Here is a 144,179-nt window from a genome sequence, read left to right on the forward strand (position 1 = left end):
TTTTGACTGTTCTGGTTTTCAGTTTGGAGTCTCTTTATTACCCCCAACTTGATGTTTCTGCCTTTATCTAGTTTTTAATCAAAGACCACATAAGTTACTTCTTATAAATAAAAAAGTCTAAAATGTGAAACCAAGAAACATGATTAAGCAGTAAAACACTCTCGGAATGTAGAACATGATCTCAGATTCTTCTGCTTTTCCCCCCAAGAGTGGAAAATAAAGTTCTACATAGGTAAACTATAATATGTGCATGTTTTTAAATTAAAGGCCTAACAGTATCCGAATGCAATCCAAAAAGTAAATCAAGATACACAATACAGTTTAATCAATTAAATCTAGGATTGTCTAATGAATTGTAATTTATTAAATATACTGTTTCCTCATAAATAAAACTGCTCAACAGTTAATCAGCCGTGAATCATCTTGCAGCTATGTAGCTTAAAAAAAAAAACAAACAATTTTAATGCTGTCAGCTACAATACCTTTTTTTTAATAGTTACTTTCTTTTTGTTCTTTTCATGTAATTATTTTACTGTGCTTTGCATCTCCAGGCAGTTTCCCCACACTTGGGTAAAATGGTAAGCAGGTTGTAAACTTAAAAACTTATGAAAAGGGGGCTTCCCTGGTGGTGCAGTGGTTGAGAGTCCGCCTGCCGATGCAGGGGACACGGGTTCGTGCCCCGGTCCGGGAGGATCCCAAATGCCGCGGAACGGCTGGGTCCGTGAGCCATGGCCTCTGAGCCTGCGCGTCCGGAGCCTGTACTTCGCAACGGGAGAAAACTTATGAAAAGGGTAAAATAAAATTTTCTTAAGTGAAACTTGGATAATTTGAGGAAACATTTGTATACTTTTAAAAGTCGGACTTTAATTGGAATGCCAGGTTCATAGCAATTTACATCTTTATTTTTCCAGATAATCTGGAGATTAGCATTCAATAAATGATTTTTAAATAAAATATGAAGATTTGTTCATTTGTAATTTATTACTGCATTATTATTGTAATTGAAAATGTATAGAGAATTTTAAATTTAGTCCTATGTGGAAAGAAATGTATTAAGAAAAATTATGTGAATAAATATTACACACACACAAACACACACGCAAAAGAAAACCTCTGAGAGGAAAGAATAAATGACTGCACATTGTAAACAATAAGACAATAAACATAAATTGTAGAGCCCTCTGACCACCTTAGGGAACCGTGTGTTTTTTCCACAACAGGCAGGGCTGAGCCTGGATATCCTGGGGTCACGGCTATTGAGAACAAAGGGGCTGACTGTGGGAAAACAAGCAGTGATTAGTGCAGAGCTGATCACCAGCCACTAACTGAGATTATGAGAAACGGTCAAATACAATGGAAATATGGAGGAGAGGGCGTAAAAGGATGCAAAGCTGCTCACTAAGACAAGGATGCTTTGGGTGACTATAGGCTCAGGGGAAGATCTGGGAGAGAGGTGATTGTTTATGAGTATCCTGGACCGACTGCTTGTGCCTCCACAGGATGAAAACCGTGGAGCCACTGGCCTGGATCATGAGTCTCAAACACACAACATCATAGGATGGCAACGATGCCACATATAATGATGACATGATTATGGTAGTAACTACCCCAGAACAATATCCCAAGTCCTTTACCTTTGTGACACTTTTGCTGTTCCACATGTCAGTCACATACAAAGAAAAATAGTAGTTACCAGGCTGTTCAGGATCCAGCACAGAACGGTGGAAAGCCTGAGATATCTGGGAGCTTATAGGTTCAGCTCTGACCACTTGGAGCTCCTGGGGCTGACATCATTATGCCTGGAAGATACTGAACAGGCAGATGGTACTAATACACCCACTCTGCCCACTCTGTGAAAGTCAAAAACAAGCCTGCATCCAGTATCACTCAGGAAATGTTTCCATCCCAAAGTGGCCATTGTCTGCGGGATCCCTTTAGAGAGGATGACCAAGGAGTTGGCTACAGTCAGACACTGGAGTATCTAATCTGACCTTGATGTGCATTTGGCAGAATAAAGGAAGCTATAATGATAAAGAAGAAAGAAATTCACCCGAAGTGCAACTATGGCCTGAGATACGAAGATTATTCCTATCACCAAATTTGTGGAGGTCCTGTATCATTTACCACTGACTGATATTCCCATTCATAGGCCCGTTTTATTGTGGTAACTGAAACCCACTAGTGTCTACTGACCATTGTTTCTGACACACACACATTCCTTTTAAAACTCATTTTTTATTCTCTAGATTTTTTGCTATGAAAAGAAATAACCTGTATATCCCTAGTGTGAGAGTTTTTATTATTAGTTTTTTACATATAACTTTTAGAATTCTGTGAAGCATTTTGTTATTCCCACTTTAGAGGTGAGGAGATCTGAGGCCCGGGAAGCCTAAATGACATCTCTTTGTAAGGGGCAGGGTCAGGAGTTGACAATGTACTTAATTCACCACGATGCCTTCTCAACTTTGGACACAGTTATGTTTGTCTAGTAAACTGCATATATTCCTAGGATTTATGTGTATCTTGTCATTTTTTTATAGACGGTTGTACATTTTTGAAAAATTGTGATTATAGGAATTTTTAATTTAGATCTAATTATTTATTCTACAGGCAAATATCACCTATAATTATTCAGAGATCCAGGTAGAATATGGACACCCTGATATTAGTACAATCCTAAAAGAATAACCATATAAGACTAAATGAAATTTATTGAATTCACGAGTGTTACCAAGCTGGAATTAAAAGAGGAGACTCTTTCATCTTAACCAAAATGGACATAAGACCAAACACCTTCCTTCTGGCATGGCACTGGGCTCAATGTGATGGTTATGACAGCCCATGAGGGTCCTCATGTCCCCACAAAACTGCCATTATCTGTTCCCCTGTAGTGTCAATGACAGTAGAGATTTGGGAAGTTGAGAACATCTTTCCAAAACTTTGTCTCAGCTACCAGTTAGCACAAACGGCCACAATTTTCTAGTGAGCATCTCCAGAGACACTGATTAGAGTATTTGGAAAAGACTTTTCTTTTCCATGGTCCCTGGAAGCAAAAAAGGGCTCAAAGGGACACAGCAGAGAATGCTGAGGTCTAAGACATGAGGACTGACAGCAAAGCACGGGCGCCTTACTGGAGTCCGTGCTTCCCTGACATGATGTTCTGCTGAAATCTAATTTCCTGTTAATCGACAGATTCCTGAACCGAGCTATCATTTAATTATGAATAGAGAAATGGAATCACACAAAAAACTTGGTTAGAGCACAGGAAGAACTGGAAGTCAAATACTGATATTAGAATATAGAGAGAAATGTATACAACTCAATGCAAATTAACGTACAAATGCACATGATATATATCCTAGGAATGTATATTTTATCACTATTTATCCTCATGAAGATAGGGATTCTAAACAATATCTATAAATGAAACAGACATTTGTGAAGCGTTCCCTCACACACATAAAGGCACCAAGTTTTTATAGTCGAGGGAAATTCTACCAGTGAAGAGCTAATCGATAAACCAATGTTACCCAAACTATTCAAGAGTTATAAAGTAGTCAATCTTCTGAATAATTTTTAGGATGGTAAATATGTGTGATACCGGAATTTTGCCTAGATTGAGTCATAGAAAATACTGCAGACAAATAAGATATGTGAATATGAAAGTAAAAATATTAAATATTAGAAATAATTACATCAATACGTTAAAACATTATACTGGGATCAAGCACCTTGTGCAGTGAGTGGGAAAGTGTGTTTCAGTATCAATAAAATTAATTACATGGGTATTAACTAACAGGAGAGATCCATTAATACAATTAATCACATTAATAGAAATAATGAAAATGCCATGTGATTATGTTCAGAGATGTAAAAAAGAGATTGACAGAATTCTAGAGAAAATTATACTTTAAAAATCCAATCAAATGGAGTTGGGGTGAGATATTTCTGAAAACTATCAAAAAAGATCTGTACAAATCAAAAATAACATTGCTAGTTTAGGTAGGAAGATTTAACAATATCAAGAAACCAACAAGCCTTTAATCAATTTATAAATTGAGTTTGACTTCTATATTGATACCATTTGATTGTGTCGTGTAGGTAGAAATTTTATTGACAAGAAGAATAAACAAATAATATTTGCGAAAAATCTGAAAAAAGAGAGTGATGTACCCTAACATGTGTTATAAGAACTGGATGGGGCTTCCCTGGTGGCGCAGTGGTTAAGAATCCGCCTGCCAATGCAGGGGACACGGTTTTGAGCCCTGGTCCGGGAGGATCCCACATGCCGCGGAGCAACTAAGCCCGTGCGCCACAACTACTGAGCCTGTATGCCACAACTCTTGAAGACCGCGCGCCTAGAGCCCGTGCTCCACAATAAGAGAAGCTACCACAACGAGAAGCCCGTGCACCACAACGAAGAGTAGCCCCCGCTCGCTGCAACTAAAAGAAAGCCCGCGTGCCCAATGCAGCCAAAAATAAATAGATAGATAAATTTATTTTTTTATTTTTTTTTTTTGCGGTACGCAGGCCTCTCACCGTTGTGACCTCTCCCGCTGTGGAGCACAGGCTCCGGACGCCCAGGCTCAGCGGCCATGGCCCACGGGACCAGCCGCTCCGCGGCACGTAGGATCCTCCCGAACCGGGGCACAAACCCGTGTCCCCTACATCGGAAGGCGGACTCCCAACCACTGCGCCACCAGGGAAGCCCGATAAATTTATTTTTAAAAAAAGAACTGGAAATTAAAATAGTTTTGTGTTGATTCATGGATAGAGTGAGAGACTAATGGAATACAAAATTCAAAAGAAAAGTAAATGTATATGGAAATTTAATATAAATTAAAATACATAACTTTATGGATAATGTCAGGAGGCACACACAAAACAGCAAAAGCAGAAGACACCAACTCTTTAAAAGAAAAAAAAGCATGTAGAAATAAGAAGCATCCTTGATTATGAGAAACAGACCACCTTCTTCAGAGCATATGCTAGCACAAAAACTGCTGTTGAGGAAAATAATCAATAGACAATCAATAATAAGAATAGAAAAGAGTTTTATTTGAGCTAAACTGAGGACTAGCCCAGAAGCCAGCTTCCAGTTGCTCTGAGAAGTTGCTCCAGAGAAGCATGGTTTCCAGCACAGTTTTATACCTTGTCAGAACAAAGAACATTAACAAGTCAGGGATACAATTCTTCAAAGTAAAAAAAAACAGACCAGTATGTCCACAGTGAATCAATATGGCCTTGGCACCTGGGAAGGGAGTCTTATCATTAAAGAAGTACCAGCATTGGCTTCCCAGAAAGAGAGGCATTTAATCTTTATTTTTAACATGGACATTCTTTATTTCTGGTCAGTGTGCCCTTTTCTTTAATAATTAAAGCGTATTTACAATGTATGTTTGATAGGCCACAAAGAGGCTATTTTAGTTAGCATAAAATTCAAGTGAACTCATGTATAAGCCAGAATGACTTCCCTATATCTTTTTCTCTCTCTCTCTTTTTTTTTTTTTTTTTTTTTTTGCGGTATGCGGGCCTCTCACTGCTGTGGCCTCTCCCATTGCGGAGCACAGGCTCCGGAGGCGCAGGCTCAGCGGCCATGGCTCACGGGCCCAGCCGCTCCGCGGCATGTAGGATCTTCCCGGACCGGGGCACGAACCCGTGTCCCCTAGCATCGGCAGGCGGACTCTCAACCACTGCGCCATCAGGGAAGCCCAACTTCCCTATATCTTAATATGAAAAAAATTCTTTTATTACTGCCTACGCAGAAACTTTTCTTTGTGAGAAATTTTTCTCCGAGAAAGTAGAAGACCTTTCTGGCTAATGTCAAGAGGCACACACCCAAAGACAAAACCAGAACAGGGCTGAAGAAGGACAGAGCACCAGGGTCCTTGGCACCAGCATATGGCTGGGCTGACAGAAGTCCTGCAGGGGATGGAAGGGGGTGCCTGCTACACATGAGGATCCTTGAATTTCACACTTTTCTTGGGGTGTCTGTATCTTTCTGTGACCCTCTTGTCTATGATCAGACATTTCTGTTCCTCAGAGGTAGGTTGTTGGCTTCAGGTTGGGACACTCATCACTGCCTTTGCTCCAGTAGCAAGGAGTCCTGTAGTCCCAGAAATGCTCACCTCTGGGCTCTCTGGGTCTGGAGCTCCCCGTTGATGTGACTCCCCTCCCAAGTGTACAGTCCATGCCTCAGGCCACTTTTTCTCTAAGATTAGGCCAAGGGCTGTCAGGCTCTCCAAAGTTCCCCCGTCTCTACTGTGGGTGAAGGTAGTTCCATTTTAGGTGGGTTTGGACTCTGTCAGAGGATGACACTGACATGGGTTTTTACAAGAGATCCAGCTACCCTTACAAACCTCTCTGTGAGACCCCAAATCCTTTTTCTTTCTGATGTTTTTGTTGCTTCACTTTCCAGTCACATACATAGGAAAATAATGTTAAGAAACCTTTTGCCTTAAGCTCTGTCCACTTGGAGATCCTGGAGCTGATTGAGAGAGCCTGAAAAGACTTAAGAGTCAGGAGGTACAAATAGATATGACCTCTGCCTACTCTGTGGTCACAGAAATCAAGTTTGCATCCAGAAATGAGTGAAAAAACGTTTCAACCCCACATTTGTGCTTTACCAGAGGATTCCTTTAGGGAGGAGGAACAAGGAGTTGTCTAAAGTCAGATGCCTGAGAATCAAATCTGTGGGCCCTAGTGTGCATCCAGTATAATAAAAGAATATACAATAGTAAAGAACAGTGAGATTCTCCAGGGTTCCAACTGTGGTCTGGGATAAGACGCTCCTCTTTTACGTTTCTGAAGGGCACTTTGTCATTCCCAGAGATTGGTATCCAAGTTCCGAGGCAGATGATCCTTCATGGAGACATGCTTGAGCTACATTTATCATGTGAACCGACAGAAAATTCTCCAATTACCTTTGTGTGACATGTTGAGATATTTAAAGTTTTTTTCTAAGAATCTTTGAAGAGTTTTGATACCGACCAGGGGTCTTGGCTTTCCCCAGTCAATAGAAACTGACTAGAGGCCAGACAAGAAATTCAGGCAAGGCTTCACTGGGGCCCCTGAAGTGGCTGCAGGAGGGAGCGAGAACAAGTGACAGGTTCCCTTGCTCACTCGCTATGGGTGGGGGGGTCACACGAGCTGGTTCCTTATAGGGGGTGAGGGTAGGGGTGTGTCAGGGGTTGGGCGGGAGGTGGCTTAGGTAGGTTGCCCACCCCTTTGGGGTGTTGAGTGAGGATGCTGGGGGGCATGCGCAGTATGGGGCTATTGCTCCCAACACCAAGTTTTTGCTCCAGGCTCTGCAGAAATGGCAGTTGGGTTTTTTTTTTTTTTTTTTTGCCTTTTGTATCTTTTGGGTCCAGAATTTGCCCCCACTGGGCATGCACACAGTTATTTTTAGTCCCATGTAGTTTCTCTGTATTTTGTAGCTCCAGGAGAGGTGTGTCCAGGTGCAAGCTTTGCAGCAGGACAGCAAAGGGTCCCAGGTTCCGGGCCTGTCTCAATTTGAGTGCATAATCTGTAAAGAGCAATTACAATGCATTAATCAGTGCTATGCAGGCAATCACGTGTGTTAATTTCCTTGTCCTTCACAAATCTGTGACTCAGGCACTGCTATTTATTGCATAGTAAACACAAAGAAAATGTAGGCTTGTCTAGATTTCACCCTCTGGTTAGGAGAGGGGACTTGAACCCAACTGTTCTGGTGGGCTGGGCTGGTAATAAAGGCAGTGCAGTTAACTACTATGCTATACTAACACATGTAGTTACCTGTGTGCTTCAAATAATCCACATCTATAATTAGATTTATTTTTATACCTAGTCATTTTATTTTATATTGAGGTATTATAAGTTTTGAGTTGTGGCAATTCTCCATTTCTGTGTAAAGAGTTATTTTGTAGGCCAATAACGATTATGAGTAAAGCTTTAGAGGTCCTAATAAAATGTAGAGGCATAGATTGTAGTATGACACTACAGGAAACTACCTCATGAAAAGTTGCATTTAATAAACACAGGAATGACTCAAGATTAGGATGGCAATAGAGAAACTCAGTTGCTTTTATGCTTGGTAATCCAGGATATTTATGGGAAGAGACAGATTATATCAAGGATTTTATAAAGACTTTGTTCTTTATCCTGAGTATCTAATATTCCAAGCATCCCACATCCAGTCTACTAGGTACCCCACGTAAAGAAATAAAATCACCATTTACACAATTTTAATGTTTCCTAATTTACATATGTATTACTTTAGAACTCTAACCAAATTACACAAACTGAAACATTTTCAAAGCTTTACTATAGATACTATTCAGATTCTATTCCAAGTAAGGAAAAACAGGAAATCACTATTGAGGCATTCTTCAGCCAACACCATCCTACTGTTCTGTGAAAAGGATTGTAGTTGTGAAATATCCAATGGTATTTTAATAGCAGATTATAATGTAACTATCACTATAATGACTCAATGACTTTAGAACATAAGACACCTCAATTAAACTTTTCCAAAAAAGCAAATGGACTTCAAAAGCTTCTCTATATTGATACTAGATATGTTGAACTGATTATATATGTTTAAAATTATTATATCTAATGTCATGTTTTGCTGTAAACCACTTGAAATAATTCTATCTTTATTTCATGTTATATATTCAACAAATAAGGTGATTGGTTCAGTCTTTCAGTGTTCTCATTTTATTTAATTATGCACATATAAAATATTTGTGAATCTCAGCAGTCAAGATTATATTAAAATATACACTCAGAGAGTTTCTACAGTTCTGCATTATCTCTTCCCTGTGGCCGATAGGTAGACACTTGTATTCTTTTTTTTTTTAGATGTTGGGGGTAGGAGTTTATTAATTAATTTATTTTGGCTGTGTTGGGTCTTCGTTTCTGTATGAGGGCTTTCTCTAGTTGTGGCAAGCAGGGGCCACTCTTCATCGCAGTGCGCGGGCCTCTCACTATTGCAGCCTCTCTTGTTGCGGAGCACAGGCTCCAGATGCGCAGGCTCAGTAGTTGTGGCTCATGGGTCTCGTTGCTCCGCGGCATGTGGGATTCTCCCAGACCAGGTCTCGAACCCGTGTCCCCTGCATTAGCAGGCAGACTCTCAACCACTGCGCCACCAGGGAAGCCCTTATATTCTTTTTGATTTTATTTCCCATTTCTACACCAAAAAGCAGGCTATATCATATTTTCCACATACAGTGGAGATCACTCCATATTAGAATAACAGTCTTTCTCTGATGTTTTTTAGCTGTACCTTATATAATCATGTGTTCTCCCCTCATCTCCCAGGCCCCTTTCATCAAGGCAAGTCCATATGACAAATTCTGCCTAATAGGGTAAGAGTAGAATTGATGCCTCACTTCTGGGCCAATCATGTTAGAGCCAATGTGTGACCTGCTTTCTCTCTCTTCCTTTGCAATCATGATCAGAGAGTCCCAGTTGTGGGATGGGAGTAACTGCATTCCTGAGTAACCCGTGGTAGTCAACACACCTAGAGGGTCAACCACCCAGAGCAACTGAAAGATAATAATAAGCCTTTTATGTATTAAGCCTCCTGAATTTTTGTTTTTTGGTCTCAGACACCGTAACACATGTGGAACTTCATTACATCTGTCACGGAAGCTTCTTAAAGCAAAGACTTATTATTCCACTTTAACACACCTATGAAACATCTTTCAAATATCTGTAGTTGGCCATGGAAAAATCTCAGGTAGTTGTAAAATTTATTTATCGAAGAGACCACAGTTTCCTATCACAATAGAATCAAAATAAAAGTAGTCAGATAGTAAAAGTAATACTAAAGTATAAAAAAGTTTAATCACTTAGAATGTGATTAAAGCAAAAGCTATATATAAATATGTAACAACTAGGGTAAACTGAAAACAAAATGGCATTAATAATTATTGTCACTATCATCAAGAAAAATGGTAAGTGATAAAATTATATGAGACCAAAGTAGTAGGTTTTAAAAAATTAGTAGAAAACAAAATTGTGTAAAAATAAATGAATTAAATGTTCAACTTTCTAAGCTAAAAGGAGTGAAACATAAACCAAAGTGAATTAGAAGGTTCAAATCACTTCAAATAAGGTAGATATTAATAAAAGTTTAAAGAAATAATGAGGAATTAACAAAATGAAGAAAGATTATTTTATCAATATTAATCGAAAAAAGCAAAGTTTTACAGGAAAATAAAGAAATAAAAAAGAACACATGCAGACTTTTGATTTCTGGTTCAGCATGTGAAAAGTATAGAAGCTGTCACCCCATATAACAAGTAAAAAACTGAGCAAACTGAAAATAACTCTTCTTAGATCCATAAGAGAATTGAGGTCACAGGGCAAACTGCTGCCTTCAAAATGGGAGAGACAGATAGGTGGATACAAAGAATTTCATTTACAGAGCAGAAACTCACAAGGAGAAACCTCCACAGGAACCAGGGTAGGAAAATTTAAACTGCAATCTGCAAGTTGCTAGAGGCTCATTGTGGGCAAGTCTGAGAGTTAAAAACTTGGATTGAGTACTCACTCATAGGAGGAGTCCCCCACTTTTGTGCGTCTAACCTACAGAGTTCATCCCTACCAAGTTTTCACACTGAAAATTAGAGAAAATGTGCTCCACTTTCAGCAGAAGCCGGGTGGTAGGGGTGGAGTACCAATTTTGAAATAGGCCAGAACATTCTGTTCTTTTTCGAAAGGCAAATATTCCTAGACATTAAACCTAAGTATTTCTGGAGAGGAGCTGAAAGGAAGGGGGGAAATCCAGAAAATAGAGACAAGGAGGGAGTGTCTGCAAAGGCGGGTTCTGCTCCCATCCTGGAGGAGAAGCTCACAGGTGAGAGGCTCTGAGCAGATTTCGGTTTTGAAATGAATGGTGCTGTCCCAGGATGTCCCAAAGTACGGCCACGTGGGGAGACAGACCTTCCAGAGTCACTTTCAAAGGCAGTGGTGCTCACACGTCTTTGTGTGTAGGGGTATGAAAATCTCCAGGGTGAAATGGCACATATTTAGAAATCACATTCAAATTATAATAACTCACTTTTAGAAGAGGGAAAAAAACCCTACCTCATTGCAACACAGCCTACAAAAGAAAGGCCTGACACAAAGCTTTCGTGAAACTGACATGAGCTTCCAAGGAGGAGGAATATGCTTCCGAGGCGGGGACGTGGTTCACGGGTTTCAATGAGGCTGGCGAGTCGAGGCTTCAGCGCGCCCTCTAGAGGCCAAGGATCCAAAGTACAGCGCGAGCTCGCCCCGCCCCTCCCCCTGCCCCGCCCCTAGCGGAGCCGCCAGCCTCGCAAAGGGCCGGTTCAGCAGGGAGGCTACAAGAAAAAGCACTGGGCGGGCGAGGCAGGGGTCCCTCCAAATGTGCGTGTGCCTCTTCTTGTTCTGCCTCCGGTCCGCTGAGGGTAGGAACTGAGTAATAGGGGAAGGGGAGAAGGAAGGGGTGGGAGCGGAGGAAGCATATGCTTGCTTTATGGGGACTCTTTTTTTTTTTTTTGCGGTACGCGGGCCTCTCACCGTTGCGGCCTCTCCCGCCGCGGAGCGCAGGCTCCGGACGCGCAGGCTCAGCGGCCATGGCTCACGGGCCCAGCCGCTCCGCAGGATGTGGGATCCTCCCGGACCGGGGCACGAACCCGCCTTCCCTGCATCGGCAGGCGGACTCCCAACCACTGCGCCTCCAGGGAAGCCCTGGGGTAGTTTACTCTTATGGGACTTGGTCCCCTCCCTCCATATTCAGCTAGAGGAGGGAGGGGTAAGAGAAGACCCTCCGGGATCACCTCCTGTCCTTCTCTCCCTCTCCTGGAGTGAAAACACCCCTTAGGTCAAATTCTGCATCCTCTTTATATTGTAGTTAACCAACAGTCTGTTCTCAGCCCCCCAGGCTTTGCTTTTGATAAGTAGTGGGAAGCTTTTGGAAATCAGAAAAACTTTTTGTCTCTGTGAAGTCAAGTTTTCAAGATTGCTGTCTTCCTAGCATTAAAAAAAGAATCATTTTGAAAGGTGAGCAATGACACGTTCAAAAGACATTTCTTCTCCGGGTCTATAACTTCAAAAATGACAGCAGAAGATTACTATTATTTTGCCTAATTCTAAGTACCCAGGTTTTGTATTCTAATATAATTCTACATTAAAGGGAGTCAGGACTCCGCTAGAAGGTAACTGATTCCATGTCCAGGGAGTAGCAAAAGGTGAGGAGGGGCCTGGTGTATCTTGCTGTTGGCCTCAAACAGCAGGATAGTTGTAGTTGTTAAGAGCAATTTTAGTGTAAAAAGACATGAGACTATAATGCTACCTAGAAAGGGAAAACTTTATGTAATGTGTACAAAAAGATAGTATTTTAAATAAACTTCAATAATACGGACGGTGTTGATAATGTATGGATCTCTTATTTCTTGAGGCTCTGTTTATAAAACTGCATCCGTCCAACATATTCTCTGTGTTTGCAAGTGGAAACAAGTGAGCACAGGCAATGTGAGCAAGGGAGAGATGAGCAGGGAGAGTAGCAAGGACCTAGCAGCACTGATGGCCACACAAAGTCACAAAGTAGAAAGAGCCCGGGAGTGTGCTGCAAGATGATGGATTAGGCAAGACTCTAAAAGAAGAGAACTGCCTAGACTGCATTTCCTGAGTTCTGGGAGATAAAACCTCTAGTTGTCCTAGTTAATTAAAAATGAGTCCCCAGGGCTTCCCTGGTGGCGCAGTGGTTGAAGTCCGCCTGCCGATGCAGGGGACGCTGGTTCGTGCCCCGGTCCGGGAGGATCCCACCTGCCGCAGAGCGGCTGGGCCCGTGAGCCATGGCCGCTGAGCCTGCGCGTCCGGAGCCTGTGCTCCGCAACGGGAGGGGCCACAACAGTGAGAGGCCCACGTACCACAAAAAAAAAAAAAAAAAAAAGAGTCCCCATAAAGCAAGCATATGCTTCCTCCTCTCCCTCCCCTTCCTTCCCTTCTCCTTCCTTTTCAGGTCTTTTTACTGTATTCCTAGAAGTTATCAGAATAAACCCCACCATAATCCCACAAAGGTAAAAAACAGCTAAAAGGGTGATGATTATAAGATGTATCCCATGGTGTATTTGTGGATATTTTCTTTCAGTCTACATCTTTTTCTTAAAGGGCCAGATACTTAATATTTTAGGCTTTGCAGGCCATGTGGACTCTTCTGCAGCTACTCAGCTCTGCTGTTGTAGTGCAAAAGCAGCCATAGACAACCTCTGAATGAAGGGCACGGCTGGGGGCTGATAAAACTTTATTTACAAAAGCAGACGGTGAACCATAATTTGCTGACTCTTGAACGAGAGTATGTGAAGCTTCAAATAATCAGTCGTGATAAGACTCTAATTTTAGTTTAACTTGTTGAGGAAATTTATTGAATTAAGTCTGTAATCAGTGTTCAAATATTTATGAAAAACTGTTCTCTAAATGTGGTTTATTAAAATTGTGTTGTGTTTAATAAAGGCTGCATTCATTTCCATACAAGTGGTAGGAATTATTCCTCTCTAATCATAAAAGCCCTTCTGATATTAAAATAGTCTACCCACGTAAAGGGCAGAGCTGAATCTAAACTCCCTCATTTTTCAATTGGTAAAATAATGAATTCCCATTCATTCATGTGTGACAGAGACTGGCGGGCTACCAAGCAAATCCATTTCCTCTTCTCTCGGGCACACACAACCAGACCACATTTCCTGGTTCCCTTACAGTCTGGGTGCTGCCATGTGACTGAATCCTAGCCAGTGTGCTATCAGCACAAGTGATACATGTCAGTTCCAGACCTGGCCCGTAAAAACCTCCACTTTCTTTCCCAGTCTGCAGGCTGAATACAGAGAACTCCAAGGCTGTAGGGGAAGGCAGAGCCAGGGCCCTGGAAAGAGCCATCCACTGAGTGGGAAATCGGTTTTGGGCTTCCCATGAGTGAACAATTAAATTCTATTGTAAGAGTGTCTGAGATTTTTGGTGTAGCTCTTATAGCAAAAAAACATTATTGTAATTATGGTAATGGTGGATTGCAATGAAGATTTATTAATATAATTTATTGTGAAATATCTTTGAAGGGGGTAAGGTGGAGTACGGCAAGAAGTAGATGGAATTTTGACATCCAGCCACCCAACCATTTAACAAATATTTATTGAGGATTTATGTGGCTAAGCTCTGAGGATACAGAGATGGAGAAGACACATTCCCTGTCTTCAAGGACCTCACCAGGAGGGAGCAGGTAGTTGTGTTAACAAATAATTGTAATACAGCACCCAGAGTCCCAGGATAGAATTGTATCCATGGGCGTGGGTGGGATAGAGGAAGGAGTTACCAGTTGGGGGAAAGGAGGGAACAGCTTCTTTCAAGAACGCACAACAGTGCCACAGCCTGAGGTCAACTGGATCTGTAGTTGTTGGGGGAGGGGAGAAGTACCAGGAGGTAAGCCAGAGAAGCAGACACCCCTCAGGTCCCACCAGGCAGGTGGCAAGAGGCAGGCAGTGGGGTCCAGGATTGAGCTCTGCATAAAAAGCTCAGGATTCAGCAGAAGTCTGCTCTCACAGTGCTCTTTCCAGCCCCCACAAGAAGAGGCTGTACAGTGAGCTAGGCAACAGGACCTGTGTAAGCTTGCTGGGACCCCTACAGTGACGGCACCATCAGAGTTCTTCCCTTGGCTTCCTACAAAGGTCTGTGCTTCCTACTAAGGTTCAGTCTCTCAGTAGGCCCTGAATGTCTACTGTGTATCCAGTACAGCTCCAATTCCATTGTCTGGTAGGTGGTGGGGACCACAGACACATAAGCAGATCATTTAAATTCCGTGAATGTGATCAGTCTGCCAAGAGACATACTTGCAGGATATCATAGGAACTCAGTGAAGGGGTTTGGCTATACGTATATAATAGGCAGGGACTTCTTGACCTCATCTTCTGGAATTTGTACACTAAGTCTTTGTTCCCTCCTCACAATAAAAACTGCTGTACTTACTGAGTAGATGCTGGGTGCCAGGCGCTTTATGCATCTGAATACATTTGATTTCATCCAGTCCTCGTAACAACCCCCCTTCCAGATGAGTAAATGGCGTCTCAGAGAGGTTAGTAATAAGTGGCAGAGCCAGGATTTGAATCCAGGCCTGCTGGCACTGAAGTGAGTCCCATACTTTAAGCACTCTGCCCTAGGGCTGACTCCCTGGGGGCTTCACACTCTGCTCATCAGGCCCTCAGGCCTTCCTTCTTCCAGACCTGGGCCCACTCCATCCAGGGAGCAATTATGCCATCTCTGCATATCCCTCTGAGAACCATAGCTGGCTCTCTCTGGACTGTCTCCAGCCCTGTTCTGTCTTCCTACACAATTGTGGGTAGGTCCCCATCCTCCTTCCAGGGCCCTGGGCTGTCAGGCCTACATGTGACAGCCCAGTCTTCTCCTACACAGATATTTCATGGCCACTGTCACCTGCACAGCTTTAGACTTGGGGTTTCTCCACCTGCAATGCCTTCTGCCTCTCACACAAATTCTACTGCCTGTGATGTCTGCCTCAAATTCTGCCTTCTCCAGGATAACTTCCTGGCACTCCAGGACCTCTGCCTTTGAATTACCTATTATTTTCATTGCTAGACATGAACTTAATTGTTTTCCCGAGACATCTCTCTTCTATAGTACTTGTTTCTAGTATAGTTTTCACATATGTGACAGACTTTCTTTCTCTGGCAAGACTGGAAGTGTATCCAAATTTTATTAGACTTAAAATGTAAGGTGTAATTAAAATACAACTTAATTTGTGTCTCTAATGGTGCTTTTTTTGTTACTTTAAAAAACATTAATTTTATTGAGGTATAATTGAATACAATAAAATGCACTCATTTTAAGTATACATTTTGATGAGTTTTGATAAATTTATATATTCATGTAGACCGCCACAATCAAGATAGAAGACATTTATATCACTCAAAAGAATTCCCTTGTATTCCTTCTCAAACAATTCTGCACTTCCATTCTGGCCCCAGGCAATCACTGATCTGGTTTTTGACACTGTAGATTAGATTTGTCTTTTCTAGAGTTTCATGTAAGTGAAATATAAAACAATGTACTCTTGTGTCTGACTTCTTTCACTCAGGCTAATGTTTTGGATATCCATTCGTGTCTCAGTAGTTCCATGTTACTGCTGAGTAGTAATTCCGTTGTATGAGTACACAACAATTTTCTTTTCCATTCTCCTGTATGGATATTGGAATTGTTTCTTGGCCATTGAGAATAAAGTTGCTATGAACATTTGGGTATTAGGTTTTGAGTGGACATGTGTTTTCATTTGTCTTTCGTCAACACTAAAGAGAGGAATTGCTCGGTCATAGGGTAAAGGTCTGTTTAACTTCATAAGAAACTACCAAACTGGGAAGTGGTACCATTTTACACCATTTTACATTCCCATTAGCAATATATAGTTGCTCCACATCTTCTTCAACACTTAGTAGTGTCAGTCTTTTTAATCTGAGACATTTTAGTGTATATGTAATGGTATCTCACTGTGGTTTTAACTTGCATCTCCCTGATGACTAATGATGCTAAGTATCTTCCCTTGGGCTTATTACCCTTTGTATACCTCCTTTTTTGACGTGACTTAGAATCTCTTACCAATTTTTAGAAATTGGATTCTTTATCTTCTTTTTATTATTGAGTTGTAAGAACTCTTTATGTATTCTAGACACAATTTCTTTGTCAGGTAAATGTATTGCTAATATCTTTCCCCCAGTTTGGCCTTGCCCTTTCATTTTCATTTTCTTAATTACATCTTTGAAGAGTAAATGTTTTATGATGAAATGCAATTTATCAATTTTTTTCTTTATGGTTTGTGCTTTGTGTTTTTCTGTGTCCTATCTAAGAAATCTTTGCTTACCCCAAGGTTTCAAATATTTTCTTATGTTTTCCTCTAGTAGTTTTATAGTTTTACCTTGTATATTTAGGTCTATGATCCATTTTGAGTTAATTTTTTATATACGGTATGAAAAAAGGGACAGCTTTAATTTTTTTTCCGTATGGATTACAGTTGTTTTAGCTCCATCTGTCAAAAAGTCTATCCCGTTCCCCACTGAATCATTTTGGAACCATTGTCAAGTATCAGTGGACTAATAAAGCTACAGTCATCAAGACAGTGTAGTATTAGGTACTAGAATAGACAAGGAGAATAGTGGAACAGAAAACAGTCAATTGATCTTTGACAAAGGAGCAAAGGGTAGTCTTTTCAACAAATGGTGTTGGAATTACTGCATATCCACTTGTAATAAAAAATTATTCTAGACATTAACCTTACATGTTTCACAAAAATTAACTCAAAATGGGTCATAGACTTAAATGTAAAATACAAAATTATAAAACTCCTAGAAGATAACATAAGACAAAATCTAGGAGATCTTAGATTTGGTGATGACTTTTCAGATAAAATACCAAAAGCATGATCCATGAAAGAAAATTTAAAACTTCTGCTTTCTGAGAGACACTGTGAAGAGAATGAAAAGACAAGCCACAAACTGGCGGAAAATATTTTCAAAACACATATCTGATAAATTGAAAGTTAGTAGAAGAGTAGCTCTTGCATCCTGTGATATTGCTAAACTCTGTTATTAGTTGCAGCTTTTTTGTAGACTCCTTGAGTTTTTCTTTCGATGTAATCATATTATCTCTGAATAAAGATAGGTTTACTTCTTTCTTTCCAACCTAGATATTTCTTTTTCTTACCACAGTGCCTTGTTAGACCCTCCAGTACACAGTTGAATAGAAGTGAGAGTGGTCATTTGTACTTGTCCCTAATCTTAGAGGGAAAGCATTCAGTCTTTCACCATTAGGTATGATGTTAGCTGTAGTTGTATTGTTTATACGCTTCATCAAGTTGAAAAAGGTTCCTTGTGATCTTAGTTTGTTGAGCGTTTCTGTCATGAACGGGGAGATGATGTTTGTCAAGTGCTTTTCCTCCATCTTTTGAAGTAATCATATTTTGTTTCTTTAGTCTTTTGGTATGAATTAAAGCCATTAGTTTCTGAATGTTAGGCCAAACTTGTATTGCTGAAATAAATCTCACTTTATCCTTTTTATATATCACTGGATTTGATTTGCTAATATTTGGTTAAGCAGTTTGATATCTATGCTATCTTTTGTCTTTTTTTCACTCACTGTAATATTATGAGATTTGTCCATATTGTTGCATGAGGCTGTAGTTTGTCCAGTTATTATGCCACTGTGTGAACATTATTTATCTATACTCCTGTTGATGGGCATTTGGGTTGTTTCCAGGTTTTGGCTATTGTGAATATTGTTATGAACGTTTTTGTACATGTCTTTTTGTGAACGTGTGTATGCATCTCACTTGTGTGTATACCCAGGAATTGAATTACTGGGCCATAGGGTTATGCATGTTTAGCTTTAGTAGGTATTGCCACACAGTTGTAAAAAAAAATATTTGAGCTGAAATATTTGTGCTGATGAGAGTTCTGGTTGCTCTACATCCTTGCCAACTCTTGATTTTTTTTTTCTTTCTCCTTTTTGCCATTCTGTTGGCTGTGTACTTGTCTCACATCATGGTTTTACATTTCCCTGATGACTAGTGAGACTGAGCAACTTTTCATGTGTTTTTTGGCTACTTGGATAGCCTCCTTGAGAAGTTCAAGTCTTTTATTCATTTTTCCATTGGGTTATCTGTCTTTTTGTTATTGATCTGTAGGAATTCTTTATATATTCTGGATATAGGTATTTTGTAGGATAGACATATAGCAAGCATATTTTCCCACTCTGTGGCTTGTCTTTGTACTCTCTTAATGGTGTTTCCCACTGTGGTTTTAAATGAAATTCTATTTAACAAAAAGTTTTTCCCTCGTCTCAAATAAAAACTGGGTTTCTGGCTGGCCCTATAGTTTGATAGTTTTCTCGTACGTAATAAAGTATCCTTAGATGGAGTGAAAGAAGCCTCCCACAAAGGATACAAATGTATGATTTCACCCATATGAAGTTGCAGAACAGGCAAAACTAATTTATGGTAGAAAAAAATGAGAGCAATGTTTGCCTCTGAGAGCATGATGACAGATAGTGGCTGGGAAGGGACATGAAGGAACTTCCTGGATCGACGGTTGTGTTCTATATTTTCATAGGGATCTGGGTTGTACAGGTACATGCACTTGTTAAAACTTATCAGTTGGTACATTTAAGATTTTTGCATTTTTTGTGAATAAATTTTACCCCAAAGAAATAAAAAAACTGTAAGCAAATGTTGAACTCTACTTCATAATATATATGCTTAAGTATTCAGGGAGAAGCATACTAACGTCTGCAACTTACTTTGAACTGCATCCAATAAATCATTCAGGTCGCTGGATACAGTAGTGGATGGATTGCTATATGATAAAACAACTAGAGTAAAATGCTGTGGTAAAAATGGAGTTAGGGGATACTCGGGTGATCACTGTAAAAAAAAAAAGAGTCTTCACTTTTCTGTAGGTTTGTAACGTTTCATAACTAAATGGACAGAAATAAGTTGAAAGTCCTTAAAAAGTCCTTCAAAGTTCGGTGTGGCTAAAAGGCCAGTTTTTCCTGCTCTGCATCACCTGCTTCTGCAGACCCTCCCTCAATCTGTGTGTCCCTCTGTTCTGGCCTGGGGCCACCCCTGCAGGAAAGCGGCTTCCTCCCTCCCAGCCAGGAACACCATTCCTTCCGCCCATCCAAGAGCTCAGGATCCTGTGCAAGCACGTGCGTCTTGACTGTTTGCGTGGTGCAGGAGGATTGCGTCCTCACATTCAGCCCGCAGAGACTCCAGGAAAGGCTAGGCGTTTGACGTCCCCCTGCCTGTGGCATCCGGCCAGCGCAGCCTAGGGGATGTGCCTCCGCCCCACGCGGTTTTCCTGGGTGCAGTCCAACTGGGAACTCCTGCCGCCTCCAGGGGCTTCCTGGTTAACCATTTAACACACGTGACCTCGGTTAATGGAAAACATCTGGCCTTATGCTCCCAGGCAGATTGAGACTTCGGAGAGAAGAGCTGGAACTGAGAAAGAAACGTCTGCTCCAAACAAACGAGCTGAAACTGTGCGAAAGATGACAGAGAGATTGAGACAGAGGGAGGGAGAGTCTGGAGGAGCAGAGGCCACTAGAGGTAGGAACCTGGAGAAGACATCAAACCCTCTCACTTTCAAGGGAGTCTCAAACTGCAAAACACCATTTTTTACCTGCCAAATTGTAAAAACAAAATGACTTTTAAGTGATAATACTCAGTGCTGGCAAGGATGTGATAGTGAACGAGCACTTTTGTACATTACCAGTAAGAACTTTTTATGGAAATAATTTAAAAATATGTATAAAAGATCATACATTTTGAATCAATAAATTACATTCTAAGGGTGAAGAATCAACATGTTTTCAAAGACCTGGATATAAAATTGTTTAACAAAGTATTATAATAATAGCAAAATTGGATATTGTCCATCAGGGTACTAATTAAATTATAGTCCAACAATGTAATGCAAATATTATGCAAACATTTTTCACGATATGCTTTTAGAGGAGAAAAATCAGGTTACAGAATTTTATATACAGTGTGATTCCCATTATATGCTATACGATTATGAGAAGTAACTTGTTCTCTTTTTCATATTTCCGGTATTTCCCAAGTTTTCTGCAATGCATGCACATTGTTTTTCAAATCAGAGAAAATTTTTTTTTAAAAGCAGCATAGTCTGGGACTGGGGTATGAAAGTGATGTCTGTCTAGGGATTTGGGATATAATGTAAAGAAACTGTATCTTAAAAGGCTTGTTTATAAACTCGTAAAAAAATCAATTTGCAAAATCTTTTGCTTATAATATGAAGTCAGTGAAGGTTCCAGCTTGGGATCATATTGATGGAAATGTTAAATCGGTGGGTAGAAGGAACAAAGATTACAGCTTAAGAGCAGAGTTCTGTCTGTATTGGGCTGGAGCAAATGTACTACAAAATTCCTGACTGTAGTTGTAAGCACGTGATATGAACTGTTCATGGTGGTAAAGGTTACCGCTACTGCTGTCTTGCAACATAGATGGCATTAGTTGCAAATTCTCACTAGCCACAGGGGAAATGAGGAGTCACTGGAAGGGAAGGATCAGGGGGGAAGGGAACTTCCACTTACGGAGCTCCTATAGTTTGCATTGTGCTGTGAGTTTTGCAAGCATTATCAATCATCTAATCCTTAGAGTAGCCCTGTGAGATGTGCGTTATATTGTAGCCAGGAAGTGACAGAAGCCCATGTCAAACTAGCTTAAGCAAAAAGAGGATGTAGTGGTTCAGTTATCTGGAAAGGACCGTTTGGTGGAGGCCACATGCAATATGCCCATAAATCTCTTGGCAGGTTATGTCTAACCCAGAATAGCTGCCACAGTGTCTCCCATCCCACAGGCCTTTCCTACATTGTGATTATGATACTCTTCACATCAAGAATGGGGTCTGTGTTCTTCCTCCTTGAATTTGGGTGGGCTACGACTATGGCAGAGGTGATACCATGTGACTTTTGAGGCTAGGTTATAAAAGGCAGTACAGATTCTACCTGGGTCCCTTGGCACACTCACTCTGGGAGCTCAGCCACCATGCTGTGAGGAAGCCCAAGCCATATGGAGAACTGTGTGTAGGTGCTCTGGCTGACAGCCAGCATTAACCACTAGACATGTGAGTGAGGAAGCTCTGAGGTGACCTCATCCCCACCACCATCTAGCTGCAACCACATGAGCCATCCTGAACAAGAGCCACTCAACTGAGCCTAGTCAAGCCCAGAACCAAGAAAATGATAATGAAATTATAGTTGTTATTTTAAGCCACTAATTTGGGGGGTGGCTTGTTATACAGCAACAGATAAAGTGTCCAAATAAAATCTCAGGTGAGAGGTTTTATTGACATCATTCTTTGCTATGGCAAACAGCTTCTTCCATGCTTCTGGGAAAGATGGCAGCAAGCAGCTCCCGCTTATCATGTCCCTACAATTAGAGATTTTGGAGGATGGGCAAACTTTCCACTGAGGCCTGGCCACTTAAGGTGTTCTATGCCGCTGGCCATGAGATCATTCAAAGAGGGTCAAAAGACCCAGACAATCATTCTTCTCTAGGATTTTCATGCTGGGACCTTCAGGAAAAATGATCCCTCCTATACTTTAGGACCTTGATGGGCTAATTCCCCAGGAATAGGGGAGGGGGAATTATACCTCAAAAGCAGGGGTGCTGGTCCAAGCACACATGAGCACAAAGGATATACAGTTTAATATTGGGGAAGAGTCTTGGCTACCTCAACCAGAACCTCTCAGACCTTAAAACCATAAAAAGATTAATTCATGGGCTTCCCTGGTGGCGCAGTGGTTGAGAGTCCGCCTGCCGATGCAGGGGACGCGGGTTCATGCCCCTGTCCTGGAAGATCCCACATGCCGCGGAGCGGCTGGGCCCGGCCACTGAACCTGCGTGTCCGGAGCCTGTGCTCCGCAATGGGAGAGGCCACAACAGTGAGAGGCCCGCGTACCGCAAAAAAAAAAAAAAAAAAAAAAAAAAAAAGATGAATTCATTCTTTATTCATTCAAAACTCTTTTGTTGATTAATAATAGCTATCATGTATTCATTTGTGTATTAGGCATTTATTAAATCTTCACTCAATTCTGCACCATATAGATTATCCCTATTTTATAGACAAAAAAAAAAAAAAATCTGAGGCTCAGAGAAAATAAGAAACTTACTCAAGGTCAGAAAGAATAAGCGTGGCCACTTTGTGATTCAAATTATATGGCCTGGTGAACTGGCAACGCTCCTCAGGGCCACACTTAGGCAAAACTGTGTGAAGGGCTGAGATAATGAGTCCCTCCAATCCCCTCCCACTTTGCAGTCTCCCCTTTCTTTTGGCAAATCTCCTACCAGATGCTCATGCCCTGGTGCCGGTGGGTGATTTCTAAGTATGGTCACCTTGGCAGCAACCTGAGCCCTAGCTTTTCGTGACTTCCACCAGAACTGTGCTCACTCCCATGCCTTTAAGGCCTCTGATTTCTAACAGAGGTGAGCCCAATCAAGTATTCACAAGAGAGCCCTCCACATAATGGTGTCTCATTTGTACTTGACCAAGACATTCAGGGTCTTCTAAAGAAGGGCTACTGGTGTAAGAGACCAGCCCATGAGTGGCCACACGGGGATCAGTGGGCATATCACTTTCCTAAGGCTCCTGTGACAAATCACATAAACTGGGTAACTAAAAAAGACCAGAAATTTATTCTCCCACAATTCTGGATGCCAGAAGTCCAGATGCAAGGTATGGGCAGGGTTGGTTCCTTCTGGGGAGTCAGAGAAAACCCATTCCACGCTTCTCTCTTGTCTCCTGGTGTTGCCGGCAGCCCTTGGCATTCCTTGGCTCCTAGATATGTAACTCCAACCTGTGTCCCCGTATTCACGTTGTCCTCCTCTTTGTGCATGTCTTGGTCTCAAATTTCCCTTTCCTTCCTCTTATAAGAACAACAGTCATTGCACTAGGACCCAGCCTTAATCCAGGATGATCTTGTCTTGAGATCCTTGTTTCAATTACAATTGCAAAGACCCTCTTTCCAAATAAGGTCACATCCACAGGTATTGGGGTGTGTGTGTGTGTGTGTGTGTGTGTGTGGGGGGGGGGGGGTTAGGACTTGGATGTATCTCCTGGGGGAACACAATCTAACCCACTCTAACAGGGCATTTTGGGGCCCTACAAGTCACACACTTAGGCTACCCTGCACCAAGTGCAGAGTTCTGTGCTGTTTTTGATATCTCGCTGATTTCCCTGGAAAGCCTTTGTGGGGCTATCTTTACAGCTACATAAAAAGGAAAATATTTTCAGTCTAGACTTACACTAGTTCATTGATTACTTAGCAAGAATACTTATCAAAAAAATCACGGAATGGGACTTCCCTGATGGCGCAGTGGTTAAGAATCCGCCTGCCAATGCAGGGGACACGGGTTAGAGCCCTGGTCCGGGAAGATCCCACATGCCGCAGAGCAACTAAGCCCGTGCGCCACAACTACTGGGCCTGCGCTCTAGAGCTCGTGAGCCACAACTACTGAGCCCACGTGTTACAACTACTGAAGCCCGTGTGCCTAGAGCCTGTGCTCTGCAACAAGAGAAGCCGCCGCAATGAGAAGTCCGCACACTGCAACGAAGAGTAGACCCTGCTCGACGCAACTAGAGAAAGCCCGCGCGCAGCAACGAAGACCCAACGCAGCCAAAAATAAATAAATTAAATAAATTAAAAAAAATCACAAAATAAGAAAAAAGCTGTAGGTCGACTAATTCCTGGTCCTCCAAGGGTTGAGTTGTATTCAAGGCAGGTGGGTGTTGCGAAGCAAGGGGGATTCTCTGTTTGGAGGTGTACAGAGAGGGCAACCAAGGGCACTTCTGTTGCAGTTTCTGGTTTACAGCTCTTTCAGAACAAGGAGGGCATCTGAGTTATCCTTAGACCTAGGATCCTGATGGGGCTTTGCTCATTTTGGGGGTCTGTTCTTAGCTACCTCAAGCCCTTTCAAAAGAGAGGTTGTGTGCAATCACACAAATAAATAAATAAATAAGGGAAGAAACATTTTGACCGTCTCTTCCCTGGGAGCTGCTGAGGGCAGAGGTGCTGTCCTGCCCTGAGCCAGCGCAAAGCCACAGCCCCTTAAAGCCTGCCTCCGCTGGTTATTTCTCTGGGCTCATCCTCAACTCCGAATACCTGTAATTTATTTATTTATTTAATTTAACATCTTTATTCGAGTATAATTGCTTTACGATGGTGTGTTAGTTTCTGCTTTATAACAAAGTGAATCAGCTATACATACACACATGTTCCCATATTTCCTCCCTCTTGCATCTCCCTCCCTCCCACCCTCCCTATCCCACCCCTCTAGGTGGTCACAAAGCACCGAGCTGATCTCCCTGTGCTATGTGGCTGCTTCCCACCAGCTATCCACTTCACACTCTTAGTAGTGTATATCTGTCCATGCCACTCTCTCACTTCGTCCCAGCTTCCCCTTCCCCCTCCCCGTGTCCTCAAGTCCATTCTCCACGTCTGCGTCTTTATTCCCGTCTTGCCCCTAGGTTCTTCAGACCACCCTTTTTCCTTTTTGTAGATTCCATATATATGTGTTGGCATACGGTATTTGTTTTTCTCTTTCTTATTTCACTCTGTATGACAGGCTCTAGGTCCATCCACCTCACTACAAATAACTCAATTTCGTTTCCTTTTATGGCTGAGTAATATTCCATTGTATACATGTGCCACATCTTCTTTATCCATTCATCTGTTGATGGACACTTAGGTTGCTTCCATGTCCTGGCTATTGTAAATAGAGCTGCAATGAACACTGTGGTACATGACTCTTTTTGAATTACGGTTTTCTCAGGGTATATGCCCAGTAGTGGGATTGCTGGGTCATATGGTAGTTCTATTTTTAGTTTTTTAAGGAACCTCCATCCTGTTCTCCATAGTGGCTGTATCAATTTACATTCCCACCAAGAGTGCAAGAGGGTTCCCTTTTCTCCACACCCTCTCCAGCATTTATTGTTTGTAGACTGTTTCATGATGGCCATTCTGACCCGTGTGAGGTGATACCTCATTGTAGTTTTGATTTGCATTTCTCTAATGATTAGTGATGCTGAGCATCCTTTCACGTCCAATACCTGTAATGTAATTTTACACACCTTTATTCATCTGGCTGTTTAAACCGCCCCCTCACAACTTCCCAGCCTGATTCCTGTCAAGCCGGCCATCCCTGGGGCCTTCTTGTTCCCCACCTCTGGCTCTCCTTCCTGTCTACGTTGGACACATGACCTTCTGCTCAGCCCCATTTTATTGAAGAAACAGGCTTACAGAGGTGACGTAACTTGCCCTATGTCCATGTGACTAGGGCAATGGCTGAGCCAAGGTCCCCAGATGGCAATCCAGTGGCCTTTCCATGTCCCCCTAATGCCCGGTCCCTGATCCATAGCAGCAGTTCCCAGGCTTTTGGATCTTGGAACTACTTTGGAATAGGGAGGACATCCTAGGCCATGGCTGACCCCCAATTACTGAAGCGCTGCTAAGAGGGGAGCAGCAGTTTGTGTCCTCGGGCCAAGGCTTGTCCACACAGTTGGGGAGGGAAGTACTGAGGGTGAGGATAAGGGAAACCCTCCAGGCTGCTAGCAAGTTGCTGTTTGCCGGACATCATGCGAGACACTTTACCCATTTTATCGGCTCATTTTCCAGATGAAGGAAGTGTGGCTCTAAGAAGATAGCTGATTCAGCACCTGAGAGCCTGACGTGGGATTCACATGTACGTCTGTCACCAAAGTCAGACTGGAGGTAAGATGTCCCACCCAAGTGCGGGGTGTACCTGAGGAGGCGGTGAAGACTGGTGTCCTGCCTGCTCCCCACTGCCTATCACATTTTTTCCCCAGACCTGTGAGCCCTCCCTGGGCTGTACATAGACTCCTGCAGAGGCTACGAGAGCAGGCACAGCCCCCAAGGCTACTGGTGACATATTCTCAGAATGCCAGACCAACATTGCTTTCGGAGAAACCGGTACCACTACTTGATAGTGAGTGGGGAGGGCCTCTCCTAAACCTGGCAGAGCCTCGGAATCACCCGAGGTGCTTAAAAAGTACAGCTCGCCTGGACCCCACTGCAGCCTTGGAGAGGTGACCTGCTTTTCGAAGCCACTCTTCAGGAAGGAGCTGCCAGCGGGTGTGGGATTCCGCAGCGTCTTACGCTGGCCCAGCGATAGGGGTCACCACCGTCATCGGACAGACGAAGGAGGTGCAAAGGGAGGGGTAGCCAGCGGTCACGAGGCAACGTGATGGAAGGGGATGAGAAAGGCCTTCCCCGGCCAGGGGTCTCTGGGTTTGGATCTACTCATCACCTGAGTCTTCATTTCCTCCTTTGAATAATGGACACGGTAACCCCCATTACACAGCTAGGAGGTGTAGTCCCCACCTCAGGGCACCATGGATGACATTCAGAACTGAAGCAAAGAGACTGAGAGGGAGCCTGGCACTGCAGGTCCTCCGCAAAGGACGGCCACCCAACAGAGGCCAAGCCAGTGGTGGGCAGAGGGGCCTTGGGTTTGCCTTTTCACTCCAGTGTTTCTCTGCAATCGGCATCCGCTGGAGAAGGGATACGAGTCATCACAGTACAATCTTAGCGGAGTGTAACTAACTGCAGGGGGCCGGACTGTGCTATCTTTATCAGGGCTTCCTTAAGCTCAGGCCCACTCTTCTGGGATCCTGGCTGGCAGCGAGGCAGTGACATGGAGCCTGAGCACAGGCTGCCTTTCACAAGCTGGAAATAGGGCAGGATACTAGGCAGGTGCTTTTCTTATCCACACCCTCTCCAGTGTTACCAAAGGAGTGATAATTTGCTCTTGCGCTAGGTCCCTGACTCTGATAGATATTGCAAGGGATGTTGCCAGGGACAAAAATTGGTTTGAAGGAGGGTGAGAGAGAAACTCCTGATAAAGTGCTACACACCGGGGCACCTACTGTATGCCAGGAGCTTCTCACAACCCCGGGGTGGGTGCGCTAGGCCCGACCCTGGATCAGGTCTGTTTGGACAAGCACCATACCTTGGCCTCTATGTAAGACTGTTCGTCCTTTGGTTTACTCCTGAAACAGCCAATAACCGAGCAAAGATGATCCAAATATGGGTACAGGTGAGTGGCTATGACTCCTTATTGCCTCCCTTGGGGCTCACAGATGCCCATGAGTTGGGTGGTCTTGGCAGCCTGGGTGGAGTGAAGCCAGGTGGGAGAGGACGGTGGGCTCCCTGCCTCACATGTCCTCAGTCACATCCGTGCCCAGGAACTGGCGCTGCACAAGTGACACTGCTATTCAGGATGTCACCTCCCCCGGGCCGCGTGTCTGTGTTTTCGACCTTGACCTTACTCCTTTTTTGGGGTGACCTTACCATCTACATCTGAGCTGTGGGGCTTAGCTTTCCTTGGGCAGCCTGGGCTGGAACAGGACGATTAGCTACTCTCAATAATTACTGATACAGTCAGACTGACCGTCTGAATGCCTTTGACCATGTCGACTCCCCAGCAGCTCCCCATCACCTACGGCCAAATTCTGTACTTTTGGGGCTTCCCTGGTGGCGCAGTGGTTGAGAGTCTGCCTGCCGATGCAGGGGACACGGGTTCGTGCCCCGATCTGGGAGGATCCCACATGCTGCGGAGCGGCTGGGCCTGTGAGCCTGCCGTCCGCCAGCCCCACCAGATGCCTGTCCTCCCTGCTGCTCCTGTGTCTCCCATCACAATGCTGCTCAAGCCTGTGAGGCCACCTTGGATGGTGCAGGTATCCGGACCAGGGAGATCTGCACCTGAACGCTGGTTCTGAGTTTCTTTACCAGCTGAGTGGCCCTGGCCAAGTCACTGTAATGCTCAGGTCTCACTGTCAAGCAAGGCTGAACTATGTCTAAAACCAGGGTACAGGCTCAGGAGGGGAGAACTAAGCTTCCTGGCCTCAGAGAGCCTCTCCTGAATTCCTTTTGGCCTTAGCATCCTCACCTGCAAAATGGAAATACGAGTGCTTCCCCTGTAGGACTGTGGAAGTGACTGACGGGGAACATGGGGCAGGGAGGGTCTGACAGCTGTCTCCTTTTCTTCCTTTTTACTATGCAACCGCCTGCATCCTCCAAAGTCAAGCTCCAGCCTTTCTTCTCTGCAACCTTAACCCCTTGCCCTTCCTAGGTCCTGATGGCCCTTCTCCCTGCTAAGCCCTCGCTTTCCCCACTTGTTTTTTGCCTGCCCAGCTGCCTGTGGCCAAGCTTCCACACGGACTCTGGGAATGCTCCCTGCAGATGCACATTTCACCCTGACTGGGGCTTCCACCCTTGCTGGTTTGCTCTGCAACCATGGACTGGTTGGACCTCAGACACTCATCAACCCTGCCTTCGTCAGAGCTTGCGGCCAGCAATGTTCCTGACAGAGGGTTGGCAGTAGCTGCAAACTGACATCTCAGCCTGCCTGACCAGTGTGGCTGGAGTTGAGGGAAGGAGGTGGGAAAGGCCACTTCTATAATCCTTTTCCTCCACACGAGAGGGGAGCACATGCCAGGTCTCAACAGGTGGGAGTGCCTGCCCACCCTCCAAGAGGAGGGTGAGAAGGGTAAGCTCAAACACTTCCAGATGAAATTGTTAGAAAAAGTGAGGAAGAGAGATCGCAACAGAGTACATTATTTCAAGAACCCAGGTTATCAAAGACTTAAAGTAACAAACATACTTTTAATCGATCTATTGATAAAAACTACTCAGCAAGGATCAGTAACCATTTCAGCCCCTACTCTGTTAGTGTCATATCCTGGGCTATTTTGAGCAACTGGGTTAACTAGTCATTTACTAACTTCATCCACAGTATTAGAAAAACAAGGTATTAGATCAGTTTAGGTGAAATGTGTGGCTGGCAGCCAAACCCAGTCCCTTATATTCCATATTTTTTCTTTAGTTCTTCTACTTTGTCGACATAAGCTTTCATGGCATCTTCCCTGGAAGTCCCTGTAAGGCATCAACAAGAGTGTTTGTCACAGAGGCAGCATGGTAGAAAGTTAGCAGACTTTAGAGCCCTGGTTTAATGCTCTGAGGCTCAATTTCTCACCTGTGAAGTGGGTGGTGGTTCTACTACCTACACCTCACAGACCTGGCCAGGATTTGACTTGAAGTCCTCAAGGAGCCTGGTCCACAGGCAATGCTCCATAAAACACTGAGCCCATAATGTGTGTGCAGCTGTCCAGGGCCTGTCACTGGCCTGCTGGCCATGTGAGTCCCCCTACTGTCATGTCAAGCCTAACATGGGGAGCTGCAGTGACTACTGGTCCTGCTGACTTTCACAGTTGGCTTTGACCTATCACCTATTTCTCTGTCGGGCTCTTATCTCCCAGAGCTGTTAAGCTGCCAGGGAAAAAACAAAGCCAGGCACCCTCTACTCCCCAGAGAGAAGCTATGAGAAAAGTTCTGAGAACTCTGAGCACAGCAGCTGGCTCTCGGAGGGGAATATAGGGGACACTGGAGATACCCCTCAGAGACAGTGATGCCCAGAGTCCTGGATTCTACGGTGAAGGAGAGATACTCACTGAGAATCAGAGCGTGTTCTGGAGCAAGGGCAAGTACATGGGGCCTGGGAATGGTATGGAAATGCCCAATAAGGATGGACAGTCAGACGGGCATTCCTCTTCCAGTTACTTGCAAATCCTAGGAGTATATTTTTTGTATTCTGGCCCCTTTTGAATTCAAGTGTTTCTCATTTGCAGGAAGACAGAGGGCTTATTCAGAAACAAGCTAGCTAGGGCACAAAAGCTGGCAGGCACTTTAGTGCCAACTTTTGGGTCTTACGGCTGCAGGTGGCACGTGATTAAGTCAGAGCTGCCTGGTGTCGCTTAGCGCATAATAGCTCCATTCACCAAGGCTACGATGTGCCAGCAGCTTGCCACGCATTAGTTCATTCCTTTTTTTAAGGTGCCTTTCTGGCTGGAAGGGAACCGGGGAGGGCTGCTTGGGCTAGCGGGTCACCGCCTGGCCTTGTGGGGGAGAGGGAGGTTTGGACAGGAAACCACCCCTTATTCTAAATACATATAAAGGCCAAGCCAACTCTTATCACCTCCCAGTCTGTTAGTGGCCTGGTCCCCAGCCCCTCCTCTCTCCAGATGATACCATGACTCAGAGATGGTGTTTTTGGAAAAGGCATAAATGGTATTAGAAGAATAAGTAGGCCGCCCAGTTTTTTTTTCCATTCTGGCCCCGGTCAAACTGGTTCCCCAGCCTCATCCACTGTGTTCTCTCTCCTCACCCCTTATACTCCTTAATGAAGAGTATTTCATTACTGGGCTTCCCAAATGAGGGAAACATATTAGAACAATTACCTTTCAGCTCATTCCAGGCATCCCACTTGGCCTTGCCTTTGAGGTCCAACATTCCAGGCCGTTCTTAAACAAGAGAGGGAAAGACATGAGACCTGCTGCAAGTTCTAATAAGGAACTTTATCAATCTTCTTGCCATGAAAGCTATATTTTATTACACTATTCCTTCTAGGCTCTGCTACGGAGTTAAATGGGTCTAGTACGGTGGGTTCTGCCTTCAGAAACCCACATGTACAGAAATCCAAATTTAAAATCTAGAGAAAGTAGGAGGGAAACTGTTCTCATTACTAGAGAGTCCTTGTCTTATAAATTAAATAACTCCAAAATTTCTTTTAAAAACCGTACTTTAATTTTTTTTCTTTTTTTTTTTAAACAAGTACTACAGTCCATTCATCTGGTTTAAAATTCAAACACCACAAGGGGAATACTATAAAGTTTCCTCCCACTTTTCCCACCCAATTTCTCTCCCACATTATTATCAGTTTTCTGGGTGTCCTTTTCTGTGAACTGTCTGTTCATATCCTTGCCCCATTCTGCTACCAAACTGTTAGCCTATTTCTTGTTGTTTTGTGGGAATTCTGTTCGTGAGGGCAAGATTCCTTTAAGTTATACCATGGTTTTACCCATATAGACCTGTTATCAGTTGCACTTGGAAAACACACTTACTACTTCCCTGCTGACCTTGTTCACTGCCACACTGAGAAGAAAGCCAAGGGGAGCAATCGCAGTGCCCATAGCCTGGACCACCGTGTCTGAGAAACATCAAGTCTCCCCCCAAGTGCCTGCCAGGAAGCATTCCCAGGGATACCTGAGCGAAACTGCACCTGCAGGATCATCAGCAGGATCCTAGAACTGCACATCCTAACAGCCCTTTCGTGATGACGGAAAGGCTGTACATTTGCATTGTCCAACTCAGGGGCCACCTGCCACTTATGGCAGCTGAGCACCTGGAATGCGGCTTGTGTGACTGGGGACTGGACTGTTGATTTTATTTAAGTATTTGCCATTTAAATTTAGATAGCTGCATGTGGCTAGTGGCTACCGTATTGGACAGTGCAGCCCTAGAGTGAGCTAATCAGGAAGTGATGAGATTCCCAAGCCAGTCTACCTATACTTATGTGAAAGCAGGGCAGAGGCCAGTCTCTGTGAAAATTGCGTTGGTCAGAAAAGCTTCTCAGCCATTCTGGTCACCCCCATTTCATCTCTCCTGCCTCCCTAGGAAGATGCAGAGTTTATAAACCCAGGGTGAAACTCACCTTCACCACAAGACCTTTCGGAACTAAGCCCACCCTGTAATCTTTGATTTGGCACCGCCCAGGATCCTTAGCAGCCAGCCCACCAGCTCCACCTTCTACCCCAACTGCAGTGGAATTGGGGGCTACACTTGCCCTCCTGAACAGGGGCGGGGTGACCTCCTTCTACGCTACTATGGCCACCACCTCTGAATCCTTTCATAGACTGCATCGTGCTGTTGCCATATACTCCTGAGTTTCAGGAACTTATGGGCAGAATGAAAACTGTCCAAGGCAGAAAAGACAGGATTACAGAATATGGTTGTCCAAACCAAGGCCTCAAAATCCGTACCAAGATTTTTTGACAGGGGCCAAATGGTCATCTGGAACTGCTATCAGCAAAAACGCTTCTGACCTGCCGCAGGAAGCCAGCTGCTTCTCTGCTCCTGCCATCAGGCTTGGCCTAGCTGCCAAGTGCTCTGACTGATCCTGCCCATCTGGGGTGGAAGCAGTATGGTTCAACAGAACTACTACTGATCTGAGAGCTTGGAGCAAATTTCTCCCAAGCTGGGATCTTTGCTTCCTCCCAAATAGATAGAAAATGCTGGAATGAATAAAGTTCTTCCCAAACTAGGATTTGAATACTGCTATATGAGCCACCAAGAAACCAAGAACAGTGCAGGGTCTGTGAACCCCATCCAGGAACATGATCTCTGGGGAACCTCTCCCAGCTTAAACCTCAGGAATCCCATGAACTGCCTTAAGAGTAGGGCAGTAGGGCTGTGGGTGGTTTTGAGAGTGAGGTTCCCACCCAGGGATTAAGAGTTCCAGCACCAACCAAGGCTGCTGAGCCTGCTTTGATGAGTCTCGGCCCTCACTCATTTGATGAACCTCAGCATACCTGTATTTATGTCACCCATAGTTGCTTGTTTGTAGCGGCTGTAGATGAACAGCATCTCATCGTCTGCTGGCTTGGTCTTGAGGTGCTTAACTTCCTCAGCAGCTTTCTCAAACTCAGCCTACAGTCGAGGGAGAGAAGAGGCCTGAATAGAGCACAGTAGTGGGGATGGGGGGGCTGGAAAGGCAGCACTCCTCTTGCAGTGCAGGTGAGGAAAAGCAGTCTTTCCTCAACTCAACAGCACGGCTAGAAAGATTCAGCAAAACCAGGAGGGAAGCACATCGGTTCACTCATTTGATGAACTATGCATTGGGCTCTCTCACTATACTAGGTATCAGGTACTGGAAACAGAGGTGAAGGAGACAGCCTAGGACTGCCTGCAGTGGGCATACACTTCACAGAAAAGGCAGCATGGCCAACTCCCTGGCCAGAACAGGGTCCCAGGACAGCCCTGACTTGCGGATAGGGCTGGCACTGCGTGACTGAAATAGCTGAGAAAGGAACAGGGCATGAGCGCAGCGGTGTCAGCGACCAGAGCCCGCTGGCCCCCTCCCCCTGAGAGAGGGCATCCAGCGCCGACCTCTGACCCAGTGCCTGACTGGAGGGAGGGTAGAGGAGCCAAAGGTCGCCCCACACTGCTAGGTCCCAGAAAAGCGTCTACAGTCGAAGGAGGGAAAGACCTCTAGGTCACCCCTTCTCACGCCGGACACTCAGCCCCTACTTTCCCTGACCTCCAAGCTCTCAACCACAGCCTCCTTGCTTCTCCACTCTGTATGGCGCCCCTACTCCTGCCGTGTCCTTCCGAATGGGGCACACGGTCCCCTTACTCTTTTGATCCATGTAACCCACTACATCCTATCTGTCTTCCTAGGACCCTCGCCTCCAACCCCAGTTCCTGCTTCACTGCGAAGTCCTTCCCATGGGCAGCTTGCCAGCAGTTGCAGGCTAAGTAGCGGTGTTGTGAGTCCAAACACGGAAAGTTCCGCTTACAGGGCTCTCTGTCCAAAGAGTGCGCTGGGCATGGGTCCAGGAAGAACAGCAGAGCCGGAAGTTAAAGACCTTGCAGGGTTGTGTCTGCGGGATGATCCCCGCGCCAGCCTCCCCCCCCGTGGCACCTTCGCAGCTAGGCTGGGCACGAGTTATACCTGAGACATGCCGGCGGCGTTGCAACGATTCCAGGAAGCCCGCGAAGACGGCAAGGAGCAGTAAGCAGCCGCACAAGAGTCAACCGCCAGCGCCTTTAGAGGCGCAGCCGCAGGCCTCCCCAACAGCGCTCAGGAGAGCAAGAGGCAGCCAATCAGGAGCCAGCCGTACGCTGGGGGCGTGCCCAGCCTCGGCTCAACGGCCTGCCTCTCCGCAACGCAGGAAGGTTTGCTCGCGCATGCGCACCAGGGAGGAGCCGCAGGGGACGCCGGGAGCAGGTGGGGACTGCGGAAGTAGGGCGCTTTCCATTGTGAGGGCGGTCAGGCCGTGGTGAGGATTCGGTCGCGGGCCACTGAAGGGGGCGACCTGCGAGGCAGAGGAGGCGGGGTGGAAGCTGAAGGCCGGAGGTTTTAAAATTTGTTTTATTAAATCTTGTGTCCGGCCGGAAGTTGCACCGTTGGACAAGTAACCTCTCGGGCTTGGGGAGGGCGAGGGTCCCCACCCCTCTCAGGGGACCAGAAGAGGCCCTCTGGGGATGGTCCCTGGAGAATCTCGCGAGGGTGGGAAGCTGGACTGTGTTCCCGAAGGGCAAAGCCGAGACCTTTTCCTTTGAATTTTTGGCACGTTCTGTGGCTTGCTGGTGGCCGTAGTTTGCAGTCCTGTTTTGTTTGTGTGCAGTAATCCATCTGGTGCGTCAAAGTCAGGGACAGTGTCTTATTTGTCTGGGCTTAACAAACTTGACCCGGACTAGGTGCTCAGCAGATATCTGTTAAGTAAATGATTCCTTCATTCATGAATGCGTACTGAATGGTCGGGTATCTTGCGCAGTTCTAGACCTTGGGTATACAGCAGTGAATAAAACAGATAAATCCCTGCATTCCTGGAACTTACATTGGGGATAGTAGTGAATAACATCAGTTAAACAGAGAGTTTGCTAGGGGAATAGGGAGTTGGAAGTTTGCAGTTTTACATGGGGGGGGAGGGGGGAGGGTTAAGGGAAGGTAACATCTGAGAAAGCCCCTCAAGGAGAGGAGGGAGCATTCCAGGCAGAAAGTTAGTGTAAATGTGTGAGCAGGGAGTGAGGGAAAGATAGGAGATGAGGCTGGAGAGTTAAGGAGGTGGCAGGCTGGCTACATGATGCAGAACTTTTACTTTTATTCTGAGTGAAATGGGAAGTTAGAGGCTTCTGAGCAGAGAATGAGGAGACTGAGGGGGGCAGCTTTGCAAGGTTGTTACAGAGGCCGATGTTCTCCATGGGAGAACGGAACAGCACAGGTGGATGGGAGAGTTTGAGGGTGATGCCTAAGAGACCCAAAGGGGGAATTTTGTGGCAGCGGTTACAAAGGAGCTGGGTGCAAGGAGGGAATTGATGGAAAATAATTCTCTGGAGATCTTTTAAAAAAGAGAGACCATTCCTCTCCAATTCCTAATTTGTAACGAGATGAGTGGAGTACAAATCCACGCCCCCAGCCCCCCTCTCCCCCGTGCCGTTAATTTATAGCTGAGGTGTTTAGACTAAAGAAAGTCTAGGTAGAAGCTTTCAGATATAAGTTCCTAACTTAATAGAGGTCAGGCTTTGTGAAAAGGGAAGAAGTGGAGATGCAATAGCAGGGAACACATCTAGTCTTCAAGTCTATGAATAATCTTGTTTTGAGAAAGCAAAGCCAAACTAACAAAAATTTTGGAATTAACTTTGGGGAAATTACATTTGAATTGTAAGAGATGTGAGTGTCTTCCAAAATGACAGTTCAGAACTGTCTTCACTCCTAGGCTCAGATGGAGCTTGGATTCACTTTTGCTCCATCATCTGGTGCTTACAGCCTTCTTGATGGAAATTCAGATCATTCCCTGTGTGGGTCAGATTTGCAGTCAAATATATCTTCCAGTCAGTAGGTTTTAACACGAGGTTATTGTGTTCGGCACATCTGAAAAGGTTAGGTACCTCTGATAATGTAATTTTGTTTATATTCCTCCAAGGTTGGCTGGTGTGATTGAGTTTTGAATGGAGCTAAACATTGCAGAGAGCACGGCTAGTGTTTTAAATTAACTTGGCAGTATCCAGTTTAAATGGGGTTGATTTGTTGGTTCCTTTTTTGGGAAGATACTCCACTTTCCTTAAAAACCAACCTTGCACATGGTGGTTTTGTGCCCAGGTTAGTCTACAAAAGTTGCTTAAAGCAACTAAAGTATGGAACTAGTAGGGATTGTGGATCCCAGGGAGCAGGGTGCTATGTGATCTTGACAAGGAGGAGAAGAGTGTTTTTCCTTGTTAGAGGGCCCACCCTAGGCCAAGTTTTGAAATAGCTGAAGGCATGCTTTTTGTCTTACTGCTTCCTTCCCTCGCTTCTCAGTGACCTATTTTTTGTAACCTCCATCTGTGGAAATACTGCCTTATGCCCTGCATTACCATCTCTAGTCTAGGGATTTGAAATGCCATTCAGCTTTTAGCATAGAGGGTAACAAGTCAGCAGCTGGGATTTAATTTTTAAAAGTAAATTTTAGAGTGTATTTGGGGTTAATAAATTGTATGAATTTTTAAATTCTATGTTTTGACAGTACTGGAAAGGAAATTGCTCTTCATATCCTGTGAAAAGACAAGTTCCTTGGCTCTGTTTATATCCTTTTAGCAACAATCACAGTTTGTAATTATTTAATTATTTTTTGTAATTATTTTCTTTACATTTATATTTATTTTAGTTTACTCTTCTACTGTCTGAGCCCCCTTGCCTACGTAAGCCAGGGATCACTGTGTATAAATCAACGCTCCGTCTCCAAGTGCCTGGCACTTGTTAGGCACTTAAATTTTGGGTGAATGAACAGAGTGCTTTTTTCTCTATGAAACATATTCCTTCTGATTAGCCATGAACTTAGAAACTAAGTTTATTAGAACTGAATGTGAAACTGTGGGTTAAAGTAGATGAACTCTTGTGCAAGGACCGTGTAGTCTCTTTGTTACACCCCCAGCCTTGGAAACAGAACACCTGATATGTTAAGGGAAGATGGGAACCTGATGAGCCAGCTCGTTAGCCTGATTGACCGTCCTAGTTAGTGGAGAGGCCATTATCATTATTGCAGCTTGCCCTCACATCCTTGGGTTGCCAGTTTTGACTACTCACAGACTTCACTTGCTGGGTCTCAGTGGAAAGCCAGATGGGCAAGTTATATTAACAGGTGAAAGCAGTTCTTGCCCGGTAGGTGTGGATAATAGTTTAATATTTCTTGGTATAAACTAAACCTCTAATTTCTAAGAGTAACCTAACCATTAAAATGTGAAAATCAATAAAAAGCTTTACAGTAAAGTTTCACTAGAAGGCAAGGGTTAGAGTATTCACAAATGATGGATTATATTCATTTAGTATTTGTTTTCCAGTTTCTTGGAATGTGACTCCTGAGGCATGGCTCCACCAAAGCTGGGAGGAGAACAGTGTGTTTTAAAGGGAAAGAGGTGTTATTGAACCCAACTGGGGTCTGCTCGCCCGATGGGCGGCAAAGCCAGTCTACTAACACGGGCTTGTGGTGAAGGAATGCACAGCGTTTACTGTACAGCAGGGCACCAAGCAAGGGAGTGGGAGAAGCCTCCTAGCCACTCCAACTTGATCTTTGAGTTAGGGGGGTTTTTAAAAGGGGAAAAACAAAGAGGCTGGGATTAATCATTGTTTTGTGACATTTCTTAATTGTAGTTTCTAGTTTTGGGAGTCAAGATGTCTCTGGTTTACCATTCTCTGGCCAGGTGGTCCATGGCTTGGGGATCTGTTAGCTCATCTTGCCCTGGAGAACCAACCTGAGTTTGTACGTTAATGATGATGTCTATAATAGCAATTTTAGTACGCTAAAGATGTTATCGACAACAGCAATTGTAGTCATCTGACTCTGGTTGATTAGTGCTCAGCACAGGTTTGGGGTCTGAGGGGACAAGAAAGGGAATAAAATTTTGGGTAAAGATGTTAATCATAAACTTGGTAAGGGAACTCAGTTTTAGGGGGACTCGGGTTCAGAGGCACTTGCGAAATGCTTCTGGGACAGGAGTGGAGAGAGCTGGGCAGAGTTGGGCGCCTTTGTTTTGTGAAGAGTGGGGAGGTGACAGCTGAGGGGATGGCGTAAAAACGTGCCATAGCTTTTCTTTCCTTTCGTCTTTTTTTTTTTTATTCCTTTTCCCCTCTTATGTGTCTTTTCCTTTTCTGATGATGTAACTGGTGAGGCGAGGCCTGGCAGCTGGAGGTCTCAACCAGCCCTTCCCCTTTGCCATTCTTTTCTTCCTTTGGGTGTTCGTATTCAGAGAAGTTGCAGCAAGTTGGGTGAGAGGAGAATGGGTGTGTGTGTGTGGTTCTCACCTTTCCCCTCTTCTGATTTTGCCCAGCCAGCATGGCTCAGGGTCGGGGTTGGTTTGGGCTTAGTTGAGACATGGAGACCAGGGCTTGGATGAGGGTCAGGGTTCCTGGCGGAAAGTGTCCTACACTGGCCGGGAGTAAGGAAGGAAGGAAGGGAAGACTTTAGAGTTACTTATATGTAAGTTGGTCATGCAGTGGTCAAGTATTCTGTTTAGAAATGCTTATGACTATGGGCAGGAATAATGAAGTGTTTTATGAAGTTATCTTGTGCTCAGTACTGTAGTTCTTGTTCAGCTTCATTAGAAGTATAAACTCTTCTAAATCTACATTGTCTTCCTCATCTTTGCCTATTAACCTAACTCCTAGTTGCACATGACAAGCACTTGGTAAATGCTTTGAAACTAGGTTGTTAGAGATGATTTTTCTAGTGAGCTCTTTTATTGCCTGTCAACAAAAAAAATTAGAAATATTAAAATCTGATGACAAATGATTTGGCTGATAATTCTTTTGGAGATAATGCCATTTTAAAAAACTTTGTTTTGAGATAATGCCATTAAAAAAAACAACCTTATTTTTATTTTGAGATAATTGTAGATTTATGTGCTCCCCAGCTCCCCCAGCATGAGGGATCTTAGTTCCCCGACCAGGGATCGAACCTGTGCCCTCTTCAGTGGAAGCACTGGACCGCCAGGGAAGTCCCTATGGGCTCTTATTGTTAAACAACACAGAGATCCTTTGTACGCTTTACCCATTTATCCCAGTGGTAATGGCTTGTACAACTATAGTACATGCCACAAACAATACATTGACATTGATATGTTGAGGATACAGAACATTTCCATCATCATCCTTATGTTGCCCTGTGATAGCCACAGCTGCTTCCCTCCTGCCCCTCCCCCTCCCCTGCTCCTGGCAGCCAGGAATGTGTTGTCTCTATTGCTATAATTTGTCATTTCAAGAATGCTCTATAAGTGAAATCATGTCGTTTGTAATCTTTTGGGATTGGCTTTTTTACTCAGCACAACTCTCCGGTGGTTCATCCAGATTGTTGTGTGTACCAATAGTTCTTTCTTATTGCTGAGTGTATTCCATCATATGGATGAACCAGTTTGTTTAACCATTCACCTGTTGAAGGACAAAGCTGCTGCTAGTACAGAATCTGTACTCATGTACAGGGTTTTCTGTGAACATGTTTTCATTTTTCTGGGATAAATGCCCAGGAGTGCAAATCTGGGCCATATGGCCGTTCCATGTTTGGTTTTGTAAGAAACCGCTGTTGTGGCTACACCCTTATACATTCCTACCTTATACATTCCTGCCAGCAGTGAATGAGAGATCCAGTTTCTCCATATCTTTGCCAGCATTTGGTGTTATCACTTTTTTATTTTAGGCATTCTGATAGGTGTGTAGTGGTATCTCATTATGGTTTAGATTTGCATTCCCTAATGACTAATGATGTTGAACATATTTTCATGTGTTTATTTGTGCAATCTGTATATCCTGTGAAATTTCTCTGTGTCTTTTGCACGTGTTTAAATTGGATTTTTTTTAATGTTGAATTTTGGGAGTTCTTAATATAGTCCAGATACTATTCCTTTGTTGGATATGTGGTTTGCAAATGTTTTCTTCCAGTTTTTATTTTGTTTTTTCATCCTCTTAACAGTCTTTCACAGAGCATAAGTTGAAATCCAGTTCTTCCAATATTTTCTTTTGTGGATTACACTTTTGGTGTCAAGTCTAATAAATATTTGCTTAGCCCTAGATCCTGAAGATTTTCTCCTATTTTTTGTAAAAGTTTTATAGTTTTGCATTTTAAAATTAACATAATGAGGTTTGAGTTAATTTTTGTATAAGGTGTAAGATTTAGGTTGAGGTTCTGCCCCCCCACTCCCCTGCCCCCTTGGATGTCTAATTGCTGCAGCACCATTTGTTGAAAAGATATCTTTCCTCTATTGAACTGGTTTTGCACATTTGTCAGTAATCTATTGGGCATATTTATGTGGTCTTTTCTGGGTTCTGTCTTCTGTTGATCTATGTATCTATTCCTCCACCAGTACCACACAGTCCTGATTATTGTAGCTGTATAATAAGTCTTGAAATTGGGTAAAGCAATTCTTCCTACTTTATTCTTTTTCAAAATTGTTTTAGCTATTCTAGTTATTTTCCCAATCCATATGAATTTTAGAATAATCTTGTCCGTGTCTACAAAAGAAAAAATCTTGCTGTGATTTTGAACAGAAATTATGTTAAACTTGCATATCAATTTGGAGAGAATTGATATTTTTACCATGTCTATGAACACAGCATGTTTCTCCATTTATTTTGATCTTTGTTTCTTTCATCAGTAGTTTGTAGTTTTCAGTGTAAGTCCTGTGCATGTTTTGGTAGATTTATACCTGAACATTTAATTGTTTTTGAGTGATTGCAAATGGTATTATACTTTTAATTGTGTCCATGTGTTCATTACTAGTATATAGAAATACGATTTTTTTTTGTATTTGTACAATTGTTTATCTTGTATCCTGTGACTTTGCTGAATTCACTTATTCTAGAAGTGGTTTTTTTTTTTTGTTTGTTTTGTGTTTGTTAGATTCCTGTTCCTTGACATTTTCTATGTAGTTTCATTTGCATATAGGGACAGTTTAATTTCTGACGTATGTGCCTTTTATTTCCTTTTCTTGCCTTATTGCACTGACTAGAACTTCCAGCCCTGTGTTGAATAAGAGTGTTGAGAGTGGATATCCTTGCCTTGTTCCTGATCTTCGGGGGAGGGCATTAAGTCTTTTACCATTAAGTGTAATGTTAGCTGTAGGTTATTTTGTAGGTGCCCTTTATCAAGTTGAGGAAGTTCCCCTCTCTTTCTGAGAATTCTCATTATGAATGAATGTTGAAATTTGTCAGATACTTTTTCTGCATCAATTGATATGATTTTGTGATTTTTTTTTTCTTTAGTTTGTTAATGTGGTAGATTACATTGCTTGCTTTTTGAATATTGAACTAGACTTGCTTCCCTGGAAGAAACCCCACTTGGTCATGGTGTATAATTCTTTGTGTATATTGTTGAATTCTATTTGCTAATATTTTAAGGATGTTTATGTCTGTATTCATAAGGGATATTGGTCTGTGGTTTCCTTTTTTATAATGTCTTTTTCTGGTGTGTTATCCTGTAACTATTAGCTTCATAAAATGAATTAGGAAATGTTCCCTCCTCTTCTGTTTTCTAGAAGTGATTGTGTAGAATTGATGTTAATTCTTTAAGCGTTTTGTAGAATTCTCCAGTGAAACCTTCTGGGCCTGGTGATTTTTCTTGTGGGAGTTTCAAAATTATGAATTCAGTTTCCTTAATAGTTCCCATTCAGATTATCTGTTTCATATTGGATTAGCAGTAGTAGTTTGTGTTTTTCAAGAAATTGACCCATTTTATCTAAGTTGTGAAATGCGCATATGTAGATTTGTTCATAGTATTCCCTTATTACCCTCATGGTGTATGCAGACTCTTTGATGATATTCTCTGTTTTGTTTCTGATATTGGTCATTTACATCTTCTCTCTTTTTTTTGCCAGTCTTGCACAGGATTTGTCAATTTTTTTGATCTTTCTAAAGAACTAGCTCTTTTTTCATTGACTTTCTCTTTACCATTTTTCTATTTTCAACTTTATTGATTTCTGTTCTTTATTTTTTCTTTCCTTCTGCCTACTTTGGGTTGTTTTGCTTTTCTTTTTCTAGGTTCTTGAGGTGAGAGCTTCCTGACTCTCCACCGGGCCCCCTCTGACACTACCTGCTTTGTTAAATTAACATTTGTTAAGTGGAGCACAGATTGCTGGATGGTGAGCTGTGGCCAGCAGAGGACCATAGAGAAATTGAAATAGAGAATTTTATTACTCACAGGTCCTGGAGGGAGTACATGGCACTCCTCGAGGGGCCAGATGGCGAGGTCAAGACTGGGTGCAGAGAGAGAGAAAGAGCAACAGGGCCTGGAGCACATGGCTTTATTAGGGTCTATGGGTGGAATGTTTTGGGGTTCCCAGGCTAAGGCCAGATTGGTCAATTCAGATGGGAAGTACAGGGTTCTAGTAAGCTCCATGGGGGTTTTATCTAAGGGGTGTGTAAGGGGCAGGCCCTGGGAGGCAGGGGAAACTGGTGATCACAGGGGCTGTTGGGGAAGTCGTATCAGGAGCTTGTATTTACTTGTGACTCTGAGGGCTGCTATCTAGGGCACATGCTTGCATGAGGGGGCAAGTTTCAGTTTAAGGTCCCTATGGGCCACACAGCCAGCAAAATGGATGCCGAGGCAGCAATACTGTGGAGTAGCTTTGCTAAACTCTCCACAGCACCCCAGTGTGGAAGGGGAAGTCTGAGCTCTGCAGGTGGTCTCCACTGACTCTGAGATGCAGGGAGTCAAGCTCATTATTGTCCAGCTCCCTACTCAGCCTTCTCTGATGTGACCCTGGCAGGGGCTGGGGCTCCTCATTAAAGCCTGGGAAGGGTAGACATCTAGGCTCTAGCTCTGCCTTTGCTCGTGGCGGTGGGGCTGCAGTTTTTTATGTGATTTCTGGCTGGATTCGAGGGCTCATTTGTCTAAAAGTTTTCTGTCTTGGCTAGGCTGTCCCTTTCCTGGTCCTTTGGCTAGAGAGAGCAGGCTTTGTTCAAGCTTTTTTTTCCCTGCACCTGTTCGTGTTTCTGGGTTGCTGACTTCTTCAGCTCTGTGTCTGAGACATATGAAAACCCAGGGACCACTCCACCATGTTGTTCCTCAGGTCTACAGGTCCCTGGCCAGTCTGCCACCCTCCCTCCACTTTTTTGATCCTCTTATGTTTGTTTTATAGATAATGTCCAGGATTTTTAGTTGTACTTTAGCAGGAAGCATAGGGAAAAGTACATCTACTCCATCTTCCCAGAAGCAGAAGTATAGAACAGTACCGCTTAAAATTCATTAGTATTATTTTCTCTGTGAATTACACTAGATTCTGAATTTGTAACTTAAGTTCTGGCTATTAAAGTTGAGTACAGACTCACTGTTCTCCATTCTTTTCAGGAGAGCATTAGTTCTGTTTTGGCTATGTGAAAGCTGTTACATGTGGATAAGCTTAAAACGTACCAAATTCAATAGCAGGGTATTTTTCTTCTGAAGAAGCCAAGTGGTAGGGGAATATAGTCAATATTTTATAATAACTATAAATGGAGTAGAACCTTTAAAAAATGTACAGCGGCAACTTATATAATACTGTATAGCAACTATACTTAAATGAAACAAAAAAAAAAAAACAAAGCCAACTGGTCAGATACTTATTGGTTTGCCATTAAAAGTGAGTTTCAGTAAGGCCAAATTCAACTTTAGCTAGTGCTTGTATAATGTACATTTTAAAATATTACCTTAGAAACAGTTTATTTTAAAAAGCATCCTTCCTGGGATGAGTGATACAAAAAGTAAGTTTTGAATTTATCTTAACAGTACTTTCTGATTAAGTGTGAAAGTAATGGGAACGTTGCTCCAGTGAAACTGGTTGTTCTGTATTAGAGTCTGCCAAATACATTATTTGTGTGATATAATAGGTAGCTCTTGATGGAAGTCACAAGACGTTATGTTCTGGTCTTGGCTCTGCTACTGAATTAGCAGCATTGTTCTTGACTCACACATCCTTTGTTTCCTCATCTGTAAAATGGGGACACTTGGACCTGCTTTGCTGATAGGTAATTGAGGGTTATTAATGATGTTTCTAAAGCATTTAACACAATGTTTGACACATGCTGAGTAGCTATTATTATCATCATTAATGCTGTTTATTAAAGCAGAACCTTGAAGCAAATTCATAACAAAATTAGAGGTTAAAGAACTTGCTCCTATCCTCATTATAAGGTCGTAGAGTTGAGACTGAGGAGTCTGTGGCTTTTCTTCATTGACTCCATTATAATTTTTCAGGAACTGTTTGCAGTACCATTTAATATGGATTGGTGTAATAATAGACAGTTTTGTTTTTTTTTTTGGGCCTGTTTGAGTTGGGTTCCTGGACCCAGTTCCAATGTGTGTGTGTGGAGACTTCCCCACATCAACAATCAATTCTTGGATGCTAGCAGGTATACAAAAGTTCAACTCATTTCTGACACTGTCTGCCCAGAGATAGAATCAGATTCCATAGACAAAGGGCTCAGTCCCACAAGACCTCCCTCCACTTCAGAAACCAGTCACAAGTTGTTACCTGTGCTTTTGACCAGCCACAGATTGGAGGTTCTGATGATTCCTCCAATTCAGGATGCCAATTGCAAGTCCAGGTTGTAACCTATACTTCTGATTAACTGGCCGTAAATCAGAGGTTCCCACGACTCCCTCTTGGGGTTCAATTAGTTTGTTAGAAGGGCTCCCAGAACTCAGGGAAACCTGTTTACTCACTAGATTATTGATTTATTATAAAAGGATATAAATCAACAGCCAGATGAGATACAAAGGTCAAGGTCCTGAACAAAGGGGCTTCTGTCCTCATGGTGGATGGGCCAAGCATGGGGGCATGTGGAAGTGTTCTGGTTTCCCAATGTGGAAGCTCTCTGAAAAGGTCCAAAAAGCTGTCCTTTTGGGTTTTTTATGGAGGCTTTGTTACGTAGTCATGATTGACTAAATCACTGGCCAGTGGTGATTGACTCAACTTCCGGCAGGGGGTGGGACTGAAAGTTGGTTCTCCTGAAAACCAGCCCCCACCTTTGGGTGGGATCCCAAAAGTCACCTTCCCTGAAGTGTTTTCAGGAACTGAGGACAAGAGACCAAATATCATCCCATCGTTCAGGAAATTCCAAGAGTTTTGGGAGCTGTGAGCCAGGAACTGTGGATGAAGACCAAATATATATTGTTCCTACAAATCACAATAATGCAGTGGTAGTGAGGCTTCACTGTAACTCTAGTTCATGTTTCAATAATTAGGTTACTTTTGAAAGTGAAAGTTTTAGTTTAAGCAAGCATAATGTTAAAACAGTCACTTTTGCCCCTTTACCCACCACCTCCCTCTGTGAGAACACCTTTCCCTTCTATATATGTCTTTGCAATTTGGCATTTGTATTAGTCTCTTGGGGTTGCTATAACAAAGTATCACAAATTGGGTGGCTTCAAACAACAGATATTTATTGTCCCACAGTTCTGGAGGCTAGAAGTCCAAAATCAGTGAGCAGGGTTGATTCCTTCTGAGGGCCGTGAGGGTGAATCTGTTCCATGCCTCTCTCTTAGCTTCTGGTAGCCCCAGGCATTCCTTGGCTTGTAGATGCATCACTTCAGTCCACCATCTTCGCATGGTGTTTTCCTGTGTTTCTGTCTTCACAAGGCCCTCTTCTTTTATAAGGACACTGGTCATATTGGATATGAGGCCCAGCCTACTCCAGTATGATCTCACCTTAATGAGTTACGTCTTCAACAACTGTATTTACAAATAAGGTCACATTCTGAGGTCCTGGGTGGGAGTTAGGACTTCAACATGTTTTTTTAGGGGGGACACAGTACAACCCGCAACAGCATTCATCTAGAAATCAGAAATAAGCAAATTGGTACTAAAAACACAGCCGTTTTTGCCTCATGCATTATTGTGTCACGGTGGGGGGAAAACTGAGAGCAAAGGAGGACTAAGTGGGGTTGAGTCAGTCAGGAAAGGTCCTTCTGATGAGGTGACATTTACATTGAGAACAGAAGGACAGGGAAGATCCAGTAAAGCAAGCATGTTTCAAGCTAGGGAACAACCTGTGTAAAGACCAGAAATAGCTCGATGTGTTGGAAGAAGTGAAAGAGGGGCCAGTGTCACTGTTGTGTGGTGGCCTGGGGGAGATGGGGTCTGGGGCCAAATCACGCAGGGACTTGCTGGCCATGGTGATGAGTTCACTTCTTTACTTTAGGGGTTCTGGGGAGCCTTTGAAGAATTTTAAGCAGGGGAGACATACTCAGGTTTACATATTTAGAAGATCACTCCCGCTGCTGTATGCCACATGGATTGAGGGGACCACACTGGTGGTGGAAAGACCAATTGGGGAGCTTTTCTATTTTTCCAATAGAGACAAAGACAGTGGAGGCTTGGACTAGTGTAGCAGTAAGGGAGATGGAGAGAAATGGGGGAAATTCAAGGTACGTTTTGGGGAAAGAGCTGAGAAGATTTGCTGATGGGTTAGCTAGAGAGTAGGGAAAGGAGGAATCCTTTGCTGATGGCTTGAGTAACTCAGTGAATGATTGTACAATCGACTGAGATGGGGAAATCAGGGTTGGGGGTAGGTGTGAGATTTAAACTGCCAAGTTCAGCTTGGGGTATGTTAAATGTTAAATGCTTGGTGATATCTAAGTAGAGAAGTTAAGTAGCCAACCCAGTTTTGACCTCAGGGCTGGAAATGGTAGGAGCACTAACATTTCAAGTTCTTAAAGAGGAGAGGAGCCTGGAAGAGATCTAGAAAAGGAGCAGTGCAGTAAGAGACAGCTGGAGAAAGTGGTGTCACAGAGGCAGAGAAGGATGAGCAAGTTCTTCAGCCGTGTTGAGTGCTTCTGAGAAATTGAGTGTGATCTTCCTTCACTGGCATCAAAGTGATATGAAGATAAGGACAGAGACATGTTCAGTGGATCTGACCCTGTGCTGTTTTAACTGAGAGGTGAGTGCAAAGTCTTGTTTAGAATGGATTGAAGGGAGAATGGGAGGTGGGGAATTGGATCAGGCATGTGTAGGCAACTCTTATTCTGGAGAGCAAACACAGTGGCCCTCTGCTGGGGGCAGACACTGTCCTCCAAGGCTGTAGGCTATACAGACATCCTGGGAAAAGATAGCCCAGAACAAAGGCCACTAGTGCCTCAGCTTATAAGATACTCATGGAAAATTGTCTTCCACTCATTTCTACACCATATTCTGGTGAATTTTCCTATGGGTGTGCCACTTTCTCAGCCACTCTGGTTAATCTGACTGACAGGGGCTGGGACTAAGTCAATTCCGTTTGTCTCAGACAGCATTTAATTAGGGCTACTCTCAGTAAGACTCCAAGCAGCAGGACTAGGCCAACCTGCAGTATTGACCTTCGCCATGCCCCCAGGGTCCTGAACAAATCTCAGGAACCACTCGTGAGCCTTAGAAAACGAGGGACCTTTCTCTAGGTTTCTATGTTGACCTTCCCACTTGGTCTGAGGCATCAGTCCAGGTGCAGCAGCTTGTGCTAGCTTTGGCACAGACCACCCTGGGCAAAAGTCAGAAGTTTAGAGTCTGCCATCCATAATGACACTGGCAGTGAGGGCGAGGTGGTGTTACTTATCACTTTAGCTAAGGCTGGGGACAGATTTCATACCACCCTTTCTAATTGGATGACTCATTGTGGGGAAAACTGCCCATAGGGTGCACTTAATCCTCCTGGAAGCTTTCCTGAGTAACCAAGGGCTGTTTTGGAGAGATTGCCACCATTGATCTAGTCGATGGTCATGTGAGAGCTTACTCATGTTGTTTTCTGAAACACCTGCAGGTCTAAGATGCAAATTACAGCATTGTGGGGAGAGAGGCAAGTTAATACTGGAGCCCCCCCCTCGCCACACACACACGAAGACACAAAATCACAGGCCTGGAAGTGCTGGTGTGACCCTGGAAAGAAATTTCTTTACAATTTACAATTGGGACCCACAAGGTTCAGAGCACACAGGTTGTCAGGGCCTCCAGTGTGACCCTTAGCCTGATAGTAGGCACAGGCTCCGGACGCGCAGGCCCAGCGGCCATGGCTCACGGGCCCAGCCGCTCCGTGGCATGTGGGATCTTCCCGGACCGGGACACGAACCCAGGTCCCCTGCATCGGCAGGCGGACCCTCAACCACTGCGCCACCAGGGAAGCACTTGATAGGTGTTTTGTAGGAGAGGTACAGGAGCTGGGACAGATGTTCTGATACACTTGTTGGTGATGGTTATCGTTGTGGTCAGAGCCATCTGTCAGGGGTGGCAAATTCAGGAGTCAGTTAAATTTAAGGTGCTTATACCAGTTTGGGGGAACCTTGTCAGGGTATTCTGCTTCATGAGAACTGCTCTGGGGCAATTCTGAAAGATAAAAGATAGTTAACGAATGATCCTTCCCACCCCTATCTCCTGGGGCACAAGTTGTTCTCTCCCCAGCTGGTGAGGTTATTTCCCTCCCTCCACCTCCACAAAAATGTGTGTGTCCCATTCCAGAAGCTATAACTTCACCTTTTTTCTAATCAACTCCTATTCCCTGAAGGGAGTTTTTATAAAACTTACGGAGACTCATTAGGTCCCCCACTCTGGCCTGAAGCATACTCCACCGATGTGATCTACATCACTGTTAGTCCAAGAGAATCCAGGAAGCTGAACCAGAGTTATGTTCAAATCCCCTAAGCCCCCTTTTGGCCACCTTGCCACATGGAAGATGTACCAGTCAGGCTGGCTGGGGGTACCTGAAGGGGAGAGAAAGAAGCATTATGCCCAGGAACGGCCTGGGTGGAATCCCAGGATTTCACACTGGTCTCTATAACTGCCCCTCCGCTCTCTTCCTCTTTGTCCTGATCATTTCCCAGGAAACCAGAGAGAGGATGATCCCTTTCTGGGGATAGCTGTGTCCAGTGAACCAACTGCCATTCTAGGGTGTGTTCTAGGAGGAGATGAGGGAGGTAGAGTGAGAATTCTTTTTTAGTTGATTTCTTAGGCGGCGGTTTCAGTGCTTAACAGTCCCAAGTAGCTGTGGGTGTTAGGGAGGTTTGGGAGGTCTACTGTGTTGGGAAGAAAGAAATTTTCTTCTACTCTTCGAGGATTGTTTCCACGATTCACAGCCCTTTAGAGAAGTGTCTTTGATCTGCCACTCTGTGGTTTTCTAAGAGGTAGATCAAATAGCTGGGCCTTTGGCAACAGCTCAAGAGTAAGTAAAACCTAAGATTCACCTATGGGAATATTAGCCAGAGCTATGGGAACAGCCTTCTGTTCTGCCACTGAGCAGAGTGAACGTGTCTGGTTTTGGTTTTTCACAGCTGGAGCTCGGCTGAACATTCACAGTAGGCCAGTGGACACTGCTGGGTTTCAGCTTAGCCAAACCATCTGTGAACTAGGCCCAGGCATTTAGGGGAACCTTGCTGTGAGCAGAGGGTCCTGTTGAGTCAGTAACTGCTTCGGGTGGTGGAGTGAAGAAGAAAGTTTTCCCCAAAGGGAAAGCTGCCACTTTTCCAAATCAGACTGATACGCACATAGGGCTCAACTTGCTAAGTTGTTAAACATATCCTTTCCATTTGATAAGGGAACCTGTTTGGTTCTTCCCATCTTAGTCATTGAGCTGGAGTTGACTCACTCCCGAATGGGAATATTAGGCTGAAGAATCGCAAGCTGTGTCAGGGGGGTGAGGAGCCCAAGACCAAAAGGGGCCTCTGGGTGGAGGCTGACTTCCCTTTGCTAGAGGCTCCAGTTCGCAAAATCATCAGCCACAGTGACTGGTGGTACCTCAAAGGGGTTGTCGGGGTGTAGGGCCCAAAGGTAGAGATGTACCACAGCTTGCTAGACCACTTTCAATGCAGCTGATTGGTTTGGGCTCCACTCAGGATGCTGCCTTGTAGGTTAAAAGACCATGTAGAGTGTCCAAGTGAGGACTTTATCAATCAGGGTTCAACTGGAGAAGCAGCAGAGCCAGTAGAAGACAAAATACAGAACACACACACACATACCACACACATGTCACACGAGGAACTGGCTTACTCCATGGTGGGGACTGGCTAAGTAGGTTAGACGTTCAGAGGCCGGTAGTCAGGAAGGGCCCATGAGGAGCAGACTGGACCCCACAAACACCAGCTGAGGCTCATGATCTCAAGCAGCGCTCAGGAGGGAGGGCCCCGGGGAAGGGAGAGCAAGTGCAGACCCCGCTGTGATTTAGAGTCTCTGAGCTCAGGGATGCCTAAGTCCTCCGAAAGGGCTTCTAACAGATTAAGTCAGGCCCGCCCAGGAGAATCTGCCTTTTGATTAATTTAAGGTAAGCTGATTATGGACTTTAATTACATCTACAAAATGTGTATGCTACAAAGTACATACAAAATATGCTTCTTCCTCTAACATACAGGAGAAAATATTGCTTGTGGCTCAGAGTAACCAGAAGCATGCCGGCAAGGGCTTTCTGGGGACTGTAGCTCCACCTGGCCACACTGACACATCACAGAGCCATCCCAGGCACACACTGTCTCCAGTACCCAAAGAGACCAACGAGGTGCTAGGGTTCTTTTTTGGTGGTAGGAGGCTGAGGAGACAGCTGTTGTTGCTTGATGGCCAAAAGGATTGGGCATTATGAATCCACCCACATAATCCCAAGAAACTTTACTTGTTGAGTAGAGCCCTGGATTTAGCTGGTGGAGGTGTGATAACAGCACAGGACCATTGAGACTGAGGTCTCTGATTTGCCAACCAACAGGACATTATTATTACTATTATTACTTTTTGCGGTACGCGGGCCTCTCACTGTTGTGGCCTCTCCCGATGCGGAGCACAGGCTCCAGACGTGCAGGCTCAGCAGCCATGGCTCACGGGCCCAGCTGCTCCGCGGCATGTGGGATCTTCCCGGACCGGGGCACGAACCCGCATCCCCTGCATCGGCAGGCGGACTCTCAACCACTGCGCCACCAGGGAAGCCCGATATTTTTTATATGTTGAAAACTTTGAACATCAGTGGGTAGGGCTATTGTATGACGTCCCAACCCACCCACTGATGACAAATGGCAGGGGAGCTTCTCCCACTAGCGTTTCTCTACCTATAGCTCTTCCTGATGGGGGAGAATCTCCTTTGGCCTGTAGACAGGGAAGTATAAGGATATATATACATCTTTGTACAATCAGATGTAGAAACAACAACTGTACTTTGAATTGGCCTGAAGCATCCCATCTACTCCCTCATGTTAGTTTCCTTTCCCCGCTGTGAATCGTGTCCAGATCCCACTAGCTGAATCTGAGTGCCTCCTCCTGCACAGGGCCAGGTAGGACGGACAGACGTGGGTGCCTGTATCCACAGAGCCATAAACATTTGAGTCCCTCCTTTCCCTGAAGTTCCTCAGTATGCTTGGGTGCATAAGGCCTTCAGTCTCTCTTGGGGACAGAGAGACCTCAGGCCACCCCTAATGCTCCTCCTTAAAGCAGATGTCAGGGTAGGGGGCAAGGGGAGGGATCAGGGTTACAGAGGGGGAGAGGAGCTCTGTGCCAGTTAGCAAGGCACACATATGTTTAGTTTCATATGACCCGGTGGCTATTCATGGCTCAACTTAATGAATTTTTCAGTTACCCAAAAGCTCTAGATCCCCATTGATGACATAATTTGTTTCGGCTCTGGGGACTCTACTTAACAGCTACAGCCTCATTGCCTCTCATCTGGGGCCACAGGGCTTGCGCCTCATTGCCATGGTTGCATCCCTTCCCCTCCCACCCCAAGGAGAGTGATCAACAACCAAAGGGCCGTTGGGCAGTTTGTTTCAATCCTCCTTTTTGCTGCTCATCCTCTAAAGGTTAATTAACCCTTACAACCCCACACCCACCACTTGGACAAGAACATTTGCTTCTGGATCCCAGGGAATCTTCTTATACGCCCTAAACCCGTGGGACCTTTGTCTTTTCTGTTCCAGAAAGCCATGTTTCTGCCAGCATCCCATCCTTGTCACACACTGTCAAGAACTGTGAAGAGTCTTGGGATTTTATCCTACTCGGAAGCTGACAGATCAGCCTGTCACAGTTTACTGGTCGCTGGCAGAAGACATGGAACTCCTGGGTCTGAGACAAAGGACTGCATTACAGCACAGCCAATAGCATGAGCTCCCTGTTTGTGTCATTTCCTCTTGCCCCGTGAGTCCACAGCTGTAGAACTCTGAGTTTAGCTAATCCAAATATTTTATAAAGACTTTATAAATAAAGTCCCTGCAAGCAGGGACTCCCCTGGTGGCCCAGTGGTTAAGACTCCATTGCAGGGGGCACGGGTTCGATCCCTGCTCGGGGAGCTAAAATCCCGCATGCCACATGGTGCAGTCAGTAAATAAATAAATAAATGTACTGTTGAAAAGATAACGTAGCAACACTTAAAAAAAAAAAAAAAAAAACTGCAAGCGAACCTGCCCAAACAGCCCAGAGAGAGACGTTATTTTTATTATAGTGGATAACAAACCAACCTGCCCTCTATTCTGGAGGGAGAGAATATCCCTGTCTTCCTGGGTTGTTTGCCATACACATATCCTTGAAAAGATATCTGAGAGCTAGAGCAGCCAGCGCGCCTCTGCTTGCAACACGTGCAGAAGCGTGAGGGCGCCATGGAGAATCGTCTCCCACACACACTGTACAAGGATTAACATTCTCACTGATGATTGTGTATCAGGAAAAGTCGAATTTACGTTCAGTGTACCTTGTTTAAAACAAGAAGGAAAGTGCGTGAAATATTCTTTCCAAATGGTTAAGTCTCAAACCCTTTGGAAAACTCAACTGCCCAGAATAGTTAGTTCTCTGAGAGTCTTACCTGCTGTGAGCAGAGAAAACAGATTATGATTTTGTGTATTCTCCCCAAATTGAAGGTCACAAAGGCAGGTCTGTGGAATTGTAGGTGTTAATTTGTCAGTGGGTGGTGTACTCAGGGTGAACAGCAAGGGTTTATTTACTAGAATTGATTGACTGACGCTTCCTCAGGAAAGGCCAGCTGCTAATGTCATCTTGCAGTAAAGCAGTTATAGCATGGAGAAGTATTTGTGTGGTCGTCTGATTTAACTAATATTTGTTTTGCACCTCCTATGTTATCTTAAGCACCTAAGGTGTGAGACTTTATTTTTTTAACCTATCTTAAAAATGGCTGAGGTCAAAGACTTTAAATCTTTCATAAGTTAATACATTGAAAATCTCTTTCTCAAAAGTTTCACATCAGTGAAAGATGAATAAACTGATTTTTCTAATATAATAGGGTTTTTTTATAATTAAAAATATATTTATTTATTTATTTGGCCGTGTTGGGTCTTCGTTGCTGCACGCAGGCTTTCTCTAGTTGCGGCGAGCAGGGGCTACTCTTCGTTGCAGTGCACGGGCTTCTCATTGCGGTGGCTTCTTTCGTTACAGAGCATGGGCTCTAGGCACGCAGGCTTCTGTAGTTGTGGCATGTGGGCTCAGTAGTTGTGGTTCGCGGGCTCTAGAGCGCAGGCTCAGTAGTTGTGGTGCACGGGCTTTGTCGCTCCGCGGCATGTGGGATCCTCCTGGACCAGGGCTTGAACCCATGTCCCCTGCATTGGTAGGCAGATTCTTAACCACTGCATCATGAGGGAAGTCCCTATAGTAGGGTTTTGATATGAATTATACAACTAAACATCTGGAAGAAAAAGACCAAGAGGTTTTCAAATGTTTATTTGATCCTCACGTGGTCCTACTCTATAAATGTATAGTTTCATTTCTTAAAAATTATGCTTTTGAAAATTTTTAAAGCAAATTTCTGTTAACTTTTTTCTTTTTATTATAATGACAAGCTTTTGGTATTTCATTGTTACCAAGATCTATTTTTAGAATAAAACTTTGTTTTCCATTTAAAAGTTTTAAAAAAATTATGCTTTTGAAGTAGGCCAGAATAGATTAAAATGGAATTAACATTTTAGGCATAGTCTTAAATGTGACTTGATTATAATTTGTCATTCTTATGAACTTTAGTTACTAATTTGCCAAGGTTGTATTCTCTTTAAAAGGTGAACATTTCTCATTCACCTACTTAGCAGTGTGCTAGGTGCTCAGTATTTTTAAGAAGAGTAATAAAGAGAATGTAGGGTTTTTTCCTCTCCCTCTCTGGAGGTTTTTTTCCCTCTCCCTTAAACAACTTTTTAAGGGGTAAAATGACATATTTGGATGATATTTAGTAGTACATATGTTTATTTACTCCAAAATCATTGTCACAATCATTTACATATTGAGTAATGATGAATCTTAGCAGAACTCTTCTTTTTCCTGCTTTTATACCTGACCATCTATGCCAGTTTAGTTTCCTCATGTAAAAGAACAATAAACTGTATTTCTTCTTTTTATTGATTTGTTTCAAAAGGAAGGCAAATAGACTCTTTGCCCTGTAATATTAGTTCCTAAATCTAGAGGAAAATTAAGCATTTAGTGTGAGTAATATACATATATATTTTTGTATGTGGTTAGAACATTAGTTTTTTGAAAGTTGTACCTTTTTCATACGGGTAAGACAAGGTTTAAAGCAAACTTCATGTATGACAATTTTGATTTTACAGTACTTAAATTTAGGGAGTAGATATAACTTTACAAAATATTGTAGTTTTTCAAAAGGTTTCACCTTAGGAGTCTGTTAATTTTCAAGTCGCGTACACCCTTCTCCTGCCTGTTGGGGAAAGGAAAGTCAGCCAGTGCACTCTTTTGCCTGGTGGTTGTAAAGTCGTCTCCATGCTAACTGCCCGAGTGCTGAGTGCTTTTCTACACTTAAAGCTTCTAACTGTTAAGGACATTTTGGATTGTCTTCCATTCTCGGACAGAAAGGTCAAGAGCATGCTTTCTTCAAATACTGGAAAGCACTTTTTTTCTTTTTTCTTTTTGGTAATATAGTCAGTCCTCATTATTCACAGATTGTGTATTTGTGAATTCGCCTACTCACTAAAATTTACTTGTGAGTAAAAGCAATACTCAGGCACTTTCTTGGTCATTCCCCGATGCGCATTCTCCAATGACACATTTGAGTCAACAAAATTCATGTTACCAGCTGAGGTCAAACCAGGCAACTTGCTGCCGTCTTGTTTCAGCTCATATTGTAAACAGTTGTCTGCATTGTGCTTTATTTAGTGCCATGCTTTTCACATTTTTATGCTTGTTGTTGGTGATGTCACTGTTTAAAATGGCCCCCAAACGTAGTGCCATCTAGTGTTCCTAAGTGCAAGAGGGCTGTGTGTGCCTTACAGAGAAAATCCGTGCATTAGGTAAGCTTTGTTCAGGCATGACTTGTAATACTGTTGGCTGTGAGTTCAGCGTTTATGAATCAACAATATGTGTCAAATAAGGTGTCTTTAAACAGAAATGCACATAAAACAAGGTTATGTATTTATTGGCTGATGAAAATGTTGTGGCTAGAGGAACCAGAGGCTCCCCAGAACCTGGCCCTGTATTTCCCTAGGAGCAGTGGTTCGGTATTCACGAATTCAGTGTTCACGAACACTTTACAGACATTATCCACTGGGAGTAACCAGAATTGGCTGTAGTTACTTTTTATCCACTGTGAGTAACCAGAATTGGCTGTAGTTACTTTTTATCCACTGCGAGTAACCAGAATTGGCTGTAGTTGCTTTTTTTGTTGTTTTTAGCTGAGAGAGGTCATCAATGGAGTACTTTATGCATTTGCATGTTTTGTGCTTATCATGATGCTGGGCTCTGAGCTTTTTGTTCAGCTCAGGAGCCACCCCCCACCAAGGTGGTTTACAGCTCTTTAGCTCAGAACTTTGGCTAGGGGAGAGGAGCCAGCTGAGAGCTGAGAGGTGTTAGGCTGTTAGGGAACCTGGCTTGCAGCTTGTCTGGACTTTCCCTGACCATTCCATGCTGAATTTCCACCTTCCCTGCTCACGCTGCTGGATCCTGGGCCATAAAAAGCAGCTTCAACCTGACCTGTAAGGCTGGTCCAGGAGGGGAGGGTGCTGGACTACATCTATTCTTGGCTCTGATGATGCAGTGGTTGCCTGTCAGGGACGTGGGAGCTCCATGTGAGGTCATTCCTGCATGGGTTTTGTGTTTGCTTTGCTTGTTTTTAAGAGTTTTGCTTTGCTTTGGTTATGGGTTTTTCTTCATTATCTCAAACCAGCTGGGTAAGGTACCAGCCAGAACAGGTTTTTTTAGGCAGGGAAGTTTAAAGACCTTCCTAAGCCCTAGGCACTGTTACTTTTAAGATCTCCACCCTACATCGTAAAAAATGGACCTATATCCTGTATTAAATCTAACATATAATTATAAGTAGGGTTGAGTTGCTGTTGAAATATTATGTGTTATAGGTAGTTACTTAAATGTTAATTTTTAAAGGTTTTCATATTCTGGAGCAATAAGGTTTTTCTTCAGGTCTCAAACATTTTCATGACCCTGGAAAAGCTCATAGGCGCTGGGTAGTATGTCTGTAATGCAGGACTGATGTGTCAGGAGGAATTCCAGTGTTCCTCAGCCCTGCAGTTATCCAGACATTGATGGGGGCTCTAATGTGCCTCATGACACACATGTTGCTGGGTTTACAAAAATAAACCATGAACAGATGACTGCAGTATGACATGGTCAGGTGCTGTGAGAGGACCGAGGGGTCTTTAGCTGAGCTGGGGCAGAGGAGGAGCTGACTGTGATGCTGTCCTGGAGCAGGTGGTCCCAGGCCAGGTTTTGGGGGCTGCCTGTGTGGTAAGGTGAAGAGGCGAGGGGCACAGGGAGTTTGGGGAAAAGCTGGCGGTGGAAAGGTGTAGAAGAGGCTTGGAACAGCCTGGTACATGGGGAAATCATGGGCAGTTGTTGCTGCTGGGGTGACATGCGCAAAGTGGGTTGTGGTGGTGACGAATACCATCACAGGGGTGGGGAGGGGCTGAGTATGGAAGGCCTTTCGTGCACCTTGGACAGGTGTAGACTCATCCTGGGCACGTGACCTGCTCCCCGTGCCCCTCACTGCTGAATACTTTTCGGGTTTAGTTGACGTCCCTCAGTACGTATCAGTAGTGTAACTAAGTTTCTGACCTTCTCTGTTCTGTATAGTGTTTGATAAGTTTTCTTTTGTTTGCTTTGTTCAGTTAGCTCTTTTTTCTTAAAGGAAGTAGAAATACTTTAGCTTTAAAAGTAACTTTTTGTTGCTGTATACCACATACATCAGGAAAGTGCAAATGTAAGTATACAGGGAAATTAGCCTAATTTCAAAACACATAATCATTATGAAAACAGCAAGCAATATTAAAGATATATAAAACAAGTAACAGGCAAGAGCTAATATTCACTAATACGTCATAGCCATCTTTTAAAGTTAGTATCCCTGGATCCATTTCACCCTTTAATCTCTGCAAGGGGATTTTATTTTATGGTGTGACATATTTACTTAACTAGGTCTTCACTGATGAACATTTAGATGGATTTTTATTTTTGTAAACTATTAGAAACACGTCAGTGAAAAATATCTTCCTTGAAAGTACATCTTTGTGCACTTATCTTCTCTTAAAATGATTTTACTATGAAAAATTTTAAGCATATAAAAAATTGAGTAGTATGATAAGGTCCCACATATACCCAGCTTCAGCAGTTACCAATGTTCTACAACTTTTTAAATAATCTACACATCCATAGTTGTTTTTCCTCTGTCAGAGTATTTGAAAACAAGTACCGATCATAATACCATTTCACCTATATACCTCAGTCTTTTAAGTTAAAGACTCAGAAGCATAATAATATTAAATAAACAGAGTTGATATTAATTCCTAATATCATCTAATATTATGCAAATAAGGATCCGTGCAAGGTCTAAACATTGGTTGATACAGCTCTTTTAAGTCTCTTGGTTTATAACCTTCCTTTCCTTCTATATCTCTCATGCTAATTATTTGTTGAAGAAAACAAGTCATTTATTCAGTAGAATTTTCCACAGTCTGAACTTGGCTAATGACCTCCTTATGGTGTTATTTAACTTGTTCTTCCAGACACCATCATAGCCCATAAACCAGGATTTAGATCCGGAGGCTTGATTCATTTGTTAAGTTTGATTACTAAGTTCCAAGTGTTGTCAGCCCCTGCAGTATACATTCTAAAGTTTCCCATCCATCTTTTACCTAATGGTTTTGACACCCTTTTATGATCATTGCCTACATTCATTATATCATTAGGGTTTTCAAAGTGATGGCTTTTAGCAACTTTTGAGGTAATTGTGGATTCACATGCAGTTGTAAGAAGTAATACAGAGTGATCCCGTATGCCCTTCATCCAGTTTTCCCCAAAGGTAACATCCTGCTTCAGTGTAGTCTGGTATCACATCCAGGGAATTGATGTTGATACAATCCATGGACCAGATTTAGATTTCACTGGTTTTACATCTTCTTATGTATGCATGTATGCACGTGCATGTGCATTTAGTTTTATGCAGTTTTATCACATATGTAGATAAATGTGGATAACACCATGGTCAAGAATCCGTTCCATCACAAGGATCTCTCATGTTACCCTTTTATAGCCATAGCCACCTCCTCCCCTCCCCGCTGACCTGCGGAACACTGTTCTCCATTTCCATAATTTTGTCATTACAAGAGTGACATATAAATGGAACTACGCAGTATGTAATGTTCTGAGATTGGTGGGTTTTTTTCAGTTTAAATTCCCTTAAGATCCATCAAAATTGTTATGTGTATAACAGTTTATTCCTTTTTATTACTCAGTGTTTCATGATATGAATATACCACAGTTGGTTTAACCATTCACATGTTGAAGGACATTTGGGTTTCCAGTTTTGGGGTATTACACGTGAATATGCTATGAGCATTCGTGTATAGGTTTTTGTGTGAACGTAAGCTTTCATCTCTCTGGCATAAATACTCAAGAGTGTATTTGCTAGGTCTATGATAAGCACATGTTTAGTTGTGTAAGAAACTGCCATTCTTTTCCAGAGTGGCTATACGGTTTTACATTCCCATCAGCAATGAATGAAAGATCTAGTTTCTCTGCACCCTCACCAACATTTGATATTATCACTGTTTTATTTTAGCCATTTTGATAAATTTGTAAATCATGACTTTTAAATTCTATCATTCCTTCAGTGCTTTTTAGCTGTAATTCTTCTATAAAGAAGAACTTTTTCATCAGCCATTTGGTAACCTTGAAATACAGTCTGTATAAGAATTTGATTATTTTTCTTATTTTCAATGCCCACCTCCCCACCTTGGTAAGCCAGTTTTCAGAAAAACAAATAAATGCCCTTTTAGCTTCCAGAGTGACTAATTGGCTTTTTAAACCATATCATTATAAACACATGGATTTTTAAAATATTTGATGTGATTATCTTCCAGGTAAATTAGTAGAAGAGAAATTGCCACGTCAAAGGGTAGGCAAATTTAAAATTTTGATATAGATTACCCCACTTCTCTCCAGAAAGGCTGTATCATTTTATGTTCTTAGCAAGAGTATATAAAATATTTATTTTTCTATACTCTTGCCAACACCGGTGTGGCCAGTTTTTAATTTAAAAATATTTTACCAATCTGATGGCAACTTGATATCTTAGTATTTCTATTTTCAGTTCTTTAGTTACTAGAAAAGTTGATCATCTTTTCATGTTATTGACTTCTTAACAATTCAGCCAATTGCCTATTAATTACCTTTACCCATGTTTCTATTAAGATACTGATTTTTAAACATTTTTTTGTTGTTTTATCTGTCATCCTTATCTTTGATGGTTGCTGATTTTTATTTGTTTAGAAAGGTCTTTCCTTAAGATTATAAAATTTTATACCCATTTTTTGATGCCTTCCTGTGATTTTACAGTTTAGTTTAAATATTTGTTCCACATATGGTTTATTTTGTATAAGGTATGAAGTAAGAATCCAGCATTACCTGTTTCCAAATGTCTGACCAGTTTAATACAGATTGGAAAAGAAAAAGTAAAACTGTCACTGTTTGCAGATGACATGATACTATACGTAGAAAATCCTAAAGATGCCACCAGAAAACTACTAGAACTAATCAATGAATTTGGTAATGTTGCAGGGTACAAAATTAATGCATAGAAATCTCTGGCATTCCTATACACTAACAATGAAAAATCAGAGAAATTAAGGAAAAAATCCCATTTACCAATGCAACAAAAAGAATAAAACACCTAGGAATAAACCTACCTAAGGAGGTGAAAGACTTGTACTCAGAAAACTATAAAACACTGATGAAAGAAATCAAAGAAGACATAAACAGATGGACAAATATACCATGTTCTTGGATTGGAAGAATCAATATTGTGAAAATGACTATACTACCCAACACAATCTACAGATTCAGTGCAATCCCCGTCAAACTACCAATGACATTCTTCACAGAATTAGAACAAAACATTTAACAATTCGTATGGAAACAGAAAAGACCCCAAATAGCCAAAGCAATCTTGAGAAAGAAAAATGGAGCTGGAGGAATCAGGCTCCCCAACTTCAAACTATACTACAAACTACAGTAGTCAAGACAGTATGGTGCTGGTGCAGAAACAGAAATATAGGTCAGTGGTACAGGATAGAAAGCCCAGAGATAAACCCGTGCACATATAGTCACCTAATTTCCAACAAAGGAGGCAAGAACATACAATGGAGAAAAGACAGCCTCTGCAATAAGTGGTGCTGGGAAAATTGGACAGCTACATGTAAAAGAATGAAATTAAAACACTACCTAAACTGTATACGAAAATAAACTCCAAATAGATTAAAGACCTAACTGTAAGACCGGACACTATAAAACTCTTAGAGGAAAACGTAGGAAAATCATGCTTAGACATAAACCAGAGCAAGATCTTTTTTGACTCACCTCCTGGAGTAATGAAAATAAAAACAAAAATAAACAAATGGGACCTAATAAAACTTAAAAGCTTTTGCGCAGCAAAGGAAACCATAAACAAGATGAAACGACAACCCTCAGAATGGGAGAAAATATTTGCAAATGAAACAACGGACAAAAGGATTAATCTCCAAAATATACAAACAACTAATGGAGCTCATTATCCAAAAAACAAACAACCCAGTTGAAAAATGGGCAGAAGACCTAAACAGACATTTCACCAAAGAAGACATACAGATGGTCAAGAGGCACATGAAAAGATGCTGAACATCACTAATTATTAGAGAAATGCAAATCAAAAATACAATGAGGTATCACCTCACACCGGTCAGAGTGGCCATTATCAAAAGATCTAGAAACAATAAATGCTGGAGAGGGTGTGGTGAAAAGGGAACCCTCCTCCACTGTTGATGGGAATGTAAATTGATAACAGCCGCTATGGAGAACAGTATGGAGGGTCCTTAACAAACTAAAAATAAAACTACCATATGACCCAGCAATCCCACTACTGGGCATATCCTCTGAGAAAACCATAATTCAGAAAGAGACACGTACCACAATGTTCATTGCAGCACTATTTACAGTACCCATGGAAGCAACCTAAGTGTCCATTGACAGGTGAGTGGATAGAGATGTGACACATATGTACAATGGAATATTACTCAGCCATAAAAAGAAACGAAATTGAGTTATTTGTAGTGAGGTGGATGGACCTAGAGTCTGTCTAATGTAGAGTGAAGTAAGTCAGAAAGAGAAAAACACCGTATGCTACCACACATATATGGACTCTAAAAAAAAGGTACTGATGAACCTAGGGGCAGGGCAGGAATAAAGACGCAGACATAGAGGACATGAACTTGAGGACACAGGGGTGGGGAGGAAAGCTGGGGTGAAGTGAGAGTAGCAATGACATATATACACTACCAAATGTAAGATAGCTAGTGGGAAGCAGCCGCATAGCACAGGGAGATCAGCTTGATGCTTTGTGATGACCTAGAGGGGTGGGATAGGGAGGTTGGGAGGGAGGCTCAAGAGGGAGGGGATGTGGGGATATATGTATGCATATGGCTGATTCACTTTGTTGTACAACAGAAACTAGCACTTATACTCCAGTAAAGCAATTATACTCCAGTAAAGATGTATTAAAAAAATTAAAAATGTCTGACCAGTTTTCCCAATGCCATTGATTAAATAAACTATCTTTTCCCCACAAATGTGAAATGCCATTTTTTTTTTTTTTTTTTTGCGGTACGAAGCCCTCTCACTGTTGTGGCCTCTCCCGATGCGGAGCACAGGCTCTGGACGCGCAGGCTCAGCGGCCATGGCTCACGGGCCCAGCCGCTCCGCGGCACGTGGGATCTTCCCGGACCGGGGCACGAACCCGTGTCCCCTGCATCGGCAGGCGGACTCTCAACCACTGCGCCACCAGGGAAGCCCTGAAATGCCATTTTTATGCTAAATTCTTGAATCTTGAGTCTATTTCTGAGTTTTCTATTGTGTTCTATTGATTTGTCAGTCTTCAGTGTCACAGCTTAAATTACCTTAGATTGATTGTCCTTTAACATTTCTGTTATTGCATTTTGTAAATATATGAACATCATACTAGCTTGTTCATGTATTACTATTATATATCTGACTGTTGTTACTTTGTAGTGTGTTTTAATAATTGGTGCTGCTGATCTCTTTTTTTCTTTTATGACTTTGCTAAGTTCACAAGCATTTTCATCCAGATTAGAAGTATTTGTGATAAATCCAGACCACCATTTTATATTTTGATTGGGATTTTACTTAATTTATATTTTAATTTAGGGAGAATTGATTTCTTTACAACTTTGAGCTTTCATCGTTAAGAACATGGTCTGTCATTTCATTTATTCAGATCTTTTTTCATGTCCTTGAATATTTTTTGTTAATTTACCCCTAAATTATTGCTTTTGGTTTCTCTGTCCCTTCATTTGAGGAATGCGTTTTAAACTTGATCAGATTCATTTTTTTAAAGTAGGTCAAGCCTTCTGGGAAAATGTCACATTTATAGTTTGTAATACTGGCTTTCCAAGCTGTCTCTACAGTATGTCTGGCTCCCTAAACTAACAAGCTGTGTTTCCAACAGTCCTTGAGGCAAATTAAATAATGGCTTCATTCTGATAGTAGCTAATATGGTTTAGTTACTGAGTATAAATTACAACAAATTTCTGATGAAGATGACCATATGTTGTTGACCAAAATTAGATATTAATGCAAATTTGGAGTTTTAAATTGAAAACTTCAGCTAGTTAAGTACAATATATGGGCAGCTTTTTATTAAGTGAAAAAAACAAACCTACAATTAGAAACGTTTCATAAGGCATGCATGTGCTAGCTTGCCCAGCCTCCTTGGTTAGACCATTTGTATCATTTATTTCATTGTACCTGGGAATCTTGTATCTTTATCTGCTGCCTACATGAGCTGTCTTTATGCCCAAACCTATTTAATCCCAAGTAGACTGTTGATAAAAGCAGCTACTATTTATTGAGATCCAGCTGTGTGAGATCCAACTATGTGTTGGGGCTAAGAGGTAGACTCAATAATTAAGTTAGATCCGTCCAGCTCTAAGCTCTTTGGGAACTTGGACTGCATTATAGGCTTCCCAGCATGTTTGGATGTATGTGTGTGGTGTGCTTTGGAGGACTTCTTTGTTGTTCTGGGGACTTGGTGAGGGGAGGAAGAAGTTGGTCATAATTTTCACAAACCCTGTTAACACTGCTTCTAAAATATGGAATCTTTGATAATATCCCTTTCTTGAGAGAGATTCTTTATTAAGTACCTCAGTATATTTTAAATTGTAAATGTCTTGCTGAACCGCCATTATTTGGTAGATTTTAGGGTCAGAATTTTTGGGAAGCACTGTAAAACCAGATTTCATAAAAAATAATGTATTTTTTGGGAAATTTTTATGTTCATATCTTTGTCCACTTTTCTGACATGTTTTACATTTTCATTGTTGGTTTGTAAGAGATTTTTGTTTTGTTTGTTTTTCGGTCATGTTTAACCACACTAAAGAATGCAAATAAATAAAAAGATAATTGTACCTATTGATGTGGATAAAAGTAATAATAATTTTTCTATTATAATACCTAGTATTTGCAAGGAATACACTGTTCATGGGAAAACTGATGTGCCTCTCTGCAGAGCAATTTGGCAGTATCAAAAAATCTAACAAATATGCTTATTCATCTTGAGCCCAGGTTTTCTACTTCTCATGAGTCATTTCTCATGTGTGTATATTTGAAAATAAGCTAAATGTCCAATAATAAGATGTTGGAGGTAAGAAGTATGGAATGTTGTACAAACCTTAAAATCATTGAAGAAAAATATTTAATGCATGGGAAAATGTGCATAAGAAGTTAATTTAAAAGGCAACTTATAAAGAGCTTGTACTGTATGTTCCTAATTTAAAAACTTTTGTATATATAAGTGAAATAAAGTATGTAGACTTTGGATTCTAAATCAAACACGCTAACTGTAAAAAGACATTTTGGAGACAGAGAAAATCAAACAGGGACTAAGTATTAGATGAAACTGAGTATTTGCTATTAGTTTTGTTAGGTATGATAATGACATTTTAGTTTTTTTAAGCGTTCAGTGTTAGAGACACATACTGAAGTGTTATAGGGTGAAATTATATGAAATCTGGAATTGCTGCACAATAGTCAAAACTAAAGGAATTAGATAAAACAACAACAAATAGTGTAGTAGCTAATAATGGAATTATCAAAAGATTTAATTTAGAGGGAAAATATTATTTTTAGTTCCTTAAAAACCACTTGTTGAATTATACACAGTATACCAATTATAATTGCAAATTATTTTATGCATTAAAACAGCTGAACCTTTGCTTTTCATGCATAATATGCTGTATATTCTCTCAAACTTAGTAAAATATTTGTGTAAGCATTCTATGATTCAGAGAGACTTTCTAGGCCACATTAGTGTGGCTTATTTGTGTATATTATGAAGTATTTCGGACACACTAAAAGGCTTAAAGAATAGTCATTTATACTATCCCTATACCTAACATCCTACTTAAGATATAAAATGCAACCAGCATAATTGAAACACCGGTTTTACTTCTCCCTAATTGCATAATCCTTTCTCTGCCTCAGAAAGAACAATTAATCATCTCCTTTTAAACATAATAAAAGCTATGCTTTTGAACTTTATGTAAATGGTAGTGTATTCTGATGCTTTTGCGGCTTGATTTTTTTCCATTCACCTTACTCTTTCTGAGATTTCATCTGTGTTGATGTGCATAGTTCAGGTTCATTCATTTTCACTGCTTGAACTAATTTCATTGTATGAAAATGTCACAATTATCTATCCTCCTGCTGATGAACATTTAGCCGTTTCCAGTTTTTGCGATTAACAAATGATGTTACTATTAATGTTCTTTTACAGTTCTTCTTGGGCCGTGTGTGAGAGAGTCCCCAGGACACCTACCTACGAATGAAATTGCTGGATTGAAAGGTATGTGAATCTTCCGCCTTACTAAATATTGCCAAATTGTCTCCAAAAGTAGAACCTGTTTGGATGCCAGCCTTAACTGGTTCTGCACCCTTGCCAACACTAGGTATTGTCAGACTTTTTCGTTTGTCAGTTTGATGAGTAATATATCTCATTGCTATTTTGAATTTCACTGATTACTGGTGAGGTTGGACATCTTATGTTATTAGTATTACAGGGTTTTTTTCTTTTGGAATTTTATTTTTAATATAGTAAGTTCTTATTAGTTATCTATTTTATACATATTAGTGTATATATGTCAATCCCAATCTCCCAGTTCATCCCACCACCACCACCACCACCACCCCCCGCACCCCCTGCTCCCTGCTTTCCCCTCATTACAGGTATTTTTTTTAGTACTTGCATATTATGGCTGTAAGTTGTATGCAAAGTTGAAAGCATGAAGTAGTTGCTACTAGTTAGAAATATACCATAATTTTATTTTTAAAACATTGGCAACTTTGCAGATTTTTTGGAGGAGATAGTTTGGGATGATTTTTCGAACAGTGCATTAGAGAGCGCATGGGATTTGGAATTAAATTGGTGCTTGAATCCTGGCTTCATTTTTTATCAGCTATATGACCTTGGGCAATTAGTGCAATCTCTCTTGAGTCTTTCCTCATCCTTAAATGAGTATAATACCTCCTGGTTTGATGATAGAATTAAATCTGTAACAGTTTTTGCCTGGTCATCAAAGAAACACATGGTCTTGTGTTACCCTGATGGCAGATTATGTGTTTTCTGTTGACTAATTCTGGACGCTTTTCGTCGAGTGCTGCTTTCAGTTGGTCTAATTGGGAGCAGTACTTGTTGGAATTAAGTGTTTGGTTTTCCAGAAGGAGCTCAAAATAGAGGACTCCCTTCCAATCCCACCATATACACAACATCACCTTTTTTGGATGAAGACCTGCCTTTGGTGTGGTCAGTGGTGGTTCATTTTGCCTGCCTCACGATCTGTTCCACATTATTGTACAGTATCCATTTTTTCATCACCTGTCACAATTTGTGTTAAAAATGGAACGTTTTCATTATGTTTAAGTAGAGAATCGCATGCAGGAATATGGTCAAGAAGGTTTTTTTTACTTAACTTATGTGGAACCCAAACATCAAAGCAATGAACATAACCAAGCTGGTGCAAATGATTTTCAACGCTTGATTTGGATATTTTGAGTATGTCGGCTATCTCCCATGTGGTATAATGTTGATTCTTCTCAATTAATGTCTTGGTTTGATTGCTACCAACTTCAGCTAGTCTCCCCGACCATGGAGCATCATCCAGTGAGAAATCTCCAGCACAAAACTTTGCAAACCACTTTTGACACGTTCAATCAGTCACAGCACCTTCTCCATACACTGCACAAATCTAGTTTTTTGCATTTTGGTTTCGTTTTTAACCTTTCTTGAAATAATAAAGCATAATATGCTGAAAATGTTGCTTTCTTTCTTCCATCTTCAATGTTAAAGTGGCTACACAAAAATTCACCAATTTTTTTTTAAATCAATTTATTTATTTTTGCTGTGTTGGGTCTTCGTTTCTGTGCGAGGGCTTTCTCTAGTTGTGTCAAGTGGGGGCCACTCTTCATCGCGGTGCGCGGGCTTCTCTATCGCGGCCTCTCTTGTTGCGGAGCACAGCTCCAGACGCGCAGGCTCAGTAGTTGTGGCTCACGGGCCTAGTTGCTCCGCGGCATGTGGGATCTTCCCAGACCAGGGCTCGAACCCGTGTCCCCTGCATTGGCAGGCAGATTCCCAACCACTGTGCCACCAGGGAAGCCCCGATAATTCTGTTTTTTAAATGCACTCTGATATGACAGCTGTCACAATACAATCTAACATAATTGTTTTGAATGAAGTTAAAGACAACCAAGTGCTACTAGAGCCATCTTACAGAAAAAACCGAAAGAACCTTTTGGCCAACCCAATACATAGTTTTAGAATGAAATAAACATATTCAAATAATATTGTGGAAGGTGGATGATACCGTGGCACATGATTAAATCCTTCCTGAAATCTGGCAACATTTGTGAAATTTAAATGCAGCCTGGGGCTTCCGTGGTGGCACAGTGGTTAAGAATCCACCTGTCAATTCAGGAGACACAGGTTCGAGCCCCAGTCTAGGAAGATCCCACATGCCGCAGAGCAACTAAGCCCATGCGCCACTACTGAGCCTGTGCTCTAGAGCCCGTGAGCCACAACTACTGAGCCCGCATGCCACAACTACTGAAGCCCGTGTGTCTAGAGCCCGTGCTCCACAACAAGAGAAGCCACTGCAATGAGAAGCCTGCGCACCGCAACGAAGAGTAACCCCCGCTCCCCGCAACTAGAGAAAGCCGGTGCGCAGCAACGAAGACCCAACGCAGCCAAAACAAAAAGAACAAAACAAAACAAAATGTAGCCTGATAGTTGATGCTAATATAAGTGTACTTCATCTCAGGGCCAAATGAGGAGATCGCTGGTGTACCAAACCAGAGTGGTCACATGTTTAGTGCAACCCACTTCTCCCCATACATGCACACCCACACTCTTGAGTCAATTGTGTTCATCTTCTGTGCCCTGTCAGTTTTTGACCAGTCAGAACATCAGTGACTGTGATGAAGCTGTCCAGGATCGCAGTGGGTAGGTGGGAGTGACCTTGGGACCCTTTGGTTGTCCCGGAATCTGGCGTGGGTGTGGGGACTGTGTTGCTAACTGTGCAGTGTGGGAGAGATGGGCTGGGTGCCCAAGAGCTGATGGAGGAAGTACAGGCTTGTAGATAATTATGAGTTGATGTTATTGTCCCCTTGCCACAGGAATTTCTTCACATGGCTTCCGAAGATGTGACCATTACGGTTCGCCTCATTCGTTCATTTGAGCATCGCAATTTCAGACCTGTAGTGTATTATGGAGTTCATTTGGACCAAACTGTAAAGGAATTTATAGTATTTCTAAAGCAAGGTATGAGACATCTCAGCCACTTTGTTTTATTAGTGTTTTGAAAAATATTGTTGACTATTAGAATGATAGTAATCTTTAAAAAACACTTGGAAAGATATTAACCTGTGTTCTAAGCCAGGTGTGAGGCTGGCTCCTGCTCTGGGCCTTGGCATCAGTGGCAGTGTTTCCCTGAGGCTTATTTAGCAACATGTTTGCCCTCATCAGAGATTGTCACTATCATGTTTGGCTTCTCCCTTTTTTAATTAAAAAAAAAATTAAGGTCTGTGTTTGCTTGTAACATACGGGTTTATGTATTTGGAGACTGGTTAGTAAGAGAATGTAGTGTTACCCGGCTGAGCACAAGAGGGCCTTCTGGGGAGTGTGACAGGAAGGTGGCAGGCCTCTGTACGGCCAGGAAATCATGAGAGCTGCTGGTCATTGTGGGCACAGAAGTGACAGGCAGCCTCACTGGTGCTACTGTATCATTTCAAGCTTAACATACAGCAGGCTTGAATTTAGTCTTCATTTTGATCGGTCCTTTGTGGGTTTCTAATCTCTGTTTTCAATTACTGAAGTGTTCCAATCATCAACATTTGATGAAACATCTAGAATAAGCTTTTATTATTATCTTATGGTATAATGTACAGATCTTTGTGTACTGTTCTATGAGTTTTGACAGATGTAGTACTTTATATCCAACTTAATTTTTAAAAACTGACATAATTTCAGACACAGAAAAGTTGCAGAAACTCCTGGATGCTCTTCACAGATTCCCCAAATGTCAACATTTTGTTAACATTTGTTTTTCTCTCGCCTCCACCTTCCCCCTTCCTCTCTTACTCTCCCACTTCATTCTTTTCTCTGAACCTTTTAGAAGTATGTTGCAGACATGATTCCCTTTTACCTCTAAATATTTAAGTGTGTATTTTCTAAAAACAAGGAATTCACTTATATAAACATAGTACAGTGATGAAAATCAGGAACTTAACGTTGAAACAATGCTATTATCTACTTTACAGACCTTATTGAGATTAATTAATTCCTTTAATCTGAGTTAATTTCTTTATCCTGGAGTCTTTTATTGTATTTCATCACATTGGCAATTTTGAATAGTACAGTCCAGTTATTTTGTAGAACGCAGGTGGGTTTTTCCAGTGTTTTCTCATTATTAGATTTAGGTTATGCTTTTTCTCCCCTCCACAGTTTCCCCTATTATTAACATCTTACATTAGTATGCTGCATTTGTTGCAATTAATGAAACAATATTGATGCATCATTAATTACAGTCCATAGTTTATTCAGGTTTCCTTAGTTTTCAATTTCAAATCATTGAAACAATGCTGACTTCTCAGTGCATTTACACCAGGATGCACATGCTGTCGACTGCCCCCATTAGTGGCAATGGTGACTTTAATCAGTTGGTTAAGGTGATATCTGCCAGGTTTCTCCACTGTACATTTTTATTGTCATTGAAAATTAACTTGTAGGGGTATATTCTGAGACTATGTGAATGTCCTGTTGCTTCTCAAACTTTCATCCACTAGTTCAGCATCCTTTGATGATTCTTGCTTGAGTCAGTTATTATGATGATGATTGGCAAATGGTGATTTTTCTTATTCCATCATTCCTTTTAGATACATTAGTTGTTTTTCTACAGTAAGGAAGAGCTTTTTACCTTACCCACCCATTCTCACCCCCCGCCCCATTTATTTAATCTTTTGTTTATATCACTGTGGACTCAAGGATTCTTACTTTATTCAAAGGATTATAATTCTTTACTATGATTATTTTATTTTGATGCTCTAATCATCCCCATTTTGGCTGGTGGTAGCCCCTTCAGTCTGGGTCCATGTCCTTTTAACATGTCCCCAATCCTTCTTTGAGCACTTCCTTACTTTTTGGTCTAAGATGTTCCAGACATGTCCTGTTCTTTCTCTGCCCCAGCCCTGGGATCAACCATTTCTGAGGAGCTCTGATTCTATTACTGGAGAATGTTATTGGGAGACCAAGATCTTGTTTTATGTGTGTGGAATGTAAGTGTGTATAGCTAACTTTAAGAAATGTAGTTAATTCTTGACATTTTATTTCCTGATTGACTTTGTAAAATTTCTAAACTCTTCTCCCTTACTTTTTTTTTTTCTTTTGGTCTAATTTTGAGTGGTTTCACTGCTCAGTATTACTTGCTTAAGAAAGTGAGGTATATAAACCCATAGGGAAAACGAACTAGTCAGTCTACTTGTTATGGAGAGATTGAGAGCTGGTACTGAGATACTGCCAATTACAGAGGGTCCTGCTTTTGAAAAGATACCGCCAAAAGCATAGTCAGGTTTTGAAATAAAAACAAATCCCTACATTTTTTATTTTAAAATCTTTGTGTGTGTTATGGGTTACCGTGTTTCTTACTGTTAATACAGTGAGTGCTGTGGTGTTCTTGGCACAGTGCAGAATAGGTTCTCTGAAGTCCTTGAGAATAAGATGTAATCTTCAAGCTGCTCCAGTGCCGCCAGGGGCAGATGTATTCTCCCGGGGGTCACTGTGTTCTTTCCTTCCCAAGTACCATAGAATGCTCCCCATTAGAGCAGTGGTGTGGATCACAGCTAGATGCTCAGCCCAGCCTACTCACATCTTTCACCTGTGCTACTAATAGTATATCCACTACTTGTTTCTATCGTGCCTGTGGGAAATGTGTTCCACTGATTAAAAGGTAAACTTCGGGGTTCAGACCTTTTTGGCTTGTGTGCTCTCTGCCTATCTTTGTCATCTGATTTGAGGTACTGTGGAACTCTGCAAAGCTGGTGAATTTACCCTTTATGAATTGTGTACATAACAAAGACCAAATAGCTTATTACTGAGAAATTTTTGAACTAATAATAATAATAGCAAGCATTATTATGTATCAGATACTGTGCTAAGAACTCTAAGTAGGTTATCTCATTTCATCCTCACAGCATCCTTCTACATTAGGAAGTGTTATTATCTCCATTTTACAGATGAGGAAACTAAGGAACACAGAGAGAAGTGAAGAAACTTGCCTGAGATTACATGGCTAATACAAGGCAAAGCTACAGCCCAACCCAGGCTGTTCAGCTGTACATCATGCACTCCTAAACACTACACTAAGTTGCCTCTTTACTTTTGTCTACTGCCTTGCTTGCTTAAGAGGATCCCTGAAGTACATGGATTCACTCAGTGTCAAAAGAGTCTTTGAATTTAGTTCATCTTGCTCTAGTGTTTTTTTAAATTGAAATATAGTTGATTTACAGTGTTTCAGGTGTACAGCAAAGTGATTCAGTTATATATATGTACATATTCTTTTTCAGGTTCTTTTCCATTATAAGTTATTACAAGATATTGAATATAGTTCCCTGTGCTATACAGTAGGTCCTTGTTTACATATTTTATATATAGTAGTGTGTATCTGTTAATCCCAAATTACCAATTTATCCTTCTCACCCCTTACCCTTTGGTAACCATAAGTTTGTTTTCTATGTCTGTGAGTCTGTTTCTGTTTTGTAAATAAGTTCATTTGTATCATTACTCTAGATTCCACAAATAAGTGATATCATATGATATTTGTCTTTATCTGACTTACTTCACTCAGTATGATAATCTCTAGGTCCATCCATGTTGCTGCAAATGGCATTATTTCACTCTTTTTTATGGCTGAGTATATATATGTATATGTATTCCATTATATATGTACCACATCTTCTTTATCCATTCATCTGTCGATGGACGTTTAGGTTGCTTCCATGTCTTCGCTATTGTAAATAGTGCTGCTGTGAACATTGGGGTGCATGTATCTTTTCAAATTAAGAGTTTTCATCTTTTTCAGATATATGCCCCAGAGTGGGAATGCTGGATCATAGGGTAACTCTAGTTTTAGTTCTTTTTTTTTTTTTTCTCTTTTTTCGGTACGCGGGCCTCTCACTGTTGTGGCGTCTCCCATTGCGGAGCACAGTCTCCCGACGCGCAGGCTCAGCGGCCACGGCTCACAGGCCCAGCTGCTCCATGGCCTGTGGGATCTTCCCAGACCGGGGCACGAACCCATGTCCCCTGCATCGGCAGGCGGACTCTCAACCACTGCGCCACCAGGGAAGCCCTAGTTTTAGTTCTTTAAGGGACTTCCATACTGTTCTCCATAGTGGCTGCACCAATTTTCATTCCTACCAACAGTGTAGGAGGGTTCCCTTTTCTCTACGCCCTCTCCAGCATTTATTATTTGTAGACTTTTTGATAATGACCATTCTGACTGGTCTGAGGTCTGGTCTGACTGGTCTGACCTCATTATAGGTTTGATTTGCATTTCTCTAATAATTAGTGATGTTGAGCATCTTTTCATGTGCCTGTTGGCCTTGCTGTAATGTTTTGAACACTTAAAGCTGGAAGGATGTTTGACATTGTGGCATAGCGAATCTTGTACACAGACAGAAATGTTCATTGAATGACCTTGAATGACCTTTTGGGGTTATTTTAGATGCCTTCTTGCCTTTCTAGCTGTTTTCTTCTTATCATAGTCACTTTTTGCCATCCATAGCTTAACCTTGTCTCTTCCCATAATTGTCTGTATTTCTCCCTTAGCCAAGAAACTTTGGTCAAATTTGATCCATTCTGCATTGAGAATCATTGTACCACTACACCATGCCATTAAAATCTAAAGCTGTATAAATATAGTACATAAGTATAGTAAATATAAACTAACACAAATAAGTATAAATATATCAATAATAAATACTTAAGATTATATTTATATGTAAGCATATAAATATAACAAAACAAGTAAATCTATTATTAACATATCTGATGTTAATCAGATATTCTGAACACAGAGGTACCATATACCATAAGGTATATTACCTTATATAGATGACAAATTTTCTAGATTCAGAATAAATAAACCAATTATCTAGATAATATGACATTTTAATTATTCATTGATTTGGAAGCATTTTAGTACTTTGTAATACTTTAAATCTTGATTCTGAATGTAAAATTATTTCATCTGTTAAACAGAGGAAAGCTGTGGAGATTTTATCCAACCTTCCAATTCAGAACTCATTCTTCATACCCTATTACTCCTGGTGATATGTTACTTTGTAGAGCAGTCTATTCTATTGGGTGACTACTAGAATAGTTAGAAAGATTTTCTTTATCTTTTTAATTTTTATATGTTTGTTTATATCTAATTCTCCCCTCCACAGTTTCCCCTATGATTAACATCTTACATTAATATGCTGCATTTGTTGCAATTAATGAACCAATATTGATGCATTATTAATTACAGTCCATAGTTTATTCAGGTTTCCTTAGTTTTTACTGAGGTCCATTTTCTGCTCCAGGATCCCATCCAGGATACCACATTACATTTAGTTGTCATGTCTCCCTAGGCTCTGTGAACTGTGACAATTTCTCAGATTTTCCCAGTTTGATGACTTTGACAGTTTTGGGGAGTACTGATCAGGCCTATCATAACACGCCTCTCTGTTGGAATGTTCCTGATGCTTTTCTCATGATTAGACTGGGGATATGGGTTTTTGAGAGGAAAATCACAAAGATAAAGTGTCACTTTTATCACATCATATCAAGGGCACCTACTTTCTACATGATTTATGACTGTGGATGTTGACCTTGATCGCTTGGCTGAAGTAATGTAGGTTTCCCCACTGTAAGGTTGCTCTGTTGTCTCCCTGTTCATAACATACCCTTTGGAAGGAAGTCACTATGCACAGTACACAGTTGAGGAGTGGGGAGTTAATTTACTTGGAATTCTTTTGCATGGGAGATTTTATTTATTTTGTTACTCAAATTAGTCTAGATTTGGTCATTGGAAACTCTTTCAGCTGGCTTCTGTGCCCCTTTGACATATGCCATCTGTGTGTAGTTCTGGTACTTTAAGATGTTCCAGGCTAATTTTGTATATCCTGAGCCAGTCCTAGAATCAGCCATTTCTCTAGGAGCCCTGGTTGTTTTATTGGAGAATGGTATTAGAAGCCAAGATCTGAGTGCTAGGTATGCTCTTTACTACTGGGATTTCATTTCTTCTAGGCTCTCTTAACCGGCAGAGCAAAGAAGTATATGAACCTGTATACTTATGCATAGGTGTAAATATTTTCATGTTTACCATCTGAATCTGTATGTTAAACGTGAATTCTTACTGATGTTTCCAACTCTAATCCATTATCACGTGGATCATTCCGGCCTTCTCCCCTTGCTTATCTGTACATCCCCAATCCAACAGTGAGGAACCTGACTCCTAACATCTGCCATCCCTTTACTTACTTGTTTAATTCCAGTATACCGGTATAGCTGTATCAGAGTTGTTAATTGGTACTCTGTGGGAAACAACGTGATATTAACTAGAGTTCAGTGCTTTTGTGCAGTTCCTTTTGCCTTAATCTTACAAAAATCTATTCGTTGCCAAAGTTATTTAGGTCAGCGCCATTTTTTCACCCTCTTCAGTAAGATTATTTCATCTATTTGCAGTACAGCTGTATTCTCTTGTCACCCTCTGCATTCTTTCCTGGGATCCCCTGTCCTTCTAAATGTTTTTTTGTTTTTTGCTTTGCATACATTAAGGTTCACTCTTTGTGCTGTTAAGTTCTATGGGTTTTGACAAATGAATTATCATACAGAATAGTTTACGTGCCCTAAAAATCCCCCAGGCTTCACCCATTCATCCTCTCTTCAAGCCCCTGGCATCCACTGATCCTTTTACTGTCTCTAGTTTTGCTTTTTCCAGGATATCATGTACTTGGAATCATACAGTATGTAGCCTTTTCAGACTGGCTTCTTTCCCTTAGGAACGTGCATTTAAGGCTCTTCGGAGTCTTTTCACGGCGAGTCACATCTTCTTAATCCCCTTCATCTGGAGCAGCCCCCACCTTCATTTATCTGTCATCGCATTGATTTTTTAAAAGGAAAATCCAGGTCTGTGTTTTATAGAATGCCCCACAACATGGATTTGTCTGATTGTTTTCTTATGGCTAGATTCAGGTTAAACATTTTTGGCCGGATTACCATGTAGCTTGCAGATCTACAAGCCACGACCTGTGGGGTCAATCTGACCTGCCACCTGTTTTTATAAACAAAGTTTATTGAAACACAGCCACACCCATTTGTCTACATATTATATGTACTGCTTTTGTGTTTCAGTGGCACTTACACAGTTGTGACAGGCTGTATGGCTCACAAAAAACTAAAATATTTATTACTGGTCTTTACAGAAATAGTTTGCTGATCCCTGATGTTGGTGATTCCTCCTAGTTGCATCTCATCAGGAAGCACTTGGTATTGCTTTGCCCCACTATTGGCGGTATTTATTTATTTATTTAACAAACTGGATCACCAGTTTATTACAAAAGGATAAAACTCAGGAACGGCCAGGTGGAAAATATGCATAGGACAAAGCATGGGGAAAGGGTGCAGAGCTTCCATGCCCTCTCGGAGTACGCCATTCTCCCTGGTATCTCCGTGCGTTCACCGACCTGGAAGCTCTGGTGATACGTATTTAGGTCATTTGGTTAAGGTGCTGCCTACCAGATTTCTCTGTTGTAAAGGTATCTTTCTAACTAATAAGTAGTGTGTGGAGCGATAAACATTGAGACGATATGCATGTGTTGTTTCCAATAGTTTTAGTGTCTATTGATGATCCTTACCTGAATCACTGGTGGTTGCAGAAATTGGGATTTTTTTCTAACTCTGTGACTACTTCTGCATTTATTATCTGGCATTCTTCTGTAAAGAAGCACTCCCTTGGTGCCCCTCCTATTTAGAAAGGAACAGGATAATTTTGTAGTAGCAAATTCGTAGCACATTATCACCTTATCACAAAGGGGCCATTCCTTCAATACAGTGTTGAGGTGATGGTCTCTTGTTTGTAGTAGAAAATGTACTGTAGATTCTTTAGTTTAAATACTTAACTCTATAAATTTGAAACACAAAATAATACTCTATCTTTTGTGGCTATGACAACAGAATGAAAATATAACGACGAAGAAGGTATGCTAACTTAAGGATAGTTAGTGCTTACCTCTGGGAAGGGAGGTTAATGGGACTACAGAAGGACATAGAAAAGGTTTCAACTGTATCCATAATGTTTTATTTAATAAAAAAATAGTAAAGATCTGAAGTAGTTATGACAATATGTTAACATTTGTTAAATTTGGTTGATGGGTTAAATGAACTTTTGTTCTATTCTCCATACTTTTTAATGTTTAGATTATTTCATGATTAAAGTAAAAAGCATCTTGATATAGCTTAACTTTGAAGTCTTACTCTAATACCTGATAGAACCCTTCATCAGGGTAGAATGTTGGCACAGTGTTCTGATTAATGTTAGGTCTTTGGTATTCTTGCCTGTACAGATTAGTCATTGAATTAGTCGGTTTCTTTTTTTCCCTTAGGTGTTTGTGCTTTCCTAAAAATCTTTAAACGTAGATCCAGCATCTAATAAAAAATTACAAATTATACCACTTCTATTTTTAGAGCCTTTACTATGAGGTAAAGAATTATTTTGTTGTCCATTGGTACTTTAATAATTTTCCAGACTTTGTTGATTTTTATATTGAAACATGTGTTTTAACATCTCAGACTCCTTTGTGGCATCCTAATTGCCAGCAGTATATTTATCACATTGCCTTATTTTTCTCATAATTAAGTTTTCTGTGGATGCCTTTTATGGGGACCTGAATGGATGAGTAAAATTACTGGTTGCCTTCTACTGAACTTTCCAATAATGAAATACTAAGTGGGTTTTTGCAGAATTTTGCAATCCTGAACTCTTCTGTAAAAGTTCATTAGATTCCAAAGTTAATAAGTTCAAAGGTGGGAAAACATAAAGTGAAAGAAAAGCTTAGTACAAAGTAGGAAATAATTTTCAGAATATAATAGATATGTTACAGGCTTTTGCTTTCAGCCAAGGTGGAGTAACAGGGACTGAACTTTTTCTTTTAATTGAAATAACTGAAAAACTGTGCAAAATACATCAAACAGTGATGTTCAGATATTGGACATCATATAGCACAAGATGGGATAGCAGAAACAAACAAGGTGGCCCCTATGATTGTGCCATCTTACTGTGGGAGAGAGCATGTAGGCCACAGAGAAGGGTGGGGGAATTCAGGTAGAGGCTGGAGAATTCTATGAGTTTATGAGTCACAGCTGGCATCCTGGAGTGGAGTCTGGACAGAGTTCACAGGGCAGAGTACTAGAATGGAACGAGCTGTACAAAGTGAGAGCTCTAAAGATTTGCAGAGCCTGAATCTTCAGTTGAATACGATCAGCATGTGTGTGTAAGGAAGCCAGGTAGAGAATCGCCTGACAGAAGCAGAAGGCAAAATACTCAGAGCTCATGCAGGGCTGGGAACAGTTTGTAGTTACACCAGTCAGGATGGAAAACCTTGTAATTAATAGGGTATTGGGTGGGGTATCTAGAAAGGTATTGCTGCAATAGTAGGGCAAAATTCACCCTTGGCTAAATTCTGATCTTCTCTTACCTAACAAAGCTCAAAAGTAAGACTCAAAAGGATGTTTCCAAGTAATTTCACTGTGTTCCAGAACAAAGCTCAGTATGTTTATAGGAATACAAATATATCCAGTATTCAACAAGATAAAACCCACAATGTCCTGCATCAAATCAGAACTTACCAATCATGCAAAGAAACAAGAAAATATAAATCATAATTAGGAGAGAAATCAATCATTTGAAACCAAACCAGAAATGCTGTGGATGGTAGAATTAGCAGACAATGACAATTAAAACAGTTATTATGACTATATTGCAAATGTTCAAGAAAGTAGAGGAAAGATTGCGCATGTGACAGATGGAAGATATGAAAAAAAAAAAAAAGAAGAAGAAAAGGCCCAGATTGTCCAGATTGAACTGCAGATGAAAAATACCATGTCTGAGATGTATATGCACTGATTAGGGTTAACATGTAGATCAGATGGGCAGAAGAAAAGATAAGGAAACTTGAAAACATAGCAACAAAAACTATCTAAAATAAAGCACAAAGAGATAAAAGACTGAGAGAAAAATAAATAGAGCAGTAGCGGGGTATGGGGTAACTTCCAGTAGCCAAATATACATGTAATTGGAGGCCATGAGGAGAGGAGCTGGGACAGGGGAGGGAAGACCTATTTGAAGAAATAATGATTGAAATTTTACAAGTGAGGTGAAAGCTATAAGCCTACCTATCCAAGTAGTTCAACAGATCCCAAGGAAAAGAAACATGAAGAAAGCTATACCATGGCATAGCATAATCAAATTGCTTACATCTGGTAATAAAGGTAAAACATTAAAAACAGCCAGAGTAGAAAGGACACATTACATAAAAGGAATAAAGATGAAAACAACAACAGCCTTCTCATCAGAATCGATGCATGCCAGGAGACAGTGGAGCATCATCTTTAAAGTATTGAAGGAAAAAAAGTCAACCTAGGATTCTGTTCCTGTTTTTCAGAAATGAAGGCTTGTCAGACATACAAAAGCAGAAAGAGTCTAGCACCAGGAGATTGAACTATAAGAAATGCTAAAGGATCTTCTTCCAACTGAAGGAAAATAATACCAGATGGAAATCTGGATGCACACAAAGAAGTAGTACTAAAAATTCGTAAATGAAGGTAAACAGAAAATGCTTTTTTTCCTTATTTTAAAAATATTTTAAAAAAGATATTTGACTATTTAAAGAAAAACAATAATGTGCTGTGGGGTTTATGGAAAATATATGGCAGCAATAGCACAAAGGCCAACAAGGGAGAAATGGAAACATGCAGATATAAGATTCTTTTACTATATATGAAGTGTTACAGTATCTCTTGGAGGTAGACTGATAAGTTAAAGATATTTACTAAAAACCTTAAAGCAAATACACACACACACACACACACACACACACACGAATTAAAGAATTACAGCTAATAAGCCAACAAAAGGGGGATATAGTAGAATCATAAAAAACTGTCAAATAGTCAATTTAAAAGAAGGTAAAAGAAGCAACAAGCATATATTGTACAGCACAGAGAAATATAGGCATTATTTTATAATAACTTTAAATAGAGTATAATCTGTAAAAATATTGAATCACTATGTTGTACACCTGAAACTAATATTGCAAATCAACTATACTTCAAAAAAGAAAAAAGAAAAGGGAGATGATAGTTCTGTTCTGTTCTAATCTGTCATGGAAACGGTTTGGAGATTCCTCAAAAAACTAGAACTAGAACAACCATATGATCCAGCAGTTCCACTCCGGGGCATATATCCAAAGTAGATGAAAACGCTAATTCAGAAAGATACATGCACCTCAGTGCTCATCGCAGCATTGTTTACAAAAGCCTAGACATGGAAGCACAACCCAAGTGCCTATCATCTGCCTTTTCTTAAAAAGGTAATTGAGTTCATGCATCTTAATTTAAAATTATTCTTGGTTGCTTCATATTGTGTCTATGATCGCTTAAATCCTTAGGTTTTGTTTTTTTATCCTGATTGCTACTGTTAAGCCATGTCTCCCAAATGAAATTTCGGGAGGTAGTTGGGTTTTGGACTTAGGCAAAGGGCATTCTCTTCCTCTCCCAGTCACTAGGCAAAGGACATTCTCTTCCTCTCCCAGTCACACTGTCTTTCTCTCGCCTCCTAACTGATTTCTCCTTGATCTCTCTCCTGTGCTCCAGACTCAGTTTCGCCTGCTAAACTAACAACTTCTTTTGTGTTTCTACTTGGTACCTACAACATCACATTTTGTAATGATTGCTCACCAGCTGTCCATGTGCTCATTTAGATAGAGCTCCTGACCAATATGCTGGAGGAGAAAGTAATAGATGTCAGTTCTAGGACAGAGCATCTAAGATCTGGTGTCTGGTCCTGCTTACCCCTACCCAAGAGACCATGGATGCCTTGTCTTTCAGAAGGTGCAGAAGTTTTGAACACTGTTTACGTGGTTAAATTTCTCATCATTTAAATAGTTTTATGTGTCTATAGTCAAATACCTTAAAATGCTTTATATTGAAAAAATAAAGGAAAGTGGAAGAGGAATTAAAGAATAGATGGACAAGTAAAAAACAAATAGCAAAATGGCAGGTTTAAACCCAGCTATATCAATAATCACATTAATTGTAAGTGGTTTAAACACACCAACTAAAATGCAGACATATAACAGGAAGTCTCAATTGCAAGTTGCTTGCAAAAAATGTATTTTCTTGTATATAAAGATAAAGATCAGTTAAAGGTAAAGTTATACTATGCTAATACTAATCTAAAGAAAGCTGGAGTGACTGTTAATTTCAGAATAAAGACTATTACAGGGATAAAGGCTCTCAATTTATTATGATAAGGCATTAATTAGTCAAGAGAACATAATTATCCTAAATGTTTATGCACCTAACAACAGAGCCTCAAAATACATGAAGTCAAAACTGGTAGAACTACAAGGAAAATTAGGTGAAGCTGCAATTATGGTGAGAGATTTCAGCACCCCTCTCTCAGTAATTGATGGAACAAGTAGAAAATTAGTAAGGATATAGAAAACTTGAATACTATCAACCTAAATTGACCAAATTGATATTTTAAAAACACTCTATCCAACAATAGCAGAATATACATTCCTTTCAAGTGCTCAGAGAGCATTTACCAAGAGATCATATTCTGACCCATAAAAACAGATCTTGATAAATTTGAAAGGATTTGAGTCATGCAGTGTTTTCTTTCTTCTGGGTTTTTGTTTTAATATGCATGCTTCTGATGTAACTTTTTTTTAAAATAATGGGTTTATTGAGATGTAATTCACATATGATAAAATTCACATGTTTAAAGTGTACAATTTAGTGGTTTATAGTACATTCACAAAGTTGTGCGATCATTACCACTGTCTAATTCCAGAACATTTTCATCGTGCCAAAAAGAAACCCTGTACCCACTAGCAGTCATTCCCCATTCTCCCCTTTCCCTAGCCTCTGGCAACCACTAATTTACTCTCTGTCTCTGTAGATTTTCCTATTCTGGACTATGTTTAACTTTTTGAAGTGTAAAAAAAGAATTCTTTTTTTTTTTTTTTACCACCCCATCCCGCCGCATTCCCCCCTTGGTGTCCATATGTTTGTTCTCTTACATGTCTGTCTCAATTTCTGCCCTGCAAACTGGTTCATCTGTACCATTTACTAGGTTCCACATATATGCGTTAATATATGATATTTGTTTTTCTCTTTCTGACTTACTTCACTCTGTATGACAGTCTCTAGATCCATCCACGTCTCAACAAATGACTCAATTTTGTTCCTTTTTACGGCTGAGTAATATTCCATTGTATATATGTACCACATCTTATTTATCCATTTGTCTGTTGATGGGCATTTAGGTTGCTTCCATGACCTGGCTATTTTAAATAGTGCTGCAATGAACATTGGGGTGCATGTGTCTTTTTGAATTATGGTTTCCTGTGGGTATATGCCCAGTAGTGGGATTGCTGGATCATATGGTAATTCTATTTTTAGTTTTGAAGGAACCTCCATACTGTTCTCCATAGTGGCTGTATCAATTTACATTCCCACCAACAGTGCAAGAGGGTTCCCTTTTCTCCACACCCTCTCCAGCATTTGTTGTTTGTAGATTTTCTGATGATGCCCATTCTAACTGGTGTGAGGTGATACCTCATTGTAGTTTTGATTTGCATTTCTCTAATAATTAGTGATGTCGAGCAGCTTTTCATGTGCTTCTTGGCTATCTGTATGTCTTCTTTGGAGAACTGTCTATTTAGGTCTTCTGCCCATTTTTGGATTGGGGTGTTTGGTTTTTTTAATATTGAGCTGCATAAACTGTTTATATATCTTGGAGATTAATCCTTTGTCCGTTGATTCGTTTGCAAATATTTTCTCCCATTCTGAGGGTTGTCTTTTCGCCTTGTTTATGGTTTCCTTTGCTGTGCAAAAGCTTTGAAATTTCATTAGGTCCCATTTGTTTATTTTTATTTCCATTACTCTAGGAGGTGGATCAAAAAAGATCTTGCTGTGCGTTATGTCAAGAGTGTTCTTCCTCTAAGAGTTTTATAGTGTCCGGTCTTACATGTAGGTCTCTAATGCATTTTGAGTTTATTTTTGTGTATGGTGTTAGGGAGTGTTCTAATTTCATTCTTTTACATGTAGCTTTCCAGTTTTCCCAGCACCACTTATTGAAGAGACTATCTTTTCTCCATTGTATATGCTTGCCTCCTTTGTCATAGATCAATTGTCCATAGGTGTGTGGGCTTATCTCTGGGCTTTCTATCTTGTTCCATTGATCTATATTTCTGTTTTTGTGCCAGTACCATACTGTCTTGATTACTGTGTGGTATACCCTGAAGTCAGGGAGCCTGATTCCTCCAGCTCCATTTTTTTTTCTCAAGATACCTTTGGCTATTAGAGGCCTTTTGTGTCTCCATACAAATTTTAAGATTTTTTTGTTCTAGTTCTGTAAAAAAATGCCATTGGTAATTTGATAGGGATTACATTGAACCTGTAAATTGCTTTGGGTAGTATAGTCATTTTCACAATATTGATTCTTCCAATCCAAGAACATGGTATATCTCTCTATCTGCTGGTATCATCTTTAATTTCTTTCATCAGTGTCTTATAGTTTTCTGTGTACAGGTCTTTTGTCTCCCTAGGTAGGTTTATTCCTAGGTATTTTATTCTTTTTGTGGCAGTGGTCAATGCGAGTGTTTCCTTAATTTCTCTTTCAGATTTTTCATCATTAGTGTATAGGAATGGAAGAGATTTCTGTGCATTTATTTTGTATCCTGCAACTTTACCAAATTCATTGATTAGCTCTAGTAGTTTTCTGGTGGCACCTTTAGGATTCTCTGTTTATGGTATCATGTCATCTGCAAACAGTGACAGTTTTACTTCTTCTTTTCCAATGTGTATTCCTTTTATTTCTTTTTATTCTCTGATTGCCGTGGCTAGGACTTCCAAAACTATGTTGAATAATAGTGGTGAGAGTGGACATCCTTGTCTTGTTCCTGATCTTAGAGGAAATGCTTTCAGTTTTTCACCATTGAGAATGATGTTTGCTGTAGGTTTGTCATATATGGCCTTTATTATGTTGAGGTAGGTTCCCTTTATGCCCACTTTCTGGAGAGCTTTTATCATAAATGGGTGTTGAATTTTGTCAGAAGCTTTTTCTGCATCTGTTGAGATGATCATATGGTTTTTCTTTCCTCAATTTGTTAATATGGTGTATCACATTGATTGATTTGCGTATACTGAAGAATCCTTGCATCCCTGGGATAAATCTCACTTGATCATGGTGTATGATCCTTTTAATGTGCTGTTGGATTCTGTTTGCTAGTATTTTGTTGAGGATTTTTGCATCTATATTCGTCAGTGATATTTGTCTGTAATTTTCTTATTTGTAGTATCTTTGTCTGGTTTTGGTATCAGGGTGATGGTGGCCTCAGAATGAGTTTGGGAGTGTTCCTTCCTCTGCAATTTTTTGGAAGAGTTTGAGAAGGATGGGTGTTAGCTCTTCTCTAAATGTTTGATAGAATTCACCTGTGAAGCCATCTGGTCCTGGACTTTAGTTTGTTGGAAGATTTTTAATCACAGTTTCAATTTCATTATTTGTGATTGGCCTGTTCATATTTTCTGTTTCGTCCTGGTTGAGTCTTGGAAGGTTATACCTTTCTAAGAATTTGTGCATTTCTTCCAGGTTGTTCATTTTATTGGGATAGAGTTGCTTGTAGTAGTCTCTTAAGATGCTTTGTATTTCTGTGGTGTCTCTTGTAACTTCTCCATTTTCACTTCTAATTTTATTGATTTGAGTCCTTTCTTTTTCTTCATGAGTCTGGCTAATGGTTTGTTAATTTTGTTTATCTTCTCAAAGAACCAGCGTTTAGTTTTATTGATCTTTGCTGTTGTTTTCTTTGTTTCTATTGCATGTATTTCTGCTCTGATCTTTATGATTTCTTTCCTTCTGCTAACTTTGGGTTTTGTTTTTTCTTCTTTCTCTAGTTCCTTTAGGTGTAAGGTTAGATTGTTTATTTGAGATTTTTCTTGTTTCTTGAGGTAGGCTTGTATAGCTATAAAATTCTCTCTTAAGACTGCTTTTGCTGCATCCCATAGGTTTTGGATCGTTGTGTTTTCATTGTCATTTGCCTCTAGGTATTTTTTGATTTCCTCTTTGATTTCTTCAGTGATCCCTTGGTTACTTAGTAACATATTGTTTAGCCTCCATGTGTTTGTGTTTTTTACGTTTTTTTTTTTTCCCCTGTAATTGATTTCTAATCTCATAGCATTGTGGTCAGAAAAGATGCTTGGTATGATTTCAGTTTTCTTAAATTTACTGAGGCTTGATTTGTGACCCAAGATGGGATCTATCCTGGAACATGTTTTGTGTGCACTTGAGAAAAAAGTGTAATCTGCTGTTTTTGGATGAAATGTCCTATAAATATCCATTAAATCTGTCTGGTCTGTTGTGTCATTTAATGCTTGTGTTTCCTTATTTATTTTCATTTTGGATGATCTATCCATTGGTGTAAGTGAGGTGTAAAAGTCACCCACTATTATGGTGTTACTGTCGATTTCCTCTTTTATAGCTGTTAGCAGTTGCCTTATGTATTGAGGTGCTCCTATGTTGGGTGCATATTTATTTATAATAGTTATATCTTCTTCTTGGATTGATTCCTTGATCATTATGTAGTGTCCTTCCTTGTCTCTTTTAACTTTCTTTATTTTAAAGTCTCTTTTATCTGATATGAGTATTGCTACTCCAGCTTTCTTTTGATTTCCATTTGCATGGTATATCTCTTTCCATCCCCTCACATTCAGTCCGTATGTGTCCCTAGGTCTGAAGTGGGTCTCTTGTAGACAGCATATATATGGGTCTTGTTTTTGTATCCATTCAGCAAGCCTGTGTCTGTTGGTTGGAGCATTTAATCCATTCACGTTTAAGATAATTATCGATATGTATGTTCCTATGACCATTTTCTTAATTGTTTTGGGTTGTTTTTGTAGGTCTTTTTCTTCTGTTGTGTTTCCCACTTAGAGAAATTCCTTTAGTATTTGTGTAGAGCTGGTTTGGTGGTGCTGAATTCTCTTAGCTTTTGCTTGTCTGTAAAGCTTTTGATTTCTCCATCAAATCTGAATGAGATCCTTGCCAGGTAGAGTAATCTTGGTTGTAGGTTCTTCCCTTTCATCACTTTAAGTATATCATGCCACTCCCTTCTGGCTTGTAGAGTTTCTGCTGAGAAATCAGCTGTTAACCTTATGGGAGTTCCCTTGTATGTTATTTGTCTTTTTCCCTTGCTGCTTTCAATAACTTTTCTTTGTCTTTAATTTTTGCCAGTTTGATTACTATGTGTCTCAGCATGTTTCTTCTTGGGTTTATCCTGTATGGGACTCTCTGTGCTTCCTGGACTTGGGTGGCTATTTCCTTTCCCATGTTAGGGAAGTTTTCGACTTTAATCTCTTGAAATATTTTCTCTGGTCCTTTCTCTCTCTCTTTTCCTTCTGGGACCCCTATAATGCGAATGTTGTTTCCTTTAATGTTGTCCCTGAGGTCTCTTAGGCTGTCCTCATTTCTTTTCATTCTTCTTTCTTTATTCTGTACCACAGCCGTGAGTTCCACCATTCTGTCTTCCAGGTTACTTATCCATTCTTGTGTGCCTCAGTTATTCTGCTATTGATTCCTTCTAGTGTATTTTTCATTTCAGTTATTGTATTGTTCATCTCTGTTTGTTCTTTAATTCTTGTAGATGTTTGTTAAACATTTCCTGCATCTTCTCGATCTTTGCTTCCATTCTTTTTCTGAAGTCCTGGATCATCTTCACTATCATCATTCTGAATTCTTTTTCTGGAAGCTTGCCTATCTCCAGTTCATTTAATTGTTTTTCTGGGGTTTTATCTTGTTCCTTCATCTGGTACATAGCACTCTACGTTTTCATCTTGTCTCTCTTTCTGTGAATGTGATTTTTGTTCCACAGGCTGCAGGATTGTAGTTTTTCTTGCTTCTGCTGTCTGCCCTCTGGTGGATGAGGCTATCTAAGAGGCTTGTGCAAGTTTCCTGATGGGAGGGACTGGTGGTTGGTAGAGCTGGCTGTTGCTCTGGTGGGCAGAGCTCAGTAAAACTTTAATCCGCTTGTCTGCTGATGGGTGGGGCTGGGTCCCCTCCCTGTTGGTTGTTTGGCCTGAGGCAACTCAACACTGGAGCCTACTCGGGCTCTTTTGTGGGGCTGATGGCCGACTCTGCTAGGGCTCACACCAAGGAGGACTTCCCAGAACTTCTGCTGCCACTGTCCTTGTCCTCACGGTGTGGCAAAGCCACCCCCTGCCTCTGCAGGGGACCGTCCAACACTAGCAGGTAGGTCTAGTTCAGTCTCCTATGGGGCCACTGCTCTTTCCCCTGGGTCCCGATGCACACACTACTTTGTGTGTGCCCTCCAAGAGTGGAGTCTCTGTTTCCCCCAGTCCTGTTGAAGTCCTGCAATCAATTCCCACTAGGCTTCAAAGTCTGATTCTCTAGGAATTCCTCCTCCTGTTGCCGGACCCCCAGGTTGGGAAGCCTGACGTTGGGCTCAGAACCTTCACTCCAGTGGGTGGACTTCTGTGGTATAAGTGTTCTCCTGTTTGTGAGTCACCCACCCAGCATTTATGGGATTTGATTTTATTGTGATTGCGCCCCTCCTACTGTCTCACTGTGGTTTATCCTTTGTCTTTGGATGTGGGGTATCTTTTTTGGTGAGTTCCAGTGTCTTCCTCTGTACTGTTGTTTTCTGACCACAGTGGAATTAGGTTAGAAATCAGTAACAGATATATCTCTGTAAAATCCCCAGGTATTTGGAAACTGAATAACACAGTTCTAAATAATGTATATAAAAGCAGAGAAAAGGGAAACTATTTTGAACTGAATAAAAATATATATACAATTTTTCAAAATTTGTGGGAATCTGGTGAAACAGTACTGGGGAAAATTTATGGTACTAAAAATGCCTAATGTAAAAAAGAGAAGAGGTCTCAAATCAGTGATTTCAGCCCTTATGTTAAGAAACTAGAAAAATAAAAGCAAACTAAACCCAAAGTAAGCAGAATAAAAGAAATAAAAAAAATCATAGCAGAAAATAAAAAAACTGTAGGGAAAATCAGTAACAGCCAAAGCTGATCTTTGAGATTAATAAAATTGATAAAGTGCTAGCCAGCCTAATCAGGAAATAAATAAGAGAAAGTGAAGACACAGGTTATCAGTATTAGGAGTGAGAGTTGTTATATCACTACAATTCTCTACAGAGTTTGAAAGAATAATACAGGAATATTTTGAACAACTTTGTGCCATAAATATGTTATCCTAGGTACATGGAAAAATTCCTTGAAAGACTCAACCCAAACTACGAAATCTCACTAAACAGGAACAAACAACCTGAATAATTCTGTATTTTAAAATGAACAGTAACTAAAATACATTTTCACAAAGCAAACTCCAGTCCCAGATGGCTTCACTGGTAAATTCTACCATACATTTAAGGAAGAAATAATCTCAATTCTACAGAAACTCTTCCAGAAAATAAAAGAAAAGGAATTATTATCTCATTCTCTGAGGTCATCCTTATCCTGATACCAAAATCAGAGAAAGCAATTAGAAGGAAAAAAAAAAAGCTGACAACCAATAACTTTCATGCATAAAGATGTAAAAATTCTTAATAAAATTTTAGCAAGTCAAGTCCAACAATATTTAAAAAGGAATAATACATTATGCCCATGTGGGGTTTATCTTAGGAATGCAAGGATGGTTTACCATTCAAAAATCATTCAGTGTAACTCATCATATTATAGATTAAGAAAGGAAAACCATGTGATTATTTCAATAGATGAAGACAAAATGCTGCATCCACTTCTGTTAGAAACTTTCAGTAAAGTAGGAATAGAAGGGAACTTTCTCTACCTGATTAAGGATATTTATGAAAAACTGGCACCCTACATTATACTTAATGGTGAAAAACTGAGGGCTTTTCTCCTAATATAAGGAACCAGGCATGGTGTTTTTTAGAAATCACTTCTATTCAACACTGCATTGGAAGTTCTAGCCAGTTCAGTAAGACAAGAAAGAGAAATAAATGGCATCCAAATTAGAAAGAAAGAAAATGTCATTATTCACTAGTGACATGATTATCTATGTAGAAAATCCTATGGAGTCTATAAAAACAGTACTAGAGCTAGTAAGTTGAGCTTAGCAAGGTTGAAGGATATAAATCAATATACAAAAATTAATTGTGTTATGAGCAATATATAGTTGGAAACTGAAAAAGAGTAATAGCATCAAAAAATATGAAATACTTAGTGTATATTCGATAGAGCTGTAAGAACTTTACACTGGAAACTCCAAAACATCACTGAGAGAAATTTAAAAAGACCTAAGTAAATGGAGACATAGACAGTGTTCATGGATCAGAAAACTCAATATGGTTAAGACACCATGATTCCTCAAAATAATGTGTGGATTCCAATGCCAATGAAAATCTCAGCAGACTTTCTTTTTTCCTTCAGGTAATGTCAAACTTATCCTAAAGTTTATAAACAAGTTATTCTAACTTGTTCAGAAATTATAAGGAAAATAAAAAAGACCTATAATAAATAAATACATAAATAAATATATAAATAAGTCACAAAAAGTTGGAAGACTTAACACTATCTGGTTTCATGACTTATTACTATAATGCTATATCAGGCAAGATAGTGCTTGTGTATTGATATATAGGTGACATATATATCAATGAAAAATAGTCCAGAAATAGTCCTACACGTATATGTTTAATTGGTTTTTGAGCAAGGCGTTTTAGGGGGAAGAGGTCATCTTTCTAAAAAGGTGTTGTAATAACTGGATATCCATATGCAAATAAATGAACTCAACTCTTACCTCCTACCATACACAAAAACAATTTTCGTTCAAGACCTGAATTTGAAAGCTGAAACCATAAAACTTCTGAAAGAAAACATAAGAGAAGATCTTAGGGACTGATTTTGGTAAAATTTCTTAATACAGCACAATAAACAAAAAAGAAAAAAACTTAGGCTTCATCAAAATTAAAAAGTTTTGCTTTTTAAAATACACTTAAGAAAATGAAGAGGCAAACCACAGACTTGGAAAGACTTTGTAAAACATATAAACAAGGGATTTGTATCTAGAATGATAATAACTAGAAAAGAAACCAAGCTGTTACCACTCAGTAATAAGACATACAACCCAATTAAAAATGGGCAAAATATTTGAACACACACTTCATCAAAGAAAATGTATGGATGACAAATAAGCACATTCAGTGATACTCATCATCACTGGTCTTCAGTGAAATGCAAATTAAAACCATAGTGAAAGCATAACACACCCGCTAACATGACTAAAATCAAAAAATTCTAGAAATTAAAAACTAGTTTTCAGCTAGGATGTAGAAGAACTGGAACTCCTTATATGTTGCTAGTGGGAATGTTAAAAAGGTACCACTTTGGAAGATGATTTGGCAAATTCTTAACAAGTTAAACATGCGCCTACCATACAATCCAGCCAGTTCCACTTGTAGGTGAAATGAAAATGTCTGTCCACGTATGAATACTCATAGCCTTATTCGTAGTGGTGCAAAATGGGAAACACCTTTTTTCATAAGGAAGTGGTTGTTCTTTTTCTCCTCCTCTTCAAGCATTTTTGTATGTAAAGCCTTTTTCTCACCATAACGTGTTTAACGTCTAACCTTTTCTTTTGCCACCACGGAAGATACCAGCTTTATCCTACCCTTCTTAGTGCAGCAGATGGGAGTTGGGAGGGCTGGATTCTAGTCCTGGTTCTTGATGCTTTGTGCTGACCACCTGCCTTCCTGAGACCTCAGGGTTCTTACCTGCTGATTAAAGGGATTAAACGATACATATTCACTCATGTATATTTTTGAGCACCTGCCATGTGCCAGGCACTCTTTTAGGTACTGGCAACATGATGAAGAAAATAGGCTGTAGTACTTGCTCTCACTGGAACCAGTATTCATTAACCTGTAATGTGCCAGGCACTGTCATAGGTTTTGGGAAGACAGGCCACTGTGTCTTAATCGCTAGGAATTTATGAATTAATAGGAAAGAGAGACCAAACTAAGTAAACAGACAAAACTATAATTGTAAAAAAATTTATGAAGGGAAGAATATGAGAGAAGACCCCTGTTTTAGTAGGGCTGTCAGGGGAGGCCTCTTTGTGGAGGTGACAGTTGAGCTGAGATCTAAAGAGAGAAAGAGAAAAGGGGCTCCTGTTCGCCTCTGTCATCGTCTCTCCTCTCAGAAATCTAGACCGAACTTAAGGCAGTGATTTGGTGTCTTGACTGTAGACATCTCTAAGTGCAAATAGTTTCGTTGAGCTATCTGTTCTGTACCTCAGTCCTTTCTTCAGGGGTTTTCGCTGTCTAGTTCAGGGAATATAAATGGCAATAAATTAAATTTAGTTCTCCTTTCCGATGTTTAGTCAATACTTCTTTGGCCCAGAATTCATAAGTAAGTGAGAAACAAAAGATAAAATGAAGATCTGTGCTCTGCTAAGCCTAAGACAGACGTTTCAGATGGGGGTCAGGCAGGCAAATTTGGACTTCAGACAGGTTTCCTTTGGCCTACAGTATTTTCAAGTCAGAAAAATTCACCTGATCCCCCAGACTTTAGCGCAACAGATTAGAATGTATGGGCTGCAGCCCCCTTTAACGGGATGCTTGCTCCTACCTCACAGTCCCCTCCTGTTTGCCCGGCCTCATTTACTCCTGTCATCCGGTTGGCCTCCTGTGATTTTGTTTGTCAAAGAATCATCTCAACAGGTTTTTGTCTTGTGTTTAAACATGCCTGGGACTGGCCTGCTGTGAGTCTGATCTACTGGTGCAGCAGGCTGGGTGATTCTGATGTCGGCTGGTGAGACCATAGCCCTGGCTGTGAACATACTGGGTTGGCCAAAGAGTGCCTTTGGTTTTTAAGTAAAAATAAAAGACACATTTTTCAGTTACACCAAGAACTTTATTGAACAACGTATTCACCATTTTGTTCCACTACCTTCTGCCATCTTTCAGGCAACTTCATGATTCCATCTTCCCAAAACTTTTTATCTTTTTGAGCCAAGAACTGTTCCTGGTGCCTTTTACAGTCTTCCAGGGAATTGACATTTTTTCCATTAAGTGAATTTTGTAAAGACTGAAATAAATGGAAATCCGAAGGTGCAATGTCTGGTGAATACGGCAGATGAATCAGAACTTCCCAGCCAAGCTATAACAGTTTTTGCCTGGTCATCAAAGAAAAAACATGCAGTCTTGTGTTACCCTGATGGAAGATTATGCATTTTCTGTTGACTAGTTCTGGACGCTTTCAGTTGGTCTAGTTGGGAGCAGTACTTGTTGGAATTAATCGTTTGGTTTCCTGGGAGAAGCTCATAATAGAGGACTCCCTTCTAATCTTACCATATACGCAACATCACCTTCTTTGGATGAAGACCAGCCTTTGGTGTGGTTGGTGGTGGTTCATCTCACTTGCCCCAAGATCTCTTCCATTCCACATTATTGTACAGTATCCACTTTTCATCGCCCGTCACAATTTGTTTTAAAAACGGAACATTTTCTTTACGTTTAAGTAGAGAATCACATGTGGAAATACGGTCAAGAAGGTTTTTTTCGCTTAACTTATGTGGAACCCAAACATCAAAGCTATGACCATAACCAAGCTGGTGCAAATGATTTTCATCGCTTGATTTGGATATTTTGAATATGTTGGCTATCTCCTGTGTGGTATAACATTGATTGTTCTCAGTTTATGTCTCGATTTGATCGCTGTCAACCTCAGCTGGTTTACCCGACCATGGAGCATCATCCAGCGAGAAATCTCCAGCACGAAACTCCTCAAACCACTTCTGACAAGTTCGATCATAGCACCTTCTCCATACACTGCACAAATCTTTTTTTTTGCGTTTCAGTTGCATTTTTACCTTTCTTGAAATAGTAAAGCATAATATGCTGAAAATGTTTTTTTCTTCAATCTTCAATATTAAAATGGTTACACAAAAATTCACCAATTTTGATAAGTTTTTTTAAGAATGCACTCTGATATGACAGCTGTCACAATACAATCTAACAAAATTGTTTTGAATGAAGTTAAAGACAACTAAGTGCTACTAGAGTCATCTTACAGAAAAAACCGAAAGAACCTTTTGGCCAACTCAGTAGTTTTTTACAGGATTCACAGGAAGCATGTGCTCTCAAGAGTGGGGACTTGTCTTGGTAACTTCTTATTTACCCTGTATCTGGAATATTTGGTAGTAGGTAGTTTAAATGCATATAACATAAATGAATAAATTATATTTTAATTTTGGTATGTATTTGACCTTTAAAAGGTAAATGTACTTAAACAGTTTTCCTAGTTCAGATGTGTGGGATTTTTTAGAGTTTTCTTTGTTAACACATTCCTGTGGTTTTAAGATCAAATTGTAAAAAGGAATAGAGTGAGAAGTCTCCTTGCCACTTCTTTTATTTTATTTTTTTAATATTCAGCTATCCTACTTCCTTTTTCTTTCTTTCTTTCTTTATTTATGGCTGTGTTGGGTGTTCGTTTCTGTGCGAGGGCTTTCTCTAGTTGCAGCAAGTGGGGGCCACTCTTCATCGTGGTGCGCGGGCCTCTCACTATCACGGCTTCTCTTGTTGTGGAGCACAGGCTCCAGACGCGCAGGCTCAGTAATTGTGGCTTACGGGCCTAGTTGCTCCGCGGCATGTGGGATCTTCCCAGATCACGGCTCAAACCCGTGTCCCCTGCATTGGCAGGCAGATTCTCAACCACTGCACCACCAGGGAGACCCCTCTCCTTGCCACTTCTGCTCTCTATCTGACCAGTGCATCATGTTCCCTCCCATGAAAATATAAGCAAATGCAAACATATATTCTTATTTTTACCCCCTTTTACTTAAAAGGTGGCTTACTAAAAATAAGTCTCTGCCTTATGCCTCCTTTACTCTTGACATATCTTGAAGATCTTATCATATTAGTAGAGAGCTTCTTCCTCATCCTTTTTTGTTTTTTACAGTTGACAAATATGTTTAATTGTTTGGGCATATTATAGTTTATTTAGCAAGTACCCCCACTGAAGGATATTTGGATTTTTCCAGGCATTGCGAACAGTGCTACCGTTAGTACCTTTGTATGTATGGTCGTTTCATACACACACGCACAAGAGTGTGCAAAGTATATACCTCTGTGGTAAATTCTCCAGGTGGAATTGCTAGGTCAAAAGGTATATGCATATGTAATTTTGATATATGTTACTTAATTGCCCTCTGTAGGGGTTGTGGTTTAATTATTATTTAAAACTAATTCTAGTATTTGGGACACTGTTTAAAAATTTTTTTTACTTTGTTTTTGTTCTGTTTTCTTTGCTGAGTTAGAGTTGTTACATGGTAGGTTGTCTGAAATTTGGTAAGAGTATTAAGATCGTTCTAGATCATTGATTTCCACTACTAACTTAACCCCCCAGGGGTTCTCAGATTCATGTGCTAAATGAACATCAACTATATAATAATGTCTCCCACATACATACTGTATATTTCAAATGTATAAGATGCTATTGTATAATAAAATGCTAATTCATTTAATACTATGTCTATTTGAATATTTTATAATAAAAATAATCTTTCTCTTACAGATATCCCTTTGAGGACCAGCCTGCCACCACCATTCAGAAACTATAAATATGGTAACCAATTTTTCTTAGTCTTTTAAGATACATATTAATATAATTTCACATTAGTTTTATATTGATGTGAATTTTAAATTTGGTTTTCAAAAATGAATTTTCTCTGTGTATATAAAAACCACTATGGAAGTTATTTAGAAATCTAGGAATTCTAGTATATCATTAAATTGTAGTTGTGTAGGGAAGTGTACGAATTGTATATTCCTCCTATTTGTGAGGAATAGCATGTTTGGCAAACTGTTTAAGATGAATTTCTTTGTCAGGTAATCAGAAAAGAAGAAATGATTAAAGACTAGGAATTATAAGAAGAGGTTTAACATTTTAGGTGCCAGTAACTTGAGCATGTTACATAGTAATTTTATATGTTGCAATTATTGATTTTAAAATGTAGTAATAAGGCAAGAAGCTGGGTTTCATTATTTATTATAAAGATGGTACAGTTATTAACCTTCAGCGTAGTGCCACTCACCAAACTTTGAATTTGAGACTTCACTTGAGAATTACAATGCACCTAATAAATATTTCTGTTAATTGGTGCAGACATTTTTAAAGCATAAATTTTTTATTACCCTAGATCATTTTTGGAGTGGTTTTTAATTCTGCTGCCATTTAGTAGAGCAACTTCTGACCTAAAATACTTTGAAATCACAATCTTCACCGTGTGTATGCAGTTTAATATCCAGAGACTAATTGTGAGGTCACAAGGGGTAGTCAAGCAGAAGTTAAAGGCACTGAGTGGAAAGTACTTTGATTTATTGGACTTAAAGAATTTACATACTAAATATTGAATAAGAGAAAGGAATAAAAAGCGTGATTAATTAAATATGAAACTTCTACATTTTCGTCTTTCATGGCTTTCAAAGTATCCTGCCTTGAAATATAACCTTAAACTTGAATCAGCCTGCAGATGCCACTTAAAGTTAGCATAGCTACATATAGTTTCCCTTTTTGCATGGTGTGGGTGTGTATTCAAACTTGTGTTCCATGTAAGTTATTTTAAAAGATCAGTTTTAGATCATGAAATCATCAAAATATCTGACTGTTAATCATCACGGTGGTAAATAATATACTCCTGTCAATTTCTTCCCTTTATGTATGTTAGTATTTGTTTTGTGTTTTTACGTGCTCCTATATTGTGTGCTATATGTTTTTTTAAATGAATTAATTAATTTGGCTGCATCGGCTCTTTGTTGCAGTGCGCAGGCTTCTCTCTCGTGGCGTGCGGGCTCGGTAGGTGGGGTGCAGGCTGTAGAGCACATGGGCTTAGTTGACCCGCAGCATGTGGTATCTTAGTTCCCTAACCAGGGATCGAACCCGCGTCCCTTGCATTGGAAGGCGGATTCTTAACCACTGGACCACCAGGGAAGTCCCGGGTGCATATATGTTAATGAGTGTAATCCTCTTCTTGTATTGAGCCTTTTATCATTATATAGTGTCCTTTCTTTCTTTATGGCCTTTGTTATAAAGTCTATTTTGTCTGATATAAGTTATTTCCACCTCTGCTTTCTTGTCCTTTTCATTTGCCTGAAGTAGCTTTAAAAAAATTTGTTTTTGTTTTCTTTATTTTTTCATTGAAGTATAGTTGATTGACAATGTTATGTTAATTTCTTTTTTTTGCGGTACGCGGGCCTCTCACAGCTGTGGTCTGTCCCGTTGCGGAGCACAGGCTCCGGACATGCAGGCTCAGTGTTATGTTAATCTCTGCTGCGCAGCAGAGTGACTCAGTTATACCTATATGTACATTCCTTTTATATTCTTTTCCATTATGGTTTATCCCAGTATATTGAATATAGTTCCCTGTGTTATATAGTAGGACCTTGCTGCCCATCCATTCTATACGTAATAGTTTGCATCTATTAACTCCAAAACTCTTAGTCCATCCCTCCCCCACACTGCTCCCCCTTGGCAACCACAAGTCTGTTCTCTATGTCTGTGAGTCTGTTTCTGCTTTGTAGATAGGGTTCATTTGGATCACATTTTAGATTCCACATAGAAGTGATATCATATGGTATTTGTCTTTCTCTTTCTGACTGACTTAGTGTGATAATCTCTAGTTGCATCCATGTTGCTGCAAATGGCATTGTTTCGTTCTTTTTTATGGCCGAGTAGTATCCCATTGTATACATGTACCATGTCTTCTTTATCCATTCCTCTGTCAGTAGACATTTAGGTTGTTTCCATGTCTTGGCTATTGTGAATAGTGCTGCTATGAACATAGGGGTGAATGTATCTTTTTGAATTATAGTTTTGTCCGGATATATGCCCAGGAGTGGGATTGTTGGATCATAACGGTAGTTCTATTTTTCAGTTTTTTGAGGAACCTCCATACTGTTTTCCATAGTGGCTGCACCAACTTACATTCCCACCAACAGTGTAGGAGGGTTCTCCTTTCTTCACACCCTCTCCAGCATTTATTTATAGACTTTAATGATGACCATTCTGACCGGTGTGAGGTGGTACTAGTTGTAGTTTTGATTTACATTTCTCTAATAATTAGTGATGTTGAGCATCTTTTCATGTGCCTATTGGCCATCTGTATGTCTTCTTTGGAGAAATGTCTATTTAGGTCTTCTGCCCATTTTTTGATTGGGTTTTTTGGTTTTTTATTGATGAGTTGTATGAGCTGTTTGTATATTTTGGAAATTAAGCCCTTGTTGGCCGCATCATTTGCAAATATTTTCTCCCATTCTGTAGATTGTCTTTTCATTTTGTTTATGGTTTCCTTTGCTGTGCAAAAGCTTGTAAGTTTGATTAGGTCCCATTTGTTTATTTTTCTATTGCCTATTGCCTTGGGAGACTGACCTAAGAAAACATTGGTATGATTTATGTCAGAGAATGTTTTCTTCTAGGAGTTTTATGGTGTATTGTCTTATGTTTAAGTCTTTAAGCCATTTCGAGTTTATTTTTGTACATGGTGTGAGGGTGTGTTCTAACTTCATTGATTTACGTGCAGCTATCCAACTTTCCCAGCGCCACTTGCTGAAGAGACTTTTTCCCATTTTGTATTCTTGCCTACTTTGCCAATGATTAATTGACTGTAGGTGTGTGGGTTTATTTCTTGGCTCTCTATTTTGTTCCATTGATCCATAGGTCTGTTTTTGTACCAGTATCACACCGTTTTGATTACTGTAGCTTTGTAGTATTGTCTGAAGTCTAGAAGGGTTATGCCTCCTGCTTTGTTCCTTTTCCTCAGGATTGCTTTGGCAGTTCTGGGTCTTTTATGGTTCCATGCATAAAATATCTTTTTCCATCCCCTCACTTTCAATCTATGTGTGTCCTTCACCCTAAAGTGGGTCCCTTGTAGGCAGCATACTGTAGGCTCTTGTTTTATTATCCAGCCTTTCACTCTATGTCGTTTGATTGGAACATTTAGTCCATTGACATTTAAGGTAATTATCGATAGATAGGTATTTATTGCCATTTTAAACATTGTTTTCCAGTTGATTTTGTTTTTCTTCCTTGTTCCTTTTTCTTTTTCCATTGTAGTGGATAATGTACCTCTCATATTATTCTACCTTATTAACATTCTCTTGTCCTGTTATTTCTATACTACTCAGATGAATTGACAGGAAAAATGATACATTTATCTGTGAAGAAATTAGAGAACTGCCATGGCTTTGATAGATTTCAACTGACTGTCTTTATTTGGCTCTTTAACAATCTGCCACTTTGTGTTTGACAAGAAAGGCTGAAGTGTTACTTTCTCACCTGTCCTTGTCCTGCAGTATTGCTACACTCTATGGGATTGAACACACTGGGTGTTGGGGAGTGGAAAGGGCACAGACTCAGATTTCATTTTTGTTAGTTGCCATTTCTGTGCCCTTGGACAAAGGTCCAGTTCTCTCTGCCAGGCCACCAAGAGTCTGAGATTTCTCAGAGCCCTTCCTCCCATTTAATTGGCATCTACATCTATTACTGGCATCTACCCTGGCCAGACAGTGTGTTCATAAAGCACAGGGGATGTTGTTTTATTTCTAAATCCTTATCGTTTAGGCATGGTGCATGTGTGCAGTAAATGTTGATTGTTGTGCAGTGTGGGACTGCTAATCCTGTTTGTTTCTAAGGCTGTGTGAGATTAGATTAAACAATGCACGTGTGAACACATTACATACTCCACAAACATAAGATCTTGTTTTTATTTTTATGAGGTTGCTTTCCTCAAGGAATTTGCATTAAGGAAACAATATCCACAGAAGTTGTTTCTGTTAATAATGAAGATTATTTTTTTAAGAGGGAAAAACAAGTGAAAGAGATGATTTAACAAAGAAAGAGACATTAATACAACATCTTTTGCTAGCTTGTCATTTCTCCTTTCTTACCTTCTTCCCAAGTCTTACCAATTTCTGTTGGAGAGAAAAATCTGGTGAAAATTTCTTAAATTTTCTTCACCACATTTCTTAAATATGTGGCCTCCTTCTTGTGGGGTTCTAGAACCTATCAGAACAAAGATATTTCTAATTTAAAGACTTGTTAGCAAAATATATAGAACATGATTAACATTTGGCAAGGTCAAACTACAGTTTTGCAAGTTGATTGCAAGGTCCTTTTGTTTAAAAAAAAAAACTACTGCTGGCTTCTTTAGTCTCCAGTAACAAACTGATATATATTTGCAGTGAGAAAAAGAGTGTAATAGGTAACTCAGTATAATAGATAATTCACAAGTCACATTTGTTTATTTTCTGGTGTACATTGTAAGCTTATTTTTAGCAGTTGTGGCATATTTACATCCTAAGTGTGTGTATTTTACTTAGGTTAGATTTATTTTTATTTCTTAACAATACATATAGTCCAGGGATTAGGCTGACCTTATATTAAAAATTGCAATAGGTAATTGAAAGTTGACTGTTTAAAATAATGGGTAATTCAGGGTGCTCGTTCTTAACTGAATAGGTACCCTGTTCTTCTGTATTATTAGAATATAGTTAAATCAAGGTTTGTTGTTTTTAAACAGATATTTTTTTTATTCAAACAGAAAGTCACAAAAATTATAATCATCCTCATCAGTTCACTCAGTCCCATGTAATTAATTTTTTTTATCTTGATCTTTTGTTAGCAGTTTTATGAATTCATCAGTTTTCCATTAGAGTTCTGAAAATGCTTATTCATTCAGTTCAGCGTATAGTCAGTTACCAGAAACCTGTGCTTGTCAGAGTCTTTACCATGAATTCCTTGAAGATGAAACCCTTTTATAGGGACATTTTTGCAAAAGCATCAGAGTACACCCAGAACTGTCTGTAAATGACAAAAGACTTAAAAATGACCACAGTTAAAGATTTGATGAAAGTTCATAATAATGGATTTGACAAAGAAATTTAGTTATTTCTGAGATATACATTTTAAAATAATAACTAGAATTATGACTTATAACATTATACAAGAACATATAATATTTTTAGGAATTTCATGTAATGTCTGAAACATTTATATTAACATATTTCCATACAAATAACCCAAAGAAAGTTTAGTATTAATTGTTTTTTGTTAATTTTTGAATTTTATTTATTTTTTTATACAGCAGGTTCTTATTAGTCATCAGCTTTATACACATCACTGTATACATGTCAATCATAATCGCCCAATTCAGCACACCACCATCCCCACCCCCCCTGCCGCTTTCCCACCTTGGTGTCCATACGTTTGTTCTCTACATCTGTATCTCAACTTCTACCCTGCAAACCGGTTCATCTGTACCAGTTTTCTAGGTTCCACATACATGTGTTAATATATGATATTTGTATTATTCTTTCTGACTTACTTCACTCTGTATGACAATCTCTAGGTCCATCCATGTCTCAACAAATGACCCAATTTCATTCCTTTTTATGGCTGAGTAATATTCCATTGTATATATGTACCACAACTTCTATATCCATTCATCTGTTGATGGGCATTTAGGTTGCTTCCATGACCTGGCTATTGTAAATAGTGCTGCAGTGAATATTGGGGTGCATGCGTCTTTTTGAATTATGGTTTCCTGTGGGTATATGCCCAGTAGTGGGATTGCTGGATCATACGGTAATTCTATTTTTAGTTTTGAAGGGACCTCCATACTGTTCTCCGTAGCGGCTGTATCAATTTACATTCCCACCAACAGTGCAAGAAGGTTCCCTTTTCTCCACACCCTCTTCAGCATTTGTTGTTTGTAGATTTTCTGATGATGGCCATTCTGACTGGTGTGAGGTGATACCTCATTGTAGTATTGATTTTCATTTCTCTAATAATTAGTGATGTTGAGCAGCTTTTCATGTGCTTTTTGGCCATCTGTATGTCTTCTTTGGAGAAATGTCTACTTAGGTCTTCTGCCCATTTTCAGATTGGGTTGTTTGTTTCTTTAATATTGAGCTGCATGAGCTGTTTATATATTTTGGAGATTAATCCTTTGTCTGTTGAATCATTTACAAATATTTTATCCCTTTCTGAGGGTTGTTTTTTCGTCTTATTTATGGTTTCATTTGCTGTGCAAAAGCTTTGAAGTTTCATATGGTGCCATTTGTTTATTTTTGTTTTTATTTCCATTACTCTAGGAGGTGGATGAAAAAAGATCTTGCTGTGATTTCTGTCAGAGTGTTCTTCCTATGTTTTCCTCTAAGAGTTTTATAGAGTCCGGTCTAACATGTGGTCTCGAATCCATTTTGAGTATATTTTTGTGTATGGTGTTATGGAGTGTTCTAATTTCATTCTTTTACCTGTAGCTGTCCAGTTATCCCAGCACCACTTATTGAAGAGACTGTCTTTTCTCCATTGTATATCCTTGCCTCCTTTGTCATAGATTACTTGACTATAGGTGCATGGGTTTATCTCTGGGCTTTCTGTCTTGTTCCATTGATCTATGTTTCTGTTTTTGTGCCAGTACCATATTGTCTTGATTACTGTAGCTTTGTAGTATGGTCTGAAGTCAGGGAGTCTGATTCCTCCCGCTCCATTTTTTTCCCTCAAGACTGCTTTGGCTATTCGGAGTCTTTGGTGTCTCCATAGAAATTTTAAGATATTTTGTTCTGGTTCTGTAAAAAATGCCATTGGTAATTTGATAGGGATTGCATTGAATCTGTAAATTGCTTTGGGTAGTATAGTCGTTTTCACAATATTGATTCTTCCAATCCAAGAACATGGTATATATCTCCATCTCTTGGTATCATCTTTAATTTCTTTCATCAGTGTCTAATAGTTTTCTGCATACAGTTCTTTTGTCTCCCAAGGTAGGTTTAATCCTAGGTATTTTATTCTTTATGTGGCAGTGGTCAATGGGAGTGTTTCCTTAATTTCTCTTTCAGATTTTTCATCATTAGTGTATAGGAATGGAAGAGATTTCTGTGCATTTATTTTGTATCCTGCAACTTTACCAAGTTCATTGATTAGCTCTAGTAGTTTTCTGGTGGCACATTTACGATTCTCTGTGTATAGTATCATGTCATCTGCAGACAGTGACAGTTTTACTTCTTCTTTTCCAATTTGTATTCCTTTTATTTCTTTTTCTTCTCTGATTGCTGTGGCTAGGACTTCCAAAACTATGTTGAATAATAGTGGTGAGAGTGGACATCCTTGTCTCGTTGCCAATCTTAGAGGAAATGCTTTCAGTTTTTCACCATTGAGAATGATGTTTGCTGTAGGTTTGTCATATATTGCCTTTATTATGTTGAGGTAGGTTCCCTTTATGCCCACTTTCTGGAGAGTTTTTATCATAAATGGGTGTTGAATTTTGTCAGAAGCTTTTTCTGCATCTATTGAGATGATCATATGGTTTTTCTTTCCTCAGTTTGTTAATATGGTGTATCACATTGATTGATTTGCGTATACTGAAGAATCCTTGCATCCCTGGGATAAATCTCACTTGATCATGGTGTATGATCCTTTTAATGTGCTGTTGGATTCTGTTTGCTAGTATTTTGTTGAGGATTTTTGCATCTATATTCATCAGGGATATTTGTCTGTAATTTTCTTATTTGTAGTATCTTTGTCTGGTTTTGGTATCAGGGTGGCCCCATAGAATGAGTTTGGGAGTGTTCCTTCCTCTGCAATTTTTTGGAAGAGTTTGAGAAGGATGGGTGTTAGCTCTTCTCTAAATGTTTGATAGAATTCACCTGTGAAGCCATCTGGTCCTGGACTTTAGTTTGTTGGAAGATTTTTAATCACAGTTTCAATTTCATTATTTGTGATTGGTCTGTTCATATTTTCTGTTTCGTCCTGGTTGAGTCTTGGAAGGTTATACCTTTCTAAGAATTTGTGCATTTCTTCCAGGTTGTCCATTTTATTGGCATAGAGTTGCTTGTAGTAGTCTCTTAGGATGCTTTGTATTTCTGTGGTGTCTGTTGTAACTTGTCCTTTTTCATTTCTAATTTTATTGATTTGAGTCCTCTCTTTTTCTTCATGAGTCTGGCTAATGGTTTATCAATTTTGTTTATCTTCTCAAAGAACCAGCCTTTAGTTTTATTGATCTTTGCTATTTTCTTTGTTTCTATTTCATTTATTTCTGCTCTGATCTTTATGATTTCTTTCCATCTGCTAACTTTGGGTTTTGTTTTTTCTTCTTTCTCTAGTTCCTTTAGGTGTAAGGTTAGATTGTTTATTTGAGATTTTTCTTGTTTCTTGAGGTAGGCTTGTATAGCTATAAACTTCCCTCTTAAGACTGCTTTTGCTGCATCCCATAGGTTTAGGATCGTTGTGTTTTCATTGTCATTTGTCTCTAGGTGTTTTTTGATTTCCTCTTTGATTTCTTCAGTAATCCCTTGGTTATTTAGTAACGTATTGTTGAACCTCCATGTGTTTGTGTTTTTTACGTTTTTTTCCCCTGTAATTGATTTCTAATCTCATGGCATTGTGGTCAGAAAAGATGCTTGATATGATTTCAGTTTTCTTAAATTTACTGAGGCTTGATTTGTGACCCAAGATGGGATCTATCCTGGAGAATGTTCCGTGAGCACTTGAGAAGAAGGTGTAATATGCTGTTTTTGGATGGAATGTCCTATAAATATCAATTAAATCTATCTCGTCTGTTGTGTCATTTAAAGATTCTGTTTCCTTATATATTTTCATTTTGGATGATCTGTCCATTGGTGTAAGTGAGGTGTTAAAGTCACCCACTATTATTGTTTTACTGTCGATTTTCTCTTTTATAGCTGTTAGCAGTTGCCTTATGTATTGAGGTGCTCCTATGTTGGGTGCATATATATTTATAATTGTTATATCTTCTTCTTGGATTGATCCATTGATCATTATGTAGTGTCCTTCCTTGTCTCTTGTAACATTCTTTGTTTTAAAGTCTCTTTTATCTGATATGAGTATTGCTACTCCAGCTTTCTTTTGATTTCCATTTGCATGGAATATCATTTTCCATCCCCTCACTTTCAGTCCGTATGTGTCCCTAGGTCTGAAGTGGGTCTCTTGTAGACAGCATATATATGGGTCTTGTTTTTGTATCCATTCAGCAAGCCTGTGTCTGTTGGTTGGAGCACTTAATCCATTCACATTTAAGGTAATTATCGATAGGTATGTTCCTATGACCATTTTCTTAATTGTTTTGGGTTTGGTTTTGTAGGTCCTTTTCTTCCCTTGTGTTTCCCACTTAGAGAAGTTCCTTTAGCATTTGTTGTAGAGCTGGTTTGGTGGTGCTGAATTCTCTTAGCTTTTGCTTGTCTGTAAAGCTTTTGATTTCTCCATCAAATCTGAATGAGATCCTTGCCAGGTAGAGTAATCTTGGTTGTAGGTTCTTCCCTTTCATCACTTTAAGTATATCATGCCACTCCCTTCTGACTTGTAGAGTTTCTGCTGAGAAGTGTGCTATTAACCTTATGGGAGTTCCCTTGTATGTTATTTGTCGTTTTTCCCTTGCTGCTTTCAATAATTTTTCTTTGTCTTTAATTTTTGCCAGTTTGATTACTATGTGTCTTGGCGTGTTTCTCCTTGGGTTTATCCTGTATGGGACTCTCTGTGCTTCCTGGACTTGGGTGGCTATTTCCTTTCCCATGTTAGGGAAGTTTTTGACTATAATCTCTTGAAATATTTTCTCTTGTCCTTTGTGTCTCTCTTCTCCTTCTGGGACCCCTATAATGCGAATGTTGTTGCGTTTAATGTTGTCCCTGAGGTCTCTTAGGCTGTCTTCATTTCTTTTCTTTCATTTTTCTTTACTCTGTTCCACAGCAGTGAATTCCACCGTTCTGTCTTCCAGGTCACTTATCTGTTCTTCTGCCTCAGTTATTCTGCTATTGATTCCTTCTAGTGTAGTTTTCATTTCAGTTATTGTATGGTTCATCTCTGTTTGTTTGTTCTTTAATTCTTGTAGATGTTTGTTAAACATTTCTTGCATCTTCTCGATCTTTGCCTCCATTCTTTTTCCAAGGTCCTGGATCATCTTCACTGTCATTATTCTGAATTCTTTTTCTGGAAGGATGCCTATATACACTTCATTTAGTTGTTTTTCTGGGGTTTTATCTTGTTCCTTCATCTGGTACATAGCTGTCTGCCTTTTCATCTTGTCTATCTTTCTGTGAATGTGGTTTTTGTTCCACAGGCTGCAGGATTGTAGTTCTTCTTCTTTCTGCTGTCTGCCCTCTGGTGGATGAGGCTATCTAAGAGGCTTTTGCATGTCTCCTGATGGGAGGGACTGGTGGTGGGTAGAACTGGCTGTTGCTCTGGTGGGCAGAGCTCAGTAAAACTTGAATACACTTGACTGTTGATCAGTGGGGCTGGGTTCCCTCCCTGTTCGTTGTTTGGCCTGAGGCAAGCCAACACTGGAGCCTACCTGGGCTCTTTGGTGGGGCTAATGACAGACTCTGGGAGGGCTCATGCCAAGGAGTACTTCCCAGAACTTCTGCTCTCAGTGTCCTTGTCCCCATGGTGAGCACAGCCCCCCCCCGCTTCCGCCTCTGTAGGGGACTCTCCAACACTAGCAGGCAGGTCTGGTTCAGTCTCCTATGGGGTCACTGCTCTTTCCCCTGGGTCCCAGTGCACACACTACTTTGTGTGTGCCCTCCAAGAGTGGAGTCTCTGTTTCCCCCCAGCCCTGTCGAAGTCCTGCAGTCAATTCCCACTAGGTTCAAAGTCTGATTCTCTAGTAATTCCTCCTCCTGTTGCCAGACCCCCAGGTTGGGAAGCCTGACGTTGGGCTCAGAACCTTCACTCCAGTGAGTGGACTTCTGTGTTATAATTTTTCTCCAGTCTGTGAGTCACCCACCCACCAGTTATGGGATTTGACTTTACTGTGATTGCGCCCCTCCTCCCGTCTCATTGTGGCTTCTCCTTTGTCTTTGGATGTGGGGTATCTTTTTTGGTGAGTTCCAGTGTCTTTCTGTCAATGACTGTCTAGCAGCTAGTTGTGATTCTGGTGTTCTTGCAAGAGGGAGTGAGAGCACGTCCTTCTAGGTCGCCATCTTGGTTCCTCCCTTTTCTGGGGTTTTATCTTGTTCCTTTTTTATCTTGTTTCATTTCATTTCAGTGAATTCCTTGTTGAATCAAACAGCGTGATTGATAGAAATGAATTTTAGTTTAAGGTTAAGAGTTTATTCAGACATAATAACACATGTAATCATAATACATTAATTAAATGATTAGATAAAACTGAGTGGAGAATTGGATACTTTCTGAATTGAGTAAAGCAGATTAGATGGTGTGAGCCTGTGTAGTATTTCCAAACCAGGAAACAGTAGTAGTCTTTGGGTATTAGCAGCCTTGCTCAGATTACCAGTGATCCTTGATGGTGTTTGAATTCTGAGAGTGGTAACAACTTGTTGGTATGATTTGACCTCCTGTCACTGGATCTATTCTGAGAGATTAATAGATTAGTAATAGTAGTAGTACTAGACATTAACAAAGTCTGTCTTAATTTAAGGCAGACTGTTTTTTTTAAACCTTATTTGCTAATCTTAGCATTTAGCAACTCTAACAAACAGGGTAGAATAATGTCATTCACCTGTCTTCTAAGGGAAACTGTGCTGAGTTGACTTCAGGTTATGGTACAAACACTGTTGTGTGTGTCAAAGGCCAGTGCTTTAAAATATCTTTATACAGTGGTCTTTAATTTTAATGATATGCAAATGTAATTTTTACTTTACTGTGTACTAGAGGTTTAAGTGAACCTGATCATAAGGCAAAGACTCAGATTTCTCAATTTCATAGCTGCCACCTTCCCCCCATCTCACTTTAATAGTTTGAAATGAAGTTTTAGAATAGTTTTAGTAAAAAGACAACTTGTTCTTTTTTTTCTTTCAGATAAACTAAAGATTGTTCATCAAGCACATAAATCAAAGGTATGTTTTGTATATACAGTATCTGGCACACACATAGCAAGTAATCAATTTTGGTTGACTTAGTGAATAAATGAATGAACACATGTACTTCTAAAATATTTTCCATTATAATAGCATTTTTAATTTTGTAGCTACCCTTTCTATAGCCTTACTTTTCCATTAAAGGAAAAAAAAAGACCTCTAAGTCATATTCCTGTTAGTAGATCCTTTAAAAGAAAGTGTTAATTTAAAAAAAAGCAACGTTATATATCAAGCAAATGTGTAACATAAAATAAGCATAAAACGTGGTAAAATTAATTCAGGTTACATATAAAGGAAGTCAAGTATTATTTGTTAGTCCAATTTCTTTGATTTTCTTAATTCTGTACCAGAAGAAGAGAGCCAAAAGCAGATGAAAATAACGTGTTTTTTTCTGATTTGACTCTTCCGGTATATAAGAGAAGGCCCCGGACTGTGGCTCTCGGGAACAGACCTATTAGTTCCACAGAAGACATGGCCTTCCCCAAAAGAGGACTGATTAGTTATGTGTTTATAGTATATTTCCGTTTCTGTTTTCTTACCTTTTTAGAGCGATGTTTTTATGTTTGCTTCTCATACAGATAGACCAGAGTGATCTTTTTTCTTGAATCTCAGTGACCTTGTGTAGACTTCTCAGTAAAGTAATAACCTCCTCTGTTATACAGACTACTCAAGGACAAGGGACTGTATCTTGTTCTTCATATCTCCAATACCTAGCACAATGCCTCATTCGTAGGAGTGTTTTCATAACAATTTTTGAAGGAAGTATTTTATGAATTCATTTAATTTCATTCTCTTCTCTAGTCATAGATGCCCTCCATAAACTCAGTCAGCTTTGAAATAAACATATAACAAAAGATCATAAAGAAGTTGGCCTGAGGGTACGTCTGTTGACTATGAATTAGTAACTCAAAAACATTTTTTTTCTGATGGCTTAAAACAACACACATTTATTCTCTTATAGTTCTGGAGGTCAGAAATCTGAAATCAGTTTCCCTGGGCTAAAATCAAGCTGGGTCTTTCCAGTAACTTTATTTTTTTATACCGAGGATTATATATACAAATTTGACAGTATCCATTGTCAAACATTTTAAAATTTAGTGCTTGTGTGTGTCTGGGACTGTGGTGTGGGATCTGTACTTTGTATCGATACTAGAATTGTATCTGTCCACAGACTCCATCCACTTTCTCTTCTCCAAGCCAGGACCGTTTACAACCTTGTCCCTAAAACGTGGAGAGTAGGAAGCTTGGTCTGATCGTAGAAGGGAAATATATAAAATGAAGTCAAAATGAAACAGTATGCTCTTTGAAAAGGTTGTCATTCTCCATTTAGTGTTGCATTTTTACATCATGGAGCTCATGTTTCCTAAAAGGAATAATAAGTAAATTATTCCTTTATCCTTAATGAAGACCTAGTTCATAATATTCAAATAATCAGTATTATTACATTTTAAAAAAATCAGGAAATTTTCCTGCTATAGTTGGAAATATCTTAGAATTGTTTCTTATATTTAAACCATATGTTCCATCTTGGCATGTTAGAGTTGAAAAATTTGGACCTATTTTTTAGTTGAACAATGTATTTACTTAAAGAAAGAGTCCCAGAACAAATTAAGTCACTTAGAATGTTTCTGGAATCTGGCTTTATAAACTTTCATCTAAACCATAATCATTCTAGTTAAGTACAGACTATATACCCCAGAGATGGTTCTTCAAATTTCCACTTTAACTTTTGTAAGGAAGAAGTCAATATATTTTCACAGATATGGTTTTAAGACTTAAAAATTTTACCCACACGTCCTCATTTGTGCCTTTTCCAACTACCAGACATTTTTCTCATTTTTCCATGTGCATTCTACTCCTCATTTGCAGGGCCTATAAGCATCACTGGCTCAGACTGTCAGTTTTCCAACCCACCTGTAATTTTAAGCTCCTTCCTTAGCCAAAGGGAGAGACTTCCAATAACTCCTGTACCTCAATGAACTTGTTCACGAAAGGCATTTTCCCCATTTCCCAAATTTTCTAGGTCCAAAGACTTTCTTAATTACAATTACCAGGTATACACAGAAATTTCTTGCCATCACAATAAAAAGGTGACTGGATACCTTCCCACCAGAGCCTCCTGTTTGGATGATGAGCTCAGTGTTTATTGAATGAATCAATAGTTACAAATAATTACCATAATATGATTTATTTATTTATTTATTTATTTTGTGGTACGCCGGCCTCTCACTGTTGTGGCCTCTCCCGTTGCGGAGCACAGGCCCCGGACGCACAGGCCCAGCGGCCATGGCTCACGGGCCCAGCCACTCCGCGGCATGTGGGATCCTCCCGGACCGGGGCACGAACCCGCGTCCCCTGCATCGGCAGGCAGACTCTCAACCACTGCGCCACCAGGGAAGCCCATGATTTATTTTTTATCAAGAAAATGTATTTGTGTGTCTGTATTTTGATTATAATCAGTAGGCTACTTGTAAAGTCATAATTCCTATCAAAAAGATTTGAAAGAAAAACCATAATTTCTATCTTACATTTTATGAGTTTGGAAACCAGATAGCTATCCTTGTTAAAAGTTTATGAAAGGAAGAAGTCACACTCTGGAATAAACTCAGTAAGAAATATGCAAGATATTTAAGAAGAAGACTTTAAAATGCCAGTGAGGGTATTCAGTTGTCCGGACTCATTGAGCTGAACTTCTCTTAAGATATATGCATTTTCTTTATGTGAAATTTTACCTCAATTTAACAAAAAAGTAAAGCATGTAAAGAGGGGTACAAGATGAGACTTAAGTGGAAATATTAGGATATTTGGATGGGAAGATGCAACAGCAAGAAGATGTCAGTTCTCTCATAGTTAATTTACAAACTTAATGCCACCCAAATAAAATTCTACAGTTGTATGTATATATGTATTTTTGTATATATATATATATATATATGTGTGTGTAGATGTGTGTGTGTGTGTGTGTATATATATATATATGTATATGAGCTAAAGAAACTGATTATAAAACTAACATGCAAAATATAAATAATGAAGAATAGTCAGAAAAAAGAAATGAAAGTGACTAACCCTGGCACATATTAAGACATTTTATAAAACTATACTAGTTAAAACAGTGTGGTACTGTCACATGAACTGTTAGTTCAATGGCACAGAATTAGAAGCCCAAAAATGGACCTAATTATATATAGGAATTTAATATATATTAAATATTGCATTTCAAATTTATGGAGAAAATATGGAGGATCCAGTAAATGTTATTGGAAGAACTAGGTAGACATCTAGAAAACAGTTAAATTGAATCCATATCCTTTTCTTTATGCCAAAATACTCATTGGGTTAATGACATAAATCTAAGATGAAACCCACAGGTGAGGGTAGAAATGAAATAGATTAACATGAGTGAATAATTTGTTCAGGCCACGTGAAGGGTACAGGAGGGTTCATTGTACTATTCTGTATACATTGTATGTTTGAAATTCTCTATGACTAAAAGTTTAAAAGATGAAATTAATGAAAATATTTGAAGTAAACATGGAATTTTAAAAGTAATCTTAGACTGAAGGTCCAAATATGATAGGAAAATAAAAGATTGATACATTTTACTTTATTCATTAATTTATTCAACAGACATTCAGCACCTTCTTTTTAAAAAAAGTCACTATAAGAAAAATGAAGGAACAACTGAAAAATGGAGAGAAAGTTTTCTAACTTATATTACAGAAAAGGCCTAATTTTACAATTCCATTTAAAAAATTATCCTACAAGTTTCTTAAAAAATAGAAAATATTCAAATCTTTACTTAAAATAAATACAAATTAAGACTATACTTAATTTATATCTGCTGGATTGGCAGAGATCAAAAGATTTTGATAATACACTGTGTTGGTGAGGGTGTGGGAAACAGGGACTCTCAGTGATGGGTAGCATTGGTATAAATGGGTACTGCTTCTTCGGAGAGTAATTTGGCGGTATCTGTCAAAATAAAAATTGCCCTTACTCTCTGACTCAACAGTTCTACTTCTAGGAATTTATCTTACAGATAAAACTTATGCAAAATAATATATGTACAAGGATATTTGTTGCAGGATTGTGTATGGTAGGAAGAGATAGGAAACAACCTGAATGTCCATCAATAGGGACAGAGAGGGAGAGTTAATACTTTCATTGGAATATGCTGCAACCTTGATAAATTATGAGGCAGCTCTTACACTGATTTTGAATGACTTTAAGATATTTTAAGAGAAACAAGTAAGGTATTAGAACACAGCATATAATATGCCATTATTTGTGTGAAAAAGTTTACATGCACATCTCCACCTGCAGGTACACATACAGGGACAGTCTCTGGAAGAATACATAAGAATTAGTACAAACTCTCTGGAGAAGAACTAGTTGGATGGGGTTGGGAGGAGACTACTTCTCACTCTGTCCCTATGTATTTGGAGAATTTTGTATTGTGAGTACGTATTACCTATTCTAAAATGATTTTTTTAGACTCCGCGCTCCCAATGCAGGAGGCCTGGGTTCGATCCCTGGTCAGGGAACTAGATCCACATGCTGCAAAACTAAAGACCCCGCAGCCTGCAACAAAGATCCCGCGTGCAGCATGGAGCGTCCTGTGTGCTGCAACTAAGACCTGGTGCATATTTATTAAATAAATATTAATTATTTATTTAATAAATAATTATTTAATAAATAAATAAATATTTATTTATTTAATAAATAAATATTAAATCAATTAATTAATGATTTCTTTAGTGAAGTTCTTTTTCTCCCTTTTAATCTGTGTGTTTTGGAGTTTAAGCCCCTGTGCTCTCTAGTGAGTGAAGCTTTGGAGCATGGCTTCTGGGTCAGCTCTTTTGGCTGCTGAGAGGCCTTATTGTTGAGCTTCCCTCTCAGCCATATTCTAGAAAGAGAATCCGTCACTAAACAGCTGCGTTCTGGTTGACAGGTGGTACTGTGTGCCCAACTAGTGCTCACTACTAGGTGCTGTTTAGGGGCAGATAGCAGTCCTCCTGTATTTATGACGTTTAACTGAATTTGTGAATTGCATTGGAGAGCAATCTCATCTACCCCCCACCCCAAATCACACGAGAAATGTTAGTTAACATGATATGGGACCAAGTGTTTGTTAGCAAGGTGTTTAGATATGTGGACTTTCAGCAGAGGCAAATTTGCTTCTCTCAGAAGTCAGACTGTTTTTGTTTTTGCAGAAGCAGAAATATAGATCAATGGAACAGGATAGAAAGCCCAGAGATAAACCCACGCACCTATGGTCAACTAATCTATGACAAAAGAGGCAAGGATATACAATGGAGGAAAGACAGCCGCCTCTTCAATAAGTGGTGCTGGGGAAACTGGACAATTACATGTAAGAGAATGAAATTAGAACACTCCCTAACACCATACACAAAAATATACTCAAAATGGATTAGAGACCTAAATGTAAGACTGGACACTATAAAACTCTTAGAGGAACACATGGGAAGAACACTCTTTGACAGAAATCACAGCAAGATCTTTTTTCGTCCACCTCCTAGAGTAATGGAAATAAAAACAAAAATAAACAAATGGGACCAAATGAAACTTCAAAGCTTTTGCAATGCAAACTACAAACAAGACGAAAAGACAACCCTCAGAATGGAAGAAAATATTTGCAAACGAATCAACAAAGGATTAATCTCCAAAATATATAAACAGCCCATGCAGCTCAATATTTAAAAAACAAACAACCGAATCAAATAATGGGCAGAAGACCTAAGTAGACATTTCTCTGAAGAAGACATACAGATGGGCAAGAGGCACATGAAAAGCTGCTCAGCATCACTAATTATTAGAGAAATGCAAGTCAAAACTACAATGAGGTATCACCTCACACCAGTCAGAATGGCCATCATCAAAAAATCTACAAACAACAAATGCTGGAGAGGGTGTGGAGAAAAGGGAACCCTCTTGCACTGTTGGTAGGAATGTAAATTGATACAGCTGCTATGGAGAACAGTATGGACGTTCCTTAAAAAACGAAAAATAGAATTACCATATAACCCAGCAATCCCACTACTGAGCATATACCCTGAGAAAATCATAATTCAAAAAGACACATGCACCCCAGTATTCATTGCATCACTATTTGCAATAGCCAGGTCATGGAAACAACCTAAATGCCTATCAACAGACAAATGGATAAAGAAGATGTGGTACATATATACAATGGAATATTACTCAGCCATAAAAAGGAATGAAATTGAGTCATTTGTAGAGACGTGGATGAATCTAGAGACTGTCATACAGAGCGAAGTAAGTCAGAAAGAGAAAAACAAATATTGCGTATTAACGAATATATGTGGAACCTAGAAAAATGGTACAGATGAACCAGTTTGCAGGGCAGAAGTTGAGACACAGATGTAGAGAACAAATGTATGGACACCAAGCAGGGAAAGCTGTGGGGGACGGTGGTGGTGTGATGAATTGGGAGATTGGGATTGACATGTATACACTGATGTGTATAAAATGGATGACTAGTAAGAGCCTGCTGTATAAAAAACTAAATAAAATTAAAAAAAAAAAAAAAGACTGGCCAAAGCTGGAACCTCAGCCCCCTGGCTGACTAGCCACATCCTCTGGGCCTATATCTTAACCTCTCTGATTCCTCCTGGATTATTGTGAGGATGTGATGATGATGATGATAACAGAACAGTGACAGCTAACAGTACTCCCTGTGTGGCTGACACTGTCCTGAGGGTTTTATATGCTTCATCTCTTTTCATCCTCTCCACAGGGTAGTAAGAAGATGCATCCCTCCCCCTCCTTTTTTTGTTTTTTAACAGATGAGCACATAAGAGCACCTCTAAGAGAGGTTTGTTTGTTGAGACCTCTAAGAGGTGGTTGTTGAGACCACGCAGCTGGATATTGGTGGAACCTGAATTTTAACCCATCTCCAGCTCCAAAGCTCTGTGTTCTAGCACTGTCTCCCCAGTGCTTTATGGAGTGTGTGCATTTAGCAGGTACTCACTGTGTATCTGTTCACTTCTCTCCCTACAATGATGGGAGCAGAATGTAAATTATTGCTGTGACCCAAAGTAACAATTCGGTTGTCTTTGAGGAATCTTACCAAGTATGAAACACATATAAGTACTGGTAAAATGCAGATTTTCTTTCTGTCTAGACAAATGAACTTGTGTTGAGTTTGGAAGATGATGACAGACTCCTGTTAAAAGAAGACAGCACCCTGAAAGCAGCTGGAATCGGTGAGAAGGAGTGTGTGTGCCATGTAGAGTTGGAGGGGGCCCTGGCTTTCCTGGCCTGGATGGTGATACCTGGCTGATTATATTTGGATAACTTAATGCAATGTAAATGGTACCCTTGGTGCTCTTTACACTACCGTATAATTATTCAGAGGAAAAGGACAAGAATGATGTAGATTCAGATCATTTGACTCAGGGAAGTAGATATCTGTTCTCCAAACATTCAGAATGCAAATAGTTCTTTCCAGAAGGTATGCTCAGAATTCTGCAGAGGGTTACTCACTTAATAACCTACTTACTCATATCAGCATCATTTGAGCAGATAGTTTAAGAGAATAGGGCCTGGTAGAACTCATGTGGAATAATGAAGTGAGATGTTGTTTGTGTAACATGCTGTGTAGTTCCTGTTAGTCATCCAGATCACTCTGGGCCGACCAAGTCATGGAATTTCAAATAGGAGCCTAGTGTGTACAGTTGAAAAATTGCCTGATTTAGCCTTTCAACTTGGAATATGCATGTAGTTTTAGTTTAAAGAAGTGCTGTGTGACATGTTTTATGACCATTAGATGTCACTATAATTCTACTTATGTCTACACTTACAAATGATGTGGCAGTTGGATGAAGTTTGTGAGAGAGATGTGAGCAGTTGAAGGCATTATGCCTCTGACATGCCTTTGTGGTCAGTGACTCTAATGAAACAGCACAAATCATACTCACTTTCTAATTTTTTTATATGCACTGGTTAAGGAGCACTCTAAAGTTCATGAAGTCCATGTTAGGAAGCCTTACATTTTTTGGACAGGTGTTTTATTGAGTTATTTTAGTCACATCTGTCAGGAATTCATTTTTAACTGACACATATGGCTAAAGTGGGTTCCTGACATATCTTGCAATTTAAATATGATTTAAAATGCCATGTTGTATAACGTCAGACTTGTTTACTGTGTTTAAGTCTACCCTATTGGCTAGATTCAGTGTCTTTCCTTATTGTGAATACATAAGATTGATTGCTGTTATTTGGAAAAACAATTTTCTGTTTGGCATTTATTTCTTCAATTGCTATTATATTATTATAGCAGGTGGCACTTAACAACTGCTTGTTGTTAAGCAGAAAACTGTAATTAGTATAATAGACTGGTATTGATATAGGAATTGACAGATAGCTCCATGGAAAAGACTGGAAAATCCAAAAACCAACTAAAAGAAGTTTCACAGTATAACAAAATTTTGACATCTCAGATAAGTGGGGGAAAGAATGAATTAGCCAGAAAACGTTGGGCCCATTGCTAAAACATTTGTGAAAATCAAATTTAAATTCTTAGTCTTCATTCCAAAATAAATTCTCTATAGGTTAAATGTGATAATGTAAAAAAATTTTCTTAAATGTAGGTCAGTAGTTTCATAATCTTGGGGAGAAGGGCATGCCCTTAGAAAGGGCATGCCTTTGAAGCCAGAAGCCATAAAGCCGGGAGAAATGATAGATTTGACCACATAGAGTTAAACGAGAAGCAATAAACTGTGAAAAAATATTTGCAGCATATATGACAAAGAAAAAGTTATTAGCCTGATTTTATAAAGAGGTCTTATAATTAGTATAAAAAGGAGAAATAAATTCTACTGATAGAAGAAATAGCTAACATAAAAAATAGTACAGCCTTATTAGAAATGAGAGAAATGCACATGAAAATAGATACTATTTTTTTTTTTTAATAGATACTATTTTATGTAGTTTTCTACTCTAGTGGTTAAGAGTTAGAGGCTGGAGTCAGAGTGCTTGGGTTCACAGCTTGACTCTGCCACTTACTGTCTGGGTGACCTTCAACAAGCAGTGATTATAAGACTAGCAGATGTGAAGAACAGTGGTAGTATCTGAGGGAGTGTTAGGAAATGCATGTTCTCTCGTACTGTTGTTTGGAAGCTGTATTACCTCTAACTTTCTGTAGGTCAGTTTGACCAATAAGACTTTCTCAAACTTAATTTTCTGTCATATCTATTACCAAGCCAACAGAAGTGCTTCCTCAACTCTGTGACTCCCCCCAGGTTGTGATATGCCTTCTGAGGTGTTATCTCTCACCTTCTCTGTTTGAGATTCATTGATGTAGAACTTTGTTTATTGAATGGAAATAGACTATATTGTGTGATACCATTATTATTTTAAAATGTATGTGTTTACATGTATGTATATGGAGAAAAGATCATATGCTAAAATTATAGAAATGGTTTCTCTGGGTGGTGGCATTGCCAGTAATTAATCTTTTTCCCTTTATTCTCCACATTATCTAATTGTTCTTGCATTGATAATTTAAACTTTTTTCTACTATTTACATGTATTACTTGTAAAGTGAGGACCCGATTTTAAGGAATAAACTCCTAAATTTGGAGAAAGTTGGTTTGAATGCAGGCTCCACATTTTGCTTGCTTTGTGACCTGGAAGCCATTTAGCCTCTCTGAACTTCTCCTTTGATTTCTGTAAAACAAAACGGAAATAATTAAACCTATTTCAGAGGGTTGTCATGGGTTGAGTAAAAGAATGTATATGAAAGCATCTAGAGCAATGTAAAGGCCCTCAAAAATACTTAGGCCCTCAAAAATACTTAAAGCATCTAGAGCATGTAAAGGCCCTCAAAAATACTTAGTTTATTTGGAAGCCATCTTGGAGAAAGCAATTGGCAAATGTTTTGAATTTGTTAAAACATCAAGTTGTTGGTTTAATTGTTACTAATTTCAGACTTAAGTAACGAACCACCTGTAAAGGTGTAAATCAAATCCCTCTTTTTGTCATTCTTGTTTTAAGGCCATAGATCTTAGATCAGCATCAGATCCTTTTTGTGGGTTCTCCACTGGTTTCAGGGTGGTACTTCAAACTGCTCTCCTGCCATGGCAAGCCTGCAGCCCTGCCTGAGGGTGACTTTGGCCCCTGTGGGGAGTGATCCCCTCTCCTGCATGTTCCCCTTTGTTGCCTAGAGCAGTGCAAAAAATTCTAAGTACAAGTAGATGGTAAAAGTGATACTTGAAGTGTGTGATTTTTCTAGGGAATTTTCCCTCCCCCGGTGCCATGCCTGGTTAGGGTTTTAAGAGGTTTAAGAGAAAAATTCTTAAGTCATCACTCTCTCCCTTTTTACCACTTGATCTTTCTGTAGAGCTGTCACTCTGCTATCATAGCCAATTGCCATGGGAATAATGCCAATGTAACAAATGTATCATTAGGACTTTTCTGTAAAAACCATGAAAGGAAAAGAAAGACTGTGAGGGGGGAAATTAGGGGAACAAACTGGTTTGAAGATTTCTTTTCTCACCGAGAAATTCTCTGGCCTTTTATCTACACTGCAGATCCCAATTGTATATTCTGCCTACGCTTGACGTCAGGGGAGGTTTTTGCTTGTGGATTTAGTTCTAAAATACATAAATAAAAAGATTTGCTTTGTGGAAGGAAGAAGAAGGAAGGCCTTACCTAGAATAGTTATTTATAATTTAAAGATTTTCATCTTGTTATTAACAATTGTGGTTTTATGGACTAATTCCCCTAAGTAATAAATTTGCATGTTAAATATTTTTGGGGTTATATTTTATCTCTTTCATTTCGCTACATTCTACTGCTGCTATCTTTTGACTCTTCTCTGGTTTAGGAAGGAAACTTGGGTAGGGTAACTCTTCTAAAGTCAGTTATGTTTCATTGGAAATATTTTAAAACAAGATACAGGCGGCCAAACCATAAGTGCTCATCTGTGGGAAGAGTTCGCATCAAGCCAGATCTTGTAATAATTCCCAAACTCCCTTGTGGTTTGTTTTCATCTTATGTGTCACTCCTGTTGTCTGCCCACAACCAGAACCCAGTCTTTGTGCCTAGCACCTCTGGGTGATCTTGGATAAGCAGCTCATATTATAGGATTCCTTGGCTCCCACTTCTTTATCAGGATCATATTTGATTTGTGTTTCCTGAAGGTTTGGGTCCCTTTCCCATTCTCTTTTCGGTAATAATATCTTGGGGCATACGTGCTTTTCTCCTTTGACAGTGCCTTAAACTGGCTGTTCACGTTAACATCATAACAGTGGTGGTCTTGTACTCGATTAAGTAGGTGGTGGGACCAGGGAATTTGAGATCCCAGAGCAAGAGGGTCAGAAGGAACCTCCCAGACATGTTTCGTCCCTTTTTGCCCTCCCCTCGTTGTTGTGGAAATCACAGTGTCCAGTCTATCAAAGGTCAGATTCATTTTACTATTTGTTTTCTTCAAACTAGTTTGAAATCTGCTCTGCCAGCTTGAAAACAGATGCTCAAGCAGCTACGAAATAAAAGACACAGTAGTTTGGAACTATCTGTTGGATTGTTGGCCTCCTTTGGTGAAAAGCTAAAAATATAACTCAGCAGAGAGCATGGTTTTGAATGATTTGTAGATTAGGATTTTGTGAAACTTGCAAGGATGGGGTATAGTCCTGGACCAGGGGAGAGGGTAAAACTTTGTCCTTTTGGTCTCAAATTGCTGCAGAAATCACACCTGGCCCTTCGTGGTTTTTTTGTTTCTGTTTTTGTTTTTGCCAATAATCTGCAGTTATTTTCACATTACAGCCCGCCGGATGATAGTCTGCCCCGATCATTAATTATCTGTACTGCAGTCAGGATGCACGTCTCAGTCTCTTTCCTCAGATGACAGTTGCTGTGCTGTGCACAGCTTTGGTACTGACTAGTACAAGCCTAGGGATTTAGAAACTATACACTAAATCCTTGTTGGTAGGCGAGTTTATTGAAATAAGTTAGTTGAGGAGTTTAAGTACATTGCACTTAATTTTTCTTGAGATTTTACATTTCATATTGTTTTTCTTATATTTAAAAATTTTGAAGTCATTATTTTACTGTTCAAGGTGTATATATGTGTATTTTATAATGGAAACTTTATAAAATTCTTAATTTCATATCCAACATGTGATATCCTAGCTTGCATTCATTTTATTAAACTTGAAAGTCAGTATTAAAATGAACCACAAATGTATTTGGAGAGTTCTTACTTGATTTCATTTGATAGTAAGACAAAGGGATGAGCTGGAGTGTATTTATTGGATTTGAGAATGCACATTCATTTCAGATTCACACGCCAGAGCACTGTGCACCTGAGTGCCCTGCCGCCTGCAGCACATTTAATTTAAAATCAGGTGCCCTAGGGGACTGGCATGTGGTAGACTTCCCGAGGGTTCTTCTGGAGCCATTTTAAATAGAATTTGGGAAGCAGGAATTTAAGGGATAATGGTGGAAAGGGTGGTATGTAGAGGTCTTGAAAATCGTTCGTTATTTGTTTTCATTTTAATTGGCAAGTAAATTTGCAGTCTAAATACGTGAAATCATTCAGACATTTTCAACAGAGTTCTATAGATTTAAAAAAAAACATCATATTCTATTTCTGTTTGAGGACCACATTACTAAAGTTTAAAATCCATTTTATGTCTTTCTTTTGAATGTTCAGAGCAACTAACTCTTAATTTGTGTGTTATTCTCCAATTTGTTAAGGGTGAAAAATTTTATCAGCCTGGACCGTTTGAGTTTTTAACCCATTTGTCAATCTAGTTTTCCTGAAAAAATTCATTCATCTGAAAATAAAATCTTTACCTAGATGATCTCATTTTGAGTCTGTATTATATGTATTATGTAGATAATGGATTGATCTGTAAGTTAATTAGAACGAAGAGAACCTATGTGTCAAAACAAAAATGCTTTGTCAGTTCTTTCTTTTTATCCGCTTAATTCTAAACCTGTTATTGGTGTCCTGAAGAGCCATAACGATATATTAGTTTCTCAGAAGGGGTACAGAGATAAATGTCAACTGCAGTAAGTAAAATTGTAATTACAGTTAGTGTGTATTGAGCAAAGTGCTGTGTGGGCAAAGCACGATGTAAAGTTCTGTATGTAAATAGCACATCATGGATGAAACCTTGCATTGTGATTATTAAGAACAGGGGGCTTTTGCTCATTCTCCATTAGGAGGAGATTAGAATCACTTGCAAATTATGTAGTGTACCTTTGGGCTTGCTTCTCTTCAAAAAAGGAAACCCCAGGAGCTTTTTGTATGAAGGATAGATCTCAAAATATCTTCTCTTTGAATGTTGAATTTTTTGAAGCCCCTTGATTCCAAGTGTAGAGCTCTTAGCCGTTCTTTTAAATGCTATTTTCTTGTAAAATTTCACTGTACATTAACTTACTGTTTGCCCAGGGCGCATTTGTTTACAGCCCTTCTCATTGATTCCCAGCTTCTTTCTTCTGTGTCTCCCCGTCCCCTACACCCTCCACACACATCCAGGCTTATTGTGACAAGATCTTGTAATCTGATTTTTATCAAGATTAATCTTCATCTAATCTTGAAGATACAGTAGGACTGGAATGAGGATCTGAGACTATGGGTGATTTTATTTTCCTCTTTCAGTATTTCTATATTTTCTGTAAAGAGCACGGTAATTTAGGTTTGAGAAACCTTAAATTTGGTATTCTTAAAAGCAGCAAAAAGCATTTTTAATGAAATGTCATGCTAAGTTCTTTAATTTCGTTCTTCTGTGATAAATTCTAATGAGATGAGAGCTGTAAACTAGGAGACCAGTTGTAATCCTTGGCATCCTTCCTTATTATCCTATTTATTTGGCTTGAAGAGTTTCACTTGTCAGTTTTAGGAGGATATGTTAATTGTGTGATCAGTATTCCTTACAAATAATCTTGTCTGTTTTCTTGTCAAGATTCTGAAGGCCCTTTTGCTCTTTCTGTAAAAGCTAAGCAGAGTGTATTAACTTCTGGTTTAATTTAAAAAACAAATGTGGAACTTGTTGGCGTGACGCCTTAAAGAATCGCATGTTTAATAATTGGAAGGCTTTCCATCAGGTTTGTCTCCAGTCTGAATTAATAATGTTGCTGACTTATTGTTTCAGAAGACAGAGTCCTTGACCTGTTAAGTTGAAAGAATTGTGACTGCTCTGAACCTTTGTGGGTCCTTTAGCTGTGCCATATCCCCTGTGAATAATTAGAGGTATTTGAAGGTATTGCGGTAGAAGCCAATTTGTGTCTTTCACTTTGCATATTGTTGAAGCCTCATGAATTAGTCATAAGCAGGCAAAAAATTAACTTCTTCAGACACATATTTTGATGGGTCATGAGGGAGAATGTAAAGTGATCTGTAAAATATTCTACTGATCCTCTAAGTATTAAATTATTATACCTACAGGCCAGTTTCAGAGAGGGGGAAAAAAAAGTGTTTTCCTCCTTCTTCAGTAACTGAGTAGCAAATTTGAAAAAAATAAAGGCTTATTATTTCTAGGACTGTTAAGAGGACTATAAATGAGCAATTTTATGATTTCCTGAAAACCAGATTCATGTGTTAATTCTTGTTTTTAATGTTTTTGGTTATTTTTCTTTTAAATCAGTTGAATTCTAGAGTCTTATAACTACAACTTATACTTCTTGTTGATTTTGTGAAATGTGAAATCAAACAAGTAACTCATCTTTCTAACTTTAGGCAACTAAAGCACTGAATCAAAGAAATGGATTTCCATACTTGTTTAAAATCTAGTTTTACATTCCATTTTTTTTCCATTTTCTATTTTTCTTTTTTTTTTCAGCCAATGAAACTGAAATTGCATTCTTCTGTGAAGACGACTATAAGAACTACAAAGCTAATCCCCTTTCATCCTGGTGAAAACTTCACAGGGCTTCCTTTTTGCATACTTGTATTAAGCTCTTTATTCCACTAGTGAGTTTTTTAAATTGACAAATAAACTTAAAAAAATTAATCCCAAGCTCTGCCATTTGAGGTAAAATCTGTGGTGTGTTCTCTCTTCTGCAGGTCTCATTTTTTTCTTTCTTGTTGTAAAATAATATATATATTTATGGGGAAAATGTGATTTTTTTAAGTGAAAGAAATAGTGATTCAAAAATCACCATGGAGTGTTGGTTCTTTAGTTATAATTTGTTTATGAAATTAGAGGTCATTTTGGTGACTTGCATGTTGGATTCTTTAAAAAGATTATAAGACTTAAAGGTCATTCTGTTTATTTTGTGTTTTCTCCATAGTTTCTAATTAGACCCCTGTTACTATCTTTGGCTAGCAGGGATTGTAAGAGTCTCTTATGACCATGAATGCCATCTTTTCACTTACCATGTTACACACCACCACACATGAAATTGAATTGGGTATATTTTAGGGAGGTTTTCTGATGTTAGATGGCTTTTCTTTCTTTTCGTATTAAGCCCACACAAATAACATTGCTGAAATGTTTTTTTCTGAGCTGTGTTTCCTGACTTCAGGAGCAAACTATAATAGAATCAAACTCATTTATTTGGAGAGAGAAGATAGCAGGATGATTGCACTTCTGGAAGAAAATTGTTCGTTGAGAACAAGTCTAAGTCATGGATGATACATTCTTTCAAAATAACATAATACTTTAATGACGGACTACCAGCACCCGAAGAGTAGTGAATTCAAGGGGGCCTTTCAGCCAGCATGCATCTAATCGGAACTCTGAGAGAGGTTAGTTGGCTCTAGAATTATTCCATGAAGCCTTAAAACTGCTAGAAGGGCAAATTGGTTTCATTGTGGTATAGGCCAATTTAAGAAAACATATTCTGCTTAAAAAACCAAACTTGAAAGTCTGGTTAACATAACCAGAAGATGCGTTGCTTTGTTTAAAGACAAAGTACTGGGGGCTTCCCTGGTGGCGCAGTGGTTGAGAGTCTGCCTGCCAATGCAGGGGACGCGGGTTCGTGCCCCGGTCCGGGAGGATCCCGCATGCCGCGGAGCGGCTGGGCCTGTGAGCCATGGCCGCTGAGCCTGCGCGTCCGGAGCCTGTGCTCCGCGGTGGGAGAGGCCACAACAGTGAGAGGCCCGCGTACCGCAAAAAAAAAAAAAAAAAAAAAAAAAAGACAAAGTACTTGGAATAGAGGAAGATAAGGGCAGAAGGTCTGTTGAGCTAGGCCTTATAAGCTATGCTGAGGAGTTGGAAATTTTATCTAGTAGGTAGTTGGGAGCCAGTGAAAAGATTTAAACAGATAAATTACATGATTAGATTTGTATTTTAGAACGTAAGCTTTGACAGCAATGTCCAGATGGCAGAAAGACTAGAGGACAGTTGTTGTAGACCAGAGGAAGTTTGGAAGGACTCCCCTAGGACTTGACAGAAGGGGGGAATGGAGAAGAGGAGACCTTGTTGACATAGTGCTAACATTTGGTCATGCATTAAATGGCAGGCATTGTGTTAGGTACCTACATGTGTTTTTTAATTTTTACCACAACTCTCTAGTCTTGATAGTATCTTATCTATCTATGGCTGAGGAAATTGGGGCCCAGAGAGGTATGGTAACTTACCCAAGGCAATGCAGTAATTTGCACTGGGAGTGGATCCAGGTCTTTCTTAAATTCCCAACCTTGCCCATTTCATCCTGTGGCCTCCCAGGAGAGGTATGAGGTAGGATCTTTGGGACTAGGTGAATGGCTGGTGTGGAAGGTGTAGGAGGAGGAGTGGAGACTTCAATGATTCTTCCTGGAGCGAGTGACTGGATCGATGGTGACAGCATCAACCCAAATAGGGAATTTAGCAAGTAGAAGAACAGGTTAAAGCATACTCCATTTGATTATTTTGCAAACATTCAATTTACACACACTTTGTTTCTTTTTTAAGAAAAATTAAGCATACCTTTACCTGTATGTTTTCTTTTTAACAAATAATGCAAAAATATGTACATATGTCTAATCCTTTGTTTTGGCGTGTATTTATTTTCCTTATTAGAAAGTTACATATAGGCTTTTTTCACTTGTAAACACAGATGTAAAAATCAGAAACTAAAATACATTACGACTAAAAAGGGCTTTTAACCAAGAGTGAAAGATTGGTTCAAAACATAGAAAACTTATCAATGTACATAATTCTTAAAATATATAAAGAAGGGCTTTCCTGGTGGCGCAGTGGTTGAGAGTCTGCCTGCCGATGCAGGGGACACAGGTTCGTGCCCCGGTCCAGGAAGATCCCACATTCCATGGAGCGGCTGGGCCCGTGAGCCATGGCCACTGAACCTGTGTGTCCAGAGCCTGTGCTCCACAACAGGAGAGGCCACAACAGTGAGAGGCCTGCATACTGCAAAGAAATAAAATAAAATAAAATAAAAAATAAAAAATAAATATATATATAAAGAAGAAAGAAATTGTGCTATCTCAGTGTTGCCCCAAAAAAGCATCTGATGATGGGCAACCCATGCGTGAATAGAAATAGAATAGAACAGAATCCCCTTAACCTGATGAAGGTTACTCACAGAAAACCTACTAATGGAGAAGTGCTTAAGCAAACCTATTAAATGAATAGGACAGGGAGGACACTATTACCAGTACTATTCATAATTGTTCTGCCTCTTATTGTAGCCAGTGCAATAAGGAAAGAAAAGTAGTGAGAACCACAGACATTGGAAAGGAGACTACACATTCATTTGCAGACAATATGATTGCAGGGGAATCAACTGACAAGTTATAAGAACTAATAAGAGACTTTATGAGTGCCTGATAATGAACTTAAATTGTGCACAAAAGCTATAAAATGTTAACTAGAGTATATAAAAGATGTAAATAGAGAGATACTACATGTTTATAGATGGAAGCTTTGATGTAGTAACGATGTCGATTTATACCTAATCTGTACTTCAGTGCAACCTCAATCAAAATCCCAGGATTTATATTGGGATTTGACAAACTGATTTTAAGGTTCATTTGGAAAAGCAAATGTATAAGAATAGCCAAGATCAATTTGGAAAAACAAAAAGGAGGGGGGATTGCCAGCAGATGTCAAAAGGTATTTTAAAGCTGTAGTAATTAAAACATCTTGGTTGTGATACAGAAGTAGACCAAAAAATCAATGAATAGAAATTGACTGCTGTATATGGAAACTTAGTATATAATAAAGGTAGTATTTGTAATCAGTGAAGAAAGATGGATATTTATCCCTTGCCTAGGCATTAAAAAAATGATTAAGGACCCTACCTCCTACCATTCACTAAAATTTCAGGTGGATTAAATAAGCATGAAAAACAAGATGATGAATTTATTAGAAAAAAAATGGATTATTTTTATGACCTTGGGGGTAGAGATGGCCTTCTTAAAACACAAAATGTGCAAATGCCATAATTTTCTGAGTTTGATGTATCTATATGAGAAACTAGATTCCCCCTCCCCCCAGAAAAATTATAAATGGGTTGAAAGGCCAGTAAAGACTGGGAAAAACTACTTGCACTTACAAGGTAGACAGAGGATTAGTTTCCAGAATATATGAAGAACTCTTACAAGTCAATGAGAAAAGGACAAACCTGCAACAGCAAAATGGACACATTTTGTAAAGAAGAAATTTGTAAAAAAAAAAAAAAAAAAAGGAAACATATATGGCCTATAAAAATGTGAAAAGATGCACATCCTGTTATTCAAGGAAATTAAAACAACAACAGAGTATCATTTCCATTCATCAAGATGGCAAAAAGTAAAGGGTTTGGTAACAAGTATTGGCAGTGATGTGTGCCTACGCTGCCAGTGGGAGTATAACGTCATGTGCAGTCACGTGGTCAAGCAATTTGATGTGCTGTCTATTGAAATAACAAATGTACATCTTCTGTTGACCCCGCAGTTCCACTTCTTAAAATTTGTTCCAGAGAAACCCTCTTATGCCTGCAGGAGGAGGTATTTATAAGGGAATTCAGTGTAGTGTTATTTATAGTAGAAAAACACTGTAAACAACCTAAATTCTTTGAGTATCTAAATGACGTTTGGTATATCTATACTCTGGGTTACTACTGAATCTAAAACAATGGGGGACATTCATATTACTTACTGACATGGGACAATCTTTGAGACATCTTGATGGATAAAATTGCAGAGAGACTCGTAAACTGATGTCGTTTGTTTAAAAAAGGCACAAAATGATAATATATATATAATGTGTATATATAATACGTGTGTGTATATGAATATACACATTGTATACACATATATACACAAAAGAATATACACCAAATTGATAACATCGATTACCTCTGGGGAGGGGCCTAGAATTGGGAGGTGAAGGTGGTAAAAGCCTGTATCTGTATATTTAAGGAGAATGTATTTGTGTTAAGAATTAGTAAAAACTAATGCATGTGTAGAAATTAAAAGAAGCCGGAAAAAAATCAATCAGGCAATTGCCATTAATATTTCAGCATATTCCATCTAGGTTATTTTTTCTATGTATTTTTTTAATGTTTCTGATCTTTTGAGTGTTTTAAGTTATACAAGTAGTATATGCTTGTTAAAAACAACTCAGGTAAAAAGTAAAAATCCCCTTCAAAGGTCACTTTTTTGCATAACTTGGTGTTTATACTTTAGGAGCTTTTTTTCCTGCACACGTATCATTATTTAAATGTGCATTTTAAAGCATTATCATTTGATTATTTTAAAATATCATTCTCTTATATATAGAAGTCTCATTTTCTTTTTGAATCATCATTGTATACCAGATACTGCATGTGTTTTATCCATTATTCAAGTCCTCGAGTTGGGTAGAGCTGTGAGTAGCCCCATCTGTGAAGTGGAGATGATGATGCCCACCTCACAGAGTCTCGGGGATCAAGTGAGACACTGCCTACATGGGACTTAGTAGGCAGGGCCTGGCATGAGGTAAGTGCTCATCAGATGTCTTATGATACTTATTATGAGCAGTGCAGCAGCATCAACTTCAATTTGGAGCCCAAAACCTTGATGCTCTCAGATGTTAAGCCACTTTCTCAAGGCCTAAAATCTGGAAAGTCAAAGAACGTTCTGCCGCTCACTGAAAACAAGGGGTGTCGGGCACTTGGAGAAACATGGTATGAAGGTTGTCAACCACGGGCCGAGAGACTGTGTCCAATTTTTGTTGATTGTCACCCCTTCTCCAAGCATTTTTGCCATTCTCAGTTGAATTTACTTTCTCTTCTTGTGCCAAAGGAACATACAGGCCCTAGCCCCACTTAATAATCACCTAGTTTTATGGGAATCTGAGGAGCTTTTTGCCACAGCAAAGGTGTTTCATTCCCTTCCCTTTCTGTCTGTTCCAGATGCATGCAGGAGAGGTGGTGATGCTCCTGCCTGTGCGGGACACTCAGAGAGATGGCCTGGCCTGGGCCCCTTGGGAAAACTGCTGCTCACTGCTGAGGAGGGCGGGCGAGGGGAGAGTGAGGCTTTCCCACTTCCTGCATGTGGCGGCAGGGGCTGGAGGAGCCTGAGGTTGCTGAGCTACATCTCTAGAGCAGAGAGAAGTCCAAGTATGATGGTGTCCAAGGATCCAGACTCTGGTCCTCTTTTCTTCGCTGTGTGGGCATGCATGTGTGTTGGGGGAGGGGCTCTGATTATTGGTTACAGGTTGCTTCCCTTCATTTTACTCTTAAAAGGCTCTCATGGTTAATCAGATTAGCAAAGGTAACTGAAGTACGTGGCATAGTTTCTTACTTGGATTGAGGTGAACATTTTGAACTCCACTGTTGTGATGGGGGGGTCTTGGGTATCTGTGGCCCTGGAAAGTACCCATCTTTCATGTTGAACCCCCAGCATGAAGCTCATGGTCACTATCGACCTTTTCCCTCTGTACCTCCACCATTTATGGGAAGTGAGGACATGGTAGAGGAGAGCACAGCTTTTGTCATTTCCCTCCATCAAAGGAGATGTATTTATTCAATGAATCGGACCTGAGACCAGTCCCCCATCTGCAGGTGTGCATTTTGGGTTATAATACTAACACTGATTTTGGATAATGGCCTTTGGAGACTCATTTTTTGGTTGTTAGTGAGAGGATCATATAATGTATAATGATTTAAAAGAAACATACGGGGCTTCCCTGGTGGTCCAGTGGTTGAGACTCTGTGCTTCCACTGCCGGGGGCACAGGTTCGATCCCTGGTTGGCATAGTTCCTTTTAAAGGAACTTCTCTCGGCGGGAAACACAAGAGAAGAAAAAGACCTACAAAAACAAACCCAAAACAGGGACTTCCCTGTGGAGGTCCAGTGGTTAAGACTTCACCTTCCAATGCAGGGGGTGCGTTCAATCCCTGGTTGGGGAGCTAATATCCCCCATGCCTTGTGGCCAAAAAACATAAAATGGAAGCAATACTGTAAGAAGTTCAATAAAGACTTTAAAAATGGTCCACATTAAAAAATCTTAAAAAAAACAAACCCAAAGCAATTAAGAAAGTGGCAGTAGGAACATACATATCGATAGTTACCTTAAATGTAAATGGATTAAATGCTCCAACCAACAGACACAGACTGGCTGAATGGATACAAAAACAAGACCCGTGTATATGCTGTCTACAAGAGATCACTTCAGACCTAGGGACACATACAGTCTAAGAGTGAGGAGATGGAAAAAGATATTCCACACAAATGGAAATCAAAAGAAAGCTGGAGTAGCAATACTCATATCAGACAAAAAAAAATATTAGACTTTAAAGACTGTTCCAAGAGACAAGCACACTACCTGATGATCAGTGGATCAATCCAAGAAGAAAACATAACAATTGTAAATAGATATGCACCCAACATAGGTGCATCTCAATATACAAGGTAAATATTAACAGCCATAAAAGGGGAAATTGACAGTAACACAATAATAGTGGGGGACTTGAACACCCCACTTACACCAATGGATAGATCATCCAGACAGAAAATTAATAAGGGAACACAAGCCTTAAATAACACATTAGACCAGATAGACTTAATTGATACTTAATGGACATTCCATCCGAAAGCAGCAGAATACACTTTCTTCTCCAGTGCACGTGGAGCATTCTCCAAGATAGATCACAACTTGGGTCACAAATCAAGCCTCGGTAAATTTAAGAAAATTGAAATCATATCAAGCATCTTTTCCAACCACAACACTACAAGATTAGAGATCAATTACAGGAAAAAAAAACTGTAAAAAACACAAACACATGGAGGCTAAACAATATGTTACGAAATAATCAATGGATCACTGAAAAAATCAAAGAGGAAATTAAGAAATACCTAGAGAAAAGTGACAATGAAAACACAACAATCCAAAACCTATGGGACACAGCAAAAGCAGTTCTAAGAGGGAAGTTTATAGCAATACAATCCTACCTCAAGAAACAAGAAAAATCTCAAACAACCTATCCTTACACCTAAAGCAACTAGAGAGAGAAGAACAAACATAACCCAAAGTTAGTAGAAGGAAAGAAATTGTAAAAATCAGAGCAGAAATAAATGAAATAGAGACGAAGAAAATAGCAAAGATCAATGAAACTAAAAGCTGGTTCTTTGAGAAGATAAACAAAATTGATAAACCATTACCCAGACTCATCAAGAAAAAAAGGGAGAGGATTCAAATCAATAAAATTAGAAATGAAAAAGGAGAAGTTACAATGGACACCACAGAAATGCAAAGAATCATAAGAGATTACTACAAGCAATAAAATGGACAACCTAGAAGAAATGGACAAATTCTTTGAAAGATGCAACCTTCCAAGACTGAGCCAGGAAAAAATAGAAAATATGAACAGCTCAGTCACAAGTACTGAAGTTGAAACTGTGATTAAAAATCTTCCAACAGGGACCTCCCTGGTGGTACAGGGAGGTTAAGAATCTGCCTGCCAATGCAGGGGACATGGGTTTGATCCCTGGCCCAGGAAGATCCCACATGACACCGAGCAACTAAGCCCATGTGCCACAACTGCTGAGTCCGTGTGCCGCACTACTGTAGGCCATGCGCCCTAGAGCCCATGCGCCACAACTACTGAGCCCGTGTGCTGCAACTACTGAAGCCCACACGCATAGAGCCTGTGCAATGAGAAGCCACTGCAATGAGAAAGCCCGTGCACAGCAATGAAGAGTAGCCCCTACTCGCCGCAACTAGAGCAATCCCGCGTGCAGCAACGAAGACCCAACGCAGCCAAAAACTTTTTTTTAAATCTATAAAAAAAAAAAAATCTTCCAACAAACAAGTCCAGGGCCAGATCGTTTCACAGGTGAATTCTATCAAACATTTAGAGAAGAGTTAATACCTCTGAAACTCTTCCAAAGAATTACAGAGGAAGGAAGACTCCCAAACTCATTCTACAAGGCCACCATCGCCCTGATACCAAAACCAGACAAAGATATCACGAAAAAAGAAAATTACAGGGCAATATCACTGATGAACATAGACGCAAAAATCCTCAACAAAATACTAGCAAACCAAATCCAACAATACATTAAAAGGATCATACACCATGATCAAGTGGGATTTATCCCAGGGATATAAGGATTCTTCAATATATGCAAATCAATCAATGTGATACACCACATTAACAAACTGAAGAATAAAAACTGTATGATCATCTCAATAGATGCAGAAAAAGATTTTGACAAAGTTCAACACCCATTTATGATAAAAACTATGTCCAGAAAGTGGGCATAGAGGGAACCTACCTCAACATAATAAAGGCCATATAGGACAAACCTACAGCAAACATCAAAATAAGCAAATGGGACCTAATTAAACTTAAAAGCTTTTGCACAGCAAAGGAAAACATAAAGAAAATGAAAAGACAGCCCTCAGAATGGGAGAAGATTTATGCAAATGAAGCAACCAACAAGTTATTAATCTCCAAAATATACAAACAGCTCATGCAGCTCAATATCAAAAAAACAACAAAAAAACCAACCCAATCAAAAAATGGGCAGAAGACCTAAATAGACATTTCTCCAGAGAAGACATACAGATGGCCAACAAACACGTGAAAGAATGCTTAATATCACTAATTATTAGAGAAATGCAAATCAAAACTACAATGAGGTATCACCTCACACTGGTCAGAATGACCATCATCAAAAAAATCTACAAACAATAAATGCTGGAGAGGGTGCAGAGAAAAGGGAACCCTCTTGCACTGTTGGTGGGAATGTAAATTGATAAGAGCCACTATGGAGAACAGTATGGAGGTTCCTTAAAAAATGAAAAATAGAGCTACCATATGACCCAGAAATCCCACTCCTAGGCATATATGCAGAGAACACCATAATCCAAAAAGATGCTTGCACCCCAATGTTCATTGCAGCACTATGTACAATAGCCAGGACATGGAAGCAACCTAAATGTCCATCGACAGAGGAATGGATAAAGAAGATGTGGTACATATATACAATGGAATATTACTCAGCCATAAAAAGGAATAAAATAGTGCCCTTTGCAGACACGTGGATGGACCTAGAGATTGTCATACAGAGTGAAGTAAGAAAGAGAAAAACAAGTATAATATCGCTTATATGTGGAATCTAGAAAAATGGTACAGATGAACTTATTTGCAAAGCAGAAATAGAGTCACAGAGGTAGAGAACAAATTTATGGTTACTAAGGGGAGAAGAGGGGGTGGGATGAATTGGGAGATTGGGATTGACATACATACACTACTATGTATAGCACAGATAACTAATGAGAACCTACTGTATAGCACAGGAAACTCTACTCAGTGCTCTGTGGTGACCTAAATGGGAAGGAAATCTAAAAATAGAGTGAATATATGTATATGTATAACATTCACTTAGCTGTACAGCAGAAACGAACACAACATTGTAAAGCAACTATACTCCAATAAAAATTAAGAAATGAAAGGAATATGCAGGGTGTGTGTCATGCTGCTCTACAATGTGGGTTTTTAGAGAGCAGTGACCCGACTCTATTCTGTGCTTCTGGTTCTTCACATGAGTATTCAGTAAGTAATGTCATTCATAGGCAGCGAGATTTAAGATGGAGAAAATCCATTTCAGGTCCCAGGTGATGTCATACGACTCCTGAAATATGTGAAGGCAAACCGTTTGGAAAATGCTGGGAATGTTGCCTTAGGGATTCAAGGCTTTGGTTTTAGCCTCATTCCTGTTAAGTCCAATACACAGGAAAAATGCCACCCCCATTAATCATATTCTTGTGGTCCATGAGTGAGTAGAGTACACTCGAGGCTCTGATTCTTTAACAGGACTAAGGCAAGTGATAAGGATAAGATTTTGGGTGCTTCTTCCCCCCATTTCTCACTTCTTGGGAAATGAGAGCCAGAAAGATCAAGGACTGTCATGTTCACTCCTTTTGTTGTTAGATCGTATTTAGTGAAATACAAGAATCCCATTTAATTTCCTGATCATTGCCCCTTCCTCCTCCACGTAACCCCCAGTTTTGTGCCTTATGCCATCAGACTGTACATCACCTGCCTCCCCACCCCCTTGTTGTAGGGCCAGTGCCAGTCCCCCTTGTTCCTTGCAAACTCAGATCAGCTCCTGGCTCATGCCAATACTACTCCTGGCGTCATTTGGTATAGGCAAGCCTTCCAGTACCACAGGGCTCGCAGTCACTGGCCAGCTCAGCGGTCTCAGCCACCTGCTCCTACAGTCAAACTGTAGCCATAGTTATCATCAGTAGCCACATCCTCGTCCACGACTTCGTCTCGGCATCATGCCTCTCATTCATCAACCACTGCCTACTGCCGTTCCCTTTCTTTCCCTCTGGTGCCCTCTCCCACAGCCCTTCAACCTCACAAGACTCCACCATCGTTGACTCCACTGTCTTCTCACTGTCCCTCCCCTAACCTAATTGAGATTTTCTGGTCCTCCATTATCATGCCTTTGTAGGACCCTCACCATCCCCAAGCCCCCAGGTTTAATTCCACGCTCTGCCTTCTCCACACCTGCCCTGAATAGCTGCATGGCTGCCTGAGAACATGTTGACTGACAAAGCTTTAGTTCATGACTTCTAAGCTCAAGTGAGTTCCTAACGCTGCCCTGCGGTTCTTAACACTTCCCTGGTTCCATTGCTGTCCTTGGCCCTCAGTTCTAACACCTCCTCTCTTTCTAACTCTGAGCTGTTATCCTTGCTTCCTATTTCACTGAGAAAACAGTGGTCATCAGAAGATAGCTTGCTTCTGTTCCACCACAGTGACGGTGGTGAATGAGCAGTGCTCCTTTCTGAGTCTGTCCTCTACTCGTGTATCCATCCCGCCTCTCGAGCTCCACCGTAGCAGTCAGCCTCTCCCTCTCCTGTGTCGTCTCACCTCCCCTCTCCACTGGATCATTCCCAGCAGCATGTAAACGTGCTGTAACGTCTCCCATCTTGACCATCCCACAGCAGTGGTCCCATTTTCCCTTTACAGCAAAGTTCCTTAACAGGGTTATACATACCCTCTTTTTTTTTCTGCTTTCTCTCTTCCCATTTTCCCTTGAACTCTCTCCAGTTGGGCTTCCATCCCCATTATTCTACTGAAATGGGTCTGGTCAGGATCACCAATGGTTTCCCTGTTGCCAAAGGAATATGATTCTCTGTCTTCAAATTACTTAACCTATCAGAAGCATTTGACACAGAGATTGACTTGGCACTCCTACTTGCAAACACGGTCTTCATTTAGCTTCCTCATGAGCCCCTGGCAACTCATCCTGATTTCCTTTGCTGGTCCTTCCTCATCTTCTCAACCTTTCTACTCCCTCAATGACCTCATGCATCTCACAACTTTAAATGACTACTAGATGCTGTGGACTCCTGACTTTATACAACAGCCCAGATCTCGCCCATGAATCCTGCGTGTGTACATCTAACTGGCTACTCTCCATTAAGATGGTTAATAGGCATCAACTAATAGATATCTCAGACTTTAACATGTCAGAAACCAAGCTTCTGAGCTTTCTCCCCAAACCTGGTCCCTCCTCAGTCTTCCCCAGCAAAGGAAAGAACTCTAGTTGTCCATGTGTTCGGGCCAAAAACTTTGGAGTCATCTCTCTTTCTCCTCTTACACTCCACATCCAGTCCATCAGCTAGCCCTGTTTGTTCCACCTTTAAGGTATATCCAGTGTCCAGTGGTAGCCTTTTTGTTTTTTGGGGGGTTTTTTGAGGTATGCGGGCCTCTCACTGCTGTGGCCTCTCCCGTTGCAGAGTACAGGCTCCGGATGCGCAGGCTCAGCGGCCATGGCTCACGGGCCCAGCCGCTCCGCGGCATGTGGGATCTTCCCGGACCGGGGCACGAACCCGCGTCCCCTGCATCGGCAGGCGGACTCTCAACCACTGCGCCACCAGGGAAGCCCAGTAGTAGCCTTTTTCACTACTACCACCTGGTCCGAGGCACCAGCATCCCTCACCTGGATTATTGCAGTAGCCATCTAACTGGGTTCCCTGTTCCCACTCCTACCCCACTACAGTTCTCCACCCAGCAGTCACAGTGATTCTTCTAGAACATAAGTCAAATCCTGTCATGCTTCAGCTTAAAAACCTCACTCAGAGAAAAAGCCAGTTTCCTGCTGAGGCATACAAGGCCCTAAGTGATCAGCCCCTGCCACCTCTGTGGCTTTATCTAACATCTCCCCTCATTCTGCAATAGCCACCTTGGTCTTGGTTCTCTTCCTGATACATGCCAAACATACACCTCAGGGCCTTTGCACTTGCTCTTCCCACTGCTTGCAATGCCTTTTCTCCCAGTTATTTTTATGGGCTGCCCCCTCATTTTTGTCAGATATCTGCTCAAATGCCATTAAAGAAGCCTTCCCTCCTCACCCTGTATAAAATAGCAAATGCCTGCCCCCTGCAGCACTCCCTGTCTCTCTAACTCTACTCTTAAAAAATCCTTTTCTAGTCAGTCTCCTAACAGGCTATCTGCAGTATGTAGAATTGTGCTGACAATAGGCCAGCACAAATATTTCTTGAATGAAAGAATGACTTTAGGATTATATTTGAATCTTAAAGCAAAACTTTATATAGATTCTTGAAGCTCATCCCTTAGCAAAGTAGACCCGATAAATTCTAGACGCTTTTTTACTTGAAGGACAGTCATGTAGATTTGTATACTAATATGGACTGGGCCCTGCGGTAATCGGCCAGCAGTCCTGAATGCATATGTGCTTCTAATGCAGTTGAGGAAATGAGATTAAAACTCTTGTTACAGTTGGTGTTTATTTGTCTGAAGCTGGTTGCTGCCACACCTGCCTAGGCATGCAGCTGACAGCTCTCTTCACCGTGCAGTCCGTGTGTGTGCCTGGAGGCCATTGTGTACCTCGTGTGACGGCTTTTTTACCAGCTGGAAAAAAACACGGTGGTGGGTATTCGCAATAGGCAAGATAAGTGTCCTAGATTGTCATCTGTTTCTGTTTGAACTGTCCCTGGAAAGCCGAGTAGAAAACTGCACAGCGAATTCTACAACTGTACAAATTACAGCAGGGCTTTTTCCCCACTTGCCTTAAAACAAAGTTAGTTGTTTTAAAAGTGATTTAGAAGTGAACTTGTGGTGACATTTAAAATTATACAAATTGAAAAAGGCAAATGGTGCACTTTTGCCTGCATTGGAATTATTTATCTTTCAATGTTTGCTTTAGGAAAGCATGAGGAGGAGGAAAGAGCATTGGCTCTGAAGTCAGACAGCCCTGGGTTGGAAGGACACACACACACACTGTCACTGGCGTGGAGGTGTAACCTTGGGCAAGCGGTTCGGCCTCTCCGGGTCTCAGTCTCTTGTCCTGTTAAATGGGGATAATAACACAGGATTGCTCTGAGCTTCGGTAAGATGGCCTAGCTCTGTGCCTGGCACACGCATACTCTATTTTGGGAAGAACTATTGTGTTGCTATTTTCACAAAGGAGACTATTTGTCCCAATTAGGGACAATCTAGACAGATGAGATTATCTTGCATCAAACGTTGGGCAGTAGAGCCAAGCCTTTACAAGCCAGCTATTTCCTGCTGCTTGCCAATTCTCTCTGCTTGACCTGTTGCTTCCAACAGCACAGCCCAGCCATGTTCTTGGACCCAGGGAAGAATTCATTTTTCTTTTTTCCAAGAAATCTTCCCATCCCATTTCCTTTCCTGAGGAGCGCTGTCCCCGGATGCAGCTCACCCTTCGCACATTACCTGTCAAGTGTTTCCTGTGCATGTCCCCTTTCTTCTGGTTGGCATTGTTCCCAATTAGGACTGAGTTGATTAACAACAGCAGAACAATTTAAATTCCCTTTTTAAGAGAATAAGGCCAGCCCTTTCTCTATTCTCTGGGTATAACTTGCTTAAAATGGGGAGGAGATCGGGGGTGGTAGAATGAATGGGTTCCACAGAGGTGGATATGGATGTTTTTCAAACAAATATCCTGTTTGGGAAAAGCAATCTTGCAAAAGCCGGTTTCACCATTTGAATTTTCTAGATACCTGCCTAGGCTTCATTATTGGTGCTGATTAATGCCGGGCCATTAATATCAAGATCTTATAGAGCAGCTCTCCCTCTAATATATAACACCTTTCCTGCTGTTTTAGCCAATATCCACTACACAGACCAGAAGTCCAGGCAGCAGGAGGAGGAAACTCTGCTATGGACACCAGCAGGTGTCAGCAGAGGCTTCTGGACCTCAGAGCCACCAGGGCAGAGAGGGCTGAGACGTCCGTCAATGACTGTGCTTAGTGGGGAGGTTTGTACACCTGTTGAGTCGGGCCTGCAGTCCGTCAGCTGAAAGTCAAAGCTTTCAACCAGTAAATGGTATGTTGTACTCATGTACAAAGTGACTGTGTGGTTTCTACTGCCTAAAATTTTGATTTGTTTCCGAAACCAGTGCCTAATTATTTCAAAGCCAGTGCCTTACTTTTAGTCAGCTATACCTTTATAATCTTGTTTATTTCTACAACGAATACCAATAATGTGTTAACGTTTCAGAAACTGCTCCTACTTATTTGTTGAGGAGGATTATTTTTTAAAGCTAAGGACTGAAAGGTGGCAAGCAAGTTTTAATAGAGGCTTTGTTAAAAGCTTCCAAGTACAGCAAGTCCCTCACATGCGAACGAGTTCCATTCTGAGAGCACATTCGTAAGTCCAATTTGTTCTTAAGTCCAACGAAGTTCGCCTAGGTACCCAACTCACACAATCGGCTCTATAGTACTGTACTGTAATAGGTTTATAATATTTTTCACACAAATAATACATAAAAAACAAACACCAAAAATAAAAATATTTTTAATCTTACAGCACAGTACCTTGAAAAGTACAGTCGTATAGTAGGACAGCTGTCATCCAGGGGCTGGCATCGAGTGAACAGGCCAGAAGAGTTACTGACTGGAGGAGGGAGAGGAGGTGGGAGATGGTAGAGCTGAAGGGTCGTCAGCAATGGGAGATGGAGCGCAAGCTGCAATGTCACTCACGCCTGACGTGGATGGCACAGGTTCTGGTTCCTTGCTGGATTCAATTCTATCTACCCTCTTGAAAAAACGATCCAGTGATGTCTGGGTAGTAGCTCTTTTTTTCTCATCATAGATGACAGGGTAGCACTGGATTGCATTCTGAACGGCTGCTGCAACCTTCGTGTACTGTTTACGTTCAGGTCCTGTGCCTCAAAAACTAACAGGGCCTCCTCAAAGAAAATCCCCTTGCCACTTTCTGCATCGTGAGTCTCTTCGGTTCTTCAGTTACTTCTTCCTCTTGTCTCTCTTCGTCCTTCCTCTGGGCCTCCAATTCCTGGCGCTTCTTAGCAGTACCAGCTACATCACTGCTGCTTTTACGCTTGCTTCAGGACATCCTGGGCTTGAAATAAAGATACCGTACTACTGTACACTATACAGTACTGTACAGTAAAGCACACAAAAGCACAACCACGTGTAGAGGATGCACGCACGTGACAGTGTATGCCAGACATGTTATCTAACTTACGTGATTTGACAAGCAAACGCACTTCCGCATCTTTGAAAGTTTGCAACTTTAAGGTTCGTATGTAGGGGACTTACTGTATACTGCATTATATACAACTTCCTTTGTTTGGCTGAGGTGAGATACTTGAACCAATTCCTTCCCAAACCAGTGAAGTTTGTACATACATGCCACTCGGTGGAAGGCCTTGGAAGCTCTCTTTTTGCGAGCTTTAAAGCAGTGCCCACAGCTCTGGGAGCAAAGACTCCCACCTCAAGGACACGGGAATTACTTTGCACGAGGGAGGTAGTGTCTCTCTTCCCTTCTGAAGGCTGGATGTTCTCACACGTGATTAGGCAATGCCATTAACCCTGAATAGTTTACAAAAAACCCTGTGGTTTTTTTCTGAATTATTTTAAAAACTTTAAAACATCACTTTAAGTTAGCGAACAGAATTAAAATCCAATCTGCCGTGGTGCAGAATTGCCTCCGTGGGTTATTTTCATGGTTTAGCTTCAGTCTGGCTATTAGAAGAAAACTTTTTGGGCAGACAGAGGGCTGAGGTGGTGCGAGGAGTGGGGCCTGAGAGTAGGTTTGAGGTAGCAGGGTCTCTTTACAGCTTTGGGGACTCTGTTGATGTCTAATTTCAGCCCCAGTGCTGTCAATGCCACTCAGCTCTTTAATGCATGTAGCAGACCTGGTAGATGCTTTCAGACTAAGATGCTGATGAAAGACTTGGTCAAGTGTAAGATGAAACACAGAGTCTGGAAAGGAGGAGAAGATTTGATGTAGGAGCTAGTCCAACACTTCCCCAGCTCTCCCTTTTCCAAATTCTTACAGCCCTGGGCTGAATGGGACTCCACTGACCCAGTGAGCATTCTATGGTCTTAGGTCTCCTATATTTGATGGAAATATGTTGGGACCTGTTGTGCAAAGGCATGGTGACTAGCCTTCCTCAGAGTCTCCAGCTCAAGAGGACAGAGTAGTATAGAGACAGGGATTTGTGTGTGGTCCTCTGTATTCTTCCCTCCACTCATTCCAAGGTAGTCGGACTCTTTGGTGTCCTAGCCCAGGGGTGCTTGAAGGGTTGAAAGCAGAAGTAACTTGAAGATAAATTCTTTAAGTCTTTCCTGAAAGGCTTAGCTGGTCAGGCAGATTTTGGAAGGGAGGGTGGGTGAGACTGGGGAGCTGGAGTGATTCCCCAAGGCAGGCGAGGATGGAGGCCTGTGGGTTCTACCATAAACAGATGTCTGCATTCTCGCGGGGGTCTGGCCTCAGAGGCAAAGAGCTAGCCCTAAGCAGGGACAGCACTCCAACTCCACCCAAGGCCCCGGGCCTCCACTCTTCATGTGAGCAGCCAGGTTTCTCAGCCTTTCAGAGCCACAGGGATTGAGACAACAGGCATTTCTGGGAAAGCCACTGTGAACTGAAGACTAAGAGTTTCTGGAATGCTTGGCCCCAGGACCTTTGCATACCCTCAGGCAGAGAATAAGGAAGCTCAATAATGACTGAGGTTGAATTTCAAGCCAGATAGGGACTTGGAATCGGACTTCAGAAAATCAAAAAAATATGAAATTTCTTTTACACGTATGTTTGCAATTGCAGATTCATACACGCTATACCAAGTTGGCCCAACCTAATATTTAAGGAAGGGCAATGTAGCCTCTTGGTTACCAACCAAAATGATAATTTAATAAAAATGGAGAACAGAATTAAATTCTACTCCCAAATTATCAAAAGAAACACCTCTCTGTTTTGGAGAATTAAAAAATATATTTATTTTATTTTTACCAAGTTAAAAAAATGTCCAGTGGTACTGAAAGCCTTATACTAGCTTCCTGACCTAACTCCTCTCCCTAGTCTCAAAACCCAAGAGCAACTATTTTAAACTCTTGTATTAGTTCCTTCTGCTGTCTATCTCCACAGTTCATCTTCTATGCTCCTATTCCTTTCCTTGATTTGTCCATTTGTGGAAGAATCTATTGACTCATCTATTATAGGTAGGTGAGGATTTAACTCTTTTATGCTACTTTCACATTTCTGCCCCCTGTTTTCACACTGTATTTGAACAGTTTTTAGTTAGATCAACATTCGGTGTTTACACTGTTATGATTGCATACCATGATTGTGCCTTTTCTTGGGAATTTGTAAATGCTTTCCACCTTCACGTGTGTAGTTGTCTATATACACATACATACGTTTCCCCATCAGATTGGTCTAAGCCTTTTGTAGTTTTTCCCAACTATTGCAGCACATCAGATAACCTCTTCTCCCTGGCCTGCTGCTTTCTGAGACCTCTGTCCTGCTCCAACCAGGATGGGCTGCTCCTTGGGTCTGCTGTAAAAATATTACAGGGGGCTTCCCACTGTCATCATCTGGGACTCCCCTCCCTAGCTTTCCTGTCCTCTTTGTTCCCTGAATACTTTACTGTTTTCTTGTCTCACTTGTTGCGCTGTAGCACAGCTTCTAATAGTTTCCTAAAAATGAGCACACAGAAGGTCCATGTTTTGAAATGTTTGAAAATGTCTTTGTTTTTCTCTCAGACACTGTTTGTGGGTATTGAAATCTAGGCTGAAACACTGATGCTCAGAAATTTGAAGGCACTGTCCCATTGCTTTTAGCTTATAGGAAGCTGTTGAGAGGACCCGTGCCATTCTAAGTCTTACTTTTTGTAGGTAAACCATTTTTTTCTCTCTAAAAGCTTTTAGAACATTTTCTTTATCCCAGATGTGATAAAATCTCACAACCTGATGCTTGCGTTTTAAGGCTTTGGGTTGGGCATTTGGTGGACCATTTTAATCTAGAAACTTGTGTCTTTCAGTTTGGGGAAGTTTTCTTGTATAGGTTGATGATTTCCTTTTTTCTCTGCTTCCTGGATTTCTCCTCTAAAACCTTTATCTTTTGTCTTCTGATTTGCCTTTCTGGGAAATTTACAAAGTTTTTTCTTCCTACTTTTCTATTGATTTTTAAAGATTTCTGCTCTCATGTTTTTGATTTTCAATTTTTAGTTTTCTATTTCCTTTCTGTAGTGTCCTTTTCTTATTTTATGGGTGCAATACCTTCTCTTTTCTCTCTAAAGATGTTAGGTGTAGTTTTATTGAAATGTTTTATTCTGTTCCTTACATTGTTTCTGTTTCCTCTGGGTTCCTTTTCCCAGTTTGCTTTAGTTTCTTTCTTGTGTGGTAGAGGTATTCCTCAAATGTCTGTCCATTTATATTAAGCTTGAGGTGCTAAACAGCTTCTTAAAAGCGCTCTGTGGGTGGATGGGACCTGCTGAGTGCTGCTGCAGGACCCAGAGTCCAGAGGATAAATTTCCAGTCCCCTGCCTGGGGACAACCCGAGGTTCCCAGGGTCCAGAAAGGTAGTAAGCCAGCTTCTTATCGCTTTCTGTGAGCACTTTACTCAGAGCTTCTTCATTCTGGCAATTCCTACTCCTCTATTCACTGTCCATCTTCAAAAATTGGATGAACTTTCTTAATCTCTTCGTCTTCATAGGCTTATACCTATGCTATTCCTTTATCCTCATTTTATTGGAGTTTCCAGAGGAGATGATATAATGAATATGGTCAGTCTATCACGTTTAACTGGAAATCTGCTTGCATGCTCTTTCCCTGTTTCGTTTTTAAAAATTGAAGTATAATTTACATATAGTAAAATGCAAAGACCTTAAGTGTACAGTTCCACGAGGTGTGACAAATGTGCAATCTCTATCCCTACCTGTATCTTTACAGAACGTGCCCATCCCCCAGCAAGTTCCTTCATGCCCCTTTTCAGTTCCCTCCCTGCCTTTCCACCATCAAAAGCCACTGTTCTGATTTCTGTCACTATAGATAAGTTTGGGATCCTCGTTTTTGAATGTTTGAGGGAAGTATTTGTATTGTACAAATCATTCTCCCAACTTATCTAACTGAAGAACAACTCTATTATTATTATTATTATTTGCGGTACGCGGGCCTCTCACTGTTGTGGCCTCTCCCGTTGCAGAGCACAGGCTGCGGACGCGCAGGCTCAGCGGCCATGGCTCACGGGCCCAGCCACTCCACGGCACGTGGGATCTTCCCAGACCGGGGCACGAACCCGTGTCCCCTGCATCGGCAGGCGGACTCTCAACCACTGCGCCACCAGGGAAGCCCAGAACAACTCTATTATTACAAGAAATCGAAATATAAGTGAGAGCAATTCTGTTTTATTTAAAAAAAAAAAGCACAGAATTTTGTCCAAATCTAACACCCTTCTTCAGGAGTGAAGAGAGATTTATTGTTATCTAGAAAGGCTTTTGAGGAAATCAGTTTCCTCCATAACCAACAGAACTTCATATCACATGTTTAGTTAAAAACTCAAGTAGTCAAAAACGATCCTTAATATCTTTGAACAAACATCAGGCCCTCTTTCCGGATCTTCAAGGTCACACTCCCCTTTGTTTTTCTAAACAAAACCCAAGATCCCCCTTGTTTCCAAATGGATATCTGACCTCTTATCAAAACATATATGATTAGCCATCCTTTCAAATACCTTCTGAAGTGTGTGCACTTGTGGCACAAGGCCCTCAGGGCACGGGTGGCAGGGAGGGTGGATGTTGGGTGGTGTATATAGAGGGGACCTGTGATAAGGACTGCGTTGTTCTAATTGCCTAGCTTCTGCCTGATGGTTGTTCCCTTCATGTAGATCTTCCATGAATGACAAAAGCCATATTTTAAAATGCTAAGTCTGAGTGTCTTTCCCACAACAAGACTCAGTAACCTCTGTAGGACAAGCTAGGCCATCAGAAGAGAGACCCAGCAGCATTTAGTGAGTGCGACTAGATTTACGCACTTAGTTACCCTGCTAGTAAGTGATGTAGCTGGGGTTTAGAGCCTGCTCACAAGCAGCTGTCACACTGTCTTTGTAAGGAAGCCAGGAGGGACTCTAAGGGTAAAAGAGAGGTTCCTTAGACTCACCAGCTGTACTAGAAAAAATTTCCTAATTGTAGCTGGAGCGAATGATATCCTTCTTTGTCTTTCACTGCTTTCTGATACCTCCTCAAGACGAGTCAGCTCAGAATTCCTGGAATTAACATTTCACAAGACGGCCCTCCCCTTCTCTTTCCACTTCCAATGCCCTGCTTTGGGCCCTCGTCATTTTTTTTTTTTTTTTTTTTTGCGGTACGCGGGCCTCTCAATGTTGTGGCCTCTCCCGCTGCAGAGCACAGGCTCTGGACGCACAGGCTCTGCGGCCATGGCTCACGGGCCCAGCCGCTCGGCAGCATGTGGGATCTTCCCGGACCGAGGCACGAACCCGTGTCCCCTGCATCGGCAGGTGGACTCTCAACCAGTGCACCACCAGGGAAGCCCCCTCGTCATTTTTATCTTGACCACAGAGACACTCTCCTGTCTGGTGTCCCTACCTGCAGACTCTTGTCCATCGAGTCCATCTGTCATGTATGCTACCAAGTTAATCTCTTAAAAATGTTATGTCTGACTATTTCCAAGTCCACACTCTAGTGCGGCACTGGGGACTTCTTGATTTAATCTCGTGGCACATCTCTAGAGCCCTCAAGCCATAACTACTGAGCCCGCATGCCACAACTACTGAAACCCGTGTGCCTAGAGCCCATGCTCCACAACAAGAGAAGCCACTGCAATGAGAAGCCCGTGCACCACACAAAGAGTAGCCCCTGCTCGCCACAACTAGAGGAAGCCAGCACGCAGCAATGAAGACCCAACACAGCCATAAATAACTAAATAAATAAGTAAATTTATTTTAAAAAATAAAAAAAAGGGAGACAGGACAGAGCCTGTGGGGAAAAAGCCCCATTAAAGCCAATTACTAAGACTTTCCTCCAACGTCCCCAAAGATGTCTGCACATAGCCACAAAGAATCCATTCCGAGTTACATGACCCTGATGAAGGTCTTCCTTCATCATATGATTTGTTGCAATAAAAATAAGGAAGGAACTTTGAAGCAGTTAAGGTCACTTTGTACTGAGACTATGGTGCTCTATCATGTTAAATAAAACGTCAGTTGATAGTTATTGTGTCATTCTTTTCAAATGATTTATGCACAGTAGATGGTTTTATTATATATGTATATATAGATGAATTGGATTTGACTATTGATTTTTAAGAATTTAGTAAGAATATGCAAACAAATGTGTATATCTTATTTAAAGAAACCCAAGAAGGAAATTACAAGAGTACTGATGTTCAGTAAAGACTGTGATGGGTATTTTGGATATGAATAACCTTACTCTATCTTCTCCACAATCCTGGGACAATGATATTAAACCCCTTCCTTACAGAATAAAATACTGGAGCTCATTAATTTGCTGGCGGTCTCTACAGCCACTAACACATACCACCTACAGGTAGTTAAATCTAAATTCATTCGTGTGAAATTCTGGGTTAAATTCTTTAGAAAATTGTCAGCCATAAGATTCTGTTGGCAAATACAGTATATTTATTTTTATTTTTTATCTGTGTATATGTTTTCTAAATTTAATTTTAAAAAATTTTATATGATTTTTACAGGTCACTTTCCATTTACAGTTATTACAAAACATTGTCCATCTGCCTTGTGTTGTACAATACATCCTTTCCATGTATATGTTTTTAAGTTTCAAACATGAAAAATATTTTAGCCATTAGTCTTCAAAAAAAAATGCATAGTATAGAAAATGCATGTGGGCTGATGTACGTCAGTATTTCCATATGGTAAAAGCCTGAGAAAACCTGGAGCAGTATTTTTGGGGTGGAGGTAATTTGACAGTATATACCTAAATCAATGTTCCACAAACCCAATGACCCACTGAGGCCTCTTTGGCGATTCTATGTGACACAGTGGCACAATAGTTAAGATCAGAGGCTCTGAGGTCCATATGACTCTGGGAAGTTTACTTTGAGCCCCATTTTCCTCATCTGTAAAATTAGGCTAATGGTGCCTACTGCATGGGGTGTCATCAAGATTAAATATCAGATGTCTGTCCAGTGCTTATCACGGTGC

The 144,179-nt window shown here is 40.3% G+C and overlaps 2 protein-coding genes across 3 annotated transcripts; one reads left to right on the top strand and one right to left on the bottom strand.

The window, feature by feature from the left end:
- Window positions 1–29,185: 29,185 nt before the first annotated feature.
- On the bottom strand, window positions 29,186–34,247 carry DBI (diazepam binding inhibitor, acyl-CoA binding protein). The gene is made up of 4 exons (XM_065880300.1): window positions 34,109–34,247; window positions 32,967–33,084; window positions 30,837–30,899; window positions 29,186–29,475 (listed from the first exon to the last, which is right to left on the bottom strand). Exons 1-4 carry the CDS (start codon window positions 34,115–34,117, stop codon window positions 29,402–29,404), a joined length of 264 nt encoding a protein of 87 aa, XP_065736372.1. The 5' UTR covers window positions 34,118–34,247; the 3' UTR covers window positions 29,186–29,401.
- Window positions 34,248–34,331: 84 nt separating this feature from the next.
- On the top strand, window positions 34,332–121,340 carry C7H2orf76 (chromosome 7 C2orf76 homolog). 2 transcript variants are annotated; one of them, XM_065881047.1, is made up of 7 exons: window positions 34,332–34,384; window positions 65,363–65,431; window positions 68,254–68,398; window positions 94,025–94,075; window positions 106,277–106,314; window positions 113,504–113,585; window positions 121,170–121,340. In XM_065881047.1, exons 3-7 carry the CDS (start codon window positions 68,266–68,268, stop codon window positions 121,244–121,246), a joined length of 381 nt encoding a protein of 126 aa, XP_065737119.1. In that variant the 5' UTR covers window positions 34,332–34,384; window positions 65,363–65,431; window positions 68,254–68,265; the 3' UTR covers window positions 121,247–121,340. The 2 variants fall into 2 exon arrangements, with proteins under 2 accessions (XP_065737119.1, XP_065737120.1); XM_065881048.1 differs by lacking the exons at window positions 34,332–34,384; window positions 65,363–65,431; window positions 94,025–94,075 and having other exon boundaries at window positions 68,266–68,398.
- The last annotated feature ends 22,839 nt before the right edge of the window (window positions 121,341–144,179 follow it).

The sequence above is a fragment of the Phocoena phocoena genome, chromosome 7, assembly GCF_963924675.1.
Source record: "Phocoena phocoena chromosome 7, mPhoPho1.1, whole genome shotgun sequence".
NCBI lineage: Eukaryota > Metazoa > Chordata > Mammalia > Artiodactyla > Phocoenidae > Phocoena > Phocoena phocoena.

Coding starts and splice junctions, on each gene's coding strand:
- DBI (XM_065880300.1), bottom strand. Junction 30,900..32,966: donor TATGGGTGACATAAATACAG/GTATGCTGAGGT, acceptor CTCTTGTTTAAG/AACGGCCTGGAATGTTGGAC. Junction 29,476..30,836: donor TGCCTGGAATGAGCTGAAAG/GTAATTGTTCTA, acceptor GATGCCTTACAG/GGACTTCCAGGGAAGATGCC.
- C7H2orf76 (XM_065881047.1), top strand. CDS start 68,266: ATGGCTTCCGAAGATGTGACCATTACGGTTCGCCTCATTCGTTCATTT. Junction 68,399..94,024: donor TATAGTATTTCTAAAGCAAG/GTATGAGACATC, acceptor TTTCTCTTACAG/ATATCCCTTTGAGGACCAGC. Junction 106,315..113,503: donor ATCAAGCACATAAATCAAAG/GTATGTTTTGTA, acceptor CTTTCTGTCTAG/ACAAATGAACTTGTGTTGAG.